A 137,989-nucleotide genomic window follows, 5' to 3' on the forward strand; every position below is an offset into this window, starting at 1 on the left:
AGGCACAGCAACTTTTTTATACAGCCAATGTGAGAGTCTGGGGATTCGACGGGATGTTGGTTTAATTGAACCCGAGAACTAAAATCAACTAGATATATTTATACACAACAATTGTTTGCGTCCAAGCGCATCCTCACTGTCTATCAAATTATGACGTGTGCAAATATTAAGAGTATTAGATTATCGACTCAGTATCTGTTGCAAGCAAAACAAACACGTACTCTTGCAGGTCTCACGAAAGGTGGTTCGGTTTGGCTGGGAACGATCCTATGATACGAGTGCCAGGCAAGATGAATTTTCGAGCGGAGATTGAACAGGCTAACGCACTTCTCGTCTCGCATTCGCGCTCAAACCATTCTCTGTGCTTGTCCGTTAATGCAGCGCACCAGAATGGTGGTTCTACAATCTTCTTTTGCTACTGTTCTAAGATCTCGCACATGCCAAGAGACATCCAATTCAACATTGACACCGACTGCTGCATCAGTGAGTTCGCACATCCCACACTCTCCTGTGAGCTCCAACCCCACTTTAACACAGCCGTTTGACTCCACACTCCCTCATCCAATCTCGCGCAGTCCACATCAACTCTAACGCGAATAGTGGTCAGGAGTCCAGGGTGAGTCACACCCGCCGGCTTCTCGTCCCCTCTTCCACCTTTTCATCCTCTCATCACTTTTCTGTCCAATCCCGTACCACTCTCAATTACTCTCCAAGCCACACTCCATTCCTCCCTTACAAACACGGCTCATTTCATACCACTTCATTCGCATAGTCCAACCCTTCACAATCTCCACACCCGACCTCTCCCCTCTAACACCCTCCCTGCCCCTCCAATTAATGAACCTAACCACACTTCAACGTTCAACCCTCTCTCGTGCCGATTCCTCCGCTTGGTTATATGTGAACCTATCGAGACTCGCCTCACGGTCCACAAAACAAGAGTCGTTCCTCCATACATCATCCGGCCCCGTAGACCGTCGTCAATGCACTGCGACGGGTTAATGGTCAGCTAGGGCATTTACGGATACGAATAAATGCAGGATCTGCTTATCGCCTATGCCGCATGCAGTGCATGTTTCCCTCAACACCAATTGGAAAGGGGTGGGGTGTTTGACGAACTTACGGTGCGTTGCAACGTCTATGTACACTGTCGCCGTCTTCACATCACTCTTTAAACTTTCTGTATGTTTCAGCAGCATCCGGTACTCACCTCCACAAGTCCCGTCCCGTTCCCGAACCCTAGGAATCGTCCATGGCATTTGGCTGAATTCGTGAAGCAGAACACGCACACCACTCATCGATTCAATCGTCTACCTCCGCACGTTCGACGTCAATGCACCTCTCGCACACTCGACCGCTCGCACACTCTCCTCTCTCACAGTTACATTCACCGCCGCTCATTCCATTTGTGAACTACGCCACCCTATGCTCCCTATCAGGGGTTTTCGACCAACGGGAACCACAGCACATTGTCAAATGTGTTTGATTGTTCAACGACGAACTTGAGAGGACGCATATACACATGCTCCGCAGCTCGTGGAGAGGATCCTGCGCGGGGACGGGATTCAGTTGGTAGAGTTGCAGAGAGAAACACGGCGCTTCGTATGGTCACGAATTTGTTGTCCAATTCTTCTGGTTGGCGTCTACATCCTCCGTAGCCCTCAATACCACACCCTTGCTCCTCAGTGTTATCCAACGCCCCACGTTCCCGCTCTACTTCACACTCCCCATGGTGTTTCTCCTTCGTCCGCTGGCTCCTGCAAATGATAGAGATGAGGAACATATCACCCTTGAGGCTTTCTACATTGTGTGCGTACGGAAACTCCATCATGCCTCCCGGAAACACTACCTAAATCTTGACGTTCCGGATCATCCAGCAGTTTATCTCGACCCCTGCAACTCAGGCGAAAGATGGCAAACATGTTGACGTAAATATTTACTTCTGTGACACGATCTTCATACGGTGGTATAAATAAAAAACATTAACGGCCATTATATCGATCAGCGTTCTGGGATATCAGGATTCCTGTGCCAACTAAGTCAGTACTCAATCCATCTTTTCATACCTGACTTGGCTTGTGCCTTGTTGTCATGCAAGCTATAATATTCGCATTTGCTCAACATCCCTACTCCACAGCAGCCCTTGATAATTGCCATTTCCGTAGCACTTTGTGCTTTTTGGAATCAGATATCTTGCAAGTTGACAAGGATACATGGTTGCTCCAGGATCTACTCACACAAGTCCAGATTCCTGAACCTTGCCTTCGATGGTATCAACAACGTGGCGATGATGCTGGATGTTTATGTTTGGCAACGAGATAAAATAACCAATATCATACTTATTCATCGTTTTGTTAGTTGCGTGATGGCGAGGCCGCTGATGTCTGGTGGTATAAAGTACGCAGCAAATGCCTTTATGATTTCCGTCTACTCATACATTCCCTCAATATTGTCTCCAATGCAGAACAAAGAGAATTTTAACGTTGATACTGGCACTCAGTTAAATTCAACGATGGTACAGTGTTTTCTTTCAGGTACTTGTTAACATGTACGCTATTGCCTACCTGGTCCTTCAATGGACAGGAAGCAACTCTACTGTCGTGCTTAGCGGTGATACACGGACGCACTTATCTCAAGCTTCATTAGAGATCCCTCAATGGATTCGCTTGATCGTTGAAACTACTCTCACCTTTTCAATTGGAATTTCGGATATTCTGCTTGTTTGTAAATTCTTTTATGAACGGAAACCATGATCTCATATTAGATGTGTTGACAGATTTGGAGGTGCTACACCATCTGGGGAAACTCCCTGAAAGTGGTCATGATCCCTTTGGTGCTTCGGGCTATCAAAATTGGTGAATATTCATAATTCTATAGGTTCTTGGATTAAATATGGGATGTGAGCTGATAGAAACCCCCCAGTTATTGCAATTGCTGACACAATAATTATCTGTTTAAACCCAAAAATAACGGATGCAACGGCTGATTCGAAAATCGATTACGTCGCAGCCGCCGGGCTACTTTTCTCAATATGCACCACTCTATACACAACCTCTCTAATTGGGTACAGGATATACACAACCACTAGATCGCGGACGGTATATGCGCATCTTCTTTGTACTCGTCGAGACATCCGCCATGTATATCTTTGTTCTCGTTGCGATTGCAATCTGTCAGTTTGTCCCACAGGTAAGCGAAAGAACTTACCCATTGGTTGGGTTGCACGCCTACGCTACTTTGGCTCAGACTGTCCTGGTTCGTTTTCTTACCATTATAACATCATGAGGGAACTATTAACAAAGATGACACTTCAGGGACTGATTCCGACTGCTATGGTTCTTGTTGAGCAGCATAATGTGCCCAAAACTACTCTACACAGTCTATGTACGCAGTGGCTAAGGACTTGACTTAATACTTACCCTTTGGGTCGTGTTACTTGAGTTGTAGCTACTCGAGTGGGTTGTGAAAACCGCTTGTTCTTAGAGGGCACTAGCGTCGCCCTTATATACACCTAGAGTGCGTTACATGTGACTAGTGACAGTAACTACTGTATAGTACTTAGTCATCTATCTACTTAGTAATCTATTCACATGACTTATCATATGACTCTGAGAGTCACACGGTCGAATGTGAACTTTATTAATAATAGTCGTTCAACACTCCCCCTCAAGTGGTGCGCGCGCCATAAGGCGGGACTCTACTTGTTTTCATGAACAGACTAATCTAGCGGGTAAAACTCAAGGCCAAGAGCGGATCTATGTTTCAAGAATAGATCAGGACCTAGATTCTTGGTAAACATATCGGCAACGTTATCAGCAGTCGGAACTGCATATAATTTGAGTGTGCCTTGCTCTATTTGTTCCCGTATGTAATGATAGCGAATCTCCACGTGCTTAATCCCTTTTTGTGTCACGGGATTCTGCGCGTTGAATATTGCACCATGTGAGTCCGCATAGACTGGGACGTGGGAAATTGGTTTGGCCAGTTCCGCAAATAGATTTTTAATCCATGCGCAATCTTTGGCGCAGTCGGAGAGTGCCATGTATTCACTCATAGTAGACGACGTCGAGACTAACTTCTGTGTCTGTGATTTCCACATGACCGCAGCATTTGCCAAGCTAAAGAAGTAGCCTTGTGCAGACCGACGCTTAAGGTCGAGCTCTGATTGGTCATCTCCATAGGAGGCGTCACAATAGGCATATAGGCCTGCGCGAGACTTCCCATCATAAACTAAGGCATATTTGCGTGTGCCAACAAGGTACCGCATAATATATTTAGCCTTGTTCATGTGGTCTTCAGATGGATTGGAAGCAAACTTTGCCATCTGAGTCACTGTATAGGCAATGTCAGGTCTAGTTCCAAGCATTAGGTAAAGCAAGGAACCAATCACTGATTGGTACTGCGAGCGAAGTTGTGCCGAACTAGTACCATCGAACGGCATTGGGCGATAGCCCATGGGTAAGGGAGTTCTAGCAGCTTTAGCATCGCTCATGCCAAACCGGGTTAGAACCTTCTCCAAATAGTTGGCTTGACTTAAGAGGATTTTGCCATCTTTGTAATCAATAGCCATGCGGAGAAACTCCCGTGATTCTCCGAGATCCCGGCAATCCCACTTCTTCATAAAGAGATCTTTCTTCTGTCGTGCGAGTTCGGAGTTAGGTCCAGTGATCTGGATGTCGTCGACATAGGCAAACATTATTGCTAACGTGCCGTCGGTATGACGTGAGATGAAGATGCCGGCGTCCGAGTATAGTCTGGTGAATCCAAGCTCTTTTAGACTTCTGTCTAGCTCGAACCACCATGCTCGTGCGGCTTGTTTGAGCCCATAAATTGCCTTTTTAAGCCGGAGTACTTTCTTCTCCTGTCCCTTTAGAACAAAGCCCTCAGGCTGTTCCATATATATCTCCTCGTCTAACGGCCCATAAAGGAAGGCCGATATGACGTCAAGGGACCAGACTTTCCACCTTTCGAGTGCGGCAAGGGCAAATATTGTGCGAACACTTGGTAGCATGACCACAGGTGAGAATAACTCATCGTAGTCTAGGCCTTCTATCTGTAAGAAGCCTTTGGCTACCAGACGAGCCTTTTTCCGACCATCAGTTTTGATGTCGTAGACCCATCTGCATTTGATGGCTTTTCGGCCATTAGGGAGATCGACAAGCTCATAGACCTCTCTTTTGACAAGGACCTCTAACTCGTCTTTCATGGCTTGTCTCCATTCCTTCTGTTGGTCAGCTGGTAATTTCAGCAAATCACGCAGGGTCCAGTCACGGACATCCTTTGTGAGACCATAATCAGTAGCGCAGATGATTTCGCAGACCCGTTTGGAAAGTAATGTTGCGAAAAGACTGTTTGCTACTCCCCCTTCCGTCCCTGAATTAGGGATACCAGATTCAACATTGCGATTGCTACTAGATCGAGTAAGTGGCACGTAATCAGGGACGGATGCCACTCCGTGTGAAACAGTCTGCAACTTCTTACGTCGATCTTTATCGGTCGTTGTTCCGGGTCGGTAAACATTGCCTTCCCGCTCTGGTACTTTCCGAGTTCTATCCGACCTTCTGGGCGGAGGCTTGACAGGTGTATCAGGCATTTTTGGTCTTTGACCTGACGTGGGAGGTGTTACGTATCCCTGATCGTCGTCATCCTGATCATTGTCATCGTCACGAGGAGGACGTGAACTAGGCCCTGGCATAGAACTTGGAGGACTGGCGGACCGTGGGCTCGGTTGATCGCCTGTCTCTTTCGGCAGAGGTGGCATTGGAAAGTCGTCGTTATCGGAATCGGTCGACTCACTTCCATAGCCGATTTCAAAGGAGGGTCCCTTTGGTTTTGGAGGATTAAAGCGTGTGTTGGGTGGAATCTTCCTCTTAGATTCACACTTTGGGAATAAGGTTTCATCGAATAGGGCCTTGTTCGCACGAAAGACCACATTATTCGGAGATCTCATAAAGATCATCACCGAATTAGATTCGTAGCCGAGGAATGTCATCAACTCGGAACGCGGTGATAACTTATTTTTACGCTGCTCCTTGTGTAGGTACACATAAGCTGCGCATCCCAAAGTTTTAATTTTAGACACATCAGGTAACTCCCCCTTAAGGGCCTGATGGGGTGTCTTCCACTCGATGCGTTTTACCGGAGTCCTATTGTATAGGAAGACAGCGTGGGCACAGCAAAATTGCCACCAGCTATCCGGTAGACAGGCGTAATGCCTCATCGCTTCAGACTTTTCCATAATTGTCCTGTTTAGTCTTTCAGCTCGACCATTGCTCTGATGAGCATAGGGAGCTGTAAAGCAGGCACGTGTACCGGCATTTTGTAGCCGTTCCAAGAATTCGGTACTAACGAATTCTCCGCCATTATCAAAGAAGTATTCTTTGACGGAGGTACCGTACTGTTTTTCCACCATTTTCTCGAAAGAATTCACAGCCGCAGCGGCATCACTCTTCTTTTTAAGAAAGTAGAGCCATACGTGTGGGGTGTGGTCGTCCAAAAAGGACATGAAGTATTTACACTTCTGGTAGGAATAAACAGAAAATGTCTTGAGATCACAATGAATACGATCAAAAGGCTTCTTCGCGCGTTTGGGGTTTTCGTCATATGACTTATCAGTCATTTTACCCTTTGCGCAGCCTTCACAGACATTTTTGTCCTTGGGTACACTTATTTTGGGAAAGTTCTTAGTGGAGTCCCTAAAATGTCTTAGAACATCATCAGAGGGATGACCAAGACGTCGATGCCAAAGGTCACTTGCCTCTTGAAGAGTCGAAGATAACGTGCTAATGTCTTCTCCAGAGACAATGCGCGTATGCACCCAATACATTGGATGTCTGTTCGATTCAATTGAATCTGCCCTGGCTTGCAGGCCATATGATTTTTTAGGCAAATCAAAGAACCGAAGGACTTTAGCTGTTCCTTCTATGGTCATGCCGGACGACAAGAGTTGTCCCATCGACATTAATCGGACATGTAATTGTTCCATGTATAGAACAGGATGGAGTCGGCGGACTTCATGTCCCGGATCCTCGGAGTGGGAAACCACTTCTACGAAGACTGTTCCAAAACCGGTGATAGGCACCGTGGTAGTGGCAGTTTGCGAAATAGGTCGATTATTCTCAGCAAAGTCTTGATAACTCGCAAAATCAGACTTATCGCCAGTAAAGTGCACACTAGCACCACTGTCCATTAACCAAGCCGTTATGACTTCTTTCCCCTTTTTGGGTTTTTCAGTTCCTTTTCCTTTGCAATCTGGACAACACGCAAAATGAGATAGATATTTTTGGTATACATCATGTACAAATGAGTAGTAAATATCTACAGGGAACTCCTCCTCCTCCGGCCGGTCGACTGTTGAGTCGTTGTCGTCTCTAGATGGGGTAGTCCCTGTGGGAATCTCAGTGTTATTTATGGTCCAATTGCTAGAACTAGAACTTACTTGCCTATCAACGAAATGGTCATCGTAGTAACCATCATAGAGATCCTCATCGTTTTCTCCGTAATCCACACGTTCCTCAATAGGAACATCAGGAGACCGTTCTCTCTGATCATCAAAGTTTGGGATATCACCCCATTGCTTTGGTTCCGGTCCGAATAGCTCATTATTAAGCTTTTCGATCTCCGGAGATGTGATCTCACCATCAACGACCATGTGATCGTCAATAGTTTCAGAGTTGACGGGCGGAGTCTTCAACCTTTCTGCGAGGGAGACATCCGAAGGAATTTGTAAGCTGCTCGTGGCAACGCTTTCCATGATCTGGAGTGCCTGCGAAGTAGGCTTTACACCAATTCTGGAAGCTAGGCTGCGTGCGGCAGCAGGAGCCGGGTATGGCGCCATGCGTGTGTCCGGATTTCTCCAGGGCCCAGCCGGAGCAGAGGTACGGGAGGAGATACTTCCTCTACCGTTGATCTCGATGATCCTTGACGTGGTGGGAGCTGGAATTGCCGGTTCGAGAACCGTCAATGTTGATGCCATAAAGACATCATCCGCTAAGGCTGTATTGCCTTGTGCACGCTGCTTGCCTTTGCCTCGTGGGGCACGCTTACGAATCCTCTTCTCCTGATTATCACCCTGAGACTGTCCCTGATTAGGGGTCTTCGAAGGATGATAGTGAGGGTGTTCCCCTTTTGGTCGGATCGCAGTATTGCGTTCAGCCGACTGTTGCGGTGCCCGGGAAGGGCCGGTCTTTGGTGCAGGCTTAGGGTCATATGTCGTACCCTTTTTAGGCTTTTGCCTGTCATCCAGATTACCAAACCGCGCTCCCCAACGATTGCGGATATCAGCGGAGATAGCCTCCAGCTTCATGTCGTCAATCTTGGTCTTGTCTCCATAATCATTAATAAGATCTTGATATATGGAGGGCGGTTGATTGGGCGATACCGCAAGGGGTAAACGTGAGAATAAGATGAGACATGCCATGGTCTCGGATACTAGATCCGCATTTTCGACCTTTTTGACATGCTCGTAGATGGCTCTGAAACGGGCCAGCTGAGGGGTAGGATCCGAAAGATCAAATTTGAAGGTGGTCAGACGTTTGAAGTCCTCCATCACTTCAACAAATTGAACTTTATCGTATTTTGCTTTCAGATCATCCCATGCCCCCTTCGCAGTCTTTCCCTTGACTGTTTCCCAAATAGATGGGATCAAGGAATTCGCGATGACACCTAGTGCCTTGGAATTCTGCTCCTTAAAATCTTTCATCGCCTTTTCAAACGACGAAGATCTTTGCGACCAGCGTTGGAATTGGATTTTCCACAGCTCAATTTGAGCTGCATTAACAGTTGTTGCCGGAGCAACGGGGGATGGGAATGCAGGCTCTCCTTCAATTGGAGAAGGGGCCACAACATCTCCAGAAATAACCCCATCAACACCAGTCAGGAGGAATATGGGAAGCATTTTGTCAGCCCATTTTCGATAGTTAGAACCATCGAATTTGGGGAATTCGGAAACAGATACGGTTGCTTTGGAAGACATTCTTAGTGCGCTTAAAGCTTGAGCCTGTGACAAGAATAAGTCAGCAAGGCTTTTCTCACATCCTGAACTTAAAATAGAAGGAAACAGTTGGGCTGGTCAGGCCCGATCAATCTCAAGATCAGATCTAAGATCCAATCGAGATTAAGATCTTTGCACACTCATCTAGATCGCCAAAAATAGGCGTTATCTTTCAGAGCAGCATGGGGGCAAGTATTGTCCCTAGGCCAGTGCCGTCGACAGCAAGGCTAACAAGCCTGCGTCGTTATGGCTACGGGGCCCATAACCTGTTGAGCAGCATAATGTGCCCAAAACTACTCTACACAGTCTATGTACGCAGTGGCTAAGGACTTGACTTAATACTTACCCTTTGGGTCGTGTTACTTGAGTTGTAGCTACTCGAGTGGGTTGTGAAAACCGCTTGTTCTTAGAGGGCACTAGCGTCGCCCTTATATACACCTAGAGTGCGTTACATGTGACTAGTGACAGTAACTACTGTATAGTACTTAGTCATCTATCTACTTAGTAATCTATTCACATGACTTATCATATGACTCTGAGAGTCACACGGTCGAATGTGAACTTTATTAATAATAGTCGTTCAACAGTTCTACGTCTGGTGCTTACAGGAATACGTACTGCCTCTTGATTTCAGTCGATATCTAATACGCCTGTATTTTAATCAACGCACTCCGGAGACGGGTGAACATCAGCTTTCCTCGATGTAGCGCACGTAAGCCGTAAAACACAAAATCCATTTTCTGCCCCCTGTACTAAGGCGTGAGAATTGAATCACATGATGTGTGGGACTTCACCGAATGCCGCCCGAACGTGGCCCGAACAACCCGTTTTTCCTCCCCTTTAGCTCTATCATCCGAAATGACGGTGCAGTCAGACAGTGATAGAGCCTGCCTTAGGCTAAATGCCAGACATCATTGCACTACCAATTCCTGAGATTCGCGTTAGGAAGGTGTGTCAACCACTTTTTCTTTCTTTTAGTTGTAATCCTCCGCTGACCTATCCTTCAGAACCTCTTTCACCCCATTCTGCCAGATCCCTGTACCCTGGCCTTGACTCTCAAAACCTGCTTTGGAAACTGTATCTCATCAATCATGCTCCATTCCATTCTTTCATCCTAAGAATTACCATTTTACTACTCATAGTCTGCTTGCGTTTCTGTGTTGACAAGTAAAGTAACGAGCAAAATCAGTTCATCCGCTATACTACTTGGAGCAATCTTGGAAAGACTATATGTGTCAGGGAAATATCCCTACAGTATGTGTCAGCTGAGCGTTTCGCGCTTCATATATCACGATACTTATATGATCCAAAATAGATCCAGATCATTGACAGATAGACCGTTACTTGAATATGATCCTTCCACTCGGCAGCGTCGGTGGGCTGGAAAACAAAGTTGGTGAACTTCCACTTTAAAATAGCTAAGAATAGTTGTCGCACTCACAGGTATTTTAAAGGACACTTGCTGTAAAGCCTGAATCAATAATGAGTTTCCTTTATTGCATTGATAACAAATGGGTGTGTTACGTCAGGAACGAGACTTGCCCCGATGTTCCTACTACTTCATTAACATAAATCTTCATGGTGTTTGCGTTTCCAAATGACCTGCACGCCTGTTGTCCCTTGATGATGCTTTCTTTGTTCAAGTCGGCCACTTCCGTACATCATCCTGATTCCAACCCGTTGATCACTTCTGGGCCTCTCACAACTCCATGTACCCATATTTACCGCCCATTTGAATCACCTACGTGATTTTTGTCGTTGTTCTGATGGTACCAGGGCAGCTATTTATATATATATACCGGATGGAGCCGAATCACAATCATTGGTTCAACTCTAAGCCGCCATATAGACTTACAATTTTACGCACATTACATCAGGGATCCATGGCATAGCATTGCACGGCTGACATTCCGTGGGGTATATGTCTCATTAATAACACTCACCACATTCGCGAGTAGTAACGCGTCGGCTCAACGCAGCAGCAGTATTTGTAGGTGTTCAGCGCCTTCCAATAAAGAAAGTTGTTTGTCGGGGTCCCCTCATCGCTCAACTAAAATGATCAAGCATGATCCGCATGGTCCCCACTTAGACTTAAAAAATGAGGTGTCATTCTAGGAACGTGAGTCTGTATATGAAAATCATGATCAAATAGGCCACACCCACATCAATTTACTCCCACTTATACCTATTTTAATCCAACCTGGCGAACATCGACTCAAAAATTAAGGTATACATGTATTCCTCCAGCGCTCCAAATGATTTCTTGATGGTCATTCTCTCCCTCCAGCCTGATGATCACAACAACTCCCTCTCCAAGGATAGTTCAAGTCTATTTCGCAATGCTCAAGTTCCAATTGAAACAAAAACTCCACACGATGCCTTGAAAAAGTGTGGGGACGTACTATGTAGTAGATTGGGCGAGAGGTACAAAAGGTAGATTTTTGCCTCTTCAAAATCCCCAACCCCAACACAAGTTTGATCCCTGCTACAGACCAATGGGTACCCCCAATGCATCGCAGCTTCACTACGTAGAGGTCATGTGCGAGTCTGTACTACAAGGTTATCACACCGTCAAAACCACCGTCGAAAGATTGCTGACGTTACACAACACCAACAGGAATATACTGTGTTTTAGTGCTCGTTATACTGTGGCTCCTAATGTAAGAAATTGACGATTGCCTTGACTTGTCAGTCGACTCACTAATGCTCACGCAATATAAATATATAGGCGCCCTAAGCCCATGCCCATAAGTCACAGGGTCATGTTCATAGCGTCCATCGTGATGTGGGCTCTTACCTGTGTGCATTTGGGACTCGTAATCCGACAGGCTACCGACGCCCATACACCCGTAGCAACTTCCAGAGCCCAAGCATGCATCGCTACCATTCAGGTACTTCTATCCAGCTTAAAATTCAAAACATAAAATGTAGACACCTGATTCTATGCATTTTTCGTCATACACAGATAATCATCGGAGACATGATCATCATATGGCGTGTATGGGCCGTGTGGGGTCAAAGCTATCTAGCAGCAGCACTACCATTCCTTTTAATGATTTGTTCAGCCAGTAAGTAGACGTCACATATAGTCCCATGAGTAACTGTAACAAGCAGTACTCTCCATCCAGGCATCCGATTCGCGGAAGTGTCTGAATTGGTGACGTTTGCGCATAGACCAGGACTCACAGACGTCGCCACTGCACTTTTAGCCGCCAACATACTCTTATCGACTATCCTAATCTCAGGACGTATATGGTACGTGCATCTTACTATACCGACTCACCTGATTTTAAAACGTTTAATATCCCAGGTATATGCAATGGAAGACGAAAAAGCTTCTCGGATATGTGCACACGCAAAACGAGTATCATAGAGTTTTCCTAATCGTCATCGAATCAGGATCCATATACGCCCTTGCTCAGGTTAGGGGACGGCATACAAAAACACAAAAACACATTACTGACGCAAATTTCGTAGATCGTCGAGTTGATTTTGGATGACATTCAAAGTGACGGCGTGCACACCGTCTTAGACGTACAAATCCCCCTAATCGTAAGCAAACCCACCCACCACCACCCAAGACCCTCCTAACCAACAACCCATCCTGCTCAAAATCAAGGGTATCCTTCCCACATTGATCGTCCTGGTAGTCCATTTCGGTCTTGTACCAGAGCACAGCACAACAAATAACCAGCGCAGCGTTATGCCGGTAGACAGCAAGTTTCAAGCTGCCCCTCGAGTGGAGGAAACCAATTCAACGGTAGACGCGAGCCACGGGGTTTCCTCCGTGTCTCTCAGAATGCTGTCCATTCATAATCATTCACAAGACCATTCCCATTCTGATGCTCTCGAAAGAACGAGCGCTGTATAAACAAGAACGAACTCATTTCTGTATTAAAGTACAGTCCATTCCTGTCAAATGTTTTATTGAAGTTATGCACCGCTACTTATATCTATCAAACCATCTGCATTCCGTTGGAACTGTTTGATACCCGTGTGGTGGCTACACATGAACTAGTATAGCACACGGGCATACTATCATTAGGGGAGGTCAGAGCGTACGATTCAGAGGCGATTCCAACACAATTCAGGTCAGGATTCAAGACTGATTCCGGGATCAAAATTTGCTTCCGAAGCGCGATTCACCCCGACCACCCCCCCTGGATAAAATTTGCTTCCCTCACGATTCACGTTTCCGATTTAACAGAATAGCAAAGGTTGTTTCTGTAATTTTCACCTTACATAGCATACACAGTGATGCATAATCATTTTCATTTAAATTAAGTATTGAATATGATATATTTGCTGCTAAAGCCTAAGACCAATATACCTCCTGTATTAACATTTTTTCGTAGTCTGAAAGCACAAAAAGAAGGGAGGATTCTGATTAATCCAATGTTTTCAACACATATACAGTATTAATAGCGGGAACATCCTCAAGACGCTTTCAAATTGCTTCAGAAACTACAAGTTCTAGGAGGAACAAATTATTTTAAGACTGAATTCATAGAGGCATAATCGCAATTCTCAAGCGGCTTGAATCATTGGAGCGGCTCCGGGATTCTGAGGCGACTCAGCGATTCAGATTCTGAGGCGGTTCAGCGTCTTCCCACGCTTCTGATCTCCAGAATCGCCTCTGAATCGCCGCTGAATCGCCGCTCAATCATCCACTCTGACCTCCCCTATTAGCACCCAGAACCATCAGATTTTAACCTTACGTGTAACACAACTGTAACATCGCGTGCAGAACACATTAATATGCGTGTAAAACATAGTTATAGCGCAAAAATGCGTGTCGCGCAAGGCACACGCAAAAACGCACGCACGCGCAGACACCCTGATTTCTGTATGTCCTTGCAAGGTTGACAATGATAAATGGAATAGAAGAGGAGTGAATACTGGTATAAAACATGATGTCGGGAAAAGTTGAATGCTCCGGTATCCTCTCACACAAGTCCAGATGCCCGAGCTTGTCTTGGATGATATGATATCAACAGCGCGGCGATGATGCTCGATTTTTATAGTTTGGAAACGCGATAAAATGACCAATATCATACTTATTTATCACTTTGTTAGTTTCGTGATAGCGAGGCCCCTGATGTCTGGTGGTACGGTATAAAGTACGCAGTGAATGCCTTTATGTTTTCCATCTACACATACACTCCCTCGATGCAGAACACGGAGAATTTGAACGTCGATATTGGCACTCAGTTAAATTCAACACTGGTACAGTGTTTTCTTTCAGGTACTTGTTATCATATACGCTATTGCCACCTCTGCCAACCACGACGTTTAGGTGTATACATGGTCATATACGGCGGGACGTTATATTTCTACTGTATGCATAATGCATGCATGCATTACTCTTAAATACATTTATTAACGCGTGAAGTATGTCCCAGTATCAAAAAAGCAGCAAAGCAAGGCCCATCGTGCAGTGTTAGCCGCCATCACAGCTCTCTACGCATTCTCACTCATCAATCTCGTCGTGCAATGGACAGGAAGCAACTCAACCGTCGTGTATAGCAGTGGCACACGGGTGTCTCTATCTCAAGCCTCATTAAATATCCCGCAACGGATTCGACTGATGATTGGGACTACACTCGCCGTTTCGATTTTGATTTCGGATGTTCTGCTCGTTTGTACATTCTCTTGTGCACGGAAGGCATGGTCTCATATTAGATGTGTCGACAGATTTGGAGGTGCTACAGCATCTGGGGGAACTCCCTGAAAGTGGCCATGATCCCTTTAGTGCTTCTGGCTATTGAAATTGGTAAATATATCTATAGTTGCCTGGATTAAATATGACATTAGAGCTGATAGAACCCCCCCAGTTATCGCAATCGCTAGCACAGTAATTGTCTGTTTACACCCAAAGATAACAGATGCACCCGCCGATTCCAAAATCGACTACGTCGCAGCCACCGGGCTCCTGTTCTCACTCTGCACCAACCTCTACACAACGTCTCTAATCGGGTACAGAATCTACACCACCACTCAAGACATACTCATATCCCACAACCGCGGGCGGTACATGCGCATCTTCTTCGTGCTCGTCGAGACGTCCGCCATGTACATCTTCGTCCTCGTCGTCGTCGCCATCTGCCAGTTTGTCCCGCAGGTAAGCGAACAGACGTACCCGTTGGTCGGGTTGAACGCGTATGCTACTGTGGCTCAGAGTATCCTGGTTCGTTTTATTACCATTATAACGTCATAGAAGGAAGACTAAATAAAGATGTCACTTCAGGGCCTGATTCCGACTGCTATGGTTCTACGTCTGGTGCTTACGGGAATACGTACTGCCTCTTGATGTCAGTAGATGTCTAATACCCCTGTATTTTAATCGACGCACTCCGGAGACGGGTGAACATCAGCTTTCCGCGATGTAGCGCACATAAGCCTCCGTAAAACACAAAATCAATTTTCTGCCCCCCTGTACAAAGGCGTGAGAATTGAATCACATGATGTGTGGGACTTCACAATCTTGATATTCATCTCTCTGGCAACGCAAATGCTTCACAGCGTTATAAACCGTCAAAATCATTGAAGAACACTTTCAAGCTCATTAGTGCCAGCAAGAACCGAAGTAAGCTGCAGGTTTCTATCACATGTGTGCCTTAAACCTATACTCAACCATATCTTGCTTACCGTCCAACGCGAACAACGAGCGTCGTTCGTTGATGAACACAGCGACGACGCACACTTACAAGTTACGCCTGAACGAACCACGGTCACATTCCTATTGTCAAGTTAATAAGTCCGAGATTTTCGCGGGACTACCCATCGACAGTCCGCACGCATCTTTGGAACACAGCTTTCAAAAATATCGCAAGCATCTCGTTCCGGACTTACTTCTAGCTTCATATGAATTGGCATTTGTTCAGACACCTATGACCTATCGAATGACCATACTTCCCATACAACACGGATGGCCCGAGTGAGCTCTGACTCGGACGACACCTCAAGATACTACGAAGACGCTGTGTTCCCCGCTCTCTAGGTCATCCGAGTCGCTACTGTTTCTGCTATCATCCGACGAATCGACCTCGGCAAATCGACCACATTAGCTGCCTTTGGGTCGGCGAATCGAAGAACAAGATTGCACTCGAGCTGCCCTCCGGCAGGTGCATCGACCCTGGCATCAGGTACAGTCAACAGCGTCTGTAGCTCCAGCTTACGTCTAGCAACGAAGGCGTTGCATCAGTACAGCGTGCCACCGGGGAGACAATGTATCCCGATTCAATGTGGTGCTCGCCCGCGGGACAAACATCGACCTGTACCCCTCAGTACTCTGCACGTCGCATTATCCATCACAGGGCTGCGCTCGTACCCCCTGCCAGACGTTGGAGACGACGAGCTCGAAAGTCTCAGCTTGGCGCTGTTGTCTCTGAAACACTAGCATCCTGGCGGGAAGCGCCCTTATTAGGAACCCTTAAATGAGCAAGCGCAGGCTAACTGCCTGTGCCTGCAGAGCAGAGATCGCGGTGGTAGGACCTGCCGCCTGCGAGCTATAAGGGTTGAAGAGGCATGCCCAAGGGACAAGGCTACACTATACGACACCAATGCCTGCTCGTGCGGTCATCTCCTCATTCCCTATGAATAGCAACCGCGGGCGCGCAATACTGGTCTCCCCACCATGGGAGGCGTCTGACGCAACTACAGACACGTCCGAAGACGAGGACACCGAAGACAGCGATGGGGGTCGGATTGTACTAGGCCACGCGTTCAGGATGCCCGTGACGCTTGATAGCGGAGGCACGGAGGCAGGAATCAGAGGTGGAGGTTAGACTGAGGGAAATCAACGGTCGCCTCTTCCGCGCCTACACCGGAATCAACACTCTAGTAGCCCGAGCTAATACGCTGTCCAGGCCTTCGCCTGCTCGCTCCAACGTCATTGTACGCGAAGCACAGACATTTCAACAGCTACGTGTAGAGGTGGAAAGACTTGCCAATGGCGTGTAATAATCTATATGTACACACAAACAGCTTTCTTACAGTAAAAACCTGGATAAACAACAACTGGCTTGAGACCACCCGGACCAGTGAGATCAATGACCGGCAACGGGCACCACGTCACAGCTGCGAGGGAGTCGAAAGTCCCATCGGAGCACCCGAGTTGAGCAGGTCTCGGGGGCGGCCGATGGACCGACGGGCATTCCTATATTGGGACCATTATCCGTCTACCTACCTACCGAATGCCGCCCGAACGTTGCCCGAAAAACCCATAGATCTCTGTACCCTAGCCTTGACTCTCAAAACCTTTATTTGGTTTTATATCTACTTTGGAAACAGTATTAATTCGACCATCCTCCATTCCATTCCGTCACCCGAAGAATTACCCTTTTACCACCTCATAGCCCGCTTGCATTTCTGTCTTTCCACGTAAAGTAAGATACAAAAGCAGTTCACTCGATACACTACTTGGAGCATCATTAGAAGGGCTATATGTGTTATGGAAATATCCCTACAGTGTGTATCTGAATCAGTATATCAAAACGTTTACATGATCCTGAAAAGACCCAGATCATTGACGGATAGACCGTTAAACGCTCTCCAAGCTTATCCGGCCGCTAAACAAAATCCAGCAACTCTACCAACCACTCATATCCGTACAAATTACCTCATCCAAACCGTGCGCGCTTATAATAGTGCTTACGTCAAACTCCTGAAGCCTGAAGCTGAAGTCGTACGTCTATACATCCGATACCGTTCTCTCTCGCTTACTTCAACCTCGTCTCGTCTCGCCGCTCGTCCTTTCTCGTTACGTCTCGTTCAACCCCGTCTCGTTCAACCCCATGCCGTCTCATCTCGCGCCTCCACCTCATCCCGCGCCTCCCACCCCGTCTCATCTCGCCCGTACAGCTCAACCTCAACCTCCTCTCTCCTCACTTCACAGCACTTAAATTTGTGGTGTCCGGTGTCCTTGTCCCAAGCGGACGGATAGATGTACGCCTCGGCCCTCGGTCCTCGAATCAGATTCAGAGAGTGAGGGAGGACTCGGAGAGTCAGAGAATCAGAGAGTCAGAGAGTGAGACTGTATCGGACAGAATCATCGTGCTGAATAGACAGACAGATAGATAGATAGATACACAGATGGAATTGGATAGAATTGGATAGAAGCGATAGATAGAATTGGATAGGAGTGATATAATAAAATAAAATAAAATAACAATGAACCAGACCAAAACAAACGTAACTAAGTAACTATATACACAAAAACGGAGTAATGAGACCTTTAACAACTAGATAAACGTATAGATCGACCGACCGACCGACCGACGCGCGCATATATGTACAGTATACATGTATGCTCGTCGCACAAGTGTGCTGGGATCACGATAACTGAACAACATAAATCAGCACGAGAACAGGTAGGAGGGGGGAGGGGGAGAAGTGGGAAAGGGGAAGGGGAACAGGAAGGGACGTACGAAATCGGCGTTTTTGAGGTAGTCCCGCAATATACTGTCTTTGACTATACATAAAACCGCGCGTTAGCTTAGTAGGACAGGGGGGTGGAGAGTGGTGCTTACCAGCTTTTATAGTCGTCGCTGTAGCTTTTGTGTCCTGCAAATTAATCCATCAGGGATGAGAGAGAGAGGGAGAGGCAGGGAGGGGAGGGAGAGGGAGGGACGTACGACGACGGACGTAGCGTAAAAGTAGCTCGCGCGCTGTGTCGGAGAGTGTTCCTTTAGCTGCTCTTTAAACTTTTCTCTCAAATCTTCCAAACACATCAACGAAACGCCAAAACACAAAGACATCGCCAACGCACATTTCACAACAGTATTCACATCATTCGCCCGTTCACCATAACTAGGCAGATACTTGCGCACCTGCACACCCGCTTTCAGCTTCCTCTTGAGGAGATCGCATTTGTTCAGGAAGAGGATCATGGTCGTGCTGGCGAGGAGCTTGGAGGAGCAGACGGTGCGCCAGAGGAGGAAGGAGTCTTCGAGGCGGTTAACGCGTGCGTCTTCGGTCAGGCGCTCGTCGAAGCATGATACGGGCGCCACTGGGGTGTATTAGCTGGGTTAATGAATGCGAAGGGGAGAGGGGGGACGCACGGAATATGATAGCTTGGACATTATCAAAATACGGCAACCACGCGTGGCGCTGTGACTATGTGAGCCAGGGTCGAAACAAGTCGGGAGAGGGGGACATACCACAGTCCGCGAGCCGCCTACGTCGTACAAGATCCACTCTTTGCCTGCGTCGCCGCCGATACCGCCCGCAAAGATGCTAGTCGGGCCGTCGTCCAGTCTGATGCGGTACTCTTGCACACCAAGCGTGCGGAGTCGGGCGCGGACGACGTCATCGTCTGACGGCGAGTAATCGCGCTGTGCGATACGGTCCAGGTCGTCCAGGAAACTGCTCGTCCATCAGCACACACACACACTGTAGAGAGAAAGAGCGGACGTACAAGCCAGCTGTATCCTCGATCCTTATCCTCCGCTTTTTGAGGACGGCACGAACAACATCGTCCGTCCACAGCGCCTTCATATCCTCCAAACAACTCGCCAGAATCTCCGTAGCATCATCCACCATCTCCCCCTCCTCCTCCCCATCCTCACCAACCGGCGTCGCACGCCCACTCCCCACCCTCCCCTGCCTCCTCACACTCTGCGCCGAGCCCTTCCGCACTAAGCGCTGCCCGCGCTGCAACGCCTCCTGCAACCGCGTCACTCCAAACTCGCGTTGCGCTGACGCAGCACCGAGCGGCCGCGCCAGACCCTGCGAATCCGTTTCGAGACTTAACGGTCCGAGATTCGCTCCGCCCAGCACATTCGTCGCTGCGCCATCACCCGTCGCAGCAGCAGCAGCAGCAGCAGGCGCTGGCGATGGCAAGGGCAACCCCATATCCTCATCCGACCCCGCGCCAAGCCGCCTCTTCAGATCCGTCTCCACACGGCGTAACGGCCCAAGCCGCATCTTCAGCACCTGGTGTTTACCCGTCAACAGCGTCGACAACTGTTTACTCCCTTCCCTCCCCGTGCCTCCTACCACCACACCACTCCCACTTGCTTCCCCCCCTCCCCCTCCCCCTCCCCCTCCACCTGCACTGCTAACACCACCAGGACTGACAGGGTGCTGCAGATCGCCCTCGCCCTCGGGCTCCCCGTCCATCTCGGCCTGCAGAGCCTCTACGATCGTAATGATCGAGCGGATCACGTTGAGCTGGATCACAGCGCGCCACGACGCGCGCTCGGCGTCCCAGTCTGCGCGTGCGTATTTCATTCGAAAGTCTGGGTGGAACCGTGGGCGCGATGTGAGGGGTAGGGTAAGAGTGTGAGTTGGGACGGTGGGTTGAGAGAAGGGAAGTCAGTATAAGAACACGGGTAAGATGAGACGACGCACTTTTCAACGTCGTCGATTTGCCTAATCACCACAACCACACCAACGACCACATCCACAAGCGCACATCAAATCCCAAATCCAAATCCAAATCCAATCCCAACATCGAATTCGTCCGTCGAAAATCGACCCAAAAGAAACACCCAAAAAAAAAAAAACGTCAGCTCCCATCCCATCCCCCTCACCCCCCCCCCCCCCACCCCCAAAAAAACCCTCAAGAAAAAACCCAAAAAACCAAAAAAACTCACCACTCTCACTCTGCCCCAACAAAAGCACCCTCACAACCCCCCTCTCCCTCCGTCTCCTCTCCATTCTCTCAACTTTCAACTCCTCATCAATCATCTCACTCACTCTCCTTGCCGCCGCCTCTGCTTCCAGGCGGGTGCTTCTTTCCGAGGGAGTTTCGTTGGGTGGGGGGAGGAGGAGGGTTGATAGGGGGTCGTCGGATTGCGAGGTTGTGGATGAGGTTGTTGTGGTGGAGGATGTTGGGAGGCCCATGGTAGGATTTATTTTGTGAGGATTTTGGGTATGGGGTTTTGGGCGGTTTTCGGTGGGTTTTCGGGTTGGGTGGATGGAAAGCGCTGGTGCTGGTGTTTTGTTCGGTGTAGACCTAGAAGCAGAAACGTCAGCTACGTTCAAATCCAGCTATGATACGATGGGGGTGTGGGGTGAATGGAACAGTGCAATGTCAAATGAGTACACGAACGAACACAAAACAAGAAAAAAAATACATATTGAAAGATTGAGAGATTGAATCCAGTAAAGATACGTGAAAGGTAAAGGAAAAGGAAAAAGTGAGCGTAACAGTGGAAAGGTATAACCGACCGACCAACCGAGGCTCGAGCAAACTCACCCTAACTCTACCAACCAACCAACCTAACTCAACCAACTCAACCCAACCAACGGCTAGCGGCCAACGATGTACGATGAACGATGAACGACGCAGACCGAAGACCACTACCGATACACGACTGATGTTGTATGATGCGTCCTCCATACATCCCCGCACATCTGCATGCTGACCCGCTTCGAAAATGACACGTTCTTCCGACGTCGAAGGGACTAGAGAAGGTCAGTGATCCGTCAAGTTGATGTTGATGACATACTCACCAACGTTGCGAGCATTGAACAAGGTCTACTGACAACAATGCAACGCCACGTACTTAACACACCCCAACCTCAATGCCCCTAGCAGACAAGACGGGTCGCGGGAACGCGATACATAGCGTCATAGCTACAAAATCAAGGTCAGACCATATTCAAAACCCTACAACAAAATGTGCTTACCAGCGTAGCTTCAAGGTCTAATGAATCCACAGGGTGGGTCGCGGGAAAGCGATATATGGCGTCGGAGCATCCTGCGCTACAGAAACAAGGTCAGACAACACAAAGAACACTTTGACAATATGCACTTACCATAGCTTCCACATGTGTGGGGTCGGTTGCAGGAATTCGATACATGGCGTCGGAGCATCTGGGGTTGCAGAAACAAGGCCAGTGCGTACTCAAAACCCTCCAACATGTACATACCCTTCCCTAGCACTCGATACATAGCTTCCAACGGGGGGGCGGTCGCGGGAAATCGACATATGGTGTCGAAGCATCTAAATCAAATTAGAACACCTCCAAAGCTGTGATAGAAAATATACTTACCAAGACGTTGCTCAATGCGACCCCTAGCTGTCGATTCGTAGCTTCCAATCTCAAAGTGAACCCTGCGATGGATTATGAGACCGTGAAAACCCAATGAAAAGAAATAAAACGTACTGATGGTGATGGTTACAAGTCAAGGTGTGACGCGAGCCGAGAGGCCGTGTTTGGCATGACCAAACAACGGCTACGGGTGAAGCACAACGAGATAGAATGCCATGCCCACAGGATTGGGGCATAATGAGCGGCTGCAGTGAACGAAATCCGAATCCCTCTTTATACTCATTTTCACCAGGGTCGCTTTCATTATCACCTCAGACCACTTTCCCTAGCTTCAACAAATCGCCTAGTCCACACTTCGTTTCTGCAGCTTACGAGGTAGAATTTTTTTTTTATTCAAATGCCATAATTCTTTTCTTAGGAGACCTCACCATTTGCAAACCCGATCGATTTAGTTGTAAGAGTTTACAACAACAATTGGATTTTGGCTGGTTTTCAAAAAGCCATGAAACACACCAATTCGTCAATGAGTTCCCATAGAAGGGTGGAGACTGTATATAGGAATCTTCCATCGCCGTAGACACACATATCATGACATAAGGTGTTGATTGCTGCACATAAGGGTTTGCGATATGTTGCATTAGTACAAGTGTCCATGTGAATCAAATTAATACATTACTACAAATACAGATATCAACGAAACGTCATCTGGCACACAGTAAGTATTATCTACACTGAGATGCAGATATAAAATAATTACCCTCTCCTCGACGGAACTTGAGTGGGTGAGCAGTCGTTAAGGTATTTACGTATAGCTTCCAGTGCATAGACTCTCATCCAGATGCTCGGATGCACGAGGGGACTCCTATTTCAGCTAGCCAGACACACAGAAACTCAAAGCCAGCCACAGATATCACGAAGAAGACGGCAATACAGTCTGTGCCCAGCTGCACACACACACAGTGAAATTATACATTTCGTATGGACGTGGACGTACAGGGGTGGCTGGAGTATAAACAGGACACGGACTAGTGGGTTTTTTCTTCAACCCCTCTCCTCTGCTCTCTCCTCTCCTCTCCTCGTCTACTACTCTCCGCTCAACGCCTTCCACCGCCCTCTGCTCAATGCCCATTGGCACGCCCTGGTTACTCTATGCTCTCGACGACGCGAGTGCGCCGCGACGTGGCCGACGACACGGTATGTATCCTCTTCTTGCATTCTCTTGCTCTGCCCTCCGCTCAACGCCATTCAGCTCGCCTTCTCGCTGTCCTACGCCTCGCAACAACGTGAACGCACCGCAACGCCGTGAGTATCGTCCGCCCCTCGCATTCTGAGCCGCTCCTGACCATCTCCCTTGCAGGAACGTGTATGACGACGAGTGAAGGATCTGTGAGGTAGAGGTCGACAACGCACTGTGAGTCCACTCTGTCTTTGCATCCCTCTGCAACCTCACAACCATCATCCCAGTGTGTTGGGCGTCGAGGGCGGTGCACGGTGAGCATCCTCAATTCACATTCACATCTCATTCTTCAACTCCAGCCTTCTGTGCAGGCTACGCTACCCATCGAGACGCCGCGGGACGCGAGTGTGGGTTTAGTAGGACGCTTGCAGGTAAGTATTATGCTGTTCGACGTGGATATGCGTTGACACATAGCTGTTTTCGACAACAACAAGCCTCTGCGAGCGGCGGACCCTTTGCACACTGTAAGTTGGCCCATGTTTTTTTTTGTTTGCCGGAGACCGCCCTTGATTGACCGCCCCATAACAGTGCTGAATTGGCCTGGAAAGTGACGCCGGCGCCGAACAACAATACCTATGTAAGTAAGTCACTGTTTACTCTGATTCAGGCAGAACTGACCTTGACACGCAGCATTCTCCACACTAGAATGCAGCACGCGCCTCGCTCACCGTGAACCGCCCCACAGTAACAAAGATGTGAGGCCGTTCTGGTTTAACGACCACAGCCGCCTCATTACAAGGTTGCATTGGCTACTTAGAATCAACCCCAAACTCACAAAACCAGCTCAAAAAAGAAAAAAAAAAAGAGGGGGACACTCACTCTCGACGTGGCAGGTGTAGCGCAGACGTGTGCTGAATTTCCGTTGTTTGAGGGGCTCTAGCATGCTGGTATAGATAATGGAATGCATAGTTGAAGAGGTGGCAGTGCGTTGTGATGAGGAAATGGCGATTCTTTTGAAATATTCGTGCCGGGTCTTCAAATTGCGTATATCCCACATTTTCATTGTCTGTGACATTCTGTGGTAAGTTTGAAGCACTGAATAGATAGAATAGTATTTATAGTACTTAATTGAATGTGAAAATTAAGTTCTGTGGTGTTGAGGAAAGTCGGACATGTCAAAAATTGTGGATACATGGGTACATACACACCAACCCTAACCTGCTACATATATAATTGCATTTACCAACCCTAACCAACCCTAACCAGCCTAATCTGTGCTTTTATGGTATTATCAAATCCCAACCAACCCTAAAATCTAAACCCTAAACCATCCTAATCTGTATTTTTGTGGTCACCACCAACCCTAACCAAGGCTAATATGTGCTTTGTGGTGTAGGTGTTACATTGTGTTGTTATAATTGTATGGTGATTAACACATCAGAATCTGATACAAAGACATACAGAGCACTGATTACTCACCTTGACATGCCATAGTACACCCCTATACTCAAACAGTCCAGCCCAATCAATCAAGTTACACGAGAAGAAATTTCAAAAATTAATATCACGTACGTGCACATCCTCCTGCTCCCCCGATTCCCGTTTTCAACCTATTTCCAACGTTTTCTGTCATTCTAGACCCGTAATGCACTAGTCCGTACCTACTCGGATCGGCTAACGTGCGTTACTATCTAGAAGCTTTGAAAAAAAAAATTGCAGAATGAAACAAAGGACGCACCGGGACGATGCTCCAGAACGAATACATACATTGTACGCAATTCTGCGTGTTTCCCGGGTGTCTTGGGTAGCTGGTATGTTATACGGGTGGTGGGAATGTTCTTCTGGGCGCGGATGGGAGGCTGACAGGATGAAATTTCGCGCTTGGTGTGTGCTGTTTTGCGTCATAGTCATGCAATACGGCACATAACCACAATTAAGGTTGAGAACCAAGAGGAACTGAGAGGTATGTGTCTCATGTACGTTGAGTTCAGCCTATTCTCTCATTCAACACGTCTCCGTCAATCTCGTATGAATATTTACGACATGTGTCTATTGATGACATACGCTAGAAACGCGGAATTGGAGCTGGAATAGCATGTAGCTCTGTATATCATGTATTTATCCCTCTGCCCTTCCTAATGCACTGCTTTGTCACTGATGTTTGGGGAAATAGAGACGATATGTGTTAAATATATGAAAGTACCGTCTTAGAGACGTTTTGGGCGCTTAACGAATGCCAGTCCCAATTTTCATCTGGATGCCGTGTGAGTGACTCGTTTATTTTGTCTCACATAATCTCTTCCAATGTATAATTTCATTTTATTCAGGATCCTCATGGCAGACCCGGATTTCCTTGTTTTGTGCCCAGGTGCGTCTAAACGGAATGTAATGTTTTTATACATGTTCAACTTCGATTGACTTGCATCCAGCTTCTTTACATCTTGCCTTCGGAGGTACCCGGCTCCTTTATGCAATGTTTGAATGTCAGTTAGATGCAGCAAATGTTTGAAATTGTGTAATTTCATGATTTGGGGGGAGGAGTGGTGCTAATTTTCCTTCGGCTCACAGCATCATTGCGGCAAAGTATTGTGTTTAGGTGCGTTTGAAACTATGGTATAACTCCGTTACAGGGTCTCCATGGCTAATCTAATATGCTCTTCTTGCGAATTCACTAGTGAATGAATACATTGGGACTCAAGGAGAACTTGTTTAAATTTAGAATTTTTGAACTTTTATCGAGGTCTGCAAGATGATAGATATGTATATATGTGTCTATCATACTAGTAGCTAGTTTATACATTGATGTACGATAGGTTTGACTACAATAATGAGGAATAAAATACAATAATTGGCAGTAATATGAATGTTACTCAACTTCAAATGGCCGTAGATTGTGTTGAAGCTGCTTCCTTAGAGTCAGTCAAAGTCCGCTTAATCAAGGCAAGAATGACAAATGAATGAGCGAGGATTCTATGCTGAATTGTGAGTTTGTATCCTTGAATCAATATTAGCTTGATTTCTGACCTAAACGACATTATGTTTGACGTATCCCCACAGTACCGAGTTGCTGGGATCATACAGAATATTTAAAACGGGCGCAGAGGGGACGAAGGCATGTAGAAACACTGACACGGAGATCTGGAGATTTCGGTGCGGCAGTTAGATATTATTACATCACTTTGAAAGTGGAAGACTTACCCACACGGTTAAATAGACGAAGAGATGTAGTAAGGATATCAATATCGGATTCGGAAGTAATGGAACAAATACTCACCCCCCCATGTCAATCTCATCGCCCGCTCTTGTTCCCACAACTAAATAAATACCTATAAACGCGGTTGAACGGTCGATCTTGTGATGTAATGTACTCACTAAAATATAGCAAGTATCTCAAGCCAGAAAACTCTAAATGAGAAGGTGACAATGCTCACCAAATGTCGCATCATTGCAGTGAATCTCAATCTCCTGGGGCATACCATCCTAACAAGATGGTGATTACTTTAGCAAGTGATGAAGAGAGAGTACACAGACCTTGGAAATATGACCTCAGTGCAGTTGTATCCCTGCGCGTCTGCTTGAAACAGGGCATACGACAAATACGCGCACAATCACGACCACCCACCCGGCCAAAATGTTACAACTGCCGCAGCAAATCCGACCCAACCACACCTCCACCTCCTCTCCCAAATCGGCATTGCACCTCATTCCAATCGTTTTCCCTACAACTCGGCTCCGTGTGCCCTGTACTAGCCCAAACACCCTCGCTCACCCTCGGCTAAGCAATAACGGCACATCCACTAGCAGAAGCAACGGCGTCCAATTTGTCGCTGTGCAGAAGAGCAGAAGATGAGTATTCCGTGTGTTGACTCCAGAACAAGTGTCCGCATTCCGGGAGTGCTAGAACGCGAGTTGTGTGTTGAGTGCGTATAGTTCGAGGTCTGGGTGTACGTACCTGTTCCCGAGTCATCGAGGGCTTTGCAACTTTCAAGATGGTTTTGAGAGATTTCATGTTATTTTGTTATCTCTGCTCAGGGGTATTCCAAGGCGAAAATGTACTCTGGTATAGATATTCAGGATTAAAGATAACTAAAAACGTACTTGTGTCCTCTCGTGTTCAAATCTTTATTAGATATTCGAGTGAAATTCAATGAATGCATTATCGAGCACTTGCTGTTGAGCATTTCACGTCGTATTCGGTTTGATAGATTAGACGTATGATGATTTTCTTCAACTATTCCATACCACCCTGACCTCAAATCCAACATTCAAGCAAGAAAACCTATCCAATTCCGAATCTCAACACACCAATCGCACCTCGCATAACCCGAATATACACTAACAAGCGACACGAAAAAAAATCTGTATTTTCGGCCTACTTACGACATGTAACAGGCGTACTAGTAACAGTCGAACCACGACAGGGTATATAAAGGGTACGCACCTTGCTGGCATCCTTCATCCCCTCATCCCCTCTTCTTCCCTGCCTCTTCAGCCTTCAGGTCAGTCAAAGGACCTCTTCCCCCACGCTTCCCTCGTTGTTTCCGGCTCTGTACAGCAAGTTGCTCGAGATGGTAAGCCGTGCTGTATTTGCTTCTGACAACGGCGCTGACGGTATGCTTGACATTGACAGAACAGCTTCAAGGATGCACCATGGTGAGTTGCATTCCATGAACGACGCGCTGGGTGCTCACCTCCCGCTCATTGCTGCGCAGCTCAACGTGAGAGCAATGCTGACGACGCAGCCTCTCGTCGGCAACGTGCCCCCTGAACGCGACACTACGGTGAGTGTCATCACATGTGTCGGATTTGATTTAACGGCGTACGCACAGAATCAAAGGATGCTGATGCGACTGCCAACAAGGAAACGACGGTAAGCAAAATCGCCACAACCGGTATTGACAGCACTGACGCACCTAGCCAGTGTTCCCCTCTATCATCAACTCGTCGTTGCTTGCCATCTCAACCTGTCCCTCACAAACCGCCCTCAAACCGCCCCCGCCCGCTGTGTTGCCATGTATTGAATTCATTTTAATGGTGTACGCACAGAACGAAAGGACGCTGGCGCGACTGCCAACGATGGTAAATAAAAATCTCCACCACCCGTATTGACAGCACTGACGCGCCTAGCCAGCGTCCCCTCTCTGTCGTCAACTCGTTGCTCGTCATCGCAACCCACCCCTCCCAGACCGCCCTCAATCCGCCTTCGTTTGCTGTGTGGCCCGCGTTGGATTTGTTTTCATGGTGTAGACACACAATGAAAGGAAGCTGGCATGACTGCCAACAAGGAGACGAGGGTAAACAAATCTCCACAACCCGTATTTACAGTACTGACGCACCTGGCCAGCACGCTCCCTCTATCCTCAGCTCGTCGTTGCTTGCCATCGCAATTTGTCCCTACCAGACCGCCCTCAATCTGCCTGCGCTCACCAGGTTGCCTTTCTCTCACCCATAAAACGCACCCGACACGCGTAATGGCGGCATTGAAGGAAACTGGAGGATAGAACGAACAGTGGGTAACAGGGTGTCGATGTAGGCTGTTGAAATGACTGACCTCTTTACTGGCAGTGGACATGGGTCGCACCACCGCATCCAAACGCAGACACGCTGAAGTGCTAAAGGGTAAAAGCGCAATGTCAGCGGCGTAGATAACTTACAACTGTCCGCCATGATAACCCAAAAAGGATATCATGACACTTCTCCCGCGGCCCTCCCTCACGGTTGTTGATGTCGGCCTTGACGACGGAATGGTATGGGATGGCGGCGGTGACGAGAGAAGTAGGCATGTACTTACTCAACTTGGCAGGACATTCCAAACATATGCATCGCAAACCCTGCACGCTCGTGCGCCAATGAGAACAGCAGTAACAGCTCGAGGGTGTTGAGGGTCTGATGTGAGAGGTGGTCGTACAGCGAGGAATGGTTTGCGTATGTGGCGTGCAATGGGATGTGCTGCTGTTGCTGTTGTTGTTGCAGTTGTTGGTAGATGTCAGGGCCGGGGGCGGGCGGGCCGCCGTTGTTTGCTGTGAGTACGGGTGCCGGGAGGAAGAGGCGGCAGCGGAGGACAATGAGCGAAAGCGGAAGAGCGGGTAGGGATAGTGTGAGCAAATACAAACAAACACAAACGATTCCTCTGCCGCGAGTCGTTGTGGGCGGCAAGTGGAGGCGGGGCGGCGGCGGGGTGGGGGAGTCGGCGGCGGCGGCGAAGGCGCGGGGGTGGCAGTGCAACAACACGCAGCAATGTGCGTGTCATTGTGGGCGGCGAGCGAAGGTGGTGGGGGCAGCGACAGGCGGCGACGAGCAGTAAACCAACAACGACACGCGTACATTCACGTGACCTATCTGGTTGGGACCCACACTGGAGGCCGGCCTCCAGTTGCTGGCGCGTACGAGCGGAGGCCGGCCTCCACTCGCACGTACGACGCGCGTACAAATCGAGGCCGGCCTCAGGTGGCCTCGATGTGTTTATTGTTAGACGGAGGCCGGCCTCCAGCGCCTGTCACTGTTTATTTTTAGATGGAGGCCGGCCTCGGATGTCTCGCTCTGTTTTTTTTAGACGGAGGCCGGCCTCCAGTCCCTGTCAAAAGTTATTTTTAGACGGAGGCCGGCCTCCAGTGACCTCCATCAATTTGGAGGCCGGCCTCCAGTGGCCTCGATCAATTTGGAGGCCGGCCTCGGTAAAATACACATTTAATTACGTAGCACCTCCGTATGTACAAAATAAAATATTTTGAAAGTGTATTTGGGGGTTTTTGGGGTCAAGGAATCCGAATCTGGCATCAGATTTCAGGAATTCTGAACAGGAGGCCCAATGCAACGAAGGGCCCCCCTTTGGGGGGGAATAAGCTTAGGCCCATAATTCCGTGTCACTCTGTAGTATTTAATCCTGCAGCCAAGTTTGTATCAAAAGAGCTTAAGCCGATTATTAAATCGACTCCTTCAATCATACACGGAACGAAGGATCTCTTTACGAGATTAAGCCAATTGCGTATAGACTCCAAAAGACAATGGTATTTTGTCACTGGAGATGTAGTTGCTTTCTATCCCAATATCCCGTTGGACTTGTGCATCGAAATCGTTTGTAGTATGTACGAGGAATGGTTACTCAACACTTCGGAAGAAAACACTGCATTAGCCCATATTAAACCAAATTCGTTAGAGAATAACTTGGTTAAATTGGGCATCTTTAAACGTACTATCGAGATTGGCAATACGCAATTGATAACACAACATGGGTCTAGATATTTTAGACAAAAAAATGGCCTCGCAATGGGCGTCGCGGATTCTCCGGACCTTGCTAACCTCTTTGGAGCCCATTTTGAAATAAAGTCAAAAATCTTAGACCACCCAAATGTGGCCTTCTATGGAAGGTACATCGACGATTGTTTCGCAATTGTTTACGCCGAGTCCGAAGCACTTGCACTTAATTTAATTAAAGAAACAATAAAGTTCGATGGTTGTGTTATTGAATGGGCTGTTTCCTCGTCGGGATGTCAATTTCTCGATGCTTTCATATTCAAGGAGTCTGGAAAACTTCATTGGAAGCCTTTTGTCAAGACAGGAAACAACCGAGAACGAGTTCCATGGGTATCACATCATCCTTTGGACGTCAAACGTGGCGTCTACATTGGAGAGTTATCCAGGTTAGCCGTGCTATGTAGTACCAAGGAAATCTACATTGGAGCAATTAGAGACCTTAACGCTCTCTATTTGATGCGCGGTTATCCCGAAAACCTAGTCATGTCTTGGTGTAAGAAGAATATACAAGAACGTTGGGAAAAGCGATTCGCTTTACGAGTCGCAGAGCACGACGAATCCATTCTTGTACTTAAAACCAGGTTTGATCAGGTATGGAATTGGTTTTCAGCTGCTGAACTTGGAAAAACTGTTACCGAGTACTGGTCGGCATGGTATGAACATGCCGAGAAAGGTCTGTATAGTGCAGACTCGTCCAGACCCCTTATCAAACCAGATCCAAATTACGTTCACGACCTTGATGATGTTCGCCCGGAGCTGTTCACACAGATCCTCGTGAACGGAGAAACTGAGTTCGTACCGGATTTGAGGAAGATAGGACTACTCGGAAGTCGTTGGATAGTATCGCGAAAGCGCAATACTAATCTTTTCGACCTTGCAAATGTGTGGAAGAAAACAGTCTTTCGTAAACTGGATGAAGACATCGCTGAAAAAGGTGGTGTTGTTCCTGAAACTCAAAACGTTAATGAAACTTATCATTCTGCTCTAGTTGAAGCTGCTGAACAGATAAGTATCGAAAGTGATAACGAGATAATACTTCATAGACGTTCAATCTCACAAGAGAGGGAACATCCAGAATTCGGCAGAATATCCAAATCTTACAACCGATGAAAAGAATACTAGCGCGTAAGGCGTAAAGCATTAGAAAAAAACCCTAACCGTAAGTATTCCTTGCTACAAAGTAACAAACATCTACTTACAAGCAACACATTGGATTGAATAGCTAAACCTAAACCCTAAACCCTAAACCCTAAGCCCTAACCTAACCCCAACCCTAAGCTAACTAAGTCTAACCTTAGTAGGAAGTAAGGTAGGCGTGTGAACTTCCGAACGGCATGTGATTGTGAAGGGCCGGATCTAATTTAGTACATGGGAAAAGTTACTTAGTACTTCGGGAAAAGTTCCTTAGTACCGTGGAAACATTTTTGATGGACCGGATCATGAACTGTCCAATTAAGATTCACAACAATCAATCATTTGATTGTTAGGTAAGGACCCAGTTAAGCTATTTATACTCTAGACATGTGAATATTCCCATGTCGCGGTTACTCGGAGCCACGTAACCAGAGTAATCTATATCCATGTGATTCACATCACAGTCAATAACCCACGATGTCAAAGAACAAAAGTGTTGGATCCACTTTTGACAGGCTACCATGTGCCACATCGACCCGTGACACTCTGTTCATCAGAGACCTGTCTAACTTGACAATAAACATTGACAGATTTGTGATAGTCGGTAAGATACATGACAGCTGCGCAGCATCACTTCACGCGCTGTCATCGGATGTTCCAGAACATTCCTTCTAAGAATAGCCACTGAAGAGTCTATAAAGACGAAAGGGCTGGTTGTTGGTACCCCCCAACAGCCCTCTGGCCTTCTTTCATTTTAACTCACAGTTTAAATAGTCGCTCGCACCTCGCTTCGCTCGGTGCTCGCTCCCCCCCTAAACCCTAAAACCCTAAACCCTTCCTCCATCGCCGTTAAACCGGCCGCGCCTCAGCTCACCAAGGCTTTCGCTGAGACGCCGGAGGGCCGTCAGACTACAAAGACGATCGTCGATGCCCAAGTGGCTGCTGCGGGGGCAACCCTACAGCACATGATTGACGCTAAGAAGTCAGACTTGGCCTTCATGGAGAAGAAGTTCGACCACAACGTGTTGTTCGCCAAGGCGCACGCCTTACTTCGCGAGAGGTTTGCCGTGCTCGACGCGACCAACAGAATTCCCACCTTCAAGCCAGGCGCTGAAGAGGGCGAACTCGAGTTGAAAGGTTGGACGAGTAACCCTACTGTCAAGACGACGTACACCCACCTCGTCTCTGACGTTCTCGTCTTCTGCACGCAAACGGTCCAGTTTGTGCAAATGCGCTCGCACGCTATCGAGAGCAAAAGCAAGGCGAAGCGAGAAATCAAGGCCTCGGCCGACGTTGAGATGACGGACCTTACTGGCCCATCGTCGTCTATCATGTCGTACATCGACAAAGCTGTTAACAACGCCGTCAAGGCAGGCGGTGGCAAGGTCAGTCCTACCGCCTTTCTACCATTGTTCACCTCGATTGACCAACCCCTTCCAGCCGTCCTCTTCGAAGGCTTCGGGGTCGAAACCGGTGAGCAACATGGCCGACGCGCGAAAAGCTATCGCACAGCTTCAGCGCGAGGTCGCCGTACACCGACTGCCGAAACTAACCCGTTGGCAGAAGCAAGCCGGAAAAAAGGCTGCCTCCGATGCGCGCAAGGCGAATCGAAGGAAGGATGCGGCATTCGAGAGGAGGAAGTCCGCCGTCAAGGCCGACAACGAATCTCGCGCGGCTGCCCGCGATGCTGCCAACAAGAGGGCACGTCAAGATCGCAACAAGGGCAAGGGCAAGAAGAACTCCAAGTAGGAGTCTACGCATCGCCTCCAACGGGGTCTTTGCCGATCGACTTCAGGTACGATAGTCCCGCTTCTTACCCGGACTGGTTTTTAACCGTCTCTCACCCAGTGGCCGTCTCTTATGTACTTTTAAATACTCCTATCGATGTTATAGAGCAATGCCAATTTAAAAGTTATGTACATGTGTCCCCTGGTGTGACCATAAGCCGTGAAATACAATATCACTTATCCGTCGGAATGAGATATATGTTCCATTCCCCACGCAACGTTAATCTGATTTCAGACGCGTGGAAAGATTTTGAAAGACGGGTGCGTTGGCGCCTGTACTTCTCCTTTATACAAAAGGAGTCTGATTATGATCCTGACTTTGAGTACGAACGCACTCCCAGTGAATACGTACCTAAGTTTCCGCAATATATCGAAAGAGGGTTCGCTCGCGGTGAAGCTTTTGTATCAAAAGCAATTCTTAATATTCCGCCCGAACAAGACAAGGACATTAGAAAATCGTTCAGTCCGAGTTATTCCTTAATCGAAAAGTTTTTACTGGATAACGACTATGTTGTTACTGGAACAGATAAGAACCTAGGCATCGCGGTGTCCGAACGAACCTGGATCATAAATAAATGTCTCGAATTACTTAGTAATCCGCTCGATTACGAGTGTATTACTCCCCTAAGAAGAGACAAATTCTTTAAGCTACAATGCGATACTGCTGTAGAACTAGCTAACTTTGCGCTAGTTAATAAAGTGCGATACTACGGCCAACTTCAACACTTCTTGCGGTCCAACGCACCTCCATACGAGTTAGTTGGTGGAAAGTGGAAGTGGGATGAAAACAATCCAGTGAAGGTGCCTGTCTTTTACGGGATACCCAAAATTCACAAAACACCCGTAAAAATGCGGCCTATTATACCGTGTCACTCCGCGATTCAAAATCCCGCGGCCAAATATTGTAGCAAAAAACTTAAACCGCTTATCAATGCGGCGCCATCCATTATACATGGAACCAAAGACCTGGCGATAAAATTAAGTAAGCTCGAGTTGAATACGAGTCGTCAGTACTTTATTGTTACTGGCGATGTAGTTGCCTATTACCCGAATATACCAATCGATTCATGTCTACAAATTGTATCTGACATGTACGACGAGTACTATACGGCCGAAGAGAATAGAGCATGGGATGAAGATCCCGACTACGTCCCGATTTCACCCGATGAACACGAACTGTTCAGACGATGCTTGAGATTCGGAAATACTCAGCTTATAGCACAGTTTCAAGATAAATTCTACTTGCAGAAAAGAGGATTAGCGATGGGAGTCGCGTCTTCGCCGGATTTAGCCAATCTCTACGGCTGGCATTTCGAGCGCTCAAGTGGAATTATGAATCACCCGTCCGTAGCTTTCTATGGCAGGTACATCGACGATTGTCTTGCAATTGTTTATGCTTCTTCAGAACTAGAAGCCGTAAACATTATGAAGACTTTAACATTCGCCGGCTGTGTAATAGAATGGTCCGCTTCAAAGGCTCAGCCTTTCCTCGACATGCTTCTTTACATCGATTTTGCCAATAATCGACGTTTAGAACACATGCCGTACCGCAAGAGCGGAAACCATCAGGAAAGAATTCCATTCGTTAGCCATCATCCCATGGACGTCAAAAGAGGCACGTTCATCGGCGAGATGAGTAGGATGGCCACCCTCAGTAGTACTATAGTCCACTACCGAGATGCGATCAAACAACTTGTTGCTTTGTACATCGCGCGTGGTTATCCGAGCGGCTTGGTATCTAAATGGATGCGAGAAAACATCAAAGTACGATGGCAGAAACGGCTGAATGTCCCTGTCCGTGCGCACGAAGACGTGCTTGTTCTCAAATCAGAATTTAATACCGCATGGAATTGGTTTTCCGCGCAAGAGCTCAAAGACGTACTTGTGGGATATTGGCAGAACTATATGATAAAAGCTGCCAATGGGTCGTTCGATGATGAATACCCCATTTTGTCCCATCGTACTGGAAGCCTGGAAGGGCCGACCATTCCCTATGAGGTGCTTACGCAAATCAGAGTGAGTGATCTGCCTTCTCCTTTCCATATGGTGGACATCAGGAAAATTGATGTCCCACGAAGAAGAATTCTTGTGTCGCGGAAACGCACCAAGAATCTTTTCGACTATACAAGTCTTTGGAAAAAACTCGTCGTTGAGAAGCTCGACAAGGATGTTCTTAATCCTGACGACAACGCTAATACGGCGCACGATATTAACAACGCCTTGAACGATTCCCGCTCCGGTGGGTCTCTAGTAGGGCCGCGCGAAATTGTGTTGCCGGGCGAAGTCGACGATGCTCCGTCTCCCATGTCTATAAATCTTCACGCGGGAAGTGATGATCCCATGGAAGGCGATTTGGAGTACGTCGAACGTCAAGATGTCCTTCTCGATAACTTATTCAGATAAAGCAGCACACGCTTAGATGTGTAAGGGTCTACACATAGGCCTTCTGCGGCGTGTCTAAACTAGACGTTTAATGCTAAAACCTGGTAATTCCTCTTCTGTCGTCGTATGACTTCGTCGAGGTTCTGTCCTGCTAGTTTGGGAGTGTAATTAGATTTCCCTTGGGGTCGCCCATCTAGTAAAGATCAGGCAGTACGCTGGAAACAGCTGGTCTGGGCCTTAGGGTATCCAGTCAGTGACTGCTCCAACGTCCCGATTCCGAAAGGACAAAGGTGGTTCGACTCGTGAACGAATGAAAATACATTACTCTGATGGCTTGCCATAGCCGTAATGAATAAGTTCAGCACTCTTGCGTTATAATATTATTCCTAACGAAAACCTATATTTGTTTTCACAGGACTTACGGTCCAACCGCGCTCGTCGATGAGGGTATCGGCGAATATTCTTGGGAAGCGGTGTCCACATAACCAGTGGTAGAGAGTTTTTAACACATTCTAAAAAAACCCTAACCGTAAGTCGACTCGATTAATCTCGAGATACTTTGTTGTATTGATTCTTCGGCGGTTTTGGCTTTAGCTAACCCTAAACCCTAAACCCTAAACCCTAAATGCCCTAACCCTACTAGCGTGGTAGGGTTGTCACATGACGTGATGAGTCACGCGACCTAGTAAGTCACATGACTCGGCCGGCATTTCGGCGATCAAGCCGAAATTCAAGCGGAGTTTAAAATTCGGAGATATTACTAATCCTCGGAGAAATTGCCAAACTTCGGAACAACAAAGGTGAAAACTCGCTCCGAGGTTTCTTTAACTTCGGACCTCGGATTAATATAGGTAAAATGGCTATATATGGACCTGATGAGCCTTATAAAAAGGCGAAAAAGTGGAAGGGAGCTTCTCCAAGCCCCCACTTTTGTCCACAAGCCTTAGGCCATCCAGCCTTTTCCTAACCAACTCGCAGCTCGCTTCGCTCGCTGCTCGTTGGGCACCCTAAAACCCTAACCCGTCGACAACAAGAAGAAAGGGAAGGGGAGAGCTCCCGTCAAGAACGATCCAAAGGGAAAGGGAAAGGCAAGAGCCTAAACGCGCGGTTTTCTGTTGCACCATTTACGTCGGTGAGACCCGCTTTCCCCAACTCTATTCCTGACGATATACTCACCATGACTAAAACAGACGCAGTTTCTTTTGTACACTTACATACGCCGATCTCATTCTTGTTGGCTGGCCAGTATCGTAGTAGTGTACATTGTAGTCCTGGTGTGGTGGTCCCTGTAGATATAGCAAACGATTTGTCGCTCGGACTTAATTATATGTTTTTTACTCTGCCTTCTCAAAGTCTGATCATGCAAGCATGGAATGATTTTCAACGAAGAATAAGATGGCGTATCTATTTTTTGTTTAAGGAAGGCATGAATAAACCTTTTGATCCAGATTATGGAGTAAGTTCTAAGAAAAAAGAAAAACCTCCTGTATTACCGCAATTTATGGAACTTGGCCTTTCGATGGGACGTCGGTACGTGCAACGCACGATCGCAAGTATCCCGGAAGAAGCCCTTACGGAGATGCGAAAGCACGTGTTCTCTCCTAAAAGGGACAAGATCCGTAAGTTTCTTATCGATAACAACTATGTTATTACGATGACAGATAAGAATCTTGGCCTCGCGGTGTCTGAACGCAACTGGATATTAAGGAATGAGCTCAATCTTCTTGAAGATGAACGTAATTACGAAGAGTTAGAATTCGAAGTTGCGCAAGAAGTAATGAAGAGCAAAATGATCCAGATGCAAACTCTCGCACGTACCGTCGAAGATGAACATCTGTTTCTTTATGAACTTGGCTTAGCTCGATTTTTTCTATCAAATGTACCGGAAGACGGATCATCGTTCAAGTATCCTCAATTTCATGGTATACCTAAAATCCATAAGAAACCTACTGGATTTAGGCCCATAATTCCGTGTCATTCTGTAGTATTTAATCCTGCAGCCAAGTTTGTATCAAAAGAGCTTAAGCCGATTATTAAATCGACTCCTTCAATCATACACGGAACGAAGGATCTCTTTACGAGATTAAGCCAATTGCGTATAGACTCCAAAAGACAATGGTATTTTGTCACTGGAGATGTAGTTGCTTTCTATCCCAATATCCCGTTGGACTCGTGCATCGAAATCGTTTGTAGTATGTACGAGGAATGGTTACTCAACACTTCGGAAGAAAACACTGCATTAGCCCATATTAAACCAAATTCGTTAGAAAATAACTTGATTAAATTGGGCATCTTTAAACGTGCTATCGAGATTGGCAATACGCAATTGATAACACAACATGGGTCTAGATATTTTAGACAAAAAAATGGCCTCGCAATGGGCGTCGCGGACTCTCCGGACCTTGCTAACCTCTTTGGAGCCCATTTTGAAATAAAGTCAAAAATCTTAGACCACCCGAATGTGGACTTCTATGGAAGGTACATCGACGATTGTTTCGCAATTGTTTACGCCAAGTCCGAAGCACTTGCACTTAATTTAATTAAAGAAACAATAAAGTTCGATGGTTGTGTTATCGAATGGGTTGTTTCCTCGTCGGGATGTCAATTTCTCGATGCTTTCATATTCAAGGAGTCTGGAAAACTTCATTGGAAGCCATTTGTCAAGACAGGAAACAACCGAGAACGAGTTCCATGGGTATCACATCATCCTTTGGACGTCAAACGTGGCGTCTACATTGGAGAGTTATCCAGGTTAGCCGTGCTATGTAGTACCAAGGAAATCTACATCGGAGCAATTAGAGACCTTAACGCTCTCTATTTGATGCGCGGTTATCCCGAAAACCTAGTCATGTCTTGGTGTAAGAAGAATATACAAGAACGTTGGGAAAAGCGATTCGCTTTACGAGTCGCAGAGCACGACGAATCCATTCTTGTACTTAAAACCAGGTTTGATCAGGTATGGAATTGGTTTTCAGCTGCTGAACTTGGAAAGACTGTTACCGAGTACTGGTCGGCATGGTATGAACATGCCGAGAAAGGTCTGTATAGTGCAGACTCGTCCAGACCCCTTATCAAACCAGATCCAAATTACGTTCACGACCTCGATGATGTTCGCCCGGAGCTGTTCACACAGATCCTCGTGGACGGAGAAACTGAGTTCGTACCGGATTTGAGGAAGATAGGACTACTCGGAAGTCGTTGGATAGTATCGCGAAAACGCAATACTAATCTTTTCGACCTTGCAAATGTGTGGAAGAAAACAGTCTTTCGTAAACTGGATGAAGACATTGCTGAAAAAGGTGGTGTTGTTCCCGAAACTCAAAACGTTAATGAAACTTATCATTCTGCTTTAGTTGAAGCTGCTGAACAGATAAGTATCGAAAGTGATAACGAGATAATACTTCATAGACGTTCAATCTCACAAGAGAGGGAACATCCAGAATTCGGCAGAATATCCAAATCTTACAACCGATGAAAAGAATACTAGCGCGTAAGGCGTAAAGCATTAGAAAAAAACCCTAACCGTAAGTATTCCTTGCTACAAAGTAACAAACATCTACTTACAAGCAACACATTGGATTAAATAGCTAAACCTAAACCTAAACCCTAAACCCTAAGCCCTAAGCCCTAACCTAACCCCAACCCTAAGCTAACTAAGTCTAACCTTAGTAGGAAGTAAGGTAGGCGTGTGAACTTCCGAACGGCATGTGATTGTGAAGGGCCGGATCTAATTTAGTACATGGGAAAAGTTACTTAGTACTTCGGGAAAAGTTCCTTAGTACCGTGGAAACATTTTTAATGGACCGGATCATGAACTGTCCAATTAAGATTCACAACAATCAATCAATTGATTGTTAGGTAAGGACCCAGGTAAGCTATTTATACTCTTGACATGAGAATATTCCCATGTCGCGGTTACTTGGAGCCACGTAACCAGAGTACTCTATATCCATGTGATTTACATCACAGTCAATAACCCACGATGTCAAAGAACAAAAGTGTTGGATCCACTTTTGACAGGTTACCATGTGCCACATCGACCCGTGACACTCTGTTCATCAGAGACCTGTCTAACTTGACAATAAACATTGACAGATTTGTGATAGTCGGTAAGATACATGACAGCTGCGCAGCTTCACTTCACGCGCTGTCATCGGATGTTCCAGAACATTCCTTCTAAGAATAGCCACTGAAGAGTCTATAAAGACGAAAGGGCTGGCTGCTGATAACAATCAACAGCCCTCTGGCTTCTTTCCATTTAACTCACAGTTTAAAACAAGTCGCTCGCACCTCGCTTCGCTCGGTGCTCGCTCCCACCCTAAACCCTAAACCCTAAACCCTAAAACATAACTAAACCCTTGTTGCCTTACATGTACAAGCCATTCCGAGACTGCCAGGCAGAGGTGGTGTTGCAGAGTGCCGATGTTAACGCAGGACAGGTGGGCGAGAAAAGGTGTGGATGAAGAGGGTGTCAGAGTGACATTCGTGAGTGTCATTGCAATACAACCCGATTGATTAACTCACCTAAGAAACTCATCGTCGCTGTCATTTACGGCGCCCTCCCGTCGCTCTGCCTTTGATCGCACACCCCAATTCCCTCACCATCGTGGTAGACAGCGACCGACGACCTACCAATTCACGTGTCGATGGTGACACTGTGAAACTTTCTGTCTTGTCGCATGTACCAGCCGTTTTGACATTCAGAAAGCAGACGCGTTTTAGCGGGTACTTGCATTGGTTCAGAGAGGGACGGGGGACGAGCGAGGGGAGGTGTAAATGAAGGAGATGTGAGGAAGACGCGAGACGCGAGACGAAAGTGGTGAGTGCCATTGAACAACACCCTCCCGTTGCCCTGCCTTTCACTTCCAGACAATGACGGACACCCTGCTGATTGACGCATAGATGGAGAGCCCCACCTGTTTTGACACCCACAAAGCGGACGCGTTCCGTGGGTGCCTACGTTGGTGCAGAGAGGGATGGAGGGACAACGTTGCTGTCATCCACAACACCCTCCCGTCGCCCCCGCCTTTCACCCCACACCTCACTTCCCTTGCCATCGTTCCATACATCGACGGACAACCTGCTGATTGAGGCGGAGATGGAGAGCCCCAACCGTTTTGACACACAAAGCGGACGCGTTTCATGGGTGCAGAGAGGGACGGAGGGACAAGCGACGGAGGGGAGGAGGATGTGAGGGAGACGCGAGAAGGAAGCGGTGAGTGCGATTGCAATAGAAGCCAATCAATGGACGACTCACCTGACCAGATGGAGATGAGGGCAACTTGAGGGAGAGAACACGAGGCTGCAAAGGTCGGGACTCTGCTGGGCACCGCTCTGCGCCCCTCGCCCGACTCCTTGAGCGAATGGTCCACCTCCTCCTTGCCATCATCATCATCGAACTCGTCAAAGTCGTCAAAGTTGTGCAGATCATGTGTGCCGCTGCTGCTTAGTGCGCCGGAGCTGTAGGACCGTGAAAGCGGGTGGTGGTACTTGCCGCTGCCAACGCCGCCCTATTGGTGGTGCGAGGAGGGCCGTGAAGAGGAGGTAAGGCTGTGCCCAAGCGACGAGGCCGATGCTAGCCGGCGGGTCAGGGGCGAGGGTGCGTATTCGTCTTCGCTGGAAAACATCGCAAAACTCATGAGCATTCAGAGGAAAATGAGAAAAAATGAATGGAAAAAAAAAAAATGCACCTGTCGCTCCATCCCAACTACCACCGTGCAGCATCCTCCCATCGTGGTGCCTCACCCGGCGCATTGGCGTATCGCGCTCGTCTTTCATGATTCCAGACTTGGTCATCATTGAACCTGCATAACAAAAAAAACCACACACAACAAACATGCTTAGCACAAAACGGACAAAAAACCGCATGATAAGAATATACATACCGTTGGACGCGACGCTCATGATACTCCCCGGCCGCCCATCAGGCACCATCGGCGTCGTCGCGTGCGACGCACCAGGTAGCAGCTTGGAGTGCGGTGAAAGCAGTTCATGGCGCACCATCAGATGTCTACCCATCCAAAAAAAACCCACCTCGTCAGAAAGAAACCCATAGCATAAACTCGCGGTAAAGCTCTGTGATCCAAACTCGAATCCGAGTCTTCATCGTCATATCCACGTCTTGCTCTTCCTCTCCTTCCTCCTACGCCTCCTCCGACGCCGCCATACACTTCATCCTCGCTCCCCTGCCCCTCCAACACCCGCTCCATCTCCATCTCCATCTCATCATACTCGCCCTCAAATTCACCCTGCTCGCCCTGCGAATGCCCGCTCATCCTATCCATCGACCTCACCCTATCCATCCCCATCCCACCACTCGTACCAAACTTACGATCATCCCAAGAACTACTCAACTTGGACGACCCAACAGAAAGCCGGAGCGACGCAGCACCTGCACCTGCACCGCCCTCGCTGACGATGCGCTTGCCTGCCCCTGGCCCATACCGCCACCGCCACCAGCACCAGCACCAGCACCAGCACTAGCACCAGCACCGGAACGCACGCGCGTGCGCGGCGCCGACGATTGTATCCCCAGCCCTAGCCCAATCCTGACGCGAGAGCGTGTGCGCAACTTTGACCGCTTGCGCGACGACGCGGATGTGTGCTGAGGTCTTCTTGGAGAGGGCTCCTGGAGCGGGATGTGCTGGAATTGGGTGACGAAGGCGAACCCACGGTGTTTTGGGGCAGTGTTGTGGTGTATTACATTGAAGTGAAGGCGAATGACGGGTGGCAGCGCGTTTTTGAGGGGAGTGTGTAGGTAGGTAGGTGCGGTGGGTGGATGCGCAATTGGCAGGTTGAGCAGAAGAGGGTACGATGTGCATGCGAGAATGAGTGGAATAGTAGTGATGAATGGGAATGTACATGTGTTGGATTGGGATGTGCAATTGGTCAGAATACAAGTGCCAATGAACTACAAAGGGATGTGTCTACTGACCATCTGGATCTAGGTTTTGGTGCTGATTTGCAGGCGGAGGGATCTGAACTTCGAGGATATCACCTGCATTGCCACATCGCATGGAAAGTCAGGAGGGGGAAGAGAGTATCATGCATCCAGAATCGTATAAATGCAATGGTAGAATGTAGAATGTAGGAAGATATAGTAAAAGTGAAAAGTGGTGTTGATGCATTAGCACAAACGTCTCCACGAAATCTAGCAGGAAAATACGCACCGAATGTGGAGAAACTCTCATATAGCGCCGTCGTATCCATATCATCACTTATCCTCACTTATCCCACCCACAAACACCGTCTTCTTCGTCTTCGTGCCTTCTTCCATGTCGTTTAAATTAATGCAATATTGAGTGAGTTGAGTCAGGTATATATATGTATTGGCGCTCGGGCGTGTGGTATATTCGTATTCGTGTGTTCGTGTGCTTAGTGGTGTTAGTCAAAGTCGCCTTTGAGTTCCTTCGATTTGCCGTCGACTTCTCGGGGTGTGGGATGACGGGGTTACAGGCGAAGTGCATACCTTTAGCAATGTCAGTCTTCTCTCCCACCTAGACAGTGACCACACCCTGCTTCCCAACCTTCTCTGTAAGCTTAGCACTCAACCATGCGTCACTGTTTGCAGAGATGCTCTCAACCAGAGCAGTTGTGGCTGTTTTTGTGATGGTGTTGATGTGAGATGAGAGGGAAGAGACAACATGGTGGATAGCACCTTGTGATCCGCGGCACAGGCCCAACATGCTACAATGTTCTGGACACCTTTCGTGTAGGTGGGGATAGTGGCAGTTGTCATAGTCAACTGGAATCTCGTTTACTTTTGAGGCAACGTCAGCAGCGTGGCGGCGAGTCCTTCAATCTCGTCGCTATTGGGCACTAATAGGCACCTTGTTGTACCCTCGACCTCTCGTGGTAGGTAGGTGAGTCCACCTATCGCATGGCAGCCTATGAATGCGGCAGGTTGGATGGACATGAGCTGCGACATCACATTGTCATGCTAATTCGATGTTACTCACCATAGTTTCCCCAGTCCTATATTCCTCCTTGTTTTGTGCGCCGTCGTCGTCAGGCTGGTCAACTTGCTGACTGTGAGGTGTCTTCAGAATGAACACGCTGCCCTCATACCTCGCATCCTCGAGCTCTCTATCGCATTGCCGTCACTGGGGAGTCCGTCTGGCGGCGAGTCGCATGGGCATGCTCCGTGCAGTCCCTCCTACTACGTGTTGTACGGGCCGTCGTTGTCGGGCTGTTCAACGTTCAGACTGTAGGGTGAGTTCATACCGTCTCTTCACTGTCCACTGTTATCACTCTCGCCACTGTATATCCTGCAGCTCTTCCCTCACTCCCAACCTTCCCGTGTTGTGTGCGAGGTTGTCGTCGTCTGGTGAGCTTCCCAACGTTGAGACTGCGAGGTGCATTCATAATGACTCTTTACTCACCACTGTCGTCCTACTCACCACTTTGTTCCTCCATCTATTCCTAGCAGAGTCATCCTGAGCGGCCAGCGACGTAGTCACTGATGTCAGGGTGGTTACTTTCACGGTCAGTCAGGCCATACAGCACGCTAAACGGGTTATACTCACCATGGTCGTCACCGCCATGTCAGTTGATGTGCGTATACACGGCAGGAGCGAGTGATACTTACCGCCTGTCTATCCAGGTGGTGATGAAACGAATTCACAGTCATGGAATGCGCATGGGGTGGCTTCTTTCAAGGTCAGTCAGTATTACGAGCACGTTAAACAGGTTATGCTCACCATAGTCACCCGCAGGCATCTCGCCCTTCTGCATTCCTCCCACGTACGCGGTCACAGCGGCAGCAGGTTAGACATAGACAGTGACATGGGCGTGGTTCCTTCCAAGGTCGGTCAGAATTATGAAGCGCGTCATCGTCACCCGCACCATCGGGCTTCTGTGTCAATGCCGTGTCAATTGAGCGCGCATACACGGCGGGAGCGAGCGGTACGTACCGGAGATTGAGACAGGTGGGAATGGACAGTCAGCAAGAAAGCTGCTCATACCCGTCAGCGCGGTTCTCGATGACGTGCACAATACTCACCAGGTGCTGCCTACCTTTGATTGAGCGCTTGCTCACTGTCCTGATGGCGCGCTGTCGATGGCGCGCTGTCAGACAGTCGATACATTGCCTCTGAGCATTCTGGGCTGAAAAAAAGGTAGAACAACTCCCTAACCCTGCAAAGTGATGTGCTTACCAACAAGTCACCCTCAATACGACACCAGCTGTCCATACAAATGCAAAAGTCAGTACAGTGATCAACACCAGATGTAAACTACATACCTTTCAGTCACCAAGCCTGTTTGCTCAATGTTCACCGGCTGTCCAAATCTCAAATCGAACCCTGCAACGCATGGTCAGTACCGTGGAACTCTGATGACGGCTGAAAAACTTACCCATGGTGGTGGTTCAAAGTCAAAGTATGATGCGACGGCAGTGTCCATGTTTGGCATGGCCAAACAACGGATAGCGGTGGTGGAACATCCCCCCAGCATCAGGGCATAATGCACGGCTGGAATTCAGCAAATGTACTCCCTCTTTATACTTTTTTTTTGCCAAGGGTCGAGCCTCATACCATTTTCTCTAACTTCATCAATCGGACTAGTCTGCACTTCGTTTCCTATGCTTACGAGGTCAGTAAATTTTTGTATTACAATGCCATAATTCGGGATCCTCACTGTTTGTTATTCTGCTTCTCATTTGCACCCTTTTCCAACCAATTCTATGCAACATACACAGTGTATACCTTTAACTTGGTGGATGACCCAGGCTGACAGAGAGATTGAGGTGCGAGGGATTGGTGTTGATATGCCTTGACTGCGGCCTCGTACCATGGGGGTTGGTAAGGTTCTTGCCGGGTTCGTGTTGTTGAGGTTGAGATGATAATGAGAGTGGAAAGATGGGATGCCCGGATGTTGTGGGGTGTTGTGGCTGTCTGTGTGAGTGTTCATTGTGGATATCGAGTGCTGGCTAACTGTGCAGTTGAAAGATTGATGACGGCAGACCTTTACCCCCTAATACCACGACGGCGCACTGAACGCTGCCCGTCAAATTTATGCTGACGTCGTCACTGGGTGGTATGTCAGCCTGCTGAATGTGCGTTTTAAAACACAACGATGGGTCGCGGTGCTGAAGGGCATGTAGGTGCTATGGGTATCGTATGGGCAGTGTCTGCTGACAAGAGATGAAATGCAGGTCTGGGAAGCTTTGAAAACGATGTGACGTACATTTAACGCAGTCAATGTTGAGCAGTACGAGGCTGACAGAAGAATTGAGGTGCGAGGCGTTACAATAGTCAACAGTTGACGACTGGCGGTGTTTGTACCAAGAGGACGGGTGAGTTCCTTGTTGGGCACGATGTGACAGTTGGTAAACACGATGGCTAGTAAGCAATGTGCAACAATGGACCCAGTATGTGTTCGGAACAGGTCGAGTGAGAGCAAGTGTTGTGGGTATCGTATGAGAAGTGTCTCCAGCCGGGGGATGAGTTGGGCATCTAGAAATCCTTGAATGACAACGGTACGTACCTTTTTCGCAGTCGATGTCGAGTACCAGGCTGAAAGCAAGGTTGAGGCGCAATGACTCGCTCTTGATCAGGCATTGTCCATCGGCGAGGTTGTACAACAAGGATCTCTGTTGTGGGCGGAGAGCTTGAGCCTGTACATAATGAATGGCGCTTGCGTTGGTGAGTTTTATACTTTTGTATGCCGACAACGATGTTGAAACCGATGGGCAGCACGATGAGCAAGGTTGAGGTGCGAGGAAGATTGGTGGAATTGAGGTGGAGGCATGTTGTGGGGTAGCAGGTGGAGTGTCTGTTGACAGGGAATGAATTGGACACCTGGAAACCTTTGAATGACAGTACGTACCTTTATCACAATGGATGTTGAATACCAGGCTGACAGAAATAAAAAGGGTTGCTCATCATTGACCAGCGACCACAAAGACGGCTGTCGGTGGTGTCGAGGGTTGATGAGAGAGGGAGGGAAGTGTGCAATATGAGTTTTAGGTGAGTTTTCACGGTTGTACATGGAAGGCCACATAGCGATGCACTAAAGTAACAAGGAGTGTAAGATGCAGATGGAGGGTATGGGTGACGAGTCACCTGTCTCAACGGGTGACGATGGAGAGGCGGTGGAGGGTGACCGGTGAAGAGCCAAGTGGGATAGACAATGACCATTGTATACAGTAAAATGATAAGGAATAATAGGAGAGTGGATAGAGATGATTCAAGCACAGCTATTCAATGAATGGGAATAGCAAGCGCTTCTTTCACGCACCTGTGCGCCCATCAAAAACACATTTCTTTCATCCCGTCATCAAACTCTCCCTCACCCTGAGCTCACTGGCGCCGACTCACATTCTGGATCCCCACAGGACCATGCACCAGCGCACGCAAAAGTCTCGTTCCAGTCTGAGCAGCATGGAGCGCTTGTCCTGGGCCTTGTTTTCGACAGCGTGCCTCGAGGAGTGGGGATCAGGACAGACGTGTATGTGATTCTGATAGAGGTGTACCAGGTGATAGACTACGGACGACATATTCTCAGAGAGGCCTCAGCAATCGGATGAGGGTTGGTGGTTGTAGTGAGGGCTTGGAGATTGGTATAGAGAGATAGAGGGTAAGACAATATTTACTCACTCATATCCATACACGCACACACTCGCCTTCTACAAAAAGCCCTCTTCATACCCCACACCTGCGCACGGGTGCACGCACTAGGGGACCACTGCTCAATGGGCCCCGCCACACGCTGCGTCTACATGCCACTCGTCGTCGAATCCGTACTCGTCAATATCATGGCCGATGTGTTCACGCGCATACAGTCCATCAGCATCAAGTTCAGGGAGCCTTGCAGGGGGCTCAAGCGGGAGCTCGGTTGGCAAGTGTGAATATTTCAATGAGCATCGACAACCACATCGTGGCGGAGCGCGGAAGCTCCTCTCCTCTCCACAGTGAGTCCAATGGCCTTGTTTCCCTATCGAGCTCGCTGCTGGAATTGTCTTGAAAACAGGTGAGCTCGAGCTGTTGAATAGCGCGCAGTCACTTCCCACGTCGTTCTCAGCCACCCGACATGCTTCAAAGGTGAGTCGACACGCCCAGCGACCTCACCCTATCGTTGTAAACAACCCGCTACAGGTACAGACACAAACGTAACCAACCCTAACCGGACTAATCTGTGCTTTTGTGGTATATCGAGTCCCAACCAACCCTAATGCTAAACCCTAAACCATCCTAATCTGTATTTTTGTGGTCACCACCAACCCTAAACTATAAACCCTAACCAATGCTAATATGTGCTTTGTGGTGTAGGTGTTACAATTGTTGTCAGGTATGTTCACCTTGCATCCATCCACACGGATTACTTGCTTGATTCGCATAGCACCATCTCATATCTAGTGCAAATACCCTGTTAGACTAGCCTAGTGACATTTGAAACACACCTGCGAGTAATTCAATGCCCCATTTTCTCTGTGAGGCGAATGCAAAGTGGCACCACATACATCTCCTCCTGTCCCAAATCACAAAATACAATGATTCTGAACATTCTCTGCATCTACCTAGCATTCAAGCGTTACATAATGACACCGGGAGCCTCCGTCGTTAATATGTAAAGAAGCTGGATGTACTTGAATCAAAGTTGAACATGGATCAAAGCCACACACTCGGTTTCAACGTACCTGGGCAGTAAACGAAGGAATACAGTTGTTCCATGAATATTCTGTGTATTAGCATACTATGGGCCGATGTGGAATATGTAATATAGAGAGAATCAAACACTCAGACGACATTTGGGTGAGAAATGAGAATGGCATTTGTTAAGCGCCCAAACCAACAACCTTGTATATTTCAAACACAAAGAAGATATTTCTCGCACAATCGATTATCAAACGGTAATACAGAGTAAGGGACTACATTACCAACATGATATGTCGAGACAGAACTGACTTGAATGAGATTTGCAAACAGGATGACGAGAACCAGTCGATGGATCTCATCCGGCCTCGTCCTCCAGCTCCAATTCCGCGTTTCTAGCGTGAAGGACGCCATTTCCTCGCATCTCATGCTGTCATTAATAAAAATACGCCGTGAGTACTAATGCGACATTAGCGGCGACATTTGGAAAGCGAGAATGCATTGAATGGACGGTACGGGAATCATATACCTCGTATTTCCCGTCCGTACTTTGCACGTATGGGGAGTAATGTCTGGATTACATGCCTCTGACATATTACAAGTCTATGTCAATTGAGAATATGAGTATGTTCCATGAAATGAAAGTTCAATGGATACTCGCCATAATCACTCCTCCACTCGTCATTTTCTAGATTTGTGTTAATAACACATTCAGGAGAGATAATTAAGAAGCATTTGATACCACTCACACATGGAATAGCAGTCCCATCCTACAACCATAGTGGGACTCGAGACAAGAACCCTAAATGCCAAGTCAACTAACCAGCCTTCTCCTCCTGCCCTATTTCGCCGTTTCTCACCTTTTCAAACGCTGTTCCTTCTTGAACACATATGAGTATCTCTGCATTTCACCATATGTATCCGAGTGACATGAGTTGGGATGCTGTGTAGACGGTCAATTAGTGGACTTGACATTGAAAGCGAATGAAGGCACACATATGTTATCCTTGTTTTCTGGAACTCCAAGCGTGTTTGCATAATATTTTCTTGTTTGAGTGAGGCTGGGAGAATGTATCGTATATTGAATGATGTACAATGGCTGATAACGACCTCAGGAATTCTGCGAAAACTAATCGTCGTGATACGCACCTAATATCGGAGATTACATGATTTCCTACGTACATACATTCTCGTGCGGCTGCCACGCGCCTTCCAAAATATCTAGGTATTCAATTCAGTGTATTGAGGTCGTATGAGAATGGGATTTCAAGTTGATACACAACTCACTGGACTTGGATAACTGAATCTCGATTCCCAACCCTCCTCCATCCCCCATTCACCCTAGCTCTTGTTTGCAAACGATTGCTTCGCTTTCAGGTGTTTTAGATATTCCCATCGGTCCTAAACATGATTACGACACCTGTCAGTAGAGATGTAACTGAGAACCAAGAAAATTCCAACATAAATTTTTATGAGTGTGCGGAGAACCTGGACAGCGGTTCTGAATGGAGAACAGTGGTTATGGTTGTAATTGAGGTGTGGTGCGTGTTTGGCAGACTTTGGGGTTACGATCCCTTTATCCGGGTGGCATTTATGGGGAATCTAGAGCTAAGTGCAGTCGAAATTGAACCGACACCTGTTTGAAGTTGAAGCCCAATGCACAAGTAGGAAACTCCTAAAATACACGCAATTGACATAATATCCGTGCCAGAAGAACATAGCAGCACCGTCTAACAAGCAATAGTAAGAGTGCTTCGTCACTTGATACCACAAAGGAAACTCCAAGTCGTCAAGATACAAATGTGGAGAATGACATGCCAGTGCTCTTCCACCCCCAACTCGTCCATTTTCCGCGTTCCAAACGCTCGTTTCTCGCGCGGACCTGAGTTTCTTAAATGTGCGTGTCACATTTAGTGTGTTTTTTTGTCAACATAGACACAAATGCAGATATTAGGATATGCCAGCGCAGGTATGTATGGAATTGTATAAAAGGAGGGTGGGGAGCTGACCGGGTTTCCCCATCCCCCGCTCCCATTCGCCCTCTACCTCTCCAGCTCCCTCATCCGCTATCTACCCGGAGACCTCGTGAGTTTGTACACCATTGGCCGCTGTATATGGACTAAGAAGATGTCGAGAGCAGGCTACGAGGCAGCGAGGTAAGCATCTTGTTGCTGTTGCACACATCACTACTCACCTGTGCTCTATCAGCCTCGACAATGCTCAACGAATCCACACACTGTGTTGCAGGTGCTTTAAAGAGGTCAGTAACGACATTCTGAAGCCATTTTCATACTCACTCACATTGTGTTCGACGCGCCGCCCCCTTTGGATGATACTTTGCACGGAAGGTCAATATTGTTGAAGGTCCTTGAGAAGGTTAGCAACCCTGTCAATCTCGTTTTAACACCGTACTCACCGACGTGTCCAGCCTGAATGCCTCATCTCACGTTGAACACGGCCCACCGACGCGTTCTCCATCTATCCCAGCTCGCAAATGACCTGTTTCTCGGAGGGTGTCCGCACCACCATCCATCCCCGCACCCCCGCATGTTGTGCCGCCTCGAGAACGACATGTTTGGAGAACATGGAAGGTCCTGTCAATGGAACTCATCGTCGATCGTATGGCTATTAAACATTTGCACCCATCGCCGACGCCACTCTCCCTGATGCCTTCGATGAGGTTGACAATACATGCGCTGACGATCAGCACAATGGGTTGAGATTGGTTGCTATTCGACTTGCGCATGAGGAGCGAGATGGTAAATTTGTTTTTTAATGGCACATACTGCACCAGGTCTGGATGAAAAAAAAAAAATGGTTCAGCGAGAGAACGAGCAAAAAGGATTTGAATAAAAAGAGAAAGAAAACGAACCAGAAGCTGTTCTCCGTGATTCTCAGATCGGGTTTAAGTTCTATCTAGCGTTAACTTAACCTCCTAACCTGATCCCCTCCAATGTCCGCGCGCTCCCACCCTCCCTCATTGGTAAGATCCAAGTTCATTGGCGATTCGTTCATCTTGTAATACTGATTTTGTGCCACAGAATGTGATGGTGGGTAATGACCTTGTTGACCAACGCGCCATGAATCTTCTTGGTGCCCAGCGCGTGGCGCTCGAAGTCGACGACGATGTTACGCCCCTCAGTAAGTGCAATAATGCACACGGACCGCAACGATCCCATCTGTTGATGAATTTATTGTTAATGGAGGTCGTGATGAAGGGAAGGAAATGGATGCGTTCATACTCGCCTGGGAGCGCGCATTCGAGTGGGGGTGATGTGCCAGTCAAGATGACGAACGGGTCTAGCTAACCCCAATAACAGTATGCAAGCTTGTCGCACTGCCCTTCTGTTAATCCTCAACCACTGTCGGCTGCATATACCCGTGCTTCGAGTCGTTGTCGTCGTTGTAGGATGGTGGTAGAAGAGAGAAATGAAAAAGTACCGTGGGCGTGTTTGTCCGTGTTGTGGACACGGCGGAAGCAAAACGCACTGGCAACTGGATGGATGGACGGATGGGCCGCGAAACCGAGAAAAGAACACAAAAAAAAAAAACACACACACAGTGAAACATAACATTATACATTTCGTATGGATGTGGACGTACAGGGGTGGCTGAAGTATAAAAAGGACACCAACTATGAGGTTTTTTTCTTCATCCCCTCTCCTCTCCTCTCTTCTCATGTTCTCTCCTCTGCTCGCATCCTCTTTCTCTTCCCTCCGCTCAACGCCCTTCAGCACGCCCCTTTCAGCTATCCTACACACGCACCGACACAGCCGATGGATGGAAGCGCACCGCGACGTGTCAACAAATGCACAGGAATACAATGCCGTGAATGTTACTTATCCCTCTTCCACTGCCCTCTGCTCAACACCCTTGGCAGCACGCCCCCTGGTCCGTCCTATGCTTTGCACCAACACCGCATATGGATGCAGAAGCGCCGCGCCGCAATATGGCCCACATCACCGTGAGTATCGTCCGCCCCCTCGCATTCTGAGCCGCTGCTAACCATCACCCTCGCAGGAACATTATTGCCGACGAGTGAAGGATCTGGGAGGTAGAGGTCGACGACAGACGACCAAGTGAGTCTACTCTGTCCTCGCATCCCTCTGCAACCTCACAACCATCATCCCATGTTTTGTTTGCCTGGGTCCACTCTTGAAGACCGCCCCATAAAAGTGTTGAATTGACCTGGAAGGCGACGCCGGCGACGGACAACGATACCTATGTAAGTAATTCAACGTGTGGTTTACTGTGAATCATACTGGACTGACCTTGACACGAGGATTCTCTGCACTAGAATGCAGCACACCCCGTGCCCCGCTCACCTCAACCGCCCCGCAGCAGAGAAGATTTGTAGCCGTTTCCAGCAGCGACTCGTGCTCAGATTTAACGTGTGGACCACGGATGGTAGGGGAGGGAGGGATGGTGCTGATGCCCTGGATGTGTGAGTACGCCGTGGGAAACAACAGGGCACCAGCTGGACACGTCGGAGAGAGTACGGGCCAGCGACGGCGTCGTTTCGCGTGATTTTGTAGTCGGGTGGGGGGAATACGGGTCTAGTTGACGGGCTTGAGGATGGCGTTGCAGGGCAGGTAAGTTGACCCGTTGTCGACGCGAATCATACTAGACTGACCTGAAATACAGTAGCTGACATCCAACCACGCCCGCCTGTCCATCTTCTCTAGTGACATACACCCTGTCGGCACCTTGCAAGTCTACAGGCGCTCCCGCGCCAGCCCATATCGTATGACAAGGTGGTTTCGCATGGCTTTGGATGCGGTCATTTTCGAGTTGGATGAGTGAAGGCAAAGGGCTGGTGGTTGCGAGGTGAGATGCACTCGTCACAGCGGACTCACTAAATGTGTGTGCTCTTGGTCAACGTCGATGCAGAGCGGGAGGCAATAATTGTGAGAGGTTTGGGCGCTGAAATTGATGGTTTACATTGCAGGGATTGTTAATGCTCATTTAATAGTACGACCGCGAGTGTGAATGTGAGTGTGAGAGTGTGTGTCGTGTGGTACGAAGACGGGATGGGACGGGACAGGTGGAGATGGGTGGGAGATAAATGCTGCCAAAACTGAAGAAAACACACCTTAATGCATATAATATATGTGTGACAACAACCTCTGCTCATCGCCCCAATTCAGCCCTCATCCAATCGTAGTATAGTAATGACCGTCAGCGGAGCTTCGAAGATGGATGGAGGTGTTAACCAATGAAGAGGAGCCATGGAGGACAGCAGCAGGGTGAGGGGTAGAGCTGGATGCAACAATGATACGAAGTGCATAATATGGTAACACGTCGCTGCAGTGCGCGTAAGGGTAAAAGGCGGAGTTTGAATGCAATGACAACAGCATGGACAAACAACTCGCCGTACGTTGCCGTTGGGAAGGCGGCGCGGCGGCAGAGAGAGGCTGCAAATGGAGGCGGAGGCGGCAGCAACAGGCGGCGAGTGGAGGCGGTGGCAGCAGTAGCGGCCCGGGGGTGGCGGTGCAACGACACGCAGCAGAGTGCGTGTCGTGGTGGTTGGCGAGTGGACGCGACGGCGGGACGACAGCCGGCGAGGGGAGGCGGCAGCAGCAGCAGCAGCCCGGAGGTGGCAGTGCAAAGACATGCAGCGGCGAGCGCGAGTGTCGGGACAGCAAGCGCGAGTGTTGGGACAGCAAGCGCAGGCATTGGGACAGCGAGCGCAGGCGTCGGGGGCGGTGAGACAGGCGGGAGGCCGGCCTCCAGTGCCTGTCAAAAATTATTTTTAGACAGAGGCCGGCCTCCAGTGCCTGTCAAAAGTTATTTTTAGACGGAGGCCGGCCTCCAGTGGCCTCCATCAATTTGGAGGCCGGCCTCCATAAATTACACATTTAATTACGTAGCACCTCCGTATGTACAAAATAAAATATTTTGAAAGTGTATTTGGGGGTTTTTGGGGTCCAGGAATCCGAATCTGGCATCAGATTTCAGGAATTCTGAACAGGAGGCCCAATGCAACGAAGGCCCCCCCTTCGGGGGGGAATAAGCCTAGGAACCAGGCCCATCTGTTGAGGATGAAAATGCGGATGTTGAGATGACCACGGACGCGCCTGCCACGGATGTTGTGCAACCCCTGCCCATTACACCCGACAACGATATGGTCAGATGCCTGCGCCAATCCTATGGATACCTCCCTGGCACAACGACGACAGCCTGCGCCGCGTCAGACTGGGATGAACTTGTCGAAACCTTTGGGTTTACAGAGTTACTTACCCCAGAAGTTGCCCTGGACGCTCGACAACATATCCACATGTTTTACATGGCTTCCATCGAGCCTGCGAGCACAGAAATGCCCGCCGCCCTCTCTGACCTCAATACGCACAGCCTGACATCCCTGTCTCGTCTGCTGGACCTGTCGCAAATACACCGCCCTCACCAGAATCTTTTTGTTTTTTCAGAACCTCGTTCAGAGGAACACGAGTGGATGTTGGGTGTCGAAACGGCGGAGATCGCCCTCTACGTGTGTCGGCTCAGGTTAGAGCACTCCTGGGCTCGCATCGACTCCCTCACAAAAATGCTGCTGGAGAGAGGTGTGCCCTGTCGCACTCTCATGGGCATTGAAATGTCGGGTCGCTGCTCCACTGTCCAGGAGCCATACACCCCTCGATCTGTCCGCCCGTCAGCGTACAAATTTGGCGTTGATGACTTCGAAGCATACCGATTGCAATGCGAGAACATCATCAAACACCAACAACACGGTCGGGCTGCCTTGCTGAGGGGTGGATTGGTGGGTAGGATAGCCAGTGAGTTTCTGAGCGTCGACGATGGGCTGGCTGGCCCCTCTAAGGAAATCATTCAGAACCGGCAGGGGTTCATCGTGCCAGCTGGCGACACGACTTGGTGTTATTGCGACGACCAGCTCACGGAGAACGAGCTGTCCATTATATGCGGCACCTACACGCTGTACACAGGTATGTTTTCCTTGTTTATTCTCAATTTTATGCACTAACAACATTTTTCTCAGCTACTAAAGGTCAAATAACTGTAAAATCGTGGTTCCCTCCCCCGAACCTGTGGCAGGTGCCCCCCAGCATGAACGGATCACAATGGGTGGAATGGACGCCTGCCAACGAGGCATGGTACCGTGAACGCGTAGAAGACATCCGCACTCGGCAGGCCCAGCCATTAACAAGAGTGCAATGGAAATCAATATTGCGCGGCACTCCTCCCAGTAGGAAGCTTCTGGCGGCAGCGTCTCAACGAGCTCAGGCCTTTGTCAACGGGCACGTACCGGTGGTGCCAACTTATCGTGTTCGCCCAGGCCTGTAGTTACATTGTCAATGTAAGTGTTTTTTCATTTAAGAATAGCCCATTCTAACAAAAATATGTAGATATATGCGTGTTTTTTTGTTCAAAATGTCATATAAATTTATTTTTTGGTGTCTACACAAGAGAGCTCGCGTGAGATATATACAAGTTGATATCAGGGTAAGATGACTAGTTATAAAAAATCTAACAAAATTACAGTACAGCAAGGCCGAGGTGTATCAAAGACAAAACAGCGAAATGGCAGCGACAGGAGGCGAGTAGAGGCAGCGCGGCGGCAGCGACAGGCGGCGACGGCGGGACAACAGGCGGCGACGGCGGAATGACAGGCGGGGAGGGGAGGCGGCAGTGGCAGCGGCGGCCCGGTGTGGCGGCGCAACAACACGCAGCAGAGTGCGTGTCGTGGTGGGCGGCGAGTGGACGCGACGGCGGGACGACGCGCGGTGACGTTGTGACGACAGGCGGCGACGGCGGGACGACAGGCGGCGACGGCGGGACGACAGGCGTTGACAGCGGAATGACAGGCGGCGAGGCAGGCGGCAGCGGCAGCGGCGGTCCGGTGTGACGGCGCAACAACATGCAGCAGAGTGCGTGTTGTGGTGGGCGGCGACTAGACGCGACGGCGGGACGACGCGCGGTGACGTCGTGACAACAGGCGGCGACGACGGGATGACACGCGGTGACGGCTGAACGACAGACGGCGACGGCGGGACGACACGCGCTGACGGCGGAATGACAGGCGGCGAGGGAAGGCGGCAGTGGCAGCGGCGGTCCGGTGTGACGGCGCAACAACACGCAGCAGAGTGCGTGTTGTGGTGGGCGGCGAGTGGACGCGAAGGCGGGACGACAGGCGGCGACGGCGGGACGACACGCGCTGACGGCGGAATGACAGGCGGCGAGGGAAGGCGGCAGCGGCATGACAGGGGACGAGGAGAGGCGGCAGCAGCAGCAGCGGCACGGGTGTGGCGGCGCAACAACACGCAGCAGAGTGCGTGTTGTGGTGGGCGGCGACTAGACGCGACGGCGGGATGACGCGCGGTGACGTCGTGACGACAGGCGGCGACGGCGGGATGACACGCGGTGACGGCTGAACGACAGGCGTCGAGTGGAGGTGGCGGCAGCAGCAGCGGCCCGGAGGTGGCAGCGCAACAACATGCAGCGGCAAGCGCAGGCGTCGGGCAGACGGCGAGCGCAAGCGTTGGGACGGCGAGCGCTGGCGTTGGGACGGCGAGCGCAAGCTTTGGGACGGCGAGCGCTGGCGTTGGGACGGCGAGCGCAAGCTTTGGGACGGCGAGCGCTGGCATCGGGAGACAGGCGGGAGGCCGGCCTCCAGTGCCTGTCAAAAGTTATTTTTAGACGGAGGCCGGCCTCCAGTGGCCTCCATCAATTTGGAGGCCGGCCTCCATAAATTACACATTTAATTACGTAGCACCTCCGTATGTACAAAATAAAATATTTTGAAAGTGTATTTGGGGGTTTTTGGGGTCCAGGAATCCGAATCTGGCATCAGATTTCAGGAATTCTGAACAGGAGGCCCAATGCAACGAAGGCCCCCCCTTTGGGGGGGAATAAGCCTAGGCTGGTCAACTTGCTGACTGTGAGGTGTCTTCAGAATGAACACGCTGCCCTCATACCTCGCATCCTCGAGCTCTCTATCGCATCGCCGTCACCAGGGAGTCCGTCTGGCAGCGAGTCGGATGGGCATGCTCCGTGCAGTCCCTCCTACTACGTGTTGTACAGGCCGTCGTCATTGGGCTGTTCAACGTTCAGACTGTAGGGTGAGGTCATACCGTCTCTTCACTCTCCACTGTTGTCACTCTCGCCACTGTGTATCCTGCAGCTATTCCCTCACTCCTACACTTCCCGTGTTGTGTGCGAGGTTGTTGTCACTCGCATCCGCAACCATCGCAAGCGTCGTGATCGCCTGCTCCTGCACATACCGCCTCACCTGCGTCTGGTCACCGCCCGGATTCAACAACTTCAGCAGGCGCTTGACAATCGGGTCAAGATAGGAAAGGAGGGTATCACGCTTGATGCCCTCGCAGAAGTTGATAAGCGCCGACGCGGTGTGCGCGTGGACTCGTGGTTCGGGATCTTCGAGGGCGGGGATGAGGACAGCGAAGAGTTGGCGGTGGAAGCGGTGTTTGTAATTGCTGGGCATTGCAAACTTGGTGGTGGGAAGTTGATATGTCGCGTCAGAGCATTCAACAAGGTCAGAACGCATCAAAGATACCGCAAGTCGACGTGCTTATGCGGGAAGTCGCTATCTGACTTGTGTCGAGAACGCGTTCAGACTAGCTACGTTGTGTCGGAGGAATGGCAGCACGTGTGGGCAGCGGGACACACATTTATTCTGGCTCATCGGACGGCCTTGAAGTCGATATGTCGCGTCAGAGCACTCTGGCTACACAAACGAGGTCAGGACGCATGAAGAATACCGCAAATTGACGTACTTACCAACTCTCCTTTAATGTCTTCTAACAGGTCACCTCGCGTGAAGTCGATACATTGCATCCGAGCATTCAGACTATAGAATAAAAGTCAGAATGTGCCCAAAGCACTTACCATATCTTGATATACAAGTTGGGTAGAACTATAAAATAGCAGATGGACCGCTCGCGGGAAGTCGATACGTTGCGTCGGAGTATTCAGACTATAAAGTAAACGTCAGAAAGTGACCAAAGCACTCAAATTCAACTTACTTACCACTCAATGTACAAGTCGAGTAGATGGGCAACTCCCGGGAAATCGATACGTCGTGTCGGAGTATTCAGTCTTTAAAAGACCCAATGGACCGCTCGCGGGAAGTCGATACATTGCCTCTGAGCACTCTGGGCTGAAAAAAAAGGTCAGAACAACTCCCAAACCCTGCAAAGTGATGTGCTTACCAACAAGTCACCCTCAATACGACACCAGCTGTCCACACAAATGCAAAAGTCAGTACAGTGATCAACACCAGATGTAAACTACATACCTTTCAGTCACCAAGCCTCTTTGCTCAATGTTCACCGGCCGTCCAAATCTCAAATCAAACCCTGCAATGCATGGTCAGTACCGTGGAACTCTGATGACGGCTGAAAAACTTACCCATGGTGGTGGTGGTTCAAAGTCAAAGTGTGATGCGACGGCAGTGTCCATGTTTGGCATGGCCAAACAACGGATAGCGGTGGTGGAACATTCCCCCAGCATCAGGGCATAATGCACGGCTGGAATTCAGCAAATGTACTCCCTCTTTATCCTTTTTTCTGCCAAGGGGTGTCGAAAGAACTGCGTTGAAATGGATACATTGCACAAAAACTACGCAAAATACAATGACGTGGCACTCGAGTTCAGACAATTTGAACATCTACGAGGCGCAGACTGTACTGAAACCCTAAACCCTCTCAAATTTCGAGCTGGATTCATATCAGCCCTTAACTTATCAATTAGGTACTAGTAACACTGTAAGCCTGGAGACTTACCACACACGCAAACACGCACCGCAGGCGGACGCGCACAACAAAACGGCGCACAAACGCGAGCCCAGATTGGGTCTCGCTAATCAACTTACAAAGATATTGAGACCGAAAGACAAAAGGGAAACAAATGACCTTCGTTGCTTGACTAGAACGCTACGCAACGAAGGTAAATATATTATAGTAATTTACTACACATCATGTATAGACTAGAACGCTACGCAACGAAGAGAGCGTTGTCCCTTCTGTTTCAGCGAGTGAGGCTGCCGATCCCGACAGCCTTCCACTTTTTTTTTGAAGCCGACTACGTACCACCGCCGCACACTGTTACCGTTACCGTAAATTGCCCACACTGTATACCGAATCGTCGCGGACCACTCGAGCGTCGACCCAACGACGAGAAGAGCTTGGATTACCCTCAGAGCTTGTTCCAGGCCTTACTGTTTTCCGCAAACCACGAACTGAACCCCAAGGTCCACCGCCGTCACCGTCTGCCTCATCAGTGAATCTCAGCTTCTCAGATTCAGCGACCTCTAACTCAGAGGACGAAGACCATACCGACACACACACTCCCACCGCGATCAGCAATCCGATCAGAGATCGACGCAATCGCCGCAACCCTAGGTATCCCACCGTTGTCAGAGTCAAGATGCCAAACGATGACGATAAACCGCTCGCTACGGTTGTCCAAAATAAGATGAAGGACGTACCGATTCTCACACCAGGGAAGATTGATCCTCTGGTAATGCAGCAGTGGGCGGTTGCTTGCCGCAAATACATGAAGCATGCAGCGAAGTCGCCAAAAGAAGTTGTGAAGTTTGTGGCCGATGGAATGCAAGAACCAAGACTGGTGGCTTGGTATCAAGCAGATTCCACACGGATTGATGAACTGCCGCTGGAGAAATATCTGGAGGAGCTTCAAGTGCTCGTGTTGGAGAAGAAGTGGGCTCACAAAGTCCGTGAACAGATCCTAACGTCCTATCAGGGCGACCGTATTTTCATCGACTGGAAGATCGAAATGGAGAATTTGAATGCGATCTTGAAGACGATGGCACCAGAGGGGTACGCCTTCCCCAATGAAGCATTGAAGATACAGCTCGAGTCACACTTGAACCAGGAGCTTCGTGAGTCGCTCGGATTCGAGCCAGTCAAGGCCACCGAATTAGCCGCCTGGTCACTGGAAGTAAAGGACCGTGACGACCGCCTTCGTGAGGAACGTGCACGCACCCAACGTCAAATCGATGCGAGCTACGCAACACGAGTGGCTGCACGCAGGCTTGACAAGAAATCCTTGTTATTGCGTCTCTCGGATAGTCCAAATCCCAACCCTCGACCATCAAACAGCGAGTTCGATAATGGGGTGCGAAGGCCACTGTTACCTAAAATCACAGCAGAAGAACGTACATTACTCGACAATCACAATGGCTGTACCAAATGCCGTCGATTTTACGTCAACCACCGCGCAAGGAACTGCCCAAATGGATGGCCAACAGCAAACGGATACAAGACCCTTACAGAAGAGATGGCATTAAAGGCACAACGTGAGAAGGATGCCAAAGAGCAGGGCACTAGGAAGTCCTTGCCCGTGGGGCAAATCAATGCTTCCTCCTCATATACCGTGCATGACGAGGAGACAGATTCTGATTCGTACGTCCCTACCATGTCTATGACCGTTCCGCACCTCTTTCCAGTTATGGAGATTGAGGGGCCAGCGGTTGTGGATTTTCCTCTTCGCATTCGACCAATGCTTGATACGGGATCTCCTTCCACAGTGATTGACGAGACACTCGTCACCCAGCTCGGCCTCCCCCGATATCCACTACCACCCGCCGAGGACAATTTGTCATCGATTGACAATACACCGCTAGAATGCAGGGAGTATGTTAAGATTCGGGTTGCATCAGGAAACGGGAGCTGGATATCACGGACACATAAAGCAAAGATTCATCAAAACCTATCTATACCGCTGCTACTTGGATTGTCATTTCTTTCCCAGAAAATATAGTCATTGATACTCGGAAACGAACGGCTATTGATAAGCGTTCTGGATATGATTTAATGAATCCACCAACAAGAGATACTCTTGCTGCAAAGAGCACTGCTATCTGTGAGGGATTAAAGACGGACGCAGGGATAGATCAGGACAAACAGAGAAGATCGGCCATGGCAAAGGAACAACATCTGCGATCACAGGTCGAACCAGAGCGTGCAAAACAGTTGGTAGCAGCGATTAATGAGCAAATCAGCAACATTCAATTTCAGCAGAAGCTATTGCGCATGGACAAAGAAATGAAAGAGAAATATCGAGATCGCTTTCCTGACCGCCTACCAGACAACGTAGATATTCCTGATCACATATATCACCGGATACGATTGGTGGACAAAGACAAGATACATGCGGGTCGAGGATACGCTGCTCCAAAGAAATATCACGATGCATGGAAGAAGCTTCTTGACGAGCATCTGGCCGCGGGACGTATCCGACCATCCTCATCTGAATATGCATCGCCAGCATTCTGCATTCCAAAGTATAAAAACGGAGTACCTGACCTGTCAGTACCACCACGATGGGTAAACGATTATCGGGAGATCAATAAGAACACTATATCTGACAAATTTCCACTTCCACGAGTAGATGACATTCTTGCAGACTGTGGAAAAGGCAAATTCTTTGCAAAATTAGACATGACCAACAGTTTCTTCCAAACACGAGTACACCCAGACGACATTCACTTGACAGCTGTGCGTACACCATGGGGCCTATACGAATGGGTTGTGATGCCAATGGGCGGGAAGAATGCGCCAGCTACACATCAACGGCGAATGACAGATGCATTACGGGAACTCATTGCACAAGTATGTCACGTCTATCTAGACGATATTGTGATCTGGGCAGACACCTTGGAACAACTATCAGAACGAGTAGAAAAGGTCTTGAAAGCGCTTCGGAAAGCGGGACTTTATTGTAATGCGAAGAAATCAGTCCTTTTTGCAACTGAAATTATCTTTCTGGGACATGTTATTTCCGCAAACGGCATTCACGCAGACCCTGCAAAGACAGACCGAATCAAGAAATGGCCACGACCAACAAACGCAACAAATGTACGTGGATTTCTAGGACTCACAAGATATCTGGCTGTCTTTCTCCCTGCGCTCGCGGAACATACTAGCATCTTATCACCACTGACAAGCAAAGAATGCGATCGCGACTTCCCCAAATGGACCGCCGATCATGATCGAGCCTTTAACGCAATCAAGGAACTGGTTACAGGGGCGGAATGCCTCACTGTCATTGATTACGATGACCCTGAAGGGAAGATCTACGTGACAACAGATGCAAGCGATAGGCGAACAGGTGCAGTCTTGAGTTTTGGAAAAGATTGGGAATCAGCAAGACCAGTTGCATACGATTCATATCAGCTGAAAGACGCAGAAAAGAACTATCCAACACACGAAAAAGAACTCCTGGCAATTGTGAAAGCATTGAAAAAGTGGCGCAGCAGTCTTTTAGGGGTCAAATTTGAAGTCTACACTGACCACCGAACATTGGAATATTTTCAGGCGCAGAAAGAGATGTCACGTCGGCAGATGAGATGGTCGATGTACATGGCAGATTTCGATTTCGAGATATGTTACATCCGAGGGGAGGAAAATGTAGCAGCAGATGCCCTATCAAGGATGCCGGACGAAGAGCCAAATTCAAGATTTGCAGCCTGTGCATTGGCCTATACACGGAACCCTAATCGCGCCCCAAGAGGATTTGTGGGATCAGTGTTATCTATTGAAATTGACCAGGAGTTTGTACAGGCAATAAAGGATGGGTATGATGCCGATCCGTTTGTTAAGCAATTTCGAGATGGAATGCAAAAGCACAGTCTAACAGGAGCACGAGAAGAAGAAGGGCTGATTTATCTTGGACAAAGACTAGTAATCCCAAACGATAGGAAGATCCGAGAACGACTGTATTATCTGGCTCACGATGTTTTGGGTCATTTTGGATTTGACAAATCGTATGAAGCATTACACGGGTCGTACTACTGGCCTAACATGCGAAGAGATCTCGAAAAGGCATATATTCCTTCGTGCACGGAATGTCAGCGAAACAAAGACCGAACAACCAAACCTACAGGACCACTTCACCCACTTCCTGTCCCAGACAAACGACTCACGTCAGTTGCATTGGACTTTATTGGACCATTGCCCGAGGAGAAGGAACGCGACACAATACTCACGATGACTTGCCGTTTAGGTACTGATATACAACTGATTGCAACTCACTCCTCATGGACCACAGAACAAATTGCGCACAAAGTTGTTGACCACTGGATTTGCGAAAATGGATTGATGGAAGAATTAATCTGTGATCGCGACACAATCTTTACATCAGATCTATGGACTGCAATATGCAAGATTTTGAATGTAAAGATCAAGATGTCGACCGCCTATCATCCAGAAACCGATGGAGCGAGCGAGAGAACAAATAAAACCGTCAATCAAGCAATACGATACTATGTGGATAGAAACCAAAAAGGCTGGTTAGACAAGCTCCCTCGCATTCGGTTCGCAATGATGAACACAGTAAATGCATCGACAGGATACTCGGGTTTCCAACTGAAGACAGGTCGATCTCCACGGATTATTCCTACAATGGCAAAGGCAAACAAGGATGCACCAATGGTGGAAACATCAGCAAGAGAGATCATTCGGAAAATTGAGATCGATGTGAAGGAAGCGCAGGATGCCTTACATACAGCCAAGATCCGACAAGCAGCTCAGGCAAATGAGCAGCGAGGTAACGAGATCGTGTACCAACCAGGCGATATGGTAATGCTCTCTACAAAGAACCGGCGACGCAACTACAAACGGAAGGGGAAGAAAAGGGTGGCAAAGTTCATGCCACGGTTTGATGGACCGTACGTTGTAGAGGCTGCCTTCCCCGAACGATCAGAATATACACTGAGGTTACCAAACAACCCAAAGACGTTCCCGGGGTTCCATGCCAGCCTTTTAAAACCATTCGTGCCGAATGATCCAGAGAAATTTCCGGACAGAGAATTGGTACGACCACCAACAGTGATAACCGAGGACGGGGTGGAAGAGACAGTGATAGAGAAAATTGTGGATGCGAGAAAACGTGGTAGAGGGATGCAATATCTGGTACGATGGGCTGGATTTGGGAAGGAGCATGATGAGTGGCTTCCAGGGCGTATGCTTGAAGAGAATGAAGCACTGGATAGATGGGAAGAGGAAGAGGCCGAGGACAAAGAAGACGAATAACGCCATAGAGAACAGACCCTTTCACGATGGAATTCTTCAGAGGGGGGAGGGGTGTAAGCCTGGAGACTTACCACACACGCAAACACGCACCGCAGGCGGACGCGCACAACAAAACGGCGCACAAACGCGAGCCCAGATTGGGTCTCGCTAATCAACTTACAAAGATATTGAGACCGAAAGACAAAAGGGAAACAAATGACCTTCGTTGCTTGACTAGAACGCTACGCAACGAAGGTAAATATATTATAGTAATTTACTACACATCATGTATAGACTAGAACGCTACGCAACGAAGAGAGCGTTGTCCCTTCTGTTTCAGCGAGTGAGGCTGCCGATCCCGACAGCCTTCCAAACACTCACGTAGTACGTAGTCTCATAATTTTCAAGTTGCAACATGAAATTTTTTATCCATCCCCGGAGAACACCACTCAATGAATGCAACAATACAATGCTAGAGCAAAAAGCAACGTACAAGCAGTAGCCTAGTCATACATTGAATCCATCCTAGTCCCTTCCGGATGCTCAGAACCGGCTCCAAGTTTGAACTTTTGCAACACAACTCACCAAGTACATGACATGAACGGGATACGACACTACCACACCTTCCCCATCCCAATCTTCCAAAATAACGCGGTTTTAATTGTCTGGAAATTAGGTCGTCAGGGTCCTATTTGGGTGATGTATTGTCAACGTCAGGTCTAGCGGCGTCTTGAAAAACAGTTTGAGCAGAAAGGTGATGTTGGATATCCTGGAATTGAATGAATTAGTTTGTTTCCATTGAAAATGACAATGTACGTAGCTTTCTAACGCCATGGGACTAGGAATCCAGATGTCCAGAGTGAAGTAGTAGGTATCCAGTACAGAGTTGCAGGCGCGTTGAGAACGGTTTGATTTGACCTCGCACAAAACATTGAAATTCACTTGAAAACCACACTCTGAATGTTGAAAGAAACTTGAAAAGAAGTATATTTGGAATCTACAGACATACAGGAGTCTAAAACACAGAAGCACAGTGTACATACACTCGGCTAACGCTCGGTTAGTCCTCAAATCATCTGTTGATCCCAAAATTGAACCCTGAAAACAGCACGGTACAACCCAAAAATGCATAGCGTAGTGGGCGTACGTACAGCAGCATGTTTGGGGACTATAAAAGGGCACTTTTTCTCATCCCGCTCCTCCTCCTCTGCCCAGCTCCGGGGTCTCTCCTCTCTCTCCTCTCCTCTTCAATTTTCTCCTGTTCGCTCCGCCTCCAGGTAAGCTAACACTGAGCTGGGGGTTTGCTGCCGCGACTGACGACTTTTTTTTGTTGTTTGAATGCCAGGTCATCACCTGTGAAGACCCAAGGTAAGCAAACCAGCACAGACCCGTCCAGCAACTCACCTTGACACCCACACAGGCCCCTCGACACGAACAATAGCGGTGTCTGCAACGATGTAGAATATAGATGGCATACGACGTGAGCAGGTCATATCTGCACCCCAAAATAAAGCTTGAGGCATTATGTGCGTGTTTCTCTTCCTTCGTACTATCCATTCATTGACTTTGCCATGGTAACGACCTGCACAGACTGACGAATAATTGTAACCATGTTCCGCCCAGAATCAGCATGGAGACCCCGTCGCGAAAGACATGTTTTGGCAGGAAGGGATGTTAGATGCGGTGTGCGGTGAGCACCTTTCTTTTCTCAATGCAAAACCCCCATCGAAGGACGCGGCCCACAACACCCACACTTCCCTTGAAACCCGCGAGAAGGCGCAATAATTGGGCTGGTGAGCGTATTACTTAAAGACTCTTGCCTTGCTGTGTCCCACCACTTATCAACATGGGGAACATGTCATGAAACTTATAAACGTCTTTTTTCAGTTTTGTAGCAGTAGGTTACTTGGTTATTGCGGGTATTCAGGATCCAGATATAAGCAACGCACCGGCGCAGCAGCACAGAAACGGGTCAGATAGTATTTTGGAGATGGCGAGGCGGACTGGCCAAGGGATATGCGAGACGATGAGGTGTGTGGATCTATTTTTGGATGTGCTGTGTTGTAAGCATGTGGGATGACACACGAGCAGAGTCTACAGCGAGTGTGGAGCAAAAGATGACGGGACGGAGGGTAGTTCTTGCCTGTAAAACAGTTTTGCACTGCATATATACTTTTTCACAAGTCGTTTATGAGATGTTATTCTGTGAAACGATACAGGTGCTGTTTTCTCGCTCTATTTGTATAAAGACATTCTTAGGATCTCATCACATAGTTACTATATTGCGGCTTTGTAGCAGGGTTCAAAAACGCGCTTGATGCACTGTGAGCAACCCACCACCTTCCTCTGACACCCATTTCCTGGCCCCCATCCGCGCTGAGCAATAGGCCTGGTCACCTTAGATGCTAACGATGCGGGGTGACGTGCCGCTGTCTTGTTTACTGATCCTCGCTAACAATCGTTTGGTGTGGACACGGCAGTGACCTCAATCGCCATCCTACATACGCTCTGATGACGACGAGATGGGCACGAGCGGCGAGCGCGGAGGCCCTCTACAGCACCCTAATTCATCTCATTTATGCGGATTTGTCCAACTGAGGTCTCAGGTGAGAGGTATAGGTAATCATCAACACAGCGCCACGGAACTGAGGCATCAAAGCGCACGTAATCTTGTCAAACACCCAAGTGGTGCAGAATGTCATGCACTGCAACCGTGTTTGCGAGCTTACATTGGAGTTTCACTGAGAGTGGTGTAGAACAAGGGGTGGAAGATTGAAATGAGGGCGCGGAAGTGGAAGAGAGGGATTCGCTCAAGGTGTGTTAAGACGCGTGAGGGTGATTTGCATGTATGAAATCAACGCAGTTAGTTGCCAGCAAGATATCTCGCTCTTCCTTTCGCGTTGTTCTTGATTGAACAGATACAGTGGGTATAGTGACTGGGCCTTGAAAATGGTGAAAGGCTGGCAGGTGAGTGATGCATAGATTCATGGTGTTGGTACATACTTTCCCCGCCACGCAACAGCAGAAGAGAGCGTCGGGGAGAACGGGGGTCTATACGCACCCTGGAGTTAATTGAAGACGGCTGCTAGCTATTGGAAGGCGATACATGGCAGCGGTGTATATGTGGACGATGCGGGGCTGCGGGTACTTGATATGTAGCGAAATTTCGGGGTACGACATGAACAACAAAGAGGTTTTGTGGGACAGGGTGCTGGCCAAGGGATGCCCATGCACAGCGCCAGAGTCCTGGGGCGCAGCGCATCTGCATACCTTTCTCACCTGCTTTTACCCGCTTGCTGGATTCTGTGGTTATTTCGCTGCTTGTGAGTGATTATTACTGCTTATCCCGCTTCTTTCTTTTTTCAATGTCTGCAACATTCTGTGGTAAGTTTGAAGCACTGAATAGATAGAATAGTATTTATAGTACTTGATTGAATGTGAAAATGAAGTTCTGAGGTGTTGAGGAAAGTCGGACATGTCAAAAATTGTGGATACATTGGTACATACACACCAACCCTAATCTGCTACATATATAATTGTATTTACCAACCCTAACCAGCCTAATCTGTGCTTTTATGGTATTATCAAATCCCAACCAGCCCTAAAACCTAAACCCTAAACCATCCTAATCTGTATTTTTGTGGTCACCACCAACCCTAAACCATAAACCCTAACCAACGCTAATATGTGTTTTGTGGTGACAACATTAAGCGCCTGACAAAGAAACAAGGAATAGGATTGAAAACCATGAAATACAAAGACATAGTACAGGACAGGGTTACCCAATGAGTGCATGCTAATCCCTCTTTACAGTCATATCGACCCACACGGGTCAAATTTTTCAACAAGCTCACCAACAATTGCACCTATGCACCTATGCACATCCTCCCCGCCTCCCGATTCGCGATTCGAGCCCATCCCAATCGCCTTCATTCCACACGGCACATCCCGCTCTTAGCACCTAACTACTCGGCTCCGCTAGCGAGCTTTAAATTTTTTTTTTCTTCAAATCCCTAGAAGATTTGTGAAATGAGAAACAACGACACTCGTTGCAGCATGCTACGTACGTGGAATGTGGTTCTGCACTGTTCTCGGGGATTAGAGGGGTGGGGCGTTTTGGATGGTGCATTTGAGTGGGTGTGGATAGGAGATTTCGGTGTGGATGTGGGGTTGGTGTAGTGTAGAAGAGATGCGGGTGTCTTGTACATGCCCTCATCGTCTAATCGACACTCTTACTCCAATATGCTGATGTTCAGGAGCCCCTGAGGGATGTTGTTTGCTTGATTCAGTCTGTGAGTGAGTGTAAAGTTGTACTGCAGCTGCTAATCCATTGTGGAAATCAATATTGTGGAGTTGGATGAAGTTAAGCGCCGAAATGAACGAGCTCTATATACATATAACTGAATGCAACACCACCACTCCCACTCCCCAACCTCGTAACAGGCTGCAACTTCCTCTTCACATCCCTCAACACGCCCGTCCTCGGTGCCCACTCTCCAAACGCCCTTTTAAGCCTCTCAAACTCCTCTCTAAACAATCACCCAATCCGCTCGTCCGTAATCACATCCCTCAGCGCCCACGGGATCTCATAATCGTTCTGCTCCTGTGCCGCGTTGAACGGATCGACTGTTAGCGGTGGGTGGGTGTATGTGTAGGGCGGTAAATCAGGATCAGGGTTGGTATCAGGGTTGCCATATCCGTCGACAGCACGAATAGTAGAAGAAGCACACGTCAAAACCACCTGCACACTCCGCCCGTCATCAGCCAAAAAGACATAATCCATTGCGAGCCTATAATACGCCTCCTCCTCATACGCCGTCGAATGTCCGATCCCGCTCAGACTCCCCGCCGTCGCTTCCGAGAGATGCGCGAGCGGCCCCGAGTCCGGTAATCCCGCGTTGCGGATATGCAGTAGGAGGATGAGGAGTGCGCAGAGGAAGTCTGATGATCTGTGTGTGCATACAAGAGGGAGAGAGAGAGAGGTGTTAGAAAAAAGCTTCTTTGAGAGAGTGGTTATAAAAAAAACGTACTAATATGCATCCCCATCGATATACAATGTATGTAAAATAAGCGGATAGTTTGCAGCAGTAAACAACCCCGAATAAATCGGTACAACTTGATCATTCAACGACGCGATATAGACCACTTTCGTCTATGCACCCACAAAGCACGTTAATAGCAACACACAAACACAGACACACACAGAGTGTGTGTGCGTGAAATGGAGTAAAGGATGTACACCATGATCCAAAACCCTAGTCAGCGCACTCACATACGCCTTCGACACCGCGCTCTTCGTGTTTTATTTACCCATTCATCATCATTGTCAGGTTCATCCACGCATATCACCAAAGAACACAAACGCGCCTGGAATTCAAACAGCTCCCTAGCAGCCATCGACTCAAAATACTGCAAATACGGTCCCACGAGCGTGCTCGAGCTCAAGTACCTCAACAGGCCCAGATGGATGCCGCACATCGCGAGGAGACATATACGCTGTGGTGTTCTTCCTTTGCGTGGTGGGGGTGGTACACCAACAGCAGATGCACCGGGGTCTACAACGCCCAACGCGCTGTGCATCACTCCAGAAAGGACAAAACGTGAGCAAGAGTGCAATGCCAGCTGCATATGTAACTTACAAGTGCTTGCAGTTCGTTACGTTGCTCCCGTGGCCCCGCCTGTGTCGTTGATCTTAAAGAAGGAATGCCTTCCCAACAAGGCGCATTGTGTACAATGAGACGATTCGTCAAGTCGGGATCGTGTTTTGTTGCCAGAGCTGGCACCCCGGCATCAGCTAGTATACAAACGAAGGTAAGTGAGCAAAAAAGAGAAAGGGTCTTACTCACATGACACTGTTGTCCAAGATCTTTCCCGCGGTTTGAACTCTCATCGCAGCGCCGCCGTCTCGAGCCCAAGGTGCAATTGGCTGGTAACAACACAAGGGCGAAGCGAGGGATTGGAGGATGTTGGAAGGATGGGAAAAGAATGGTGAGTAACAGGGTGCAGTGCATGCTGTTTGAATGACTGACCCCCCTCCAGTGGTTGTGCACCACCCTCCCCATCCAAGTCGTTTGGAGTTGAGAGAGGACGTGGATGCTGGTGCGTTGTTTGATGCAGAGGTGACTCCGTAACGGTGAGTGGCACCCACCCAACAACGCGCTGCTACTCACTCCACTTCTCGCTGCACAGACAAGGCGTGATTTCCGTGAGTCAGGGCTCCTATGATACGCAGACCGCTGACGACGCACCTTGACAGGATGTCCTTTAGACCCATCCACCATGACAACTGACAGCGTGTGGGGTTGATACGAAGGTTGCTGGAAATGTTCAAGACAGTGTTGACACGTCAAATGATGGTAAGTAGCAGAATAATAACTGTCATAGTCTTTACTGACATACCTTGGAAGTGGATTCCCCACCCGCCTCTCTCACCGCAAGTTGGATCGACCGGACTATGGGGGACAAAACATGTGTCCTAAATCCGCTCCTGATGTCTGTGCCACGGTGAGTGTTGAGAGCAAGTGACGGTGTGAGCTGGTTGATAAGAGACTTGCTGGACAAGTTGAGAACAACGACGATGACGGTAAGCAACTGCATGATGACTGGCATAAGCTATACTGACACACCTTGAATGTGAATGCTCCATCCGTGATGTTCCCTGCTAGTTGGATCCACCGGGTTACAAGGGAAAAAATACAATCTTAACGACATCCCGCACCTCTGCCACGGTGCGTTGAAGGAAACTGACGGCGGGTGGTTATTGATCTGATGCTGGCTGGATAGAGTGGCAACACAATGAAGACGGTAAGCAGCTGCCCGATAACTGTCATGAAATTTACTGAAGCGCACCCTCCAGTTCTCCATCGAGTTCTGAGACTACCATGACGGGATTGATGCAATGATAGGGGTAGACTGCGATGGTAAGTTGCAACCGCTCATCGACGGACAGATGCTAACGTCTGAAGGCGTTGTCAAAGTGGATACGATGCGCGGAACTGCGGAGGATGCTAGGCGGTGGAGAGTGTTGACGCTGAGCGGGAGGGTTGATGAGTATTGGGCGGGAATAGTGATATAGGAGGGGCACATTGAAGGGACTGGAGACACAATGAGCAACGGTAAGCATCACAGTGAGCATGATTGACGCACCTTGGAAGTGCACCGATGCTATCCCGCTTCCACAGATGTCGAGTCAACGACGCGCCAACGCCGACGCTTGCTTGTCGCTGCGCAGAGAGGCAAGTCGGGCCCTACACGACGTGCCGGATAAGTGAGGATGGAAGGGGGAATGCATGGCAAGTGAAAGGAGAGGAGATAGCGGTATTAAAAAAAGAGGAGGCAGGTGTAAAAGAACCGAACTACGACTCAACAATCTCGATGAATTGGGTGAAAATGCTGAGCGTGTTGAGGAAGAGGTCGGCAGCAATTGCGGTGATTCGAGCCGCCTCCTTCGTCGATGAGTATTGGTAGTGGCGGTAAGATGTTATGAGATGAGGTAATGAAAAAAGAACAATGGAGGAAAAGACGCACTTTTCTGTCTGAGCATGTTGGTGTGATAACCGCATTATGATTAATGAAAATCCCAATGCGCATAATCGTGAGGTGCAAACCCAGGCATCTTCTCCACCGAGAGCCTTTGCAATATCAACAATTTTGCCTGTACATCCCGCAAATATCCATTAATATTGCACAAATCCACACACAGCCTTGGAAGCAGCGACAGTGGCACGTACATTGTCAAATCGTTCGCGCTATGATACGGCCCATCCGACCAGGGAGTGGGGCATGGTTTGGGTCATGAAGGGGAGCAGGCATCAGCGGGTGGTGTTGCGCAATACATCCCTCGCACGCTATTCCAACGACAAACTCAACGGTAGGCTGGGTAAATTAAGAGGTGCGAAAGTGAGGAAGAGTTCATGTGACGTTTGAGGTGCATCAATACCTTATTTCATTTTGTTCAAAATCATCCATTGAAAACAAAGAAACGAGGGCGCATCCAGCTGGACACGGAATACAAAAAAAAAAAAAAAAAAGAAAGACAAAAAAAAGACACACAGGCGGCGCACTAACCAACAACACCCGACTCCTCCTCACCAACACATCGTAGATCTCCTCAAACGACATCTGGTTCGCCTCCCCTCCTGCTCCTATACCTGTATCCGCACCCTCGGCAGATGTGGAAGAGGCAGAGGAAGGCGCAGGAGCACGTACAAACCCAATTTTGAGCGTGATAGTCCCCTGCGACGGTGTTGACGTGCGTGTCGAAACAAGCGGGATCGTAAATGGCTACATTCCCCCAAAAAAAGATGAAAAAAAGAAAGAAAGAAAGAAAAAGAGTCAAAGAGATTCAGAAATAAAGAAGAAGTGACGTACGACGTTCCCTTCCTCGTCAAACCCAAACGCCCTCTTCCACCCTGCCCCCCTGCGCAACACCAACACAAAACCACTCCCCCACACCAACAGCCACCTCCCCCAAATACTCCTTCCCAACCAAATGCTGATCCCACACAACACCCTCCACACTCCCCATGCCTACTCTGTGGCAACGCTCATGTAGGGAGGCAGGTCGAAGGTTGATTGAGGGGCGGGGAAGGTGGGTGAGGTTGTGCGTTTGATTGTGGGTGTTGCGTGTTTGTTGATTGATTTGGATTTGGATGGTTTGGAGGGCGAGGGCGAGGGTTGGGAGGTTGGGAGGGAGAGGAGGACGAAGCTGGATTTGACAATGTTAGTTGAGCGGTTGAAATGAGAATGGGAATGTAGTGGAAATAGAGCAGCAATGTTTCAACCACCCTCCACCCGCTCAAACCCACCCCAAAAGACGAAAACACATAAAATTAAAAAGCAAAAAGAAAGAGAAAGAGACATTCACAAATCACTGCTCGTCCCGCCCCGATCCTTGCCCAACAAATTATCACACCCAACAACTCTAACACGGAGAAGCACAATCGGGGTCGTTTGGGTGCTCGGGGTGGTGGTGTTTGGGCTCGAGGGTGCGGTTAAAGCTGTTGTGTTTGGGCTTGAAGTGGTGGTGGCGGTGGTGGTACCATGATACCCTGGCGTAGGTGTACTCGTCATAGGCGGTGTGAAACCCAACCCATCCGCATCTCCATCTCCATCCGTATCTGTTGCCGTCGTCGTCGTTGATGTTGTAGAGGACGCTGAGGCGATGGATGTGGTGGATATTGTTGAGCCGGATGTGTCTGAGTGGTGTAGTGGTGGGCGGGGGGAGCAGTGTTGCGTGTGGTGTTGCGGTTGGTTGGGGTTAGGTGGTGTGTTGGACATGATGTGTGTCAGAGGGTGTGCTTGTCATTGTTTGCGACGATGACGTGGTTGTGGTTGTGGTTGTGGACAACGAGCAATGTGGCAGATACGAGTGAGACTGTAAATGTGGCGGTGTTGTCGATGGCGCCGTCAATGTCAAGTCGAAGCTAAAGCCAAAGTTAAAGTGGTGGTGGTAGTGACGGTTCAAATGTGACAAACAGTGACAAAGGTGTTTATGGCACAATGAAAGGCTGCGGCACGGGGGTGACGGCGCAATGACACGCAGCAGAATGCATGTCGTGGTGGACGGCGAGTGGACGCGACGGCGGGACGGCAGCCGGCGAGGGAAGACGGCGCGGCGGCAGCAACAGGTGTTGAGTGGAGGCGGCAGCAGCAGCAGCGGCCCGGAGGTGGCAGCGCGACGACACGCAGCGGCGAGCGAAGGCGTCGGGCAGGTGGCGAGCACAAGTGTCGGGATGGCAAGCGCAAGCGTCGGGAACAGGCAGGAGGCCGGCCTCCACTTGCACGTACGACGCGCATACAAATCGAGGCTGGCCTCAGGTGGCCTCGACGCGTTTATTTTAAGACGGAGGCCGGCCTCCAGTGCCTGTCAAAATTTATTTTTAGTCGGAGGCCGGCCTCCAGTGCCTGTCAAAAGTTATTTTTAGACGGAGGCCGGCCTCCAGTGGCCTCCATCAATTTGGAGGCCGGCCTCCATAAATTACATATTTAATTATGTAGCACCTCCGTATGTACAAAATAAATTATTTTAAAAGTGGATTTGGGGGTTTTCGGGGTTGAGGAATCCGAATCTGGCATCAGATTTCCAGAATTCTAAACAGGAGGCGCAATGCAACGAAGGCCCCCCCTTTGGGGGGGAATAAGCTTAGCTAACTAAGTCTAACCTTAGTAGGAAGTAAGGTAGGCGTGTGAACTTCCGAACGGCATGTGATTGTGAAGGGCCGGATCTAATTTAGTACATGGGAAAAGTTACTTAGTACTTCGGGAAAAGTTCCTTAGTACCGTGGAAACATTTTTGATGGACCGGATCATGAACTGTCCAATTAAGATTCACAACAATCAATCAACTGATTGTTAGGTAAGGACCCAGGTAAGCTATTTATACTCTAGACATGTGAATATTCCCATGTCACGGTTACTCGGAGCCACGTAACCAGAGTACGCTATATCCATGTGATTCACATCACAGTCAATAACCCACGATGTCAAAAGAACAAAAGTGTTGGATCCACTTTTGACAGGTTACCATGTGCCACATCGACCCGTGACACTCTGTTCATCAGAAACCTGTCTAACTTGACAATAAACATTGACAGATTTGTGATAGTTGGTAAGATACATGACAGCTGCGCAGCATCACTTCACGCGCTGTCATCGGATGTCTAGAACATTCCTTCTAAGAATAGCCACTGAAGAGTCTATAAAGACAAAAGGGCTGGTTGTGAACAACAGTTCACAGTCCTCTGGCCTTCTTTCCATTTAACTCACAGTTTAAACAAGTCGCTCGCACCTCGCTTCGCTCGGTGCTCGCTCCCACCCTAAACCCCTCAACTTTGCTATTACCCAACAGCTACTATGTCTTCCACCTACTCTGCTGCATTCTCTCGTGCCATGTCCCCCACCCTGGACGCACTCACCCAGGCTGTCGTCAACAATACAGTCTTTGGCGTCAACGACGAAGCTGGCCGCCACAACGCCCTCATCGACGAGTTAGCCACTGTCGTCATCAAAAAAATAGCTGAGTGCCGCTCCATTGACCAGATCATAGACTGCGTCTTTTTTGACTATTGTGCTGCCCTTAGGGAGTTTCTCCTCAACCTCGCATCGTGGTGCGACAAGAGGGAAACAGTCAAGGCAAGCCTCGAGCGCCTTGAACTTGCCGTCAGTGCAGGCAACACCCCCAATCGCCTTCGGGTGAAGGCTCCCGAGTTCCAACTCACGAAGGAATTCGCGGATGCCGGGTCAGCGGAGGCTCTTCGAGTCTCCTCTACGTTCTCCACCACTCGTGACGTCTTCCAAAAGGCGATCAACGACGGCGCCATCCAGGCGAAAAAGGACGAACTGGCCTTTTGGGATGATAAATGCGCACTCAATAACTGTTATGAAGCTGCTGCCCTCATTGTTAAGACAACTTACGATGATCGCAAATCCAGCTATAAGCTCCCCGTTTTCTCTACAGACAACAAGGGAGTTCGTCGAATAACAGATTGGGTAGTGTCACCGCAGAAGAAGGCTGAATGCAGCGCATTGCAAACTATTTTGCCAGCCATCTTCTCTCATATCAAACAGATTGTCAACTTGCGCCACCGCGCTTTGGCAATCAAGATTGAGAAAAAGCGGTCGACTGCGGCAACAGCCGATGTCGAGATGGCCGACGCGACCAAACCAGGTCCGTCGATTCAATCCCTTATTGATAAGGGCTTGAATGCACGTCTCAAAAAGCTCAACCTTGGATCTGTGGGCAAGAAGGCAAGTTTTCGTAACCCTTCACCCATAATTTTGGATACTAATTACTACTCTAATTATCCAGACTTTGTCTGGCCAGAATTCGTCCAAGGCTCCTCAACCTCAGGCCAAGAAAGCTGGCCCTTCAAAATTCAAACCCTTGTCGACACCTTCGCAGAAGAAGCCCCAAACCAAGGTTTCCAACAAGGTCGACAACAAGAAGAAAGGGAAGAGGAGAGCTCCCGTCAAGAACAATCCAAAGGGAAAGGGAGAGGCAAGAGCCTAGACGCGCGGTCTAATGTAGTATCACTTACGTCGGTAAGACCCGCCTTCCCCAACTCTATTCCTGACGATATACTCACCATGACTAAAACAGACGCAGTTTCTTTCGTACACTTACATACTCCAATATCATTCTTGTTGGCTGGCCAGTATCGTAGTAGTGTACATTGTAGTCCTGGTGTTTCTGTCCCTGTTAATGTAGCAAACGATCTCTCTCTCGGACTTAATTATATGTTTTTCACTCTGCCTTCTAAAAGTCTGATCATGCAAGCATGGAATGATTTTCAACGAAGAATAAGATGGCGTATCTATTTTTTGTTTAAAGAAGGCATGAATAAACCTTTTGATCCAGATTATGGAGTAAGTTCTAAGAAAAAAGAAAAACCTCCTGTATTACCGCAATTTATGGAACTTGGCCTTTCGATGGGACGTCGGTACGTGCAACGCACGATCGCAAGTATCCCGGAAGAAGCCCTTACGGAGATGCGAAAGCACGCGTTCTCTCCTAAAAGGGACAAGATCTGTAAGTTTCTTATCGATAACAACTATGTTATTACGATGACAGATAAGAATCTTGGCCTCGCGGTGTCTGAACGCGACTGGATACTAAGGAATGAGCTCAATCTTCTTGAAGATGAATGTAACTATGAAGAGTTAGAATTCGAAGTTGCGCAAGAAGTTATGAAGAGCAAAATGATTCAGATGCAAACTCTCGCACGTACCGTCGAAGATGAACATCTGTTTCTATTTGAACTTGGGTTATCTCGATTCTTTCTATCGAATGTACCGGAAGACGGATCATTGTTCAAGTATCCTCAATTTCATGGTATACCTAAAATCCACAAGAAACCTACTGGATTTAGGCCCATAATTCCGTGTCACTCTGTAGTTTTTAATCCTGCAGCCAAGTTTGTATCAAAAGAGCTTAAGCCGATTATTAAATCGACTCCTTCAATCATTCACGGAACAAAGGATCTCTTTACGAGATTAAGCCAATTGCGTATAGACTCCAAAAGACAATGGTATTTTGTCACTGGAGATGTAGTTGCTTTCTATCCCAATATCCCGTTGGACTTGTGCATCGAAATCGTTTGTAGTATGTACGAGGAATGGTTACTCAACACTTCGGAAGAAAATACTGCATTAGCCCATATTAAACCAAATTCGTTAGAAAATAACTTGATTAAATTGGGCATCTTTAAACGTGCCATCGAGATTGGCAATACGCAATTGATAACACAACATGGGTCTAGATATTTTAGACAAAAAAATGGCCTCGCAATGGGCGTCGCGGATTCTCCGGACCTTGCTAACCTCTTTGGAGCCCATTTTGAAATAAAGTCAAAAATCTTAGACCACCCGAATGTGGACTTCTATGGAAGGTACATTGACAATTGTTTCGCAATTGTTTACGCCGAGTCCGAAGCACTTGCACTTAATCTTATTAAAGAAACAATAAAGTTCGATGGTTGTGTTATCGAATGGGCTGTTTCCTCGTCGGGATGTCAATTTCTCGATGCTTTTATATTCAAGGAGTCTGGAAAACTTCATTGGAAGCCATTTGTCAAGACAGGAAACAACCGAGAATGAGTTCCATGGGTATCACATCATCCTTTGGACGTCAAACGTGGCGTCTACATTGGAGAGTTATCCAGGTTAGCCGTGCTATGTAGTACCAAGGAAATCTACATCGGAGCAATTAGAGACCTTAACGCTCTCTATTTGATGCGCGGTTATCCCGAAAACCTAGTCATGTCTTGGTGTAAGAAGAATATACAAGAACGTTGGGAAAAGCGATTTGCTTTACGAGTCGCAGAGCACGACGAATCCATTCTTGTACTTAAAACCAGGTTTGATCAGGTATGGAATTGGTTTTCAGCTGCTGAACTTGGAAAGACTATTACCGAGTACTGGTTGGCATGGTATGAACATGCCGAGAAAGGTCTGTATAGTGCAGACTCGTCCAGACCCCTTATCAAACCAGATCCAAATTACGTTCACGACCTCGATGATGTCCGCCCGGAGCTGTTCACACAGATCCTCGTGGACGGAGAAACTGAGTTCGTACCGGATTTGAGGAAGATAGGACTACTCGGAAGTCGTTGGATAGTATCGCAAAAACGCAATACTAATCTTTTCGACCTTGCAAATGTGTGGAAGAAAACAGTTTTTTGTAAACTGGATGAAGACATTGCTGAAAAAGGTGGTGTTGTTCCCGAAACTCAAAACGTCAATGAAACTTATCATTCTGCTCTAGTTGAAGCTGCTGAACAGATAAGTATCGAAAGTGATAACGAGATAATACTTCATAGACGTTCAATCTCACAAGAGAGGGAACATCCAGAATTTGGCAGAATATCCAAATCTTACAACTGATGAAAAGAATACTAGCGCGTAAGGCGTAAAGCATTAGAAAAAAACCCTAACCTTAAGTATTCCTTGCTATAAAGTAACAAACATCTACTTACAAGCAACACATTGGATTAAATAGCTAAACCTAAACCTAAACCCTAAACCCTAAACCCTAAGCCCTAACCTAACCCCAACCCTAAGCTAACTAAGTCTAACCTTAGTAGGAAGTAAGGTAGGCGTGTGAACTTCCGAACGGCATGTGATTGTGAAGGGCCGGATCTAATTTAGTACATGGGAAAAGTTACTTAGTACTTCGGGAAAAGTTCCTTAGTACCGTGGAAACATTTTTGATGGACCGGATCATGAACTGTCCAATTAAGATTCACAACAATCAATCAACTGATTGTTAGGTAAAGACCCAGGTAAGCTATTTATACTCTAGACATGTGAATATTCCCATGTCGTGGTTACTCGGAGCCACGTAACCAGAGTACGCTATATCCATGTGATTCACATCACAGTCAATAACCCACAATGTCAAAAGAACAAAAGTGTTGGATCCACTTTTGACAGGTTACCATGTGCCACATTGACCCGTGACACTCTGTTCATCAGAAACCTGTCTAACTTGACAATAAACATTGACAGATTTGTGATAGTTGGTAAGATACATGACAGCTGCGCAGCATCACTTCACGCGCTGTCATCGGATGTCTAGAACATTCCTTCTAAGAATAGCCACTGAAGAGTCTATAAAGACAAAAGGGCTGGTTGTGAACAACAGTTCACAGTCCTCTGGCCTTCTTTCCATTTAACTCACAGTTTAAACAAGTTGCTCGCACCTCGCTTCGCTTGGTGCTCGCTCCCACCCTAAACCCTAAACCCTAAACCCTAAACCCTAAACCTTGTTGGACGACATATTGCTTCTACCGTGTGGGGTTAATATCAGCGTTGTTTTAATGGAAATAAACTCACGATTGATTGAACTGAGCAATATTATGTGTCATCCCGAACGTATGGTGTTCGTTCACCAGTAGCTGTACACTGGCCAGTGTGCGATGGGCTGCGAGCTGGAGTTGTTTGCCCCATGGCTCGGTCTTGGCGTCTGGTAGCCTAGTAACCTCCTGGATGTCGACAGGGGTCAACCCTTTCACTGCGTCAAGCCATCCTTCGCGGAAGAGAAACAAGGACAGATTTTGCGGGTCCTCAATGTTTTGGATGGGCAACTGTGTGTAATCGGGTGGAGGCGGCATTGTTGTTCCAAAAACAGTCGAGTATGCAAAGGGAATGTCCTGGCAAAGTGAGAGGCAAGAGGTGTCCACTGGAAAATACCGCTTGCTTGGGCCTTTTGTAAGTATCTGCCCGTACATCGTGTAGCAAGCGCGCTGCGTGATAGGCACTTGGCAACGCTGCCCGTTAGACTGGTGACCCTGCAGGCTCAACAACGAGTTGTAGCCACGGTGGCATTTGGAACAAAAATGGAGCTGATCAGCCTCGATAGGAATCCCAAAAATCAGACGGATTGGTCCAGCGCTGTAGGCTATCTCAGCCAGCGACACAATCCCGTATTTCCGCCGAAGATCTTCGAGCAATGTGGGGCCTGGTGTATAGTGTGCATTGTGCTGCTTGACGTGTGCGCACACCAACGCCGGCTCAATCGCTTCCTTACATTCTATGCAGATAACAATCTTGAGAAAAGTGTTGATAACAATTCCAAGGGCCGGAAGATTGTGCGTGTCGTCGTAGATCATTGTGTGGTCATCGGGTACAATGTCGTAGAGCGAAACATCTACTTCCATCGCAGTGGTGGGCGTGGCGCAAATAGGCGGTGGCTGATGCATGCCCGGAGGTGGCGGTGTCATCCTCTGCGCAGATACGTTGCGCAGTGGTGCAGGAGAAACGGGCCCAGGTATCATCGTTGGGGGCGATCCTGGGCTCGAGACCAACGGACGCGGCGACCCCTGGCTGCTGATAGCGCGCGGGCCAAGAAACGTGCGCGTAGATGGCCAACTTGCCGCAGGGGTTACCGGCGCAGGAATCATTGTTGGGGGCGATCCTGCCCTCGAGCCCAAGGGACGCGGCGACACTTGCCTGCTGGGAGCGTGCGGGATAAGAAACAAGCGCGTAGATGGCTGATGAAGCTGTGAAGCGGAAGGTGCGGCTCTTGTAGGAGGTGCAGCTCCCCAAGATGGGCGAGGGAGCTGTGATGAAAACATGGGCGCCGGCGACGGTGGAGATAATGATCGCTCGTTGTCTGAGGTCTGCTGGGAAACCTCCAACGATGGTTCTGCGTGTGAATCAGCAAAGTGCCGCTGTAGTATGGATTTAGCATGAAATATCAAAACACATCGGAAACTAGCTCACCTGTAAACTGTAGGGCGTACTGTACGCCTTGCGGCAGTGTGTGCATGGAAATTTCATGTCGGCGTTGCGTGGCATGACAGTATCGCCTACTGTGACCAATCGCTGGTTGTCTTTTCGCCTTGCACGACCTTCGTGTCCGAGTGGTACCTACCATCTTTTTGATAAAACAATAGCAAGTGTTAGCACACTCTTTTTATAACTGTTGATGGTTTTATCACAAAGCAAAATAATGAGAAGACTGGTCTATTTCTCATAAGTTTACTTCGCTTTTTCAAAGCCTTTTTCATTAGATAATACCCTTCTTTCTCATTATCTTTAGGGCGCTTTTTCATTACCTTTTGATTAGATACTAGCCTGGTTATTTGATAAGATTGTTCTACATCAATATATCTTATCTTTGCTTGGTCATTTCTGATGCCATGCCATCAAATCAGGAACACTGTGGGTACTTCTAGGCCATGTCTATCAATCCATCAAAGCTATTATTAAATAAACTTTTCTCTCCTCGGCCCCTTGGTCTATAAATAGTGCTCATCCTATGCTACTTTTGTGCATTGCTGGCAATGCATTGGGCGCTTTTGGGGGCATTTCTGGACCGTTTCCCTTGGTATTTTTTGGTATACCTATAGTTTTAAGGTGTCCCAATTTGAATCTGAAATCAGAATTGCAATATCTTTACTCATTATTGTGCAATTAAGCGTACGATGTTTTGATCAAAAAGCGCACCTTGAATAGCACCATCCAGGGGCTGGTATGCACCATTTTGACTATGCAATTATTTTTTATTTATAATAGACGGAGTACATGCCAAGTTTCAGATCAATTGGAGCAGTGGAACCTATTGAACTAGCATATGCATCCTACCTCTCCTCCTACCCCTTGTATGAATACCTTCCTGATCAGATAAATTCAAGCCTAACTGGGATAAAATAGGAGCTTATTATACCAATTTTTAGAGCCCAAAATCTTGGTGTAATTCTAAGATTTAAGGGTACTACCCCCCATCCTCTCCAGAATTTGTATATTTTATTATGGGGTAGAATGGCCATTCCCAGCACATATAGGTATTTAAATCTGCTCTATATAGTACCACAAACGCAATACATATGTTTGAAACATTCTGGATGAAGTAGAACACCTTGGTTATGAGGCTAATAAGAAGGTATTAGATGTGCAATATAATATGACCATATCACCGCTTATACTTCACCAAAATGCACATATCTTACATTCCCAGATAGCTACCAAAGTCCTCTACATATTATATTAATGGTGCCAAATAGCCAGAACGCTTAACAAGATGGTACAAGAAGAATAAGCATTATTGTTCAAAAATGGAGGAAAAGCGAAATATGATGTGGAAGACAACACTTATAAAATACATAAACTATACGGCTGTGTAGCCCTAAATGACACCTATCTGTGGTATATAGACTCATGGAAATCCGATGAGTATGAGCTGAGATATGTCAAAATGTATCTCGGAGAAAGGCCAAAGAGGTGACCACAAACAAAGCATAAATAAAGGCCAATATCCATCCGGGTCTCTGATGGGTTCTTCAACACCTTTCTTTCCATATCTCAACACCCACTGGTCCGATGCACAACATCCTTAATGTTCTGGAAAGCTACATTTTGGGGCTATACTATCCTGCTTTTATATTTCCTGATCTTGAATGTTTATATATGGTAAATGCGAAAATACTGTGCATTTTGATGAAGATTGGTATTCTCTCTGCAGTGTCTCATCTAATGGATGGATCTTTTTGAACCTTGAGAATAATATTTAGTAGGGACCTGTAGGTATTTGTAGACGTCAAGAATATGATTTATGACAATGTATTTGTAGAGATATGGCCTGATCAATAACCTACCATACCTATCCTCATACCCCCCCTTAAATCAGTATGTTCCCTTGTTGAAGAGGGCTTTCAAGGGTAAATTTTGGACTCTATGTACTGTTAGTAGTGGATCTACATGTCTTTCAATGGTCTGAGAGCCCATCCTATCCCATAATAAAATACACAAGTTCTGGAGGGAGTAGGGGGTAGTACCCTTAAATCTTAAAGTTTCACCAATTTTTTAGGCTTTAAAAATTGGTATAATAAGCGCCTACTTTATTCCAGTTGGGCTTGAATTTATCTGATCAGGAAGGTATTCATACAAGGGGTAGGAGGAGAGGTAGGATGCATATGCTAGTTCAATAGGTTCCACTGCTCCAATTGATCTGAAACTTGGCATGTACTCTGTCTATTATAAATAAAAAATAATTGCATAGTCAAAATGGTGCATACCAGCCCCTGGATGGTGCTATTCAAGGTGCGCTTTTTGATCAAAACATCGTACGCTTAATTGCACAATAATGAGTAAAGATATTGCAATTCTGATTTCAGATTCAAATTGGGACACCTTAAAACTATAGGTCTACCAAAAAATACCAAGGGAAACGGTCCAGAAATGCCCCCAAAAGCGCCCAATGCATTGCCAGCAATGCACAAAAGTAGCATAGGATGAGCACTATTTATAGACCAAGGGGCCGAGGAGAGAAAAGTTTATTTAATAATAGCTTTGATGGATTGATAGACATGGCCTAGAAGTACCCACAGTGTTCCTGATTTGATGGCATGGCATCAGAAATGACCAAGCAAAGATAAGATATATTGATGTAGAACAATCTTATCAAATAACCAGGCTAGTATCTAATCAAAAGGTAATGAAAAAGCGCCCTAAAGATAATGAGAAAGAAGGGTATTATCTAATGAAAAAGGCTTTGAAAAAGCGAAGTAAACTTATGAGAAATAGACCAGTCTTCTCATTATTTTGCTTTGTGATAAAACCATCAACAGTTATAAAAAGAGTGTGCTAACACTTGCTATTGTTTTATCATAAAAAGTGGTAGGGACTAGTGCGTGTCCACCATCGTCTTCTGTTTCCCTCCTGCGTCGCTTCGCTGGTTCAGATGGATCTGGAATCAAACGGTTAGTACATGTAACCGCTATAAAACACCCTACTGACCTTCCATCCCCGTTTTTTGTTGGAAAATGCTTGGAAGTTTGGTGTCTGGGTGAGGGAAGGGAACAGGATAGGCCCACAAACAACGCTGGGGGTGGAAGGGGTTTATATCTGAGAACGACGCCCTACGCTCTGCGATGGAAGGCGAGAATATTTGCCCTCCAGAAGACGTATAGGGGTGTAAAGAAGAGATCGATAGTTAATTGACTGTCGTTCCGATAAGAGGAAAGGGCTGAATTAATCAGACGCCTGAGTGCACGACAGTCCGAAGGCGTCCCAATCAAAAATCGCCCCCGACACAATAGACGGCGGCAAGGCGTTGTGCGCAAGCATATTGGGAGGCCAGGTCGTGTGTAACGCGCACAAACCAGAGAGCTCTGGTTGCACAATAACGCAACAGCCCACGACCAGAGATCTCTGGAGGCAGGTATATCGATACGCGATCACAGAATCAGGGTAGGAGGTCGAGTGGAACACTTATACCAGGCCGACGGAATCCTTGGACGAAGTGGAGTCAAACCAAAGAGCTTTGGTTTGTAGCGTTGGGGGGAACCACGACCAGAGAGCTCTGGAGGCGGATGGATATGTGGGGGTGCATTGACAGGAGCAAGCTCTTGAAGATCGAAGCGCCGTGAGGTGTGGTGCGACACGGAGAAGGATGGACAAGGCAGTACCAAAGAGCTTTGGTACTGACGGCCCACGATCCACAACCAAAGAGCTTTGGAGGTGGACAGAACCCGCTATCTCTTGAAGATTGAAGTGCCGTGAGGGGGGGTGCGACATGGAGGAGGATGGACTAACCAGTACCAAAGAGCTTTGGTACTGACGGCCCACGATCCACGACCAAAGAGCTTTGGAGGTGGACAGAACCCGCTATCTCTTGAAGATCGAAGTGCCGTGAGGGGGGGTGCGACACGGAGGAGGATGGACTAACCAGTACCAAAGAGCTTTGGTACTGTTTGCCCACGATCCACGACCAAAGAGCTTTGGAGGTGGATGGAGAACAGGAACACTCTGGGGTTGCGATCAACAGGGCCCGCGAGCGGTCACGTGATTAATTGAAACTCCGCTCTGGGCGTTTTTTCAACCTTCCAATGCTAAGTCCACTTCCTTCTTTAGCACGCACGCACACTACAGAAGCTCTTCTGTAGCACGCCGCGTCTGCCATCCCAGAAAGGTTACAGAAGCTCTTCTGTAGCCACTCTGGTTCTTCCCTGCCCCGACGTTTGACACTTCATGTCAGCCGTCCGAGATTCGTTACAGAAGCTCTTCTGTAGCCAGCCTCGTTCTTCCCTCCACCCCCATTTTTGACTTCACGTCTGTCATCCGAGATAGGCTACAGAAGCTCTTCTGTAGCCGCCCTCACTCTTTCCTCCGCCCTTGTTTCCAAACGCATCCACCAACACCCACGGCCCCGACCTCTGAGAACTACAGAAGATCTTCTGTAGCGATCTGAGGGCACTGCAGAAGCTCTTCTGCAGGCATCTGGATCCATCCCGATCATCCCAACTGTTCTGCTTGTAGCCACCCTCGCTCTCTCCTCCGCCCTTGTTGCCAGACGCGTCCACCAACACCAACACCCCCGACCTCTGAAAACTACAGAAGATCTTCTGTAGCGATCTGAGGCGACTGCAGAAGCTCTTCTGCAGCCATCTAAGGCCATCGCCATCGTCCCGATCCTTCTTCTCTGCGCCCACAACACATACCTGAAGCGCCGTTCCTCACCGTAAGTGTTCGCGTTCGTTGCCCACATATGCTTGTTACTTACTCTGCTGCAGATGTCCCAGCAAACCCACGTCGATTGGGCCCAAGGGTCCGCGTTTGTCCAGAAGGGCACCATATACGTGTCCCCCAACTGCAAGCGTGTCGTCATCATCCCACCCGCTGAAGTCGACGTCACCAACCCCTTCGAACAAAAGACAACACCAGCAGCACCTCGGCGACGAGACCTGGATTTAGAGGCCCTCAAGCAGCCAGTGCGCTGGCACGATCAGTACGGATGGATCGCCTTCATACCCTTGGCGCCATCCTTCGTGTCCTTGCCGTTTAATTTTTTGTGCTGGTCTCCAAAGATTTTGCGCAATAAACCGCACAAGTCTCTGGCCACGTATGAAATGGAGTGGCACAGTGTGAAAGAATGGCGCCAATTGGATGAAAACATCACCCTTCTGTGCGAAAAGATCCGCTTATGGTGTCGCGTTCCTGGAACCCCACCTCCTAGCCCCAAAAGCTTCGGTTACGATCTCAGGTATAGCTCTGAAGCAGACGCGCAAAGGAGCTTTGAGGCCACCCGAAACGCATTTATCCTGTGGATGGGCTACCTGTCGTATCTCGTCGCCCAAAGTCGTCGCGAGATCTATTCAAAGCACATCAAGCACGATCCCAAAAGCCCCGTCCCTGCATGGCATGAACGCCTCCGCGCTAAGCATCCTGACATCTCAGAAGTATGGCTGGATGGCTTGTATCATTCCAACGCGTTTTTGTTTAACGCCAGGACCCCTTGTGTCGGCATGGTCTACAAGTTGAGCAGCACCCACGCGACACGCCCTCCCATCGAATGGCTTCTGGAACACCATGTTCCAGTGTATTATCCGTGGCGGATGCGGGAAGAGGAGATCTTCCTCACTCATAAAATACTCAATCTTGAACTTCGCCCCCCCCCCCCGCGCGACTTGTTGGCGGCAACACTTACCGACCTATTCAAGTCGATGGACGTGTCTCTTGCAGCCGCCTTTGCGCGCAAATTTTTCAATAAATCTCATTCGACGGAGGGCCTCACGATGAAGTCGCTGGGAGATGAGTACTCCACTACTTTGGTGTATTCTATCCTCAGTAACGATTTCGCCCACAACTCAGAGGCATTGGATCAGCACATGTCCCAGCCATATGAAGAATTGGAAAAAAAGCTCCAAAAGAGAGACGAGGAACAGCGTCAGCTCGCCATTGACAGCGCCAACCTGCCTACGCTGCGCATGATCGAACTGGCGAATGAAAACCACAAGTTGCTGACCTCTGTGCACAATGACTGGGACGCTTACTGGGCTGCAAGGGTGGAAGAACGACGACAGATTCTGGCCAAAGAGACGCCAGAAGCTAGACAGGCTCGGCTGAACCAAGAGAACAACCCATCGGTGGTACGTAGCAAAGTATTTGTCTGGAAAACGCTGGTGTCCACAGAGGGAGCCAGTGTTTACATGCGCGAACACATCGCAACGTCACAAAACAGCATTGAGGAGGCCAAACTTCGCCCACACCGCAAGGTCTACAACGGTGTGACAGACAAATGGGATCTCTGTCGAGATTTGGAACCACCAGCCGAGTTGGCAGGCGCATCCGCAATGTTGGAGCAGCGCAATCAGGCACAGACAAGGCCTGCTAGAGGCCAGCATCGCCGCGGTAGAGGTGCACGTCCCGCAAAACAACCCAGGCAGCACCCAAAACCAGCACCTGCCGAGGAAGAGTGGGAAGGCGAACCCTGGTACAATACCATTGAACCTGACCCCGATGCGCCGGTGGCCTCAACGTCGGCCCTTCCCCCCGCTTGTGATCCATCCCCGCCCCCTTTGCCTCCTGACATCCCGACACCCTCATCATCGCGAGACAGACCCCGCCGCGCACCCACGACACCCCCTCGCCCCACGCTAGGACGGCGCCTGCGCAGTCGCTCGCCAACACCGCCAGAGGTTGCAATGCACTCTCGCCCACAAGCATGTCGTTCCCCAGAAAGCGAGTCGTGGGTCCAACAGAGCCCCCCTGCCGTCGTCGAAGATTTCGAGATGGAGGAACCAGGCCCATCTGTTGAGGATGAAAATGCGGATGTTGAGATGACCATGGACGCGCCTGCCACGGATGTTGTGCAACCCCAGCCCATTACACCCGACAACGATATGGTCAGATGCCTGCGCCAATCCTATGGATACCTCCCTGGCACAACGACGACAGCCTGCGCCGCGTCAGACTGGGATGAACTTGTCAAAACCTTTGGGTTTACAGAGTTACTTACCCCAGAAGTTGCCCTGGATGCTCAACAACAGATCAAACAGTTTTATCTGGCTTGCATTGAACCCACAAGCACAGAAATGCCGGCCGCCCTCTCTGACCTCAACACGCACAGCCTGACATCCCTGTCTCGTCTGCTGGACCTCTTGCAAATACACCGCCCTCACCAAGATCTTTTTGTTTTTTCAAAACCTCGTTCAGAGGAACACGAGTGGATGTTGGGTGTTGAAACAGCGGAGATCGCCCTTTACGTGTGTCGGCTCAGGTTAGAGCACTCCTGGGCTCGCATCGACTCTCTGACAAAAATGCTGCTGGAGAGAGGTGTGCCCTGTCGCACTCTCATGGGCATTGAAATGTCGGGTCGCTGCTCCACTGTCCAGGAGCCGTACACCCCTCGATCTGTCCGCCCGTCAGCGTATAAATTTGGTGTTGATGACTTTGAAGCATACCGATTGCAGTGCGAGAACATCATCAAACACCAACACCACGGTCGGGCTGCCTTGCTGAGGGGTGGATTGGTTGGCAGGATAGCCAGTGAATATCTGAGCGTCGACGATGGCCTGGCTGGGCCCTCTAAGGAAATTATTCAGAACCGGCAGGGGTTCATCGTACCAGCTGGCGACACGACTTGGTGTTATTGCGACGACCAGCTCACGGAAAACGAGCTGTCCATTATATGCGGCACCTACACGCTGTACACAGGTATGTTTTCCTTGTTTATTCTCAATTTTATGCACTAACAACATTTTTCTCAGCTACTAAAGGTCAAATAACAGTAAAATTGTGGTTCCCTCCCCCAAACCTGTGGCAGGTGCCCCCCAGCATGAGCGGATCACAATGGGTGGAATGGACGCCTGCCAACGAGGCATGGTACCGTGAACGCGTAGAAGACATCCGCACTCGCCAGGCCCAGCCATTGACAAGAGTGCAATGGAAATCAATATTGCGCGGCACTCCTCCCAGTAGGAAGCTTCTGGCGGCAGCGTCTCAACAAGCTCAGGCCTTTGTCAACGGGCACGTACCGGTGGTGCCAACTTATCGAGTTCGCCCAGGGCTGTAGTTACTTTGTTAATGTAAGTGTTTTTCCATGTAAGAATAGCCAATTCTAACAAAAATATGTAGATATATGCGTGTTTTTTTGTTCAAAATGTCATATAAATTTGTTTTTTGGCGTCTACACAACAGAGCTCCCGTGAGATATTTACAAATGGATGTACAGGTAAGATGAGTAGTCTAAAATATGCTGACAGAATTATACTACAGCAAGGCCAACGCGTGACGCAACCAAAACAGCAAACCAGCAGCGACAGGAGGCAAGCGGAGGCGACGGCGGGGCGACAGGCGTCGAGTCGAGGCAGCGGCAGCAGCAGCGTGGGTGTAGCGGCGCAACAACATGCAGCAGAGTGCGTGTCGTTGTGGCAGCGAGTGGACGCGGAGGCGCGACGACAGGCGGCGGCGGGGCGACAGGCGGCGACGGCGGGGCGACAGGCGGCGACGGCGGGACGACAGGCGCTGATGACAGAATGACAAGCGCTGACGGCGGAATGACAGGCGGCAAGGGGAGGGCAGCAGCGGCAGCGGCGGCCCGGTGTTGCGGCGCAACAACACGCAGCAGAGTGCGTGTCATGGTGGGCGGCGAGTAGACGCGACGGCGGGACGACACGCGGTGACGGCGGGACAACAGGCGGCGATGGCAGGATGACAGGCGGCGACAGCGGGTTGTGGGCGGCAAGTGGACGCGAAGGCGCGACGATAGGCGGCAACGGCGGGACGACACGCGTTGACAGTGGAACGACAGGCGGCGAGAGGAGGCGGTAGCGGCAGCGGCCGCCCGGTGTTGCGGCGCAACAACACGCAGCAGAGTGCGTGTCATGGCGGGCGGCGAGTAGACGCGACGGCGGGACGACACGCGGGTGACGGCGGGACGACAGGCGGCGATGGCAGGATGACACGCGGGGTGACGGGCTGAACGACATGCGTCGAGTGGGAGGCGGCGGCAACAGCAGCGGCCCGGAGGTGGCAGCGCAACAACATGCAGCGGCAAGCGCAGGCGTCGGGCAGACGGCGAGTGCAAGCATTGGGACGGCGAGCGCTGGCGTTGGGACGGCGAGCGCAAGCTTTGGGACGGCGAGCGCTGGCATCGGGAGACAGGCGGGAGGCCGGCCTCCAGTGCCTGTCAAAAATTTATTTTTAGACGGAGGCCGGCCTCCAGTGCCTGTCAAAAGTTATTTTTAGACGGAGGCCGGCCTCCAGTGGCCTCCATCAATTTGGAGGCCGGCCTCCGTAAATTACACATTTAATTATGTAGCACCTCCGTATGTACAAAATAAAATATTTTGAAAGTGTATTTGGGGGTTTTTGGGGTCCAGGAATCTGAATCTGCCATCAGATTTCAGGATTTCTGAACAGGAGTCCCAATGCAACAAAGGCCCCCCCTTCGGGGGGGAATAAGCCTAGGAGACTGGTGGTACATTGCGAAATGGTTAGAGGTGCGTAATCACTACTGCATCTGCATCTCGGACTCCTAATGATTCGTTTAGTCACCAGATTCCTGCTCAGTCCTCGCCTTCACCCACCGTCGGCTACCGCTCCGTCCCCATGAAACGATTCTGTAACATTCCACCTACTGAACGCAAGCAATAAAACGAGTGTGAGGCGTCTAATCACGAAAAGGACAGGGAAAATACACCCTTAGTAAGTGTACTGTTGGATTTACCATGTCTTGTAACCTTCTCGTGCATTGAAATGATTTCTCTCGAACTCTACCCTCAGTATCACTTCCACCCGCTGCCCATATTCCTGGTGTGCGCTTTAGCAATGAAAGGTTTTTGGTATGTCGCATGGTGCTGTTGCAATTTAACATTAATATCTCCCCAGGGCCCAGAAACATTCACACTCCCGCATATAATCGCCCCACCTTGTCATTCAGATTCATTCAAAGTCCGGCCGTTTTGGTTCGACTCTATGAGCTTGAAAGCGCTTGGAGAGTACAGAAATAGTACACTGATTTCTCGCACATTACCCACAGGGATTATGGCGTGTCAAGTGCACTTTTATTATCGAGCCGCGCCACTTTAGGTTAGACACTCATTTTACGTCAGATTTGGTGTCTAAGGGTCCATCAAAACGTGGGTCGATTTTTATCTTATCGAGCTCCTTTTCATGACAGAGCTTCTTATTTTTAATTACCGAGAGAGCCTTTTCGGTGAGCGAGCCTTTTTTTTGTCGAACGAGAGCTTTTTTCGATAGGCAGAGCCACATTAGGATCTGAATTCTTTCAGAGAGAGACTTTCAATGTTGATGACTTGTGAACTGCGGAGTGCTGCCAAAGTGAATTAAAAGTTATACATTACATTTCAATCCTTATACGAAAATGCACGTCATTCTAATTCTACTTTGCCAATAGCAAAGAGTATATAACTCTGTAAAGTACAATAATACATACCTACCTGAGTTACTTGTGGCATAGCTAACTCATTTCGACTTCCCTCCATTTCTCGTCAATTAGATTCAAAACTGCTACTCTTATTGCCAAGTCACGGTTTCTCCAAGGCTCCAGTACCTCGCTCTAACTTGTGGGCTTAACGGCTTGCTCTTACAGAGTATAGTGTCGATATATAGTTTGTTTTCCATTTGATCACACTTGTGCATTAATATTTTCCTATTTATTCTCGTTTTAATCAGACCCTTCTATCATTAATCAACTTTCCGCATTTACCATTCTTACACACTAGTAATAACAACTTTCTACCTTGTATAACATGTCATATATCCTTCATTTGTTGCCGCTTAGTTTTACCAACCAGCCCATGTCCGTAACTTATATCTACAAATATATTCGGTTAATTTGTAAACAGTTCTCTGATAGATGGCACAACATACATCTATTACTCTCCTATCAGGTTGATTTGTTCTTCCGACAGCCTTGACTTGTTCACATTGTTGCTGCAATACATAAGTCATCAAAGTTGAAAGGCTCTCTCTGAAAGAATTTAGATACTGATGTGGCTCTGCCTATCAAAAAAAGCTCTCGTTCGACAAAAAAAAGGCTCGCTCACCGAAAAGGCTCTCTCGGTAATTAAAAATAAGAAGCTCTGTCATGAAAAGGAGCTCGATAAGATAAAAATCGACCCACGTTTTGATGGACCCTTAGACACCAAATCTGACGTAAAATGAGTGTCTAACCTAAAGTGGCGCGGCTCGATAATAAAAGTGCACTTGACACGCCATATCCGATTGCTCATTGAAGAGCTTAAAAATAATGTGGAGTGCTCAGCAGGGTGGGATTCGAGTAGGTCAGAGTAGGTAGATTTGACGAGGGGTCTGTTCTCACTATTTGATTCCAACAAATCAGTGATTTTCCTTTGCCTTATTTTCGTTTGTTTATTTCTTCCGAGTCTAGATCTACCTCTTCGTCGAACACTCCACCGACGCTACTACACCCCCCGAGCTCTCCACAACGCCTCTTTTTCTGTCCAAATTACCCCTACTGCCGCCAACTCTCATTGCCACGTTCCCATACTTCCAAACCTTTGATGTCTATGAGGTGGACAACTGTGAATGGATATGTATATGTTTTCTGGTCACTGGAGTATTGATCAGGATGAAATGGACAAAGGGAGCACGTCGGGAACTGGAGCATTACCGCAGGTGTGGTGCATTCGACGAATTTTACTGATTTAAACCTGTGTGATCCTGTGGTCTCAACATCATATCAACATGCTCTGTCCCAATAGCGAGCGTATTTGAGTTGATAGAAGTGTCAAAATCTACACCATGGAGATATGTTGATATGTTAGGCGCCGAGGCGGCAGTATCGGTTTTGTTTGCAACTGCAAGACGCAGTACCATGATGGTCGGCGCAAGTCCCTGCCAAGTTATTGAGAATATAGTGCCATACAATAAGCCAGCCAAATACATACCGAGGCAAGGTATAAAGCCATAACAGTGTAATCAGGCACTTGTGACCATCGCGATTGAATGTCATAGAATATATGACTGAATGTAGATATGGCTACAAAGAGTAGAATTAGCGCATATATTACAGATGATTCAACCATGGTGGTAAATATGCGCGCGTATCTTGATGTGAATCGGTTGGTGTTGTTAGAAGCAGTGTAAATTCTGTATCCTATAAGAAATGTGGTGGAGAACGTAGTGGCCAGACACGTGAATAAGAAAGCTGCATTGACGTGGTTGATTAAATTTTCCTGTGCTTGAGTGGTGACTATAGTAGTCAATGAATTAATTACTGTAGCAGTGATAATCAGGGCTATTATGCAATCGGTTTAGCCTTTGACTTAAGAACATAAATACGACGCACCAGACTCTACAAATAACAATAGCAGTAAAACCGCTACAATCTTCAACGATTGACCCCATACGTGGTAGCATCTCCAAATCTATGGCAAAACTTAACTTCTATCCAGACCCGGATTGATGCACAAACCAAAAGGCCATCAGCAATGATAAGACACAAGTTCTGGCAGGCGTTGATTGTTTCAACAAACCAAAAAGGATATTCAAAGTAAGTCCAGAATATGGAATTTTTTGTGTCTCCGTGGGCGACATAAGACCATTTGATAAAATACCACTGGATATAACAATTTAAAAGGCTCAAGCAATAGAGAGCGGTTATTGTTGCCAAAACAATTTTTTGGCTCCGGCTCATAGGTGTTGATCCTTTGTCAACTTTTGGAGGAATATGAGTGTCTTTTTAGGATGTTCTCTCTGACATGAGTCACATACCGTAAATATACACAGTAGCACCATAGATCATTGTATAAATCCCTATCCAAGTATAAGTCATATGATTTTTGCTGGTGGTTAAAGGCAACGCTCACCCATGAGGAAATTTTGTAGCATAGAAGTATTCAGAAGTGGACTGATTATGTCATTTTCAACGTATGCCGAAAGTGTTGTGTTGAAGATGACCATATTCAAACGATCCCAGATGATAGCGATAGAACCATAAATCAGACCGAGCAACCCCTACTTATATCTTTTGAATCCCCGAGTGATGCGATGCCAATATAGATTGTGTGATACATCTATTTTTGATACTCAAGTTCTTGATTCGAAGCATCCAGAAAATCACTACGGTGACCTCTATATCACTGCCTGTAACGTTTTATGAATGAAGAAAATTTAGCACATTTCACATCAAATCCTGGGACAGTGGAGTGTATACAGCGAGATATTTAATATGTCCATCACGTGTATTCTGTAAACGACGAATTATTTAATTGCCATGTCAATAATACTCGCCATAAACCCTACAGACCTGTCATTTGGTGGGCAAAAGCGGCACGAGAAGCAATCACATCACTATATTAATCCTTGTCATGTGTGTGCGGAATCTGTAAGAGCATTTGAGACGACTTAAACCAGAGAGGAGCCACAGAGAAGTAGATTTAGGTAGTCAAGACGAAGAACACGGGTTTAGGGTGGGAATACGATGCGAAATAGGACAGAATGGATTGCCATCTGATTGTTGAGTCACGGAAACAATCGGGCCTCACTTTATCTCGCACGAATTCGGGTATAAATACACCTCGTAAAACGTTGGTTTTCATAGTTACCTTTCAAAGAAAAGACATGTAAGCCAACAACGGGAGCTCTCACCAAGAGAGAGGAATATTAAAACGCAGTTGGATACTCCCTAAACTCACTTTATAACCCACAGATCTTGCATGGGCTCCACACTCTCCCAGGATGGTCGCCATATAGAGGATTTCCACGGTACCAACCGGGTCTCCATCCATCCACTCATCCCTTTCCCCGAAAAGGTCTGATTTCACGGTCACCCGACCCTCACAGGTATGCACTTTTGTTTCTACCCCGAATCATACCTCCCAGTATCCGCCATATAGTTGTATGACACAGATTGAGGGAAAAGGGGGTTCGGGATGAGTCTTATTGGCGACGGGGATGCGGATCAAGTCAAAGATTAATGAAGTTGTTAAATGACCTACAGGAAGCCCCCGAACGTTGATTGGAATCGGAAGGTTATATGCGCAGATATCATTGCGCATATATCCTGTCGCAACGACATAGGCGGACCGTGCCCGTCCGCATTTATACGGTTATATTGATTGTCTGGGATGTCAACTCACCTTCTATTATCCTCTACATCACACACAACTCAGCAATGTACATATGAGTCATCGCACAAGCTCAGCATGGATGCCATGGAACAACGCACCAAACCAAAGGTCGAGGTACACATCAAAAGGTATCGCAACTCATGGACGACAACCGCGCAGGTGACGGCAAGCAAAGAACATCTTTAGTTAACCAGTCAATTACAATCCAGTCCCATACGCATACGTCGACAAATCACAAATACCTGGGAAAACTCCCAAAAAAACGTATGAAGGGGTAAACACTAGAATGTTTGGAACAATGGTATCGGTTTGCACGGCTTAACAGGTTGGGTAATGAGTCCCTTGGAGTAACCGATGAAGGAGTGAATTGTGAGTTGAACTTTAAGCCTGACGGCATGAGTGAATGTACTATCCATCACCACCCCAGTCTATTCAGGAAAAATATCCTAATCCTAACACGCACCCGCCATGTATAAACGCTGCAATAACACCCCGTATCCATCGTTGCTAGTGTACAATAGAGATCATGGGATAAGGGAGGTCGATCGGACGGGTGGAGTGGATTTTTGATGGGAATGTGGATAGGTATGGGGATGGGAATGAAGGTAGACAGTGAGATTATATACATCTGCTTTGATGTTTCAAATGTTTCATTGCACAACCCCATCATGATGGAATTGCGGAGAGGATCGGAGAGAAAAAAAAGAGACTGAGGAGAAGGAGGTAGTCCCTATCTAGTTTAGAAAAGCCAACCTGATATCAAACGGCCCCGGACCAGCAAAGAGTGACGTACCGGGACAATTTTAGATTAAATCCATCTCTGAAGGTATGCCAACTCATCAATACAGTCACGAAAATAAAGAAAAATATAAAAAATCCCTGCTCAAACACCTGAACAGCTATGATACAACCGATTCACATACGCGATTACGAATGTCTTCTGAACTCCCCATTGCCGTCATCGCCTTTGCATAAAAGGAGACCGGGAAGTAAGGTTCAAATGTAGGCGTATGTAATACGTTCGGTCTTATTTCAAGTTGTCGTGTTTGGGAATATTGCGATTTCAGATATTTTTGGATTGTGTAGTGGTTTGGGTGATGGATGCGACCGCCTTTGATTGAGCTGATGCGGTTGATTTCGGATATCGCCGGCTGATACATCCCCTGCTTCGTTTCCGGGGGTCTCCGTCTTTCTGCCACTCCTCTGAAAGCACTCGGAATATCCACACAATACACCTCTCGTCAATACTCCAATCGTTTGGAACACGCAGTCAAATATGTGCAGTTCAATGTAACGGTTTCTCGTTTCTCGCCTGACAGACTGCGTTTGTGATGGGGTTGGGATAATGGGAGGAAGCACAACGAGGTAGAACAGGTGATGTATTCACATTTATGTTTTCTCGAGACGCGCCATGTGCACAAATTGATTTTGTCTTTCTCTGCATGAGCCAGCCGAGCTATGCCTATCGTGGTTCTCACTGTTCCTGTCAACTCACCTGATCCCCTTTATGTTCGCTATACCCCAACAGAATCACCATCCCCGTGTCCTCTCCTACACACCACACCCTCATCGTGTAAATTGGGATAGGAAATTGCTTACAGGAACTGTACCTTCACCACACCGACTCACATCCACCCATTCGGTTATGCAGCTGATCTTCGTATGGTTAAGCATACTCTCCTTTGAAAATGCTTACTTATCCCGGACTTTCTACTGGCTGTGCAATGCTACGCTCATACTGTTGGCTCTTCGCGCTTCTATCTTTCTGCTATGTCTTGTCTCCTGCACCGAATTACTGACCTATTTCGCTTAGACATGTTGTAACGGACCCTCGTGTTATAACCGTTCATCCTCCCCAACCTAAATACGCTCATATCTGCTAACCAGTAACCCGCGTTTCCAACGGCGCTTTTATAGCGATTGAAGTCTAGTCAACGAGAAGTGGTCACCTGCATCCACACGTGTATGCGTATAGGGTCTTGTCCGTGATATCGTGTCGAACCTCGACGCAGACTTGGACACGGACCACAGCCACGGGAACCTGCAGTGAGTCATTGTCCTTGTCCACTTCTTTCTCTCCGCTTTCCATTTCTCTAGCCAACCTCTCCGCTTTCCATTTCTCTAGCCAACCGTAAAGTATATCACATTGCTTCCCATTGACCTTCCCGCTACTTTCGTTGTTTGTTGTAAAGTATCTAGTACAAGACCTCCAGGAGCTGGTGGGACTATCCAACGCTAGTTCCTACTGTTGACCGCTAACCTCGAATGCTGGATTTTTGATTCGTTTGAGAGGATTAGCGACGGGTTAGTTATCGAATATGCATCCGTGTCATCCGTTCCTGATATAGTAATGCGGGCAACGAGAATTGTTGGTGCAATTGCCTGCAGGCCTCAAACAGCTTAGTACAATCAAAAGTTGTTAACTTATCAACATTTGATTACGCACCGCAATAAATATGACAAATCTCTCTGCATACAAAAGGTATTCCTGCTCTACGCAAGACATTCTTACTAGTATATGCTCGATATTCACTACCTGATGTTGATATATGCTGTCATCTTCACCGTTAAATAGGACTGCTCGTATAGCCGTTAAAATTGCATAGAAAAGTAAGGAAGCTGCATGTAGAAAGCTTGACTCCAAAACAACTCGGAGGATATGGGATAGACGTGTTTCATGTTTTCGGAAACTGACTCTGGAGACCATATGAATTCTGTAAGCGATGAGGGATGATACGATGACCGTGGCTATAAAGGAAATGTATATAGAAATCAATAACCAGATAATGGCCGTTGTCGCAGATCCAATTGAGAATAATACTGCATATGAAAGGTTGAGAGACTTAGAGTGCATATGATTTAAAACCTACCGATTTCCAGAACCACTAGCACAAAGGGTAAAGCAATAACACGTTTGGACATTCCCCAAATATAGTAGCACCTCCAGAGCTGTTAAGGAGGTTGTCAAACAGTTTGTGATTTCAATGTAGTATTTGCTTACTAGCAGCACGTCAGCCACAGCCAGTATCCCATAGAACGAAATGAAGTTGGTGAATTCCCGTAGTATTGTAATGTATCCAAGTCGGAAGGCGGGTTGCAGAGATAATTGCTCCACTAGAGATAAGAAATATAGAACCGAAATGGAACCAATGACCATCTTAGAACGGAAGTTGCCAGATTTTTTTGAAACTGAGGACAAATACGGCTTTCGGATGAGCATCATTCATTTATCAACCTCCTTATGGAGCCAGACGTACTGTATATGCGTAATGTTCCTAGGTATACTACCGTGTATATTCCTATCAATTTAAAGATCGATCAGAAATCTTCCGGGTGCTGTATACCGTACCCACCATTCAAAAGACTACAAATCATGGTGGAGTTCAGCGGTGCTGAAGGGCTTACGATATTGCAATCCACAAGGCCTGGCATTTCCTATCGAAAGATTTCTGGGGCGCTGAAAGGGTAATGAACTTGCAACATCAGACCATTATATAAATCTTCGATAGCTTGATATTGATGTTCCGTGGGGCAAAATAATAATGTGATATCGCGATCTTTTGCTCGGATCGCAGCCCTGTTCGCTTTTAAGCCATGGTGATTGTGTCACTACATGTTTCAAGAGCAACAGCTGTGCTGCTTATACAACGACTACAGTCACACCTAATCTATCGTACAGTAACTATTGTGAAATTATTTGTGAGGATTTAAATAAGAGTTGATTAAACTGATGATATCTGGAGCACCATTATACATCTGCCTAGTTGCAACGCATGGCGAAGGCCGTATGCCAATGAAAATTATCTCCGAAGACATAACCACTTTAAACAGAGTTGGCCGAGTAGCTGAGTCGCATGGCGTACCCTGTAGCTCTATGTGCTGTATATTCGACATTTTTTCTCATGGCGCTGAGCTTGCAGGGCAACGAAGGCCTTAAATGATCACCCAACCTCGTCATCAGCATCACAGGAAACCCTTATGGGCCCGAACTCATGGACGCACCAAAAGCGCCCGTAATACCATTTTCTCTTCCTGCGCTCTAAGCGAACCCTCACCCTGGCGCACGCGGTCGTGAAGGGCTGCAGGGTTCCTTTGCGTTGTCTGGATATTTGCCTGGAACTCTGAGATGAAGGGAGAAGACATGCGTGGTTCTATAGACACGGTGGATGGTGAAGGGGGGGAAAGTCGCCTGGTCGGTTGAAGTGGTAGTAGGTAGCTAATGTCGATGTCGAATCAGCACTGGTTACGTTCGGCAACAGTCGGCGATGCGGCCGAGAAAATTTGCCGGGTCATGCCGTTTCAGGTTCAAGTTGCGTTTTTGCAACCAACAGCGCGATTCTGCACAACATCGACGTTGCGCATCCCTACCGCCAATTCACGCTTGGTAGTCCTCCTTGCCATCAATTTGGTTTCCTCTCCCCTCTCCTTCCCCCGCCTGCTCGCATTCAATGCCCAGGCACCCTTAGATAGGGCGTCGTCAAACCCGTCAAAAACCGATATACTCGCAGATGTCAACCAAGAGGGTGAGATAGAGTGTATGAGAATCAAGAGCCTCGATTCTAGCGAGTGCATATATGCGCGTCAATGGGCCATGGAGGCATGGAAGCGTACGCGTGTTGAGTGAATTGGGGTATTGGGTGTTGATAAAAATGAAGTAAGTGCGTTGGGTTTTGAGAAGCGGAGCGGTGTGGTTTTTCTTGGGTATATCGGGTGCGTAGTCAGGCGTAGTCCAAGCGCCATCCTGCTGTGACAATCTGTGCTGTTGACCATTTGTTCGTGTTACTGCCGTTTTTGCTTTACAACACATCGTAACTTGGCCGACACTTGCAACCGCACCCAGGCCCGGCGAGCTCAGACTCGACATCACCCTCCACTTCATAACCCGGGTTTTTGCCAGATGATCCATCAGATGATTCGACAGTCAATGCGTACGGTGTTGATTAGAGTGCGTCTTTCTCTCAGATTTGGTTCGGTGAGTGTATTCTACATTGTCATATCTTATCCCGCACCGGGACTCTGTATGACTCTCCAGATCTATGACTACCTCTCTCTCCTATACTCTCACTGTGAATTCCCCTTCTTCCAGACATTTAAAAGCACCACGCTACCGCTCATTGCAGTGTAAATCCCCGTATCAATCCCTTCCCATTGTGCCGCCTTCTGCTCTCTACTCCTCTTGTTTAGTCCAACATTGGGTCCTTTTGTTATATGCTTCCCTGCCGCACCTGTGCGTCTTCCTTCTCTGGATTCTCAACGCCTACTCGGACAACGTCGGCGAGGGTTTTGTTCGGCCAAAAGAGAAACCCGATCATCACGACGAGGTGTTAGAAACCCCTATGTTTCGTTCCTCGTCAGCGAGTCGTGCTGCGGGTGACATTAGAACATTTGATTGGCCTATGTCCCCTGCTTTCTCTGACATCACATACTCGGATATACAGTTCAATGTAATTGTTTCATTGTCTATCAAACCGGATTTGACACAGTTTCTCACAGGATAGGAAACTCGAGGGAAAATGACGACAAAATGTATGCCTGGCTTATATAATATCTTTGATGCCAGCAGTGCCAGCGGTGCCAGCAAATTTCGAACATCGATAAACTCTCAAGCTACCACCATTGGCCAATTTTCCCGAATACTATTTACTATCGTATCCAGGAATACCAACGTGTTCAGTCGTCCACCATGGTAAGGGATCGCCAAAAAAAAACTATGATTATTCAATGCTACAGCTGATCATAGCATTATTAACAGGACAACGAAGCCTATCTTTATGGGCTGAGAACTTCATTCAACATGTTTGTCGGTGTCCTCTTGCTGTCATTCATCATAACTTTGTTGACGACTTTACCTGGGACAATTCAAGAGGAGTGAGACATCTCTACGGTACCCGAGAAACCGTGCGTTTTCAATTGTGGGCGGTCTGCAGAGAACTTATCAAGAGTTCGTATTCAGGAGACCTCAACGCTGACTTCGATCCTGAAAGTGAACACAGACTATATTTATGTTAATCTGCCACAGAATTAATAACTATATTCCTTGGGAAAGGTTACCTCATACAAAGTATGTATTCTTGCCAAATTCAACGATTAATATTACCTATTCAACCTGGTAGACACCGACGACATGGTTTCCAGCTTCATCAGGAATACGATACCTCTACGTCTGATAAAAACAGACACTCTGGAGTTTGTCACACCCTATGAGGTACAGCAGGAGGCAATGGATGGTATCCGGGCGGCCATCGCAGCACAGCTCAGATATGCGCTAGAGAAAGTAGCCGCCACGTCGGACTTTGAGCCTGAAGCGCAGGACATAATCGACGTTCTCGAGGGCCTCGTAACGGGAGCTGTAAAGGAGACCGTACGCTACTCGATTCTGTCCCATCGATGGGACGCAGGTGAGCTTGATATGAAAGATATGCATGTCATCTCAAAGATCACATTGGCGGACATCCAACATGTCAAGAATTCTTCTTCAGGACTTGTGCCAAAGGAGAGCCTGTTGACGGCTTTAGCAAAAGCAGCTTTGAATGCACCACTTGAAGACTCAGATGTACCAAAACAACCTATAATTGATGCGCTCAAGTGTCTCGTGGAAGATCCTAAATTTGGTGCGTTAAATAATGGTCCGTCTACGCGATTCAATGGATTCCACAAGCTGGTTCATTTTTGTTATGTTTCTCTCAATGAACATGGACACAAATACGCATGGATAGACACGTGCTGCATCGACAAGACCAGCAGTGCAGAGCTCGACGAATCCATCCGGTCCATGTTCAAGTGGTATCTGCAGTCGAGCATGTGCATAATTCACCTTGGGAGGTCAGCGTGTGGCTCAGGTGCAGGAAAGAAAGATGAGCCAGATGATTGGACATCTGACCCGTGGTTTACGAGGGGATGGACGCTGCAGGAGCTGTTGGCTCCCAAAGCTGTCAAATTCTATGACGCAAACTGGGAGAGGCTTACAGATGACCTGAACGATAAGGCACTGCCTGTCATTAGTGGCATCGGCAGCGACTCCGACTCGATATTGCAGATAGTTTCGAGGATCACATCCATTCCAATTCCCGATCTAGTTGGATTTACGCCTGGAAAGGACAACATTCGCAACAGGCTGCGTTGGGCATCGAACAGAAAAACGACACGGGTGGAAGATCAGGCATATTGCTTGCTGGGTATCTTCGATGTGGACATGTCAATCGCATATGGGGAGGGCGACAACGCATTTCACAGATTACAAGTCGCCATTATCGGAGAATCGAGTGATCGCAGCGTCTTCCTATGGGGCGGACGGCATTCTAGAAAGTCAACGATGCTCGCAAAAGAGCCCGCCTGCTTCGCGTGGCCATATCCCGTGCTCATGCATGATTTTGATGAGTCACAGAGGGATTCTTCAATCGACCCAACTTTCATGCTTACCAACCACGGCTTGAAAATCGCTGTATCGCTGTACAACGAACATTTTACACGGAGATGGCTCCTTGATTCGCATGAGAGTTATCGACCACGGAATGTACCACCGCAACTGGATATGCTAGCTTCTCAGGACTATAGGTTGGCGGTTTTGGGTTACAGCAAACCCGGTGGAAGAGAGAAGCGGGGGGCGCCCGCCGTTGCCGTTGTGATGCTTTTATTGAGGGTTGAGTCGGTGAACAATGTATACTACACAAGGCACCCATTGGTTCCACAGCTTGGATATTTCATGGAACCACCCGGCGCCCCTGAAGTCATATTTATCAGATAATACCATTGGATGAAATTATCAGTGGATAACTATGCATCACGATATCACGATCAAGTGAGTGTCCTTGAGATTTAATCCACTACTTTTTGTACTGTGTAACCATCCGCAATGACGGTCAAACTACCTAATCAATGATTTTGCACAAACGAGGGTTCTACAAATCAGTGCGGGCCATGGGAACTGGAGAGGGTGGTGTCGACTCTGTGCTATCGTAGGATGAATTGGAATGGGAAACGGCGAGAACACAAACAAAATAAATTCCACTCTTGGCTTACGCACACACACGCTCGTGAAGATACTACCCTTCTAAACCCACGCCCCTGCTCCGCTGGTGTTTTGGGAGTTATGCATTCAGGTTTTTCAAGTGCGTCTGTCTCTGGCTCGGGTGATCCAACAGGGGTAAGGCTGGAGGAAGGATCGCATGAAGAAGCAAAGAGTGAGTGGTGCAGCACTGGAGGAAGAAGGTACGGATGACAACGACGAGACGATTTACAAGCACGCGGCTGCGCAGCCTGCAGACGAGGGTACTTACAAATGGATGTACTGAAGCTACTACTCTCAACGTCGCATAAAAACAGGGTTGTTAGCTCAACCTTCATTGAACCAACTGATGCAGGAGTAATGCATAAGTACCATGATTGGAACAGTTACTGCGGACTTTGGAAACACGCTTCCGTTCAGAAACAACGTAGCTCTAAAAACAATTTCTCCGTGAGCGTTTTCATGAATGCAATATCGTCTGCAAGGTTTCTGGTGGAGTTCGTTGTTCGTAATATACTGTCATAATACATCGGACGATTTAATTTACCGTCGTAGCTCTCAATTCAGGCAGTCTGTCTGTTACTTAAGACTTGAGTAAGGCAAGTAGTCTAAGTCTGAAGTAACACTGATAGCCCAGACCTACATGCCGTTGATAATAGCTCCCGCGGGCCCTGCAAGGTCCGTTCTTTCAAATAGATAACATTTGGGGTGGAAGAGATACCTCAGCATCTTCGGGATCGACTCTAACCATGACGTTTAACCTGAAGTCTGATTTTGGCTCAGTTGTCAATATATGGCATGGATGCATGGAATAAACTATTGTACATGCAAGCCTCATTCAGACATATTAGTAACTATTGGACCAAATTGGGAAGATAGGCGCAGATTCTAGAAACCAGCTCTAATCCTTTCATTACAGCTTGAAGTTAAGAAGTCTTTGTCCTCGGCAAAACGAGTCTAAGTAGAGCGGAAATTAATCGCAAGTCATCACCGAGACTTGATCCTGACAACCAAGTTAGATGCCTGGTGAGCGTTAAGTATTGACTCAAACCAAAATGGAGGGAACCTCGTGACGGTGGCCTAGGAGGGTAGAACAGTATAAAAGATTGGCTGTATCATGGATGCTGAACATTCAGAACTCGACTCTTCAGCCAGTCATACAACCAGGTATCTCAAATAGCTATGTCTGACTCGGTGAATATTGTATTCTATATGCCCTCTGGGTTCATTGCCTAATTTGTGTTTTGAATGTAGGAATCGGGTACCCCAGCCATTGAGATTCCTGGCCTCGAAGAGTTTCTTGCGCGCGTCTGTCTTTCTCTACCATATTGATGGCTTGAGAATTAACAATTTTTATCCCAGCTTAAAGAGCCTAACGACGCTGATAATGTAGGAGTTTCTACATCCCTCCATGTTAATTCGATGTGATCTAACAGTCAAAACCTCCACATGTACCCCCACTAGCTCGAGTATCTGGTATCGAACCAAAATTCTGCACGTCTATTCAATAAAGCTAACGGAATAATTGATATTTTGTAATAAAGAGCATTCTTCGCGCCAGCAGGCAGAACAGAGTGGACGACCGCATAGCGTATGTCGCCTGGGAGCACGAGTCAGCCGTGATGGCCCGCCTCGGAGTTCGCTAAATCACCAAAGAAGGCAAACTTTCGGAAACTAAAACGGCATTCACCTACGAAGCCCGGCCCAGGCATTGGAACGTGAACCTTTCCAGGTTTAACATACCACCTGGAAGCACCGTGAGTCTCTTTTGGTCAACGTAGCGAAGATCACACTTGTTGATTTTATTAGATTCAAATTGTGTCGGACACTATGTGGGGAGGTACTTGTGAGTGTGCAGCAAATCGTCCAGTTGTGTTACCTTGGGTGTAGTGTGTTAAATTAAGTATACATTTTGTAGTGGCGGTTGCAAACCAGTGGCATACATACGACCCAACGGCGTCTCCGGACTATTGTGCTCATTACAAGAGGTGAGGTGAACTTCCTTCTTATGTTGCAGAAAGACAAGCTTAGATCGGTTGCACACGTAGTTCGGGGACACTAGGACTGCAGAAGCGGAAGTTCAGGGGGTACAGAGGCCCGTATTAGTCCGTTGTGACCTTTTGATTATGTATAGAGGCCGTTGTACCAATCTTCATGCACGAGAGTGCTTAAATCCACACGAGTTTATAAGATGCGTTTACAAACCACAGATTGTCTTGTGTGATTATTAGTTTCTGTGTCTCTTGAATCGGCATTGCAATAATGGCAAGAAAGCTTATTTATTCAGAAAATCTTTAAACACGACGAGCAACCGTGTCCCCACATTCTTCTAAAAGGAACCAAGGCGCGGAGAAGCCCTGTACAGCCACTGTAAAACTTAAAAGTCACTTCCGTTGGAGCCTGGGTCGAAGCGCCATGAGCCACACAGGTCGGTTTCGAATCCTCCCTTCACACAAAGTTAGACATGATCAATAAGATATCAATATCCACCAACCTGTTTCCCATTCTCTCCATCAGTATTGCATCTGTCAACAGGTAGTCTGAGGAGTCTGTTGCAGTTGCTATCTACTTTAAACGAGCAACTTGAGAACAAGATGTCAATGAGTCTTCGAGCGACATGAAGGAAGTTTTGACGCACCCGTTTATAGCCTGCCCGCTGACTAGGATGGTGAATGATCCATAATTGTAGCGCGCCTAGTAAGACAATGAAACCAAGTTACATCTGCACAGTTGACGAGAGGATTTACCCAAATAATAGCACCGTTTTTTACAACTTGGCCAATGGCGTGGTTGCTATAGACATTTTCTTCAGCACACACATTCTATACTCTATATTTTATGTTTTGACTTACTTGCACCAATCGTCAATTACAGAGGTAGCGGGTGCCCTGTCAACCTAACAATGGAAGTAGCATCGACATTCGATTTAATAAAATGGAAAGATGAATGCGCACTTGTGTGCCCGTATCGTAGCATGTAACAACCTCTGCTCCATTTCGTTTTGCCAAAGTAACATTACCTGGAATACTTTCTAAAGAAGAGACGATAAGTTCTCAAAGCACATCTAGTTTCCACATGTTGTATCTTACCACCAGGCAAAGTGATCCCAGTCTCGACGGAAATCCACTGCAACGGACAGCTGTAAATTGACATTATCTGTCAAGCTGAAGTTTTCACGTACCTTGTCGGCAACGTTGGGAGCTCTCGGGACTGCAGTTGCGTATGCAGAAGCGAAAACATTTGCAGCTGCAACGATGAAGCCCAGTTGAAACTTCATTGCTTTACTAAAGAAAATTGGCCTTGTGTTAAGACGGATGAAGTTTGGATATCTTGGATGTAAGATGTAGGACAGAATGAAGATTGCGAAGCAAAGCATCATCTTTTATACAATGGATTCTGCTGAGTAACTGACCTATTTGATTTTCAGAGTTTTCTTGATATCCAAATTTAGATCAAGATGAAGATGGCGTGGATGCTAGCAGGGTTCTTCATCACCGACCTGAACGTATATGAAATCGGAAGCAAATGAGACATGAGATTGCCGCTTCTCTGTTGGAGACTTGGATTAGACACATATCCGTATGGAGCAATCGAGAAGCTGTATACGTCCTGAAGAGGAACAATATCCATGATCATTGGACGTAGAGTAATCAAGCTGAAGTGCGCTACGGTAAGCTTTCAACGTTAGTCGCAATACCGGACCGTGATTCTTACTTGTGCATCGCTCAATTTAGGCATTTGGTATGCTTCTTTACTTCACGCTTCAAACGCTTGGCTTGTGGGGAACTGCATTTGAGCTGGTGTAATTGTAAACATCGCGTCTGGCCTCCTATGACTTCGGAGTGCATCATTTGAATTGGCTGTTAAAACTTCTTTTCCCTCCGAGTACATCGAGTAGGAGATTGAAGTCACCGTCGTACTCTGTTGGCAGTCATCGAGAGCAATAAATCAAAACATGAACATTATCCCAATTAAGAAACACCTACTATCATCTGTTTTAACTATAATCAAAGACAAGCTTGTGTAGAGAACGTTTGGGGAATGGCAGGAGAAGACCCGGGATGACATTTTTCAGCCCTTGGAAGGCTATGTAGCTCTTATTTGGAGATCGGTTTCATGTCCCAGGGTGGTGTATCAGAGCAGGCTAAGCCACTTCTTAACTCATATGTTCACGTTGGGGAACTTTAAACACGACCAGAGGTAGGCGGATCATCAAATATCAGAGGAAATTGGATTCTAAGGTACAAGCCATAACAATATTGCAAGCGGTAAGAAAAAACAGCACCGCATAGACCTCGGGGAGACGATGAATTCGGAGGCATCACTTGGGGCATGGACATCGGATGGTGAGAATATCGTGTTTTCATTTGGACAATGAATATCTGGGTAAGAAATTACATTGCGATTTATTATGCATCTGAAACCTGGTATCGAATAGAAGCCTTTTTCACGAACGATTTTAGGCATATATTCGACCTCTTACTCCTCACAATACTCGTCCCACTGGCGTTCTTTAGGATGGTAACTTCTTTTTGTCCCTAGATTTAGCATAATTATGGAGCGTATACTTAAAATCTTCATATTATAAGAGATGTTACAAAGCAGGAGATAGAGAAAGTGGGTGTCGATCTCCGCAGAAATTTCCAACAGCCCGGAAAATTCATGGAAGTAACTCTTAGCTATTCCCAACCTCACTTGGACCGGATTTTTTACTAGTTTTATTGAGTGAGATGTGGAAGCGACAAATGGTAGTATATCCGGCTGTTCCCGGCTTTTGGCACTGGATACAACAAGACCAAATACGCAGCCACCCACCTCGGGTCCTCGTTGTCCAACCACGACGTCCGACTCCAACCAGAAAAGCATTCGAACGCCCACAGAACGAAAAAAGTGTGTCATTGGTGGATAAAGATTTCATTAGAGTTAGCGGGTTGGTGTGCGGCTTTCAATTGTGGTTGCAGGATCAGTTGGAATCCAGTACGTTTCTTAAACAGAACTTTGCTTGCTCGCTCCTTTATAAAACCGCTAGCCAAGGCCCCTCCTTAGGGAGACTGAATATTCTCGCCCCTGTCTTCGCCGTTTTCCTTCCATGCAATGCTCTGCTTCACCGCCATCACGCCATGTGTCTTGCCCTCGGCAACCTGTGTCATTCCAAATGGTTCGTGGAATACATTTTATGCAGGGCACAATCTACCACATTCGAGGGATTGCGTTGTGGTCAGCAGTAATGTGGTAGAGAGAACGGTCAAGGGGATCGGTGAAATCGATGCGAGCAGGTAGGCATCGACTCCGGTGACGGTCATTCTTATGAATACGCCATAGTTCTTCAATGAATGGTCCAACTTGCAGCTCTCGTGTAACGTCCGCCAGCTATTCCGCTTGGTTTTCCACCTCAATTAAACGGCAGATGTCCTTTTAGTCCCACTCTTCCTTTGAGCACCCTTCTCAGCGCATGGAGAGGCGTGTGCGACGCATATATGCGCGGTGAGCATGATTTTTCTGGAATAAAAGTTGCCTCACTCATGGATATCACCTTCACTCACCGCAAAACCTTCTTCAACAACAACGCGATTCAAACCGATGATGTAGGCCGTCTCATCTCACCCCCTTCCATCCACCTCATGACTTCTCATCAGTAATTTAACCTCTTCAACGGGTTTGGCACATTTCCGTGTCCGACGGGTCCTCCTACGCCGACTTCTGATCGTTCTGGGTGTTTTGTGTGCAGTTATGCTTACGGTTAGAGGAGTGGATATGTAGAAGGGGTCGCTGAACGTGTTTAAGGTGTTATCGATATTTTTGGTGTCTTTGGGAAGGTATATAGATACAACGCCCTCATTGCATTTAATCTTGCGCGGTGCGTTTCGTCTTTCCTCTCATATCCCTTTCACCACTCTTAGCCACTGCTAACGTCTAACTGCACAGTCGACGATCAAGTAAACGAAGTAATCATGCTTCCCGTATACAGTGACTGCAAGCGCGATTATTCGCCTAATATTATACCCAGTTGTTGGATGGAGAGGTGTTGTATCCTGACTACGTCGGTGTGGAATACGTACGTGGCATTGTCCCAAAAAGATCTATCGGCAGTAAGCTGACTGTAAGATATACACTTGTTGATTATGATCTTTGTATGCACCCCCTCGGAACTCGACTATGACCATGAACACACTCTATCGTCACTATCGAACACGCGCATACACCGCTACTACATTACTATGCTCAGTCTCACCCAACCGGATGCCACTTGATGAGGCATCTTCATCTTACATCCATCCCGACTCAAAGTCGAGATCAAACTTCGCTTCGCCGTCATTTTTGGCACGGTTCTTCCAGTCTGGCGTTATACTCGCGGCCGTGAGTTCACACCCACACCTTTATCTCAACTTTTTCATGAGCCTTGACCGTACCGAACCCTTAAAACAATACTGATCGTTCGCAGAAGCTAACTCAGCTGCAGAAGACAACAAGCCTACTCTGATTTACATTGTTTCTTCCCTTCGTGACACCGCTTCGTTACCCATCTCCATGTCTCCTGTTTTCATGATCTGGCCACGCTCTTTGTCAAAGGCCAACTGTCTTCTTATTGTGCGTCGATGTTCACGCCTGTTCAATCCACCAGCGAAGTCTGCCCTTCAGGACTACCACACAACAACAACCGAGAAATAAAAATTCACGCTCACTCGTTCAAAATCAATTGCCAACTGGATATAGAGACAGAAGTACGTACGGTACAGTATACACCCAACGTGATATTGGCCGCCGAGTCCCGACTATCACGCGCGCGGTTGAGCATTCACTGGGTCTGGTATTCAAGTTCTTCTTTTGCAGCGACTGGTTAATCTTCAGTAGAAGCGATGAGGGTCCGCATTTGCATGTGCTCCACTGAATATGTTTGTCGTCTGATTTATCTGAACAATGCTGCGGTTAGTCCTTCACTCACTTGTTCCTCCTCGCATAACCTACTTGCAATTCTCTGCAGGATATTTGCTTGAGATGTGTCGCTTGGACGACGTAGTCCCTGTGTATAACTCGCAAAGCATGCCGTTGACTTTGGTCTTGAAGCTTGAACCTCTCCCCTGCTCTGAAACCTCGATATCATTTCTCAGATTTTGACAGCTTTTCAGTGATCCGCGCAGCGGGAGTCGTCTTAATGATGTCTGCCATCTGGTAGTTAACATAGTGACGCGAACCTTATAGCTTCTCTCTTTTTATCAGAACATTCCATCAGGCTATGACCCCTTCAACTGTCATCATTCCTGTTTTCCCATCTTTTCTCATCAAAGCTTCGCGGAGCTCTCTGGCAGTCTTGTGTCCTGGCTGTAGATTTTCCACATCTAATCTTTGTGCGGTTATAATTCCTGTTCCTCCCTTGCGTCCCGACCGTCCTGGAGCACCTGTTACCTCCCTAACTGTCAGTTGCCATTATATCACAGCTCAGCTCACTGAACCTTATTCCTGGATATTGTACATATGCTTTCATATATTTCTAGGTTCTCCGAAAATTTATTGTTCTTTTGGTTCCTGGCCTTTGTTTCGATGAATGGGTGTATGTCACCGTGACTGTGTACTTCCCAACCAGAAACCATACCATTCCCATGTACCCTGGCTTTGTCTGCCGTTGTCACATTTTTCATTATGATCACCCACATCACATCACCGATTATTTCAATTCCGTTTCCAATTGAAATTTGTATTCCGATGTTTCCCACCGCAATCTGTCCTGTTTTGCATAACTTGAAGGTCGCCCTCACTCACATTCGCAATCGCATCACGTCGCACGTTGACCTAGCTTATCATGCTTATTCACAGTACCATTTTCACAGCTTTTCCATTGACTTGATTTAACCACTCCCGCGCAGTCACCATTTCACTACTGCGCTCTTCCGTTCGACTCGACTCGACATGGACACCAATCCGCATAGACGATAAAGCTTTCATGCTCGTGCTTGCTCTACTCTCTTCGGAAGCCTTGACTGACTGACTGATAGACGCAGACGGACCTTGTCGTGGTTCCTGATCCAACATATCATGCGTCTGATCTTCTGACCTTTTTGTGGATGTAGTGCTAAGGGTTTTTGGAAAGGCGTCCCTCCTCTTACCTTGCACATCGTATGGCTTCTCCACGGTCCTTGATGTCATCCATCATTCAAATTACCCATTAAGGTTCCTTGCCCATTTCTCGTGTCTTCTCGCACCGTACTCACAATTCAATAGCTGTGTTCTACTTGTGACTAGAATACGCCGCCGCCGCTGCGTAACACATCTTGTCTCTTGTAGGCTTGTGAATGTAACAGTTATCTGATTCGAATTCTGACTTACCTCAATATCCTCCCACACAATAATTTTGTGTCGCTTTATTCGGTTACAATGACAGTATGCTTATGTTGTTTTTCGGAACTGAGCAGGCAGCATCAACCTCGGCAAACCCCTTTCTCATAACTTCATGTTTAATCATATTCATAATCACTTGGCCGTCGTGTTTTAGCTTCTTTCTCATGTTATCTTAATTCAGATTTCTTTTCTGATCCCAGGATAGGCAACACATACATACCATTTTGCTGCAAACATCTTGGCTATTGAATGTCCCAGTTCCGTTTGAATCATTCAGACCTTGTCAAGGTGGAGTCCTATTGGTATTCGCAATTAATTGACCTATGATATTGGCGCGATGCATATCATACCCTTGTGTATATGACACACTCGTGTCTGTTTGCAGATGTATGTAAGATTGGTGAAAACGCCACACCATACGATTGCCAGTCAAAACATGAGAAAAACACGGAGACGACACAGCAATTTGGCGGAGATTAAGCCAATCAGAAAGGCACATATGACCAGTTTTCTCACTCAGAGGCTGTATATGCCGTCACATCCTATTCGGTTTACAATTTCTGGAGGTTATGTTCCAAAACCAAAGCATATGTTTTTTTGGAACTTCGGAGGGGAAATAGAGGGAAGTTGCCGAACGTGACATATATTGGAAAAAGATATGTTTTGATAATAAGTAGATTAAATTGAATGGTCTGTAAGGGGGTCTTTTGTAGCTGTAGACGTGATTATATTTGTCTGCTCTATTTCTGGGCTTCTCTTTTGCCTCGGCAACCCCATTCATCATTCCGTGTTCATGTCTTTAAATGTTGCCTCACCACAAGGTGCATATTTTCATTTGAAGGCGGCCTTTCGAGGCCGTAGCGCACCATTACTGCTTCTGCTTGAGCGAACATCTGTTACTTTGGATTTGAGATTTTACAGATTTTTCCCTCACAAATTCGGAGTAATTAGTAATTGCTCCAGAGTCAAAGTCGGCCCCCGGAATGGCGTACCGCTCTGAACGCTCTCCATTTGACAGTAACTCTGTATACCTTGAATGTTAGCTCTTTATGATGTTACATTCCAACAGCAAGTGTCCATAATAATTGGTCCGCTCTTCAGATTTTTGTCGCATTGGCTTTACATCGAGTAGAATATCTCTGAAATGGCGGGCATGAAAAGTCGATGCACTGTGGAGGTTTCATGAAGGATGCCTGAACAGGTGCTTGGGAATTTAGCAGTCAGCGAGTCTGTTATAACATGATATCCATCTCCAACGCAAATGAAGGGACAGGTATCATGTCAACTTTGAACGAAATGGTGGAAAATGGAAAGTTTTGAATTCCACCGTCGTACATAAGATCGGAAGAACATTGCCCAGTGACAGCTTACACAATCCACGTCGAATATGCGTTAACTACCAACCACTGACATTCTTTTTCAATAACTTACAAGGACCGGAAGCCAGCTTCCTCGGCTACTGATTCATATTTAATAGAAGTGAGGATTTTCAGTAGTATCAAATGAGGGGAGTCTGTGGAAGTTAGTTTAGCGTTCCATTTAAATCATCATTTGCACGGATAAAAAGAATATCAATATGACCCCTACCAGTTTTTCAGCTTGAATTTAGAGGTTAGCCAGAAGGATTGGACGACATGATATTAGACACGTGTATAGTGGGCGATCGCTCCTTGAATTATTTAGCACTCGCTCTAGCACGGTGATGCTTTAATGAACTCGAACTGACATGTGAAGCTAATATTGTGTCAACCATCCAAATAACTCATCATATGAACCTATTCTTCTCATGATCACAGCAACTATTAATACTTATACCTAGAAATAACAGTTTAAAAAGATTCAATTCCACGCCGGCCATCAATTTAGGGTGTCAGGGCCAGGTACGATGCGGCCGCCGTGTTTGAGTGTGTAGGTCCACTGAGCGTGTCCGAAAGCAATGGGCACACAGTGTAATCAACCACTGGAACTGAAAATCCCATGAGTATTGCGACTTATATGGCGAATAAGTAGACACGTTACGCAAAAGCAGATTATATCATCTAAAGGACCTGTACGCTACAAAACTGTTCATAATAGCATTCATATACGTTAAACATTATTTGGTATATGTAAAGAAGTCTAGATATTTTGGGTATAGAGCTAAGAACGAAATCCTCCGACGAATGTGTTATCTTGTCCTGTTGTATGTGCAGCAGGAGGTGAAACAGGCTACAATTCGATATAAAAACCATTACTATTAAAATATCAAATTACGCATAACTAAATCACCACTCACAGGGGCGTAGTTTGCATGATTAACAGAGTTGACGGGTGGAGGCGCACCGGAAGGCTGTATTACGAGAGAATCGTGAATCAGGAGAGATATGACAACGGCAAGGTGGACTTACTGGAGCATATTGTCCTTCATAGTTTGCATCCTGACCATATGCTGGTGGAGGAAGTGGAGCATTTGGGGCCGGATATTCTGTGATAGCGGGTGGTGTGGAGCTATATGGTGCATTAAAGGAACTCCCGCGATTGTAGACGGGTCCGGTATTTCCAAACGAGTTTCCGCGATTATAACTAGGTCCACCGCTGTTGACCTGTCCGACTGGAGGCGGAGGGATTGCTGTTCCATTTGAACGACCCCAAGGGCCCCCAAACATTGGCTTCCCGTAAAAGAAGTTGGGTTGAGCGCCAGGGTTGGCTCGCATTACACGCCTTCTCTGAATTAGGCGTAGTAAGATACATAGAAGAAACAGCCCAGCGACTCCTCCTGTTCGATGGGAGAAGAAAAATCTCGACATGAGACAATCCCAAACCTTACAAACCAGTCAATCATTCCAACGCACCAACAATAGCACCGGCAATAACTCTTCCCCACGATCTCTGTGGCCAGTTATAGGTAACTTGAGCATTTGCTGTCGGTAATTGGTTTGCAAAACAGAAAAGTATAACTGTCGAAGTCGAGAGGATCATGGTACGAAGCAGTTTAGTTCTTGAAATTCTCCACAAAAAGACATTATAAGGGCCACAGGATTACTTGACGTCATGGGAGTATGTCACATGACAGCCCCTGTCGGGGACGTGCACATAATCGTCTATGCCAAGGTTTGTATGTCTACCTCGCATTACTGTGTGATATATAGTTATCATTAATGTACGTCTAGTAAGCTTTGGTTGGATACCAAGCAAACATGTAAAGCTACTTCACCTTCACAATAGCTTTAACTAGTTGATTAACTACAGCCCAGGCAAAAGTTACCCAGCTGCACGATAGACTCTTGGTGAGATATATACCTCTGGATATAGGAAACAACTACTCTTTTATTTTGACTGTGTTCTGAGTCTGAGAGATAACAGAGTCGCAATTGAACCTGTATGTTTGATGCTGGCTTGATGATTTGATCCTGCAATCGTGTGTGCAAGTCCACATTCACAAAAACCTCTTGTAATTCTGAGGGTAAATTAGGTATACATAATTTTATACCAAGTTGGTCAGTCAATATCCCGAATCGAATCCAAAGCGCATTGCACTCAACCAGTTAAGAGGATGTAAGGTTCGGATAAATGGTAACCGAAAACGCACCGTAGCCCGGAGGGAATTGTCTTAATAAGCATCGCAGTCAGGTGATTATTATGCAGCCGGTCCGCTCATCCTTAACAACCGCGGCAATGAGCGGCGAGCGCTTTTACACCCGCGTTAGCCATCTTTTGTCCCAATTTTGTCCACGCTATTGAGCCCGAACTGAGCGCCAGCTGCTCATATCATTTGTGTAGTGTATCAATAAAAATTTGTACTGCAATTCAACTTGAGCATCCAGAAGACTTTCACAAACTCTACACGTTGGCTGAGTACTATGATGAGGTCCTGTCTACAATCGCCCGATTCAGCATGTCAAAGAGAGGTTTACTAAAGGCTTTAAACTAGTACCCGGAGTAATTACGAACAGGAGAGTGGACATATCGAAGAGACATGTAATGATTTGGTCACCCCTTTTTGGATTTTTGTGAGAGTGGCTTGATGGGCGAGAAGGCGAAACAGATCATTATTCCATTTATCAATGCCATAAGTATGTTATTTGCACTCCGCGTATGATCAATTTTCAAAAATTTTACTGTATGAACCTGGAGATAAGTGAAAAAGCAAGCACTCGGTCTTCGAAAATTCGTGATTTACATCTAAAGGTGCAGTCAAGAGTAGCATGCAAACAGAAGATAGGTCCGAAGATCCCATTGTGTCCATGAGATTACATCTGATTTACGTCCCTGACATGGACGCGCTCCCTCAGAAATTTTTTTCTATAACCCGGAATCTTGGTAGAACCATTATTCACGATATCCATGGCCGGGTTACATGAATGGATTCAAATGAATCTCTAGGTTCCCATTTAGAAGAGAGTGACAGCTCACAGCGTAGCACCGTAGTCATTACCACCGGGCAGTGCCAAGTAACATCACATTGTAGAACAAGCAATATGAGGCGCATTTTGAGAGTATTCACCACACCGATACCACGATAAGACCCTCAAATCTTCCCATTAAATTGTCTTGTCTAATTGAATTGAAAATTTAAATATATGTTGAGCTTAGTGGACATATAATTCTTCGGCATGTTTATAGCAACCTGCATACCACTAAGCAACTGCAGTGATACTTGGTATGGAGTAATTTAGGGCGCATTTACCTCGCCATCGATACCTTAATAAGAATAGAAGATAATCTATTCGATATCAAATGTTCTGAAATCAATTAGCCTATAAGGCCTTGTACTCGTGGCCGCGTGATAATAACGGCACATCCATACCGTGAAATAGAGCCACTAGAACCACTGCACACAGCACTGTAGAAGAAAGAATACTGCCCGAAATGCCACCCAGATGTCCTAGACCACTTCTTTCCTAGTAGGGAACCTCACGACATGCTCATATGTTCGCGGGTGAATTTTTAGCCCTCTAGACCCCAGGCGAACAGATGACGAAGGAACGGACAAGGAGCCGCAGCGCGAATGAATACACACACCAAAAATAATGTCGATGTTTTGCTTCTGACTCGTCCCTGTGTGCCTGCCGAAGACCTCTCCTCAGATAGAATCTTCGTCATACCCTCCGCCAAGTCTCCGCGAAACGCACGCCTCGTACTCCTATCCCGATAATCCCAAAAATAAACCCTCCCTCCGCCTCAGCTTTTATCTCGCTCTCAAGATGTCAGCCACTTCTGTCCCCTTTGACCCGATTTGGAGTGGGCTGGAAGCAATAGCATCTACATCCCTGTCCAGAACCCCATAGTACGACGTGAGATTCCCGAACAAACACAACACAGGATGCAGGGAAAAGCACATACACAGAGACAGCAATCGGGATTCTGGAGCACAGTCCACGGCTTACAGCCGAAATTCTGTTCTGTAAATAACTGCATTCCTTGAATCTTCTCATGTTGGTGTTGATTGCAGGTGGTGATCACCCGTCTTATCTCGCATTGTACCATTCTTTTCTTCTCACAGACACACACACTTATCCATTTGTTAAACATCGCCGTGAACCTCGCCACCTTCTCAACGGCATGAGGGAGTCACCAGCTCACTTTGACTCTGCCGGCCTTTTTGTGCATGGAGAAATCGCCCTACTTTTTTGCTGGGCACAGATGCTCGCCCTCTCACCTGTACACTCAAGGACTGCGCAACGCCAAACGATCGTGCCTTTTGCAGAAACCTTTGCCTGTCCGTGTGAGTGTGCGTTCACGGACATCTAAGTCACATCTAGAAAACCGACCCTTGAGGCTTCCACTTCAAGTTCCAAGTCCCTCAAGCCAAGCACACCAAAAAGGCTCGGCACCACCACTCGGCGCAAGTGTCAGATTGGGAAGGTAGTAATGGCAGCGGCAGCAAAACCGCGCAGCACAGTTGTTTTCTTTTTTTTTTGTCCTCGCGGGCGTCTTCCCTGAATACATTTCTATTTGTCATACACCATATATTCCAATTTTACTTTCACGATTCGCGCCCAAAGCGCAAAAATTAACCGCGGCTCTAACGCGCTATAGCCGCCTTTATCGTCATTGCCCGTCATCCATCCCGGTAAAAAAGTCGTAATCGTCTACCAAAGAAGGATAAACCGAACGGTAATTCGTCGCTGGCGACTGTCGTGAGCAAATCAATCGACTGAGAGCATCCCTTCACGTCATCGCGTCAGCCACAGTGTTGTTTGTTGCCCGGACGGCCATTCTAGCCGGCTGAATGGATCATCTGAGTCTCCTCCAATGGACACTCCATCAAGCTCTGTGAATGAATCAACAATTCAATGGAGGGAGTACCGCCCCATTCTCCCCGGGCAGAAGGGCCCTGCTCGCTCCTCAAGCTCCAGATTAACGAATCACTGACACACAATGATAAGATTCATCAGAAAGCCTGGATGCAACCGAGTACACCACTACGACCCACCACATGCAACACATCTCACTTGGCTCCGAGTACAAGACATGATACACGAAGCCAGAGCTGGGATATCCCGACGCATGCAAAGGGGTGTCGTGCGATCCCTTCCCTCGATTGCTGTGCGTGCACTGTCCGCTGTTCCAACAACGCGGATACACGGCGCCATTAGAGTTTCTATCCCACAGCGGGTGGGTACGAGGGGGGAGGTACATCACCAACAAACCGAGCAAGCATTCCATTTTTCAGTCTGATTAGCAATGGTGGGAAGCAGCGACCGCTCAAACGGTCCATGGCGGAGCGCAGTGCGAATTCTAGAATCGCCGGCGCATTGACACAGCTAGTGCCTTTCCTGCTCCGAATGAAGATTATTAAATCGCGACGTCGGTTGAAGCTTTGAGCTGTGTATTGTATTGTAGGACATAGCACATCCACATGTGCACACCTCTCATAGTGAGAGGTACGCCGGGTGTATCATTGACAATGACACAATCTAGAAACCCGCTATGTACTGTATCCACCCATCAAAACAAACCAATTGAATAAATCCATGTACAAACCAACAAAAAGAAGTTGCAATATATTCATCAACGCGAACACTAACAGTACAAGTAGTCTAAAACGTTTTGCATTCTGGGAGGATAGGGATAGGAAGGTGATAAGATGGTTTGTAGATAGCAATGTAAATGTCATTCGACATGTCGGCAGTGCCGATCCAGAATGAGAACGTGAATTCATAGCCAAAATAGCAGCCGGGATAGTAACGAGTCAGAAGGCATGAAGGGATTCGGAGGGAGGGAGGGAGGGGGGGGGACAGATAGTCCAATGAAGCAGCAAAATTAAACACGAGACGAGACGAGACGAGCGATACACGACGCGAATACCATCCAAATCCAATAATCCACAAGAACCGAAACCGAAACCGAAACCGAAGCAAACAAAAAAAGGGGAAACGCAGACTAAAAACGCTACAGGCTGGACAGTGATAATAGACGACTCGGTGTATAGGAGCGATGTAAAAAGAGATGATATAAAGACGCAGGCAGACAAACAACGACGGAAGATGGGGAGAAAAAAAAAAGAAAAGAAAGAAAAACCAGGATCACCCATCCTTCAAGACATCCGACTTGATCCCAATCCTCCCAGTCAAGCTCGCAGGGGACGCCAAAATGCCTCCAGGCCCACTGAACCCGCCCGAGTCCTCCTCAATCTTCGTATGCGCATGTTTCCCCACCCCACCTAGAACACCAACACCAATGCCCACAATACTATTCGACCTCCCGCGCTCAGCATGTTGTCCTCCACCGAATATATCCGATATACCACCACCCCCCCTATGCTCGCCACCGCGTTCCCACGATAACGCATCGCGCCCGCCTCCCACGTTTCCATTTCCATTGCCATTGTTGTTACTATTGTTATTGTTATTATTGTTACCAGAAAGAAAGTCGAGCCAGTTGCCCGAGCTGCTGCTGCCCCCCGGACCACCGAGCACCGACACCGACACAGGCGACGGTGCGGCCGCCGACGACGAGGAGAGGTGCGGTACTGGGAGAGAGGGAAGTGAACATTGCGATCAGTTAGATTCTGAAACTGGCGGTGAATATGTTGTGGCAATTGGTAAACATGTTTTTTTGTATGGTTGAGACAAGGGGGACGAAAGAGAAATACATCCATGACATTTTTTTTTGAATTTTGAGGTGATTGAGGACATGGACAGAGTCATGGACATGGAGGTGTGGAGGGGTGGCGTGGTAAATGCAAAGGGTTGGGGGGTAAAGCTAGGCAGGAGGCTTACCTGAGCTAGACGGCCCAGAGGGTCCGCCCGACGACCCGCCCCCACCACCGCTCGTGTTGTGCACCGGCCAGTCCAGCCCAACAAGACTCGGACCGCCCCCCGAGTGGCTCTGGTGGCGGCTCTGCTCGTCCGCGTCCAAAAAAGCGGCGAACAGGTCCCCATTCCCCCCGCCGCTCCCGCCGGGGCCTGTAGACTGCGACGAGGTCGAAGACTGGTTGCGCAGTATGCCGGGGTAGAGATCGCTGCTGCGTGACGGGATGCCAAAGCCTGGTCCACCGCCGCCGCCGCCGCCGCCGCGCGACGAGGGACCGCGGGAGAAGTCTGACGAGGTCTGCAGAGGGATGAATGACGACGGGGGCGAGTTGTGTTGGCCAGAGACGGGGAAGAACGGCTGGTACTGCGGGCCGCCGCTATGGTGCCCGCCTCCCCCTCCCCCGCCGCCGCCGCCCCCACCACCGCCTGGGTGGTGCGGGCCCTGGGACGAGTGGTGGCCGTATTGCCCTGAGCGGGCGAAGGCGCCTGAGTTTTGTCCGGGGTAGTAGGGGTAGTTGCCGTTGCCAGAGTTGACGTCGTCCGAGGGAGAGCGGCTGTGGCCTAGATGGAGGCTCGGCCGCTGGCTGTTGCGCTTGTTGTCCCGCATGTCCATGCTGCGTGAGTCCGAGACGGGGAGGGTGGGTCGACCACCGCCGGTAGATTGAGAAGAAAGACCATGCAGCGAGAGAGGTGGTGGTTGCGCGATTGGAAGATTACGGTGTCCAGAGGAGTAATCGACCTGATACGGGCGTCAATGTCAGTGTCATGGCCGTTGGGGGAGAGGGGCATAGCCACGTACGTTGCCCGTAACCATGTCGCCGCCCGACTTCATCTTTCCGTCGTGCCTTCGCTTCCCACGCGGGATATCGTCGTCGTCGTCGTCACCATCGTCGTCCTCGCCGATGTCGTCGAGCTTTGCGCTGTTGTTGCCCGAGAAATCCTGGGGCCCACGGGTGTCTTTCTCACCGTCGTGCTGGCAGATGGATTGATAAGGATCAGTGATAACGGGAAGAGTAAAGGTACACGCGTCAACATACCCTAAGATGCCTCTGGACGATGTCGTGGATGTCGGCGCTCCCGTACTGGTAGAGCTTTACATGGTGTCCTGGTCGTTCCTCTTTTCGACGATAAAAATAGAACGAACGACAAGAGAATGCCAAGAATGAGACGAGGCAAACGGCGGTGCTAGAAGAGCAGACGCACCAAAGATGATGACGGCGACGTCGACGGAACAGAGAACGCCGAGCTCGTACGCCTTTTTGAAGAGGCCGTTCTTGCGCTGTTGAGCGGGGGGGCGGGAGGAGGAGGGCGGGATGGATGATGATAAGAATAATACGCCAAGCCAATTTAGCACAAAAATAGCGACAAAAATATGGGACGCACCTTTAAAAAGGTGACAGAACGGTTTCGTTCGTGCTAAGTATAATTCGGGGTAAGCGAGTGGGCATAGGCGATGAGGAGGGCGTTGTATAATTGGAGGGGGATGAATGGGGAGGAGGAGGAGGAGCAGGGGGCCGATAATAGCCAACAAGAGGGACTGAAAAAAGCTCACCGTGATGGGTTGTATTTCGATCTTTCTTCTGCCCATGTTGTGGGGAAAGCGAGGGTTTACAATCTCAACTTTCAAACACACCCCACTCTTTGAACCTTTGAACAAGCTTTACTCTAGTTTGTTTTCCATCACCCTCTCGGCACATCCCTGCCGCCCCCTCTCATTGGCCCCCGCCTCATGCCGTCTCTCTGCCGTGCCGAACTGCCGGAAATGGAAGCGGCGCTCCCACACCCACACAGCTAATGCTTCCGCTGATGTCGTCCTTTCCATCAGCCACTCGCCGCTTCTCCGCAGCAACTCTCTCGGATCTCCTCCTCCTCCAGGGCAGCTCATCAACTATCACTCCAGCTGACGCCCGCCATCCTCGCCCCAGCAACACAACCACAGCTATGTCCTTGAAACCATCCCGCCGCCCATAACCCGTGTAGCTTCTATCACCGAAGAAGCATTCATTCCTCTTTTTCACACACACAACTGACATGTCATCTCTGCACTCCTCTTGGCCCAATCCATACGATTTCATGTTTCTTTTCTCGCACTCTCGGGTCTGATGTCACTGTGCTATTTCCTCTCTCTCTCCTAGTCTCCCTCTCCTCCCCCTCTCATATCTCAGCTTGGCTTTGCACCTACCTCTCTGTATCATTTCACAGCTTGGCGGAATTCTCGGAGTGCCACTGGAAAAAATGTCAGATTGCCATATCATATGTTTCTCACTCCAACCCTGCACCAGAACTTAGATTCAGTTTTCGATTCGCGATAATGCACGCACGCGTCCTATCTATCTGGATCTGCCGTCGCTTTTTCTTGAGGCTTGAGTGCTTCCTTCCACCAGCTATCTATCTTCGGGCTAATGCTTTCTTCCGTATCAAAATCAAATCAAAACAAACAACAATCTACGTGTCAACAACAAAAACAACAACAACAACATCGAACATCGAACCCTCCTTTTTGGTCCCCGCGGGATGCCAATATGAAGCAACAGCCAACGACATCATCGCGATTCGAATCACCCATCACCGGCACCCATCACCAATCCTAATCCTGATCCTCACGGGGTATCCCAAACCATCCCAATCCCAACTCCCACCCTCCCATCCCATCCTCGGTTATATCGCTCGCAAAATGCCGCACTGTACGGTACGGTGCATTCACTGTTTATCTTACACATGTCTCATCTCCGCACCTGCACAGTGGGAAAAAACACACAAAGCACGACGACGACAGCAACTACAACAACAGCAACAACATCCGGCACGTCATACTTTGATCTCGCTCAGGGGCTGCACTTTACATGCACCGTACATGCACTGTGCATTATACATGTCATCCATCCACCCAATGCAATGCAATCCCGCGACCGTGGTCCCTAGTCCCTAGTCCGTGGTCCGTGGTCCGTCCTTATCTCCTTGTGAAATCCCACCTCATCCCATTTTCCATTTTCCATTTTCCGCTCCCGTTGCACCATCTCTTTCCCATACCCAAACTCAAACTCAACTCAAACCCAAACCCAAACCAATACTCACGTCTACACTTCCTTCAACTTCCCCTGTCCCAGTCCCTCTTCTCCTGTCCTCCTCATCTCCCCGACAGCAACTACAACTGCAACTACGATATGGACTGCGTCCGCACCACGTTTCTACGGAGTCTATACGGATACCCTCATCTCCTCTATACTCCGAGAACACGCAACGCGCAATAGGGCTGTCATTCTCAATGCTCAATGCGTATCATGTCTGATGTCCAGCGGTCCAGATTCCGGCCACACACAACGCGCAACGCACAACGGGACCGCACTCTATCTCTCCTCCTTACACTCAACCTCTTCTCCGCTGCACGATTTCGAATCCCTTAGCAGCGTCATACCATTTTGTGCTGTCTATGTAACATTATAGTATCCTATGTCTGGTATCTTTCATCTGGTATCTGGTATCGTAAGTCCAGTACCATGCATAGGCTCAGGCCCCGGGCCTCATTTCCCATTTCCCACTTCCCATTTCCCAGTGCACAGTTCACAAGTCCCAGGTCCCTCCCAGGTCCCAGGTCCCATGACACCTTCCACCTCACTTGACTTGACTTCCCGAAATCTACTAACTCCTCTATACATCTGCGCAGCTCTCCCTCTCCTCTTCTCCTCACCTCCTTTCCTCCACTACTGCTACCGTTAACGTTAACGTTAACGTTAACGCTACCAAATCACAGAACAGAACTCACAGGCGCGGTCCCGACTACTACGTCCGCTCCTTCGTCCTCGCCCTCGGCCTCTCGCCCTCGGTTCCTCGCCCTCAATCCCACGTGCGACTAAAAGGTCCTACGTATACGTTCCGATTCACCGCCTTTCAGAATCGTAGTCATAGTCGTAGGACAATCAGTATGATTATGACTGTTTTATCTTTTATCTTTTATCAGGTATGCTCTAGGTATGTGCTAGGTATCAGCCAACTCGGCACAGGGAACGGGGAACAGGGAACACAATTCGGCACAGGTGCAATCCTAACCCAATCCCAACCTAATTCTCAACCCAATCCCATCCCATCCCAACCCGATCCCAATCCCGATCCCATCTCATCTCATCTCCTGAACCCATCTCCTCATCTCCTGAATCCATCTCCTGAACCCATCTCACACCTCTCCTCTCCTCTCCTCTCCTCCTCCCATCCCATCCCAATGCACTCCCACCATTCCGAAATCATCACAGATCACACCACATTACAATCAATCACATCACATCACATCATATCATATCGTTTGTATCTGGTGAGTATGTATTACCTTTTGCAGTATAGTGAGTAAGTAAGTCTCTATGTCTATGCCTGTATGCCTGTAGAGTATAGGAAAAGAGGAAACAGAGGACTGGGAATGGAGGACTGGGAATGGGGAACAGGGAATGGGGAATGGGGAATGGGAACATGGCACAGGGCACAGAAAACAGGAAACAGGGAATGGGGAACAGGGAACAAGGTACCGAGCGTACCGACCGTATATCGTTGTGCGGGACTGGGATATTATGTTAGTTGGTATGTTATGTTATGTTATGTTATGTGTAGGTGTAGGTAGAGTGAAATGTAATGTAACATCTGCACCTCGCGGTGCTTCATGTGTGTAGTAATTGTAATTGCAATAAAGTGTGTTGTGTCTATTAGTCTGACTCTTAGCGTTGCTATCTCCAGCGTCCAATGATAACATAACATAAACTCCAACACAAAACAACCCGAACCGCGGTTACATTCATACTGAAACTATACCCAATCCGGCCTTTTCAAAATCGAAATCTAAATAGAAAGAGAAATCAAAAGAGAATTCGAAAGTGAAATAGGAATAGGAATAGAAGCCGCCTTCGCTTTTGAATGGTCGTTGCTGTGTTTGTAATTCCATGTATGTTTCTAGTATGTTCAATATGTCATGACACGCTATAGCACACCACCACACCACGCTAGTGCTATTGTATAGGATAGTATAGTATAAACGCGAACGCGAACGCCTAACCCAATTTATCTATTCTGTTGTTTATCTGACACTCATTTATACAGAGAAGCGCTCAATATCAATCTCAATACCAATACCAAAACCAAAACCAAAGCCACTACCAAATTAAATTTGAAGTGTCCAACATATACCCCAACTAGTAGAGTCCATTTCTATTGACCCGGCTAATTGTGATTCGTATTAATATCTGAATCCGTAATATTCTTATCATCCCCGCCATACATCCTCCGCCAGAAATACTATTACGAACACTAACACTAACAGTAATAGAGCATCAAATCTAGGTACTGGACAAATCATCATATATTTTCATTTTTAATCTTACACCTTTGATTTTTAAAATTATATTCAATTGTTATTGACGCATTATGTCTCCGACTTTGATTTTGATTTAGATTTAAGAGCTAATAAAATATCTTATATCCCAGAACGCAAATCATGCCGTATGTGTAGGCTTGTCCGTGTAAAACACGGACGCGGAGAAGACAATAGAAGTACACTAACAAGGGCCCTGCCTCGTTTCACCCCAACCCATCCAATCCCATCAAAATCCCATTCAACTGCAAACTCAAACCCCTCGTCTTCCTTTCATCTCTGGCTCTGTAGTGGTACCGGCCCCTTCCACACCCTATAACAACGGACCCAATTGTAACTTCCTCCGCGAACGGGCAAGACACGGGCAAAGCAAGAGAAGAAACTCAAAACGTGTCGTGTTTTGATAATCACGAATACAATAACCTGTTACGTACACCCTCGCTGCAGCACCTTCTCCATCTCCTTCTCCTTCTCCATCTCCTTCTCCATCTCCGTGTCCGTCTCCTTCAGATTCTGCGTCAGGTTCAGGTTCAGCTTCTACTTTATCCTTTCCCCATACCTGGAAATCCACGAACCGATGAAAAATTTTCTCGTTCTCACTTCGCCGTATTGACTGTCTCGTAACTATCTGTCAACAGTCATACGCCAGACTCGGGACGGATGGAGTCCCAGCACCCAGTACCCAGTACCCAGTTACGCGATGCAACAACGGCATATGACGGTGATTGGAAGTTGAATACAAAAACAACATCAACATCAGAATAGAATAGGATAGGTGGGATGGGACGAAATAGAACACACTCTCACGCACGCTATCGATCGATTTTTCGAATCAGAATTGAAACTCACAACCCGTTGCCCAAGGGTCTCAAGGCTCAAGCCAGTACCCAAGTCTCAAGTCGCAAATTGCATTCAAGTTCCAATCTCAATCTTAATTGTAATGTCAATGTCAACGAAGCACAGCACAGAACAATAAACACCCCAATTCTTCATTCTCAATGCATTTTTTTTCTTTCCGTGGCACTGCAGTGAGAAATCTGTGTGCTCGAGGCTCTACTCATATGGGTTTACATCGATATCATTGTCAATTCAGATTTCGAAGTGTGTGTGTGGGTACAAGTTCAAGTACACGACTATCTCACTCAACAGATCAAAGATAGCCAATATCATTGTTTCCAACCTCTTCGCCATTTACCACAGCTTCACGATAACTAAACCAGTAATGAACGTGTAATGATTGCCTATGTGTACGGCGGCGCGTTGAAAGTCTACCTGGAACATGACATAATGCAACAACCCATACGACGAAGCGCGGTATTATGTCGCGTAACGCACCACTTGATCCAAGCACGCCATCCGCCTAGCACGCGCTAAACCACCAGATCACTCCCTTCTCACTGCTTGCCGCGGCTCGCTAGCCATCTATCCGCCACCACAACCAAGCCGGCCGAGCGGCGATTCCCATGCCCATGATCAAGTCGATCGACCTGGGACCTTGGAAAAACCCATCGGCTACGTTTAATTAAAAAATGACTCAACTTGACCCAAAGTAGTCAAAAACTATGTCGCTGACCTTGACATGCCTTGCTTTACACAGCCTTTTATGTCGCAGATGATAATTCTGAGTGTCAGGTGAACCACATAGATGCCTTGTTATCGCGTTTTCTGGACCTGTCATCGGCTGAGCTAGCTAGGTACGGGGACAAGTGTGTATGTGTGTTGTGTGGATTTAGACCACTATACGCATTGTACAGCACAGTACGCATATAACCCCCGCTTTGCTTGGAAAACACCCAAACAGGGTTGTTGTACCGAAGATTTTCAACCTCCGCGCACATTGCCTAGGGCCAACAGTCCCCGATATGGGGATATATATAGCTCGAATATCATAAACTTAATATTATCCACCCCTGCAAATACGCTTTACTTAGCTATAAACTACCGAAAGCGTCCGGCGTCGCGTGCGGCGCACATTCGCGGTTCTCTTCTCTGTGCCCCTGATGATCATATCATGGTGTCAGCTCTTCGTTTATAGATCCATGTCCAAGTGTACGTTTTTGATGTGGCATGCTACGAGGAACGCAGAGACCGCTCAGTCTTTCGGTTCCCGTCGTTGCAACTGCTTCTCACCACCGACAACACCGAGAAGAGCATCAAGCACTGCTAACCCATCCAATTGAGTTAAGTTTTCCAGAAGCCTGAACACCGCACCGCGCCGTGGGCCAGCCCAGGGTTGATGGCAATGCACATATTTCACCGTGCAGCACACACACAATAGTGCGATCGGTGTCCATGGGGGTGGGGGTAGACGACACGCGCCTATTTATAGCCGCGGTGTGAACGAGGTCCTGATCCTGATGTTCAGATTGCCTGATCACAGCAATTTGACAATTGACAAGCGACCAAATTTTTATTTTTGGGGTTTTGATGTCCTTCGCTAAATTAAACATATTCGCAGAGCCCGTTTTTACGGAAGGCCCCGTTGACATCAGACGTGAAATGTAGCCCCAGGGGAGGGGAGCTATATTTTAAAGTTTACAGGTTGCCGTTTGGGATTCAGGGTGATCAATGATCTGGATTGCACTATTTTGAGTAAAGTATCTAGCGCGACGTGGGGTTCATGTAGGGCGCACTCGCTTGAGCTATGCATGAATCTACAGTATGTCATCTAAACGTCGGCTGTTCTGTGTCGCGTACTGACCTTGAAAATGAAGTCATGTAACCGCTTTAACGTTTCTCTTTCTGGACGATGAATGAAGCACACTGGTTACTAGTTGCGGGCACGTACCCTGGCTGACTGCTTCAATCAGTAACACTAACAGTGGCGTAGTACGACTGAGCTGCACTCCCTAGCCCCGTCGCATCGACCAAATGGTCTTCACCTGAAGAACAGCGCATCGATACTTGCGGTACTTAATGCATACACCCATACACCTTATCGATATCATTCCAGATGTAACTTCTCGCCCATTCCGGCTTTGAATGCTGTGGCTGCGGCTACTATCGCAGTTCTGAAGGTGCAGGCAGAAGTAACAGCCTGGAACAAAGCGGATTGCAAAGGCGAACCTGGCGCCGACGTTTCCTGCGACCACACCGGGTCCCAATGTTGGGGGTTCTCGTACCGACAGTCCGTAAATGTAAGCACATTGCTGATGCTAAAACATTTTGACTGGAAGGCGTGTTGATTGTACTCCTTTCAGCTCACATCAGGGACTGGAGACCACTGCATCAAGACATTTGCGGATGCAGGGTGCAAAACTCCCAGTGCCCCTGTCGGCGAATATCTTGCCTTCACCCCGTCCTGTGTAAATATCCTCAACTCGCCGAAGTCATTTCGATGTTTCTCTGGCGTGACTTCGTGCGATGGCTTGTCTGTATGATTACAGACGATGGAAAATAGGGATCCTATACAGTCAATCTCTATATAGAGCCCAGGTGCCTATTTTCTTTTTGATTACTGTCGCACACTGAACAGTATCAAATATACTGGGCATGCCAATACATCAATCCCTTGAATATCCAGTCTTTCATCCTAATGGATCAATTCTATGGGGAATACGTTCATCACTTGTACAGTATTTTCGTTTCATGAAGTCGTATAAGCGCCCACTATATCTGATTGATTCTGTACATTGGTTCTAATTTTTTCAGGCTATTCTTACATTCATTGCCTCACTGACGCTCCCCTACATCGCATTTATACTTTGTTTCGGCGTACAGTAGTGGGTCAGTATAAAAGTATGGCATAGGGTTCAAATCGGACTTACAATCCGAACCTAAACTTCAATATTCAACAAGGGATCTTTACAAATGGGAGTAGGTCTCCATATACTCAGACATGTTAAATTCAATTACTGTCAAACAATAGTATTGTCACTTCTACCTCCTGCAACCTGTAGCCTTACAATCGAGATATAGAATATAGAAGGTCGCATAAATGGCAATTTACTGTTCTGTCATGTTTCCAAAAACCCCACCCCCGAATAATACGTATCGTAGACTAATCACTGGGACACCTACACTCTTTCTGTTATGACTAGTGCTTCCGCGCTGATCGAAAGGGTGCTAAGTAAATTATTCGGTCCTAGGTTTATCCATGTACATATTTTATCTTCAAGAAGGGTATCGATGAAAGACAGGGGAATAGGATAGCTATAGAGTTTATTCAACCAGCAGGGCAGGACATTCGGCAGCGCAATTCGAAGCTATACCGTCTGGGCAGGAAGTGACGGGTTTATAATCACCCTAAATTACTATGTCCGATACCTCCAAGAGATCTAGCGTTCCTTAGAGCTACCAACGTTTGTCCTGACTGTACCCTATCTAGACACCCTGGATGCCTGCCACGTACGCGAGTTATTTTTGGGTTGGATGAACAAGGTTTCGTCTACTTGCACTTTCAGAAGACCTGAGATTGGAAAGACCTTATGAGATTGTCAAATAGATGAAGTGGTGATTGTGAGCCTTCGGAATAGTACCTGTGTAAAAATGTCCCTATAGATACATCAGAACTTACAGTGGTTGAAAACTGTTGTTCAAGTTCAATGTTATGTCGGCGCTGTTGGTTAACATTATATTCTAAACATAGGGCAGGGAAAGTTCTCCGTCTTCCAGCGGCAGATAATCTGGGATTACTGCCGGATTAGGGACATTTCTAGCGGATTTCAAAGGTTCTTCCCAACAACAACTTGCCGATTTGATGCCGAAGGGCAGAAGGTCCACAGAGGCAATGTCATTCATTGGACAGTGAAGGTCCATTAGCTCGTGGGACGCAGTGGACACATCGGGGAAAGGGACTGGAGATGGAACATCACTCTAGAACCACAAACAAATGCAGACAAAGCAGATGCCGCTATTACACCGGCATTGTAGGGGAAGTCAAAGTATCGCATAGTCGACTCTTTTGATATTTTGAGTGCAAGAACATATTTGTTATTGCATATGGGTCCCTCCGCACTCATAGATAGAACTGATAGTGTTGAATTTGAATTATATAGAAAATAGAATAGCTGGATTAACAACAGAACGAGAGTTTCGCGGGAAATATATATAGAAGAAAGACTAAATAATGCTTTATTTACGACCTTTCTCGACGGAAATAATGCAATACCGTGATATTGACGTATTCCTCCCTTGATTCTTTCATGATAACTTTGAGATGGCTAAATGAAACATTAATGCCATTGGGTGGTAGTAGGGCATGCGATTGGCCCAATTTTAGCTCGGATATTCGATCCTTAAGCCCCGCTTAATACTTGCCGTAGTCACTGGTCGGAAACATCAGCTTAACCATGTGTGGGTAGCATGATGGACTGAATTCTTTCCCAAGAAATTTGTCAGAACGAACAAATATCGGGTACAGAGCGGAATGGACTTCCCGTGATTGGTGAAAAGGAAGGCTATCGCCTTCCAGCTCGAAGCTTAGGGCGTGTGGGTGAATTGCATCCAAAGTAATTCCATTGCTCAGCTGATATTGAATAATGCCGTCACCTTGACATCTTTCTTCCATGCGTTGGGGTGACTGATGCGACGGTGGTTTCATAACAAGAGACCGAAAAGGAAACAATATTCTCAAGCACAACGACATGGATTGGTAATGGTTTCCGGCAATGTCGCTCTTGTTTACCCTATTCCCGTTTCCGCCTATCAACTCTCTGAGGTTGGGCGGAGTATTGCCACTTCCTGTTCACCCAGCTCGCGCGTAGTACAGATGTAAATTGACACAACACACTAGTGGCAGCATCCACAACCATTGATCTTATCAGTCATAGTGTAGTGTTCCAAACTTTTCTAAATACGTGAGTTGAGAGTACTGCGGAATTCCCTGTGGCAGGTAAAGCTAGAGAAGTTATCCACGGTGTTTGTTAATCCATCCGGTTATGGAACACTGCTATCCTGAATCTTAATCTATATAGTCACCGTTTACACAACGGCCTCACGGTTGCAATACTGTATTATCTGAATCAAATTAAAGCTCTCTAGCATACATCTTGGATCTCACCAACACTCATTTTGCTGTGGATTAGTCTACGACTTGTTCAACCCCTGAACCATTCTCGTACGGTGGTATTACTCTCCGCGTTGGTGGTCGCGTCTTGGGACGCGTCATCACGTGTAGTACCATCAATCCCGATCGGCCGAAATGCCGAACAGGGTTCCGTACTTGCAGGAATGCGCACATACCACATACGCCAAGCACACCCTTTACTTTTTTAACACAACTTTTGTTAGCAGCTTCATGAAGATCTCAAAATTATCTCAGATTTCAAGGCCGTAATTGAGGGCAAGAGTGAACAAGTCTAATGATAGTTTAATGTTGAGCTGCGTGCCATATCCTTGTGAAACCTTGTACTCAAGTAGCAAAGACACGCAATGTTTTCCCCCTAACAAACCCAAACAAAACCATCACAAGGATAATCGCAGACATCCTGTATCTATCTTTCGTCAGTTTGAGGATTCCAGCTGTGGCAGTGCGTTCTGTTTCGCATATCATACATATTTATGTTTTCCAGACAGTTAATTCTTACTATGTAGACATTCTGAAACCTTAAAGTTGAATTATCTCTTGCCACTTCATCAAAAAAGTATCCATGAGCACGAAGATACCAACATTCAAAACAGACTCGCACCTTTGAGGAATCATCCACGAAACATGCGCTAGAGAAGCTGGCTTCTCTGATGATCACTATCTGCAAATTGCAGATTGTGATCATCAGAGAACATGTCTACCACCAATTGTAGACTGCAATTGGTGGTAGACATGATTTACCTTTCTCAATGCGTGCTAATGAATGCAGTGCTTTTAATCGTGCCAACAACAAAGACTAATAAAATGTTAACGGCAATCAAAGAATTCATAAGAGTGTACTCTCAGAAGCCAATGTCTGGCCTTTTGATTGTACCAATGGTTCCATAGTCACGGCGCAGCTTGCCGCCATGATTTTATCAAAGAAGTGATGTCGGCATAGACATTTCCTTAGATACCTCGATGAGGTTTTCTCTGATGTAACGATGCCAATGATACTATTGTACTTGGTTGTACTAATATATAGGCGGAATGTTTGAAAAGCTTTTATACATTCAAATCCTCCAGGACGGAATGTCTAGTCATACAAACGTGGTCATTATCACACCGCAGGTCGAAAGAAAAATCATATCTGACAATCTCAATTCGGACATGATAGGCAGTGTTCTCATGGGTAAGAACTTACTAGGTTCATAAAGATATTAAACTTATTGAAATTTGTCTTAGGGGCATACTCTTTGCTCTATGGGTATACTATGTATCTATATAGTGTGTAAACTAGCTTATACTCTACAGCACTTACCAAGCTTCCCTTTGCAGTTTATAAGAAGCGAGCCAACAAAAACAAATTCATTATTATACCTCTGATATCTATGCTCTACTTCCTTTCATGGTTTTTCTTTTTCAGTGGATGGATAACTCTGGACTTGGAATTAACAAGGGATACTGCTGGAAGCCTTGAAACAATGGAGATAGTTGCTTCGACGTTGCACTTCATGGTAATTCTGATTGTGGATATATTAATGGTGAGTCTGGTGTACACAGCGGAGATCTTTAAATTTAATTACAACTACATACGAGCAGATATGGATGGATAATCATCCCATTGGTTTTGTTTGGTGCTGAATGTGGTGGGTTGGACACAATGGTCTTGATTGTGCTTCAATTGACAATGACGTCGAGTCGTTTAGGCCTCTATCTTGCACACCTAATTTTCCGGTTCAAGTTTGGCGCAGCTTCCAATCCATCCATAACAGACACCATCAATGACATCAATGGATCCCTCATGTTCATATCAGTCACAACGACATCCTTGTGCTCCTTTCTCATAGGCTATAGAATACACATTGTATCAAAGGAGCACTATCTACCCGCCGCTTCCAAAAAAATGTTCAACCACATTATTCTGATAATCATCGAATCAGCAGCCATTTCTTCCGTATGCCTTTTGGCGATAGCTATTAGCGGGGTTCTTCCAGGAGTGGGCCAAAAGCAAACTGTCCAATACACGTTGTCAGTTTATACGTTGCAATTTATCATTATCTCAGCTGTAAGTCTTCCCTATTACCTTTACAACTTTCTATTTCAGTAACAATCCGGTGAGGAATTAGGGCATGTCACCAACTATCATGGTCGCGAGAGTCGCTATAGCACAGGAAAACAGCTTTGGTCCTCATTGAGGATCACCATACTCTCAAAGAAGTTCCCACTACGTTGAGACATGTGCTCAAGGATCCGGATTTCAAGACGAAATCCCTGTAATTTAATTCACCTTTTGTTAGGTTTACAAACTTACTGTTAATTATATGCACCCTAGTCACAAACTTAATGATTAACGCCCTGACAAAGTAGTATAAAGCTTGCTATTTTTTTGAGGTTTCTAAAAATTCTGTTCATATTCATTTCAAGGAATCAGAACCATATCCAAACATAACTGATATTTATTCAACACGCGGCTATCATACTTACATAAATCTTGTCATTATAGCATTTTGTTTGATTAAACTTCATCCATTGAAAAGTATACAATATACGGAGGTAAATTTCCCTCTGTAATAAAGCATTATTGCTACAAGGCCTATGGCCCTATAAACACAATCAACACATAATCTAGTTTCGGCACTGTAGCCCGCAATTTATACATTCGGTGATGTCCGGGGCATCACGAACTTGGCGAAAAAATACACAATTTTGTCCATTGGACATGAATTTTATGTTGTCAAACGACAACGAGCGTAAAATTACAGCATTCTAATCTCACTCAAATGCACATATTTTACACGCAAGCCGCACGCGAGCTACTTTCCCACGTGCACGCGAGGGCACGCGATGAGACGCGAAGCAAATACGCGCACGCCGCGCGCACCAGACCGCTCGATACTAATATGGCTCTTCTTAAGGCTTATCCAATGACCTGCTGATTTGCTTCAAGCTTGAGCTCGGCGGGATCATCAGAAGTTCAGATGATCAGATGAACTAGGATGAACTCGTAGCCATCTTACGGCCACCTGAGGAACGACGAAATGCTTACTTTTAAGTTTCCAAAACACTTGCAGCGATAGCCGACTAGCGGAGAATGTTTATAAGTTGATGTTGAGCTTAACGCTCCTGACATAGCAATGGTACGGCTAAGCAGGCATGGCCGTGTGGCGAAATGGCATCGCGTCTGACTACGATTGAATTCACCGCGACTCCCTGCTTACGTAATCAGGAGATTGTAGGTTCGACCCCTACCTCGGTCATCTTTTTAGTGGTTTACACAATGAACTGTTGGTCGTCAGCGAAGAAAGACGCGTGTTCGCTTTGCTCACCCCACGGCGCGTAGGCGACGGGTCATAAAGCTCGTGGGAAGAAGGAAGAGAAAGGTGCACAGACAATTACCAAATACTGACCGGCACATAGGTATGCCGAGTAAAAGACTTCCGACACTCCTACTCACGCAAAATAATCTCCTGTAAATAGTTCATATCTTATTACATTACACTGGTGAACATAAAGTTATTCAGACGTGACAAATCCATTATTTACTGCCCTAAGGCATCCGGTCCATGTTCATGGGGTGTTTGCGGTCCTGGGTCAGATCACTCGTCAAAGATGCCGGAGAATGCTTGGTGTTTGTCTGGGAACCTCACCACATACTTTATGAGTTTTTCTGAACATCCGGTGTGCCTGGTATTTGTGTGTGGGAGTGTATAGGGGAGAGTGTATGGCTGTCCGTTTGCACATTTAATACCAATCTATAAACTTTTTGTTCCATACATAGAAATCTCAGAAGTAAGGCTCCGATAAGTATTTGCTCTTATTTCCGCGGATAGAAAAGAGATTGCCGAACATATAGATCCAGTGTCCATACATTTACAGGTTGCACCATCAGATACAACTTTGAGTACCATACATATGGTTTTGGTGCCCACATATACAAAGCACAATCCCTTGGAGAGTTCAAACACACCCTTTCATACATATTTTTCTTCCTCACATATGTTTGCAGGTTCCCCGTATGAGTGATTTGACCTTTCTTTTGCCTTTCTTCCTCCCGAAGATATATAGTCGTTTTTCGGCATGTGCCTATGCCGTGCTTGCTGGACATCGTGAGAATTCGGCAAATATCGGCAAATGAGGAGACAAATAACAGTACATTGCCTGTTCCTGTCAACACACACTAATTGAGCAATGAAAAAAGATTCACATATCTGATAGAAGTGGTTATCTGTCTGTATTAAGCCTGATTACGAAAGTATCACGTCTCTATAGCTTTTGACGAGTATTTTAGCCACTCCTAGTCACCGTGCTAAGGCCTAAAGTTGAGATTGCGGGTAAAACTCTGCAATGGATTTCACTTTATAGCCTACACACACGTTTTCACTGCTCAAGAGTATAAATTAATACTTCTAAAGAGTTTTCTAACCTTGCAAAGGTCGTCCTACATCCTTTACAAGTAGCAATTCCACTGCAAAGCGGGACGAAAGCTGAGTTCCCACACTTGTACGGCAAGGACGGCACGCATGATATTCATCTTGACAACTCTATATCTTCGGGCAAAAGTTGAGGTATTATGCGGGGAGTATGGCTGTCCGTTTGCACATTTAATGCCAATATATAAGTTTCTTTCCCCTTACATATATGTGTAGGGAGTAAGTGGTCCAATATATACATCATATGATATCCGCAGACAGTCAGCAAGTTACCGAACATAAAGATTCCCAATCCACATATTCAAATGTTGTGCCCTCAGATGAAACATTGAGTACCATACATATAGTTTTGGTGCCCACATATATAAGTTACAGTCCCTTACATAGGAAACCCACGCCCTTTCATAAATGTTTTGTACCCTTACACATATCTTACAGGCTCCGTGTATTGTTGATTTTACATATCACCGTCCCAAAGAGATGAAGGCATTTTTCGGCATTTTTCTATGCCGTGTCAGCCTGGACATCGTGAGAATTCGGCAAATGTCGGCCATCGACAAGACACATCTCAGCACATTACCGTGTTTAAGTCAACACACGCTGAGTGAGCAAAAACAAAGTCTTCATACGTACTATTGAAGCATGCATGTATGCTTACTAGAAATGTATTACGTCTTTCTGGTTGGAGCCAAGAATTCACCATTACTGAAGCCTAGCCGGTGTGCTAGGTTTAAATAAGCGTGCAGTTGATGATATAAGTGATAAAGTGCAATAATTCTATTTACAATCTGTTATACAAAACACCTGCAGTAATCACGACACACTTTTAAGACTTTGAATGAAATCTAATATCCATCCTAGCTTCTCAACGAGTATCAATTCACTGCAAAGCGGGATGCAAAACGAATTCCCACGCGCCTCCGGCAAGGACGGCACGTGTGATAGTCTTCTCGACGACTCTATATCTGCGGAAGAAAGTTTATATAAATGCGGAAGGAGTTAGAAAGAGGGATACTGGCCTTTTTATATATGGGTGAGCTACCTCTATGCTCGTACCTCCCATTAAAACTTAAGGGCATGTAAGTTCAATGACTGGGATGGTTTCTTCCATGCTGGGAATCCATCTGTCTATGACCGGGACACCGAAGTATGTCTTCGGAACCGTGTAGAATTATGACTTATATGTAAGGGGAAAAAAACTTATATATTGGTATTAAATGTGCAAACGGACAGCCATAGGGGAGGGTCTTAGAGTGTGGTGCTACGTTTTGGATGTTCGCTTTACCTACTTCTATGTGTGTACCCCCATTCAAACTGGAGGGCATGCAAAAACAATGACCGGGATGGTTTCCTCTATGTTCGGAAACCATCTGTCTATAACCGCGACACCAAAGAATGTATTTGGAATTATATTCAATTATGACTTATATGTATGGGACAAGAAGTTTATATATTGGTATAAATGTGCAAACGGACAGCCATAAGAGTGGGGCGTCTGCGTGATGTTTTTAATTTATGAGTCCGATGTAAATTACTCACAAAATAACACACGCTGCCACTCATTCCCATTCGTTCCGCTGCTAAGAAATTCCTGAATAGAATACATACTAGACGCGGCCATCGACTCGGGGATGTATTGACAAATTCTCAACGTATGACACGATTTTCCGTTGAAAATGCGAAGTGTCTGGCTTGAGATTTTGGTCACTACAAAAATAGCAAGGTTAGAACGTACGTAAATCGGTGTCAGGTTTCATAATGAACTACTTGGTCGTTAGTGCATACACCCTGAGTCGAACAACATACTTTGGTGTGGTTGTACTGCGCCCTAGGCATACTTTAGTATCAGATGGTTTTCTTGTAAGTAATGTAGTACTACCCGGATTACATGAACATATATACCAAGTCTAATTCCCTTTCACAAAACCGTTGTAATCATTTCTCAAATTTCTTCGTTTCCAACTTATTCCGGCTGCTTCGGCTTTGAAATAATTCGTATAGATGTACCGGAAACACCCACAGCAAGACATATACTGTGTTATTATGCTTTGCCGTGGATAGGCCAATATAAAATCAGTTTAATGTACAATTTTCTGGAATTATTTTGCCCTTAAATATCTGTTGAAATACCTGCTTTAGGGAAGCCATCTTCAGAGATACCACCCTAAGGCAATACCAACATGTACACTGTTGGTTTTGATCAAACCACGACTTGACCACGGCTTTACCACGACACGAGATTAAATTTCCCACGGTCTGTGCTAATTTTATCAGAATCCTGGGTAATAGGCTGTTCGCACACTCAAAATGTAAGTACTACAACGTAAGAAAAGGTCCGAAACTAGTGAGTACAACTCCATTTCTGAGTGTTCGCATTTTCAACGGAAAATCGTGTCATATCAACGTCCCCGCTCATCGTTAGCAATAGCTAATGTTAAATCATATCCATGCTTTACATC

The 137,989-nt window shown here is 47.4% G+C and overlaps 21 protein-coding genes and 1 non-coding gene across 22 annotated transcripts; 7 read left to right on the forward strand and 15 right to left on the reverse strand.

Annotated features, from left to right (window-relative positions):
• Window positions 1–14,960: 14,960 nt before the first annotated feature.
• Window positions 14,961–15,196, reverse strand: JR316_0007588 (uncharacterized protein; the record flags this gene model as incomplete). Its single annotated transcript, XM_047893324.1, is given in 2 exon segments — window positions 14,961–15,176; window positions 15,194–15,196. The coding sequence occupies 2 exon segments, from the start codon at window positions 15,194–15,196 to the stop codon at window positions 14,961–14,963; spliced, it is 219 nt and encodes a 72-aa protein (XP_047746639.1).
• Window positions 15,197–16,554: 1,358 nt separating this feature from the next.
• On the forward strand, window positions 16,555–16,954 carry JR316_0007589 (uncharacterized protein; the record flags this gene model as incomplete). Its single annotated transcript, XM_047893325.1, has 2 exons — window positions 16,555–16,774; window positions 16,836–16,954. 2 exons carry the CDS (start codon window positions 16,555–16,557, stop codon window positions 16,952–16,954), a joined length of 339 nt encoding a protein of 112 aa, XP_047746640.1.
• A 1,371-nt stretch (window positions 16,955–18,325) lies between these two features.
• On the reverse strand, window positions 18,326–21,771 carry JR316_0007590 (Guanine nucleotide-binding protein alpha-4 subunit; the record flags this gene model as incomplete). The annotated part of the gene is made up of 10 exons (XM_047893326.1): window positions 18,326–18,334; window positions 18,421–18,464; window positions 18,523–18,556; window positions 18,628–19,001; window positions 19,054–19,102; window positions 19,153–19,357; window positions 19,410–20,232; window positions 20,693–20,951; window positions 21,629–21,704; window positions 21,758–21,771. The coding sequence occupies 10 exons, from the start codon at window positions 21,769–21,771 to the stop codon at window positions 18,326–18,328; spliced, it is 1,887 nt and encodes a 628-aa protein (XP_047746641.1).
• Window positions 21,772–28,958: 7,187 nt separating this feature from the next.
• On the reverse strand, window positions 28,959–29,421 carry JR316_0007591 (uncharacterized protein; the record flags this gene model as incomplete). Its single annotated transcript, XM_047893327.1, has 2 exons — window positions 28,959–29,191; window positions 29,295–29,421. 2 exons carry the CDS (start codon window positions 29,419–29,421, stop codon window positions 28,959–28,961), a joined length of 360 nt encoding a protein of 119 aa, XP_047746642.1.
• An 11,734-nt stretch (window positions 29,422–41,155) lies between these two features.
• Window positions 41,156–42,549, reverse strand: JR316_0007592 (uncharacterized protein; the record flags this gene model as incomplete). Its single annotated transcript, XM_047893328.1, has 5 exons — window positions 41,156–41,344; window positions 41,474–41,532; window positions 41,614–41,738; window positions 41,762–42,161; window positions 42,231–42,549. The coding sequence occupies 5 exons, from the start codon at window positions 42,547–42,549 to the stop codon at window positions 41,156–41,158; spliced, it is 1,092 nt and encodes a 363-aa protein (XP_047746643.1).
• Window positions 42,550–54,382: 11,833 nt separating this feature from the next.
• Window positions 54,383–55,617, forward strand: JR316_0007593 (uncharacterized protein; the record flags this gene model as incomplete). Its single annotated transcript, XM_047893329.1, has 2 exons — window positions 54,383–55,259; window positions 55,313–55,617. The coding sequence occupies 2 exons, from the start codon at window positions 54,383–54,385 to the stop codon at window positions 55,615–55,617; spliced, it is 1,182 nt and encodes a 393-aa protein (XP_047746644.1).
• Window positions 55,618–57,454: 1,837 nt separating this feature from the next.
• Window positions 57,455–58,705, reverse strand: JR316_0007594 (Importin-5; the record flags this gene model as incomplete). The annotated part of the gene is made up of 4 exons (XM_047893330.1): window positions 57,455–57,781; window positions 58,072–58,141; window positions 58,589–58,649; window positions 58,702–58,705. 4 exons carry the CDS (start codon window positions 58,703–58,705, stop codon window positions 57,455–57,457), a joined length of 462 nt encoding a protein of 153 aa, XP_047746645.1.
• A 10,157-nt stretch (window positions 58,706–68,862) lies between these two features.
• Window positions 68,863–69,905, reverse strand: JR316_0007595 (uncharacterized protein; the record flags this gene model as incomplete). The annotated part of the gene is made up of 2 exons (XM_047893331.1): window positions 68,863–69,274; window positions 69,598–69,905. 2 exons carry the CDS (start codon window positions 69,903–69,905, stop codon window positions 68,863–68,865), a joined length of 720 nt encoding a protein of 239 aa, XP_047746646.1.
• Window positions 69,906–70,535: 630 nt separating this feature from the next.
• JR316_0007596 (uncharacterized protein) lies at window positions 70,536–70,922 on the reverse strand (the record flags this gene model as incomplete). Its single annotated transcript, XM_047893332.1, has 3 exons — window positions 70,536–70,544; window positions 70,574–70,642; window positions 70,725–70,922. 3 exons carry the CDS (start codon window positions 70,920–70,922, stop codon window positions 70,536–70,538), a joined length of 276 nt encoding a protein of 91 aa, XP_047746647.1.
• A 355-nt stretch (window positions 70,923–71,277) lies between these two features.
• JR316_0007597 (uncharacterized protein) lies at window positions 71,278–72,852 on the reverse strand (the record flags this gene model as incomplete). Its single annotated transcript, XM_047893333.1, has 6 exons — window positions 71,278–71,419; window positions 71,472–71,572; window positions 71,933–71,979; window positions 72,083–72,200; window positions 72,393–72,608; window positions 72,718–72,852. 6 exons carry the CDS (start codon window positions 72,850–72,852, stop codon window positions 71,278–71,280), a joined length of 759 nt encoding a protein of 252 aa, XP_047746648.1.
• A 2-nt stretch (window positions 72,853–72,854) lies between these two features.
• JR316_0007598 (uncharacterized protein) lies at window positions 72,855–73,604 on the reverse strand (the record flags this gene model as incomplete). Its single annotated transcript, XM_047893334.1, has 2 exons — window positions 72,855–73,032; window positions 73,192–73,604. 2 exons carry the CDS (start codon window positions 73,602–73,604, stop codon window positions 72,855–72,857), a joined length of 591 nt encoding a protein of 196 aa, XP_047746649.1.
• A 1,575-nt stretch (window positions 73,605–75,179) lies between these two features.
• On the forward strand, window positions 75,180–76,335 carry JR316_0007599 (uncharacterized protein; the record flags this gene model as incomplete). The annotated part of the gene is made up of 2 exons (XM_047893335.1): window positions 75,180–76,061; window positions 76,135–76,335. The coding sequence occupies 2 exons, from the start codon at window positions 75,180–75,182 to the stop codon at window positions 76,333–76,335; spliced, it is 1,083 nt and encodes a 360-aa protein (XP_047746650.1).
• A 1,748-nt stretch (window positions 76,336–78,083) lies between these two features.
• JR316_0007600 (uncharacterized protein) lies at window positions 78,084–78,707 on the forward strand (the record flags this gene model as incomplete). The annotated part of the gene is made up of 2 exons (XM_047893336.1): window positions 78,084–78,167; window positions 78,192–78,707. The coding sequence occupies 2 exons, from the start codon at window positions 78,084–78,086 to the stop codon at window positions 78,705–78,707; spliced, it is 600 nt and encodes a 199-aa protein (XP_047746651.1).
• Window positions 78,708–79,654: 947 nt separating this feature from the next.
• JR316_0007601 (uncharacterized protein) lies at window positions 79,655–81,122 on the reverse strand (the record flags this gene model as incomplete). Its single annotated transcript, XM_047893337.1, has 2 exons — window positions 79,655–80,995; window positions 81,048–81,122. 2 exons carry the CDS (start codon window positions 81,120–81,122, stop codon window positions 79,655–79,657), a joined length of 1,416 nt encoding a protein of 471 aa, XP_047746652.1.
• Window positions 81,123–85,837: 4,715 nt separating this feature from the next.
• JR316_0007602 (uncharacterized protein) lies at window positions 85,838–89,701 on the forward strand (the record flags this gene model as incomplete). The annotated part of the gene is made up of 3 exons (XM_047893338.1): window positions 85,838–88,760; window positions 88,814–89,100; window positions 89,309–89,701. The coding sequence occupies 3 exons, from the start codon at window positions 85,838–85,840 to the stop codon at window positions 89,699–89,701; spliced, it is 3,603 nt and encodes a 1,200-aa protein (XP_047746653.1).
• Window positions 89,702–92,729: 3,028 nt separating this feature from the next.
• Window positions 92,730–93,001, reverse strand: JR316_0007603 (uncharacterized protein; the record flags this gene model as incomplete). Its single annotated transcript, XM_047893339.1, has 2 exons — window positions 92,730–92,927; window positions 92,981–93,001. The coding sequence occupies 2 exons, from the start codon at window positions 92,999–93,001 to the stop codon at window positions 92,730–92,732; spliced, it is 219 nt and encodes a 72-aa protein (XP_047746654.1).
• A 7,846-nt stretch (window positions 93,002–100,847) lies between these two features.
• Window positions 100,848–102,908, forward strand: JR316_0007604 (Vegetative incompatibility protein HET-E-1; the record flags this gene model as incomplete). Its single annotated transcript, XM_047893340.1, has 6 exons — window positions 100,848–100,850; window positions 100,917–100,964; window positions 101,029–101,062; window positions 101,118–101,147; window positions 101,211–101,225; window positions 101,278–102,908. 6 exons carry the CDS (start codon window positions 100,848–100,850, stop codon window positions 102,906–102,908), a joined length of 1,761 nt encoding a protein of 586 aa, XP_047746655.1.
• Window positions 102,909–105,546: 2,638 nt separating this feature from the next.
• JR316_0007605 (uncharacterized protein) lies at window positions 105,547–106,446 on the reverse strand (the record flags this gene model as incomplete). Its single annotated transcript, XM_047893341.1, has 8 exons — window positions 105,547–105,615; window positions 105,664–105,751; window positions 105,808–105,863; window positions 105,917–105,962; window positions 106,022–106,065; window positions 106,124–106,200; window positions 106,259–106,295; window positions 106,351–106,446. 8 exons carry the CDS (start codon window positions 106,444–106,446, stop codon window positions 105,547–105,549), a joined length of 513 nt encoding a protein of 170 aa, XP_047746656.1.
• Window positions 106,447–110,975: 4,529 nt separating this feature from the next.
• JR316_0007606 (uncharacterized protein) lies at window positions 110,976–111,315 on the reverse strand (the record flags this gene model as incomplete). Its single annotated transcript, XM_047893342.1, has 2 exons — window positions 110,976–111,219; window positions 111,272–111,315. 2 exons carry the CDS (start codon window positions 111,313–111,315, stop codon window positions 110,976–110,978), a joined length of 288 nt encoding a protein of 95 aa, XP_047746657.1.
• A 2,327-nt stretch (window positions 111,316–113,642) lies between these two features.
• JR316_0007607 (uncharacterized protein) lies at window positions 113,643–114,461 on the reverse strand (the record flags this gene model as incomplete). The annotated part of the gene is made up of 4 exons (XM_047893343.1): window positions 113,643–113,711; window positions 113,779–113,832; window positions 113,891–114,258; window positions 114,335–114,461. 4 exons carry the CDS (start codon window positions 114,459–114,461, stop codon window positions 113,643–113,645), a joined length of 618 nt encoding a protein of 205 aa, XP_047746658.1.
• Window positions 114,462–119,011: 4,550 nt separating this feature from the next.
• JR316_0007608 (Transcription factor SMP1) lies at window positions 119,012–121,328 on the reverse strand (the record flags this gene model as incomplete). The annotated part of the gene is made up of 7 exons (XM_047893344.1): window positions 119,012–119,457; window positions 119,708–120,479; window positions 120,540–120,713; window positions 120,778–120,857; window positions 120,944–121,019; window positions 121,124–121,156; window positions 121,293–121,328. 7 exons carry the CDS (start codon window positions 121,326–121,328, stop codon window positions 119,012–119,014), a joined length of 1,617 nt encoding a protein of 538 aa, XP_047746659.1.
• Window positions 121,329–134,255: 12,927 nt separating this feature from the next.
• Window positions 134,256–134,357, forward strand: JR316_0007609. Its single transcript has one exon. It is a non-coding gene; the product is annotated as a tRNA-Arg (tRNA).
• The last annotated feature ends 3,632 nt before the right edge of the window (window positions 134,358–137,989 follow it).

This window comes from Psilocybe cubensis, chromosome 7 (genome assembly GCF_017499595.1).
Source record: "Psilocybe cubensis strain MGC-MH-2018 chromosome 7, whole genome shotgun sequence".
Lineage (NCBI taxonomy): Eukaryota > Fungi > Basidiomycota > Agaricomycetes > Agaricales > Agrocybaceae > Psilocybe > Psilocybe cubensis.